Source organism: Dendrobates tinctorius, unplaced genomic scaffold (genome assembly GCF_039654945.1).
Source record: "Dendrobates tinctorius isolate UK_male_01 unplaced genomic scaffold, ASM3965494v1 ptg000134l, whole genome shotgun sequence".
NCBI lineage: Eukaryota > Metazoa > Chordata > Amphibia > Anura > Dendrobatidae > Dendrobates > Dendrobates tinctorius.
Window position 1 is genome coordinate 25,238,592 of NW_027361802.1, and position 133,451 is coordinate 25,372,042.

Below are 133,451 nucleotides of genomic sequence, written 5' to 3' on the forward strand. Positions count from 1 at the left end.
CGGGAATCCAGTATCTTCTCTACCTCATATTCCATGTTACCTTCAACTAATACAGGGTCCGGAGGTGCCACCCCAGGAACAACTGGTTCAACAAACCTCTTCAACAAGGACTTATGAAACACATTATGAATTTTAAATGTGACAGGAAGAGCCAAATGAAAAGAGACCAGATTAATAATCTCCAAAATCTTGTAAGGTCCAATAAATCTAGGCTTAAACTTAGGAGAAGCCACCTTCATAGCGATATTTTTTGATGATAACCAAACCATATCACCAACCTTAAACTGGGGACCAATGGTCCTATGTCTGTTGGAAAACCGCTGGGCCTTTTCCTGGGAGAGAGATAACTTATCCACCACTTGGTACCAGATCTGGTGCATTCTCTCCACCACAGTGTCAACACCTGGGCAGGCAGAAGGCTCCACCTGCCCTGAAGAAAATAGAGGATGAAACCCAAAGTTACAAAAAAAAGGTGACATCAAAGTGGCAGAACTAGCTCTATTATTTAAAGCAAATTCGGGCAAGGGCAAAAATGAAACCCAATCATCCTGATCGGCGGAAATAAAACATCTCAAATACGACTCCAAGGTCTGGTTTGTTCTCTCTGTCTGCCCATTGGTCTGAGGGTGAAAAGTAGAAGAGAAGAACAACTGAATTCCCAGCTTGGAACAGAAAGTCCTCCAAAATCTAGACACAAATTGAACTCCTCTGTCAGATACAATGTTCTCAGGAATCCCGTGCAAGCGAACCACCTGTTGCAAAAACAGGGGCACCAACTCAGAGGAAGATGGCAACTTAGGGAGTGGTACAAGATGAACCATCTTAGAGAACCTATCACAAATCACCCCAATAACAGTCAGTCTCTGAGAGACAGGCATATCAGAGATGAAATCCATTGAAATATGGGTCCATGGCCTCCTGGGGACCGGCAAAGGCATCAACAATCCACTAGAGCGAGAACAAGGTTTAGACCGGGAGCAAGTCCCACAGGACTGCACAAAATTCCTGACATCACGAGACAAGGCGGGCCACCAAAAAGACCGACTCACCAGATCTCTAGTACCAAAAATACCTGGATGACAAGCTAATGCAGAGCAATGAACTTCAGACATCACTCTCTTCTTCCACTGGTCAGGAACATACAACTTTCCACTGGGACAACGCTCAGGTTTGTCCTCCTGGAACTCTTCCAGAGCACGTCTCAAATCGGGCGAGATGGCAGAAAGAACTACCCCTTCACCTAAGATGGTAGCAGGCTTGGTCACCACAGGAGAATCAGCAAAGAAACTCCTAGAGAGGGCGTCTGCCTTGACATTCTTAGTTCCAGGAAGAAAAGAGACCACAAAATCAAAACGTGTAAAAAACAAGGCCCACCTAGCCTGCCTAGGATTCAAGCGTTTGGCCGACTCCAGGTAAATCAAATTCTTGTGGTCAGTGAGGACCACGACTTGGTGTTTAGCTCCCTCGAACCAATGTCTCCACTCCTCAAATGCACATTTCATGGCTAACAGTTCCCGATTCCCCACATCACAGTTACGTTCAGATGGAGAGAACTTTCGGGAAAAGAAAGCACAGGGATTGATTTTAGATGTTACAGGATCCTTTTGGGACAAAACAGCTCCTGCACCAATCTCAGAAGCATCCACCTCTACCTGGAACGGGAGTGAGACATCAGGTTGCCGCAAAACCGGGGCAGAAGTGAATCTTTGCTTCAGCTCCTGAAAGGAAGAAACAGCCTCCGGAGACCAATTCAACACATCAGCACCCTTCTTAGTCAGATCAGTCAATGGCTTGGCAATACTAGAAAATTTTGCTATAAATTTCCGATAAAAATTAGCAAAACCCAAAAACTTCTGGAGGGCCTTCAAAGAAGTGGGCTGAACCCAATCATAAATGGCCTGTACCTTGGCCGGGTCCATTTCAATAGTTGACGGAGACAAAATAAATCCCAAAAATGAAATCCTCTGTACCCCAAAAAGGCATTTCGATCCCTTGACATACAGGGAATTCTCCCTCAAGATCCGGAACACAGTCCGAACATGTTCCACATGAGAATCCCAATCCTTGGAGAAGATCAAAATATCATCCAGATAGATAATCAAAAATTTATCCACAAAGTCTCGGAAAATGTCGTTCATGAAGCACTGGAAGACCGAAGGGGCATTAGTGAGCCCAAAAGGCATCACCAGGTACTCAAAATGTCCCTCTGGAGTATTAAACGCCGTCTTCCATTCATCCCCATGATTAATGCGGATAAGATTATACGCCCCCCTGAGGTCAAGCTTGGTAAACCAGCAAGCACCTTTAACTCTGGAGAATAGATCCGAAATCAGGGGTAACGGATACTGATATTTAATAGTAATTTTGTTGAGGGCACGATAATCAATACAAGGCCTTAATGAACCATCCTTTTTGGCCACGAAAAAAAACCCGGCACCTAAGGGTGAAGAGGATGGTCTAATATGACCCTTCTCCAACGCCTCCTTATTATAGGATCGCATAGCCTCGTGCTCGGGTACAGATAAATTGAAGAGCCGACCCTTAGGAAATTTACACCCCGGGCTCAGTTTAATTGCAGTCATAACTCCTATGAGGAGGCAAAGACGCAGACTCATTCTCACCAAATACATCATAAAATTCCGCCAAATAGTCAGGAACATCATGCGACTGAGGAGAGGTGGAAAAAAACGGAGCCTCATTAAGGGCACACCGACAACCCCAACTCACCACAGACACAGATTTCCAATCCAAAACTGGATTATGAATTTGCAACCAAGGAAACCCCAGAACAATGGTATCATGCAAATTATGCAATACCAAAAATCTGCAATTTTCTTGATGGTCTGGGGCGACCCACATTACCACCTGGGTCCAAAACTGAGGTTTATTTTTTGCCAAAGGAGTAGCATCAATCCCCCTCAAAGGGACAGGCGTCCGCAGAGGTGTCATCGGAAATCCACAACGTTTAGCAAAATACAAGTCCATTAGATTCAGGGCTGCTCCCGAATCCACAAAAGTCTTGGCGGAAAATGTGGACAGGGAGCAGATCAGAGTAATTGCCAGAAGAAACTTAGGTTGAACACCACCCACAGAAAACGTGTGTGCAAAACGTTTCTCTCGTTTAGGACAGACAGAAATAATATGCGAGGCATCTCCACAAAAAAACACAGCTTATTACGCCTTCTGAACTCCTGACGTTGCTCCCTGGACAAAACTCTATCACATTGCATAGGTTCAGACACTTGTTCAACAGGTGGCAACACCTCTCGTGCAGTCCTGCGTTCACGTAAACGCCGATCAACCTGAATGGCTAATGACATAGAATCGTCAAGACCAGAGGGAAGAGGAAATCCCACCATAGTATCTTTTACAGCTTCTGACAAACCCTTCCGAAAGAGAGCTGTCAAGACATTATCATTCCAGGTAGTAAGGACCGCCCACTTTCGGAATTTTTGACAGTACAATTCTGCAGAATCTCGACCCTGGCTCAATGCCAACAGGGTCTTTTCAGCCTGATCAATAGCATTAGGTCCGTCATACAACAACCCAAAGGCTTGAAAAAATGCGTTCACATTAGTCAGAATAGGATCATCTGGTTTCAAAGAAAACGCCCAATCCTGGGGATCGCCATGCAGCAAAGAGATGACCATTTTAACCTGCTGCGCGGAGCTCCCTGACGAGTTAGGCTTCAAGGCAAAAAATAATTTACAATTATTTTTGAAATTCAAAAATTTAGACCGATCCCCAAAAAACACATCAGGAGTAGGGGTCTTTGGTTCAGCAGCATGTGAATGAGCAAGGTAGGCGGAAATTCCCCGCACTTCCGCAGTGAGCTGCTCCACACGATCAGACAATTGCTTTATCTCCATTGAGAGAAAAAAAATTCCCCCTATGGCCTCAGAGGTATAGAGGAAAAAATATACACACTTTTTTTTTTTTTTTTTACAATTCTTTCCTGCTATTGAGTACCCTAGAATCTGCGGTATGGCGGGTGATTCTGTTTTGAATGAGTCACCGTAGGAGGCAAAAACAGAAATACTAGCTAAGTCCAGAAAACCAGAGAAGTTGGCAGCTATCGGATTGCAGACCCCTGAACCTAACAACAACTAGCAGTAGCCGTGGGGGGTTCCTACGGTGCCCTAGATCCCTCGATCACAGCCAGAGAACTACATAGCCTAAAGACAGAAAGGGAAATCTAAACTGCCCCAGAGCAGACCCCAAAGCAATAGGCAGCCCCCAACATATAATGACAGTGAAGCAAGATGAAAAAACACTCACACAGATAGAAAGATAGGCTGAGCAAATGATGGGGACCAAGCTAACTAAATAGGACAGAATAGAAAAGCTGCTGTTTGCAATCTGCCAAAACCCTCTCAAAACCAAGAGCCAACAGACTGATAGGGAAAAAAGCCCTGAAGACGCTAGGCTTCAAAAAGACTATATCAGTATTCAGGTATTATCTGAAGACAGAGCAAAAAGGAATTCAGCTCACCCAGCAGGGAAAGGCAGAAATCCAGAAAAACAAGGCAAAACAAAACCAAAACACAAATGCAAAAAGTAGAGCAGAAAACTTAGCTTTTGAGGAGCAGGAATCAGACTGGTCTCCAAGAATCCCTCAGAGTAATCACCCGCAAGGCAGAAGGGCGTCGGCTGCCTTATATCCAGTCAGCAATCCCAGTCACCCAGTCATCATCATTCTGCTCAGGTGCTTTGTAATCAGCCTCACTACCTTCCTTCACCAGAAGAGGGAGTTCATCAGACCTCAATGGTGAAGGGGAAAATGAACTCACAACAGTCTCCTGTGTGTGGCACAGACTGAGCCTGCGTGCTGGACATTACGGACCGCCACTGGCACATTAACCCCTGGCACACTGCAATCAAACATGATCTCAGTGTACTGGGAGCACAGGGAAGGATCACGCAGGGAGGGGGCTCCCTACGTGATTCCCTGAGACCCTCGGAACAGCGCGATGTGATCGCGCTGTTCCGAGGGTCTCCTCCTTGCAGGCCTCCGGATCCAATATGGCCACGGGGGCTTTTGGGGTCCTGCAGGGAGGCGGCTTTCTCAGTGCCTACTGAGAGCAGATGCTGAGAAAGCCTCCTCAGTGCTTGTCAGATCTCTGATCTGACACAGTGCACTGCAAAGTGTCAGATCAGCGATCTGACACTTTATAGTAATGTCCCATACTGGGACAATATAATAAAGTAAAAAAAAGTGTAAAAATAATTTTTTAAAAATTCCTAAATAAATTAAGAAAATATTTTTTTTTGTAAATTAAAATAAAACAATAAAAGTATACATATTTAGTATCACCACGTCCATAACGACCCACCACTAGTTAACCCCTTTAGTGTACACCTTAAAAAAATAAAAAACAAAGCAAAAAACAATGCTTTATTATCATACTGCCGAGCAAAAAGTGCAATAACGCGTGATCAAAAAGACGTATATAAATAACCATGGAACTGCTGAAAACGACATCGTGTCCCGCAAAAAACAAGCTGCAATACAGCGTCATCAGCAAAAAAAAATAAAAAGTTATAGCTCGCAGAATATAGCGATGCAAAAATATTTTTTTATATAAAATTGTTTTTATTGTATAAAAGCGCCAAAGCATAAAAAATAATATAAATGAGGTATCGCTGTAATCGTACTGACCCGAAGAATAAAACCAGCGAAATGGTGTAAACGCCCCCCAAAAGAAATTCATGAAATGCTGGTTTTTGTTCATTCTGCGTCCCAAAAATTGGAGTAACAAGTGATCAAAACATGTCACGTACCTGAAAATGGTACCAATAAAAACGTCAACTCATCACACAAAATATAAGACCTCACATGACTCTGTGGGTCAAAATGCGGAAAAATTATAGCTCTCAAAATGTGATGATACAAAAACTGTTTTTACAATAAAAAGCATCTTTTAGCATGTGTCAGCTGCCAAACATAAAAACCTGCCAAAAATAGTAAATCAAACCCCCCTTTATCATCCCCTTAGTTAGGGAAAAATAATAAAATTAAAAAATGTATTTATTTCCATTTTCCCATCAGGGCTAGGGTTAGGGTGTGATGATTAGGAGCAGGTTATGTCCGAGAGTGGACCCTCTGGATCGCAGATCTGGAGCCCCTGGGGCGAGAACGCCAGGTGAAGACCGACCCCTATACAGGGATCGTTTGGGGCAAGACCACAGGGGACAGAAGCGTGACAGCCGGAACCAAGAGGGACGGCTCGAAGGACAGCAAGGCTATGGGAGACAGACGGAACTTAAGGAACTAGAGCAGGAGTTCCTGGGCGGGGAAGGAGGAGCAATAGAAACAGCAGGGAGAGGTACAGAGAGACTGCCGGAGAGGCTCATACACAGCCGACAGACAGGGAAGACACTAGGGGAACGCATGGACAGAGCAGGGCAAAGGCAGGCAAGGAGGAAGGCACAGGAACAGAGGCGGAACAAACGGGAGACAAGGAATGCACGTGAAGTGAAAACTACAGTGAAACTGTAGCGGCCAGAAAGGTGCAGGGGTACCACACGATCACCAGGCGCCCTCCTCATAGGGAGGACGCCTGAAATATCCTAGAGCCAGGAAGTACGTCCTCCAGCCCCGCTCCTCAGCGACGCCCCCCACCAGAGGAAGAGAGCGTGAGGACGCGCGCCCGCGACCTAAGGCCGGCGCGTGTGCCCGCAGCAGGGCGGAAGGCAGAGCGGGCGTGCACGTGGACGGGGGCGTGCAGGTGAGGAGACGCTGCGGCGGGCGCCGCCGCTGAAGGGGCATTGGCGGTCACGGCCGCCGATGTCACATAGGGCTAGGGTTAGGGCTGAGATTAGGATTGGGGGTGTGTTGGGGTTAGGTTTGGAGTTAGAATTGTTTTTTTTATTTTCACAACGGGGCGTTTTAAACTTCTGTGAAGCACTTGGGGGTTCAAAGTGCTCACCAAGTTCCTTGGGGGGGTCTAGTTTCCAAAATGGGGTCACTTGTGGGGGATTTCCACTGTTTAGGCACATCAGGGGCTCTCCAAACGTGACATGGCGTCCAATCACAATTCCAGCCAATTTTAGTTTGAAAAAGTCAAATGGCGCTGCTTCCCTTCCGAGCTCTGCCGTGCACCCAAAAATTGGTTCCCCCCACATATGGGATATCAGCGTACTCAGCACAAATTGGACAACTTTTTTGATGTCTTGGCTGCTGTCCTGTCCCTGGTCCTTTGGATGTCTTGGCTGAATCTCTCTCTATACAGGGGCATATAACATTTTTTTATAATTAACAAATGTTCTTCATTCAGTATTTATAGATAATGCTGATAAGATCAACTCGTTTTGTTTGATTATGTAATCTATTTACATAGATTTTCCTCCACTGTTTTGTATGCCAACAAACTGGCTGGTATAGACAATGTATAATTAGCATATCAGCAAACATCACTAGTCATCAAGGATAAGATGGCGTCCGATCTCAATTCCAGCCAATTTTGCGTTGAAAAAGTTAAAGCGCTCCTTCCCTTCTGAGCACTGCCGTGTGCCTAAAGATTGGTATTCCTCCACAATGGGGTATCGGTGTACTCAGGAGAAATTACACAACTAATATTGTGTCTCATTTTCCCCTGATACCCTTGGCAAAATTTAAAAAATTGTGTCCAAAGTAAAATTTTTGGGATAAAAAGTTAATTGTTCATTTTTTCCTTCCACATTGCTTCAATTCTTGTGACATACCTAAAGGGTTAATAAACTTGAGGGGTGCAGATTTTAGAATGGTGTCACATTTGGGTATTTTCTGTTATATTGATCCCCCCAAACTCACTTCAAATGTGAGGTGGTCCCTAAAAAAAATGGTTTTGTAAATTTTGTGCTAAAAATGAGAAATCGCTGGTCAAATTTTAACCCTTATAACTTCCTAACAAATACAAATTATGTTTCCAAGATTGTGCTGATGTAAAGCTGACATGTGGGAAATGTTATTTATTAACTAATTTGTGTGACATCACTCTCTGATTTAAGGGTACAAAAATTAAAAATTTGGAAATTGCAAAATTTTCAACATTTTTGCCAAATTTCCATTATTTTCATAAATAAATGAAAGTCATATTGAAGAAATTTTACCACTAACATAAAGTACAATGTGTCACGAAAAAGTAAACTCAGAATCAGCGGGATCCGTTGAAGCGTTCCAGAGTTATAACCACATAAAGTGACAGTGGTCCGATTTCAAAATTAAGGCAGGGTCATTAACCTACAAAGTGTCTTGGTCCTTAAGGGGTTAAGAAAGGATGCATAGCAAATCAAGCATTCCCCACTTGTAAACACTGCTTGAAGTCTCCTCCTTCCAGCCCCCAGTCAGGCAGGAAGAAGCTAAGCAAACAGCAGGGAAAAAAAATTAAGGGTACCATTACACCAAGCGACGCACCAGTGATCCCGACAACGATACGACCTGGTGAGAATCTCTGGTGCATCGCTAAGAGGTCGCTAGTAAGCTGTCAGTCAAATTTACCCAACGACGCAGCAACGATCTCGGTGGGATCTCTGGTGCGTTGCTTAGTGTCACAGCAGCGATTCTGTCGACTCCTGTCTGCGTCCATGATTTCTGAGTCGCTAACGAGGTCGCTTGTCGGTTTCAAACACAGCAATGCATGCTGGCAAGCGAGACACCAGCAATGAAAAAAATGGCCCAGGACATTCGAGCACGATCAGCGACATCGCAGCGGGGGCCTGGTCGCTGCTAAGTGTCACACAAAAAGAGATCGCTGGCGAGGTCGCTGTTGTGTCACAAAATCGGTGACGCATCATCGATCTCGCTAGCGATCTCGCTTAGTGTGAAGTACCCCTAATGCACACTGAGGGAGGCCGGCAGGATGCTCACCAAGGAGGGGGGAGGAAGGAAGGCTGCCAGGATGCATGCTGAGGTGGGGGGTGGGGGGAAAGTAGGCTTGCAGGGTGCACACTGGGGGAGGGTTTGGAAGGAAGGCTGCCAGGATGCAGACTGAGGAGAGAGGGATGCTGCCAGCATGCACACAGAGGGGAGGGAGGCAGGAGAACTGACAGGATGCAGACAGAGGAGAGAGGAAGATAGACTTGCAGGATGCACACTCAGGGGAGGAAGGAAGGCTTTAATGATACACACTGAGGAGGGAGAGGGAGGAATTCTGGCAAGATGCACACTGAGGAGGGGGGAGGGGTGGGAGCGGCCGGGAGAATGTACACTAAGGAGGGGAGGCGGAACGGTGGGCATGGGACACAGTGAGGAAATATGTGAGCGGTTGGCATGATACACACTGTGAGGGGAAGGACGCAGGACTGGGCGGAGGGACAATGCGCGCCGAAGAGGGGAAGAAAACTGAGCAACCGACAGTATGCACCCTGTGAGGAGGAGCTGGAGGCGGGAGCGGACGGCAGTATGCACCTTATGAGGAGCTGGAGGTGGGAGCGGCCGGCAGTATGCACCCTGTGAGGAGGAGCTGGAGGCGGGAGCGGCCGACTGTATGCACTCTGTGTAGAGGAGCTGGAGGTGGGTGCTGCCGGCTGTATGCACTCTGTGTGGAGGAGCTGGAGGCGGAAGCGGCCGGCAGTATGCATCTTATGAGGAGCTGGAGGCGGGAGCGGCCGGCTATATGCACTCTGTATGGAGGAGCTGGAGGCGGAAGCGGCCGGCAGTATGCATCTTATGAGGAGCTGGAGGCGGGAGCGGCCGGCTATATGCACTCTGTATGGAGGAGCTGGAGGCGGGAGCGACCGGCTGTATGCACTCTGTGTGGAGGAGCTGGAGGTGGGAGAGGCAGACAGTATGCACTCTGTGTGGAGGAGCTGGAAACGGAAGCGGCCAGCTATATGCACTCTGTGTGGAGGAGCTGGAGGCAGGAGGGGCAAGCAGTATGCACCTTATGAGGAGCTGGAGGCGGGAGCGGCCGGCAGTATGCACTCTGTATGGAGGAGCTGGAGGCGGGAGCGGCCAGCAGTATGCACTCTGTATGGAGGAGCTATAGGCGGAAGCGGCCGGCTGTATGCATTCTGTGTGGAGGCGGGAGCAGCCGGCAGTATGCTCTGTGTGGAGGAGCTGGAGGCGGGAGCAGACGGCAGTATGCAATCTGTGTAGAGCAGCTGGAGGAGGGAGCTTCCGGCTGTATGCACTCTGTATGGAGGAGCTGGAGGCGGGAGCGGCCGGCTTTATGCACTCTGTGTGGAGGAGCTATAGGCGGAAGCGGCCGGCTAAATGCACTTTGTGTGGAGGAGCTGGAGGCGGGAGCTGACAGTATGCACCCTGTGTGGTGTGGAGGAGCTGGAGGTGGGAGCGCTGGCAGTATGCACCTTATGAGGAGCTGGAGGCGGGAGCGGCCGGCAGTATGCACCCCGTGAGGAGCAGCTGGTAGCGGCCGGCAGTGTGCACCTTATGAGGAGCTGGAGGTGGGAACGCCGGCAGTATGCACCTTATGAGGAGCTGGAGGCGAGAGAGGCCGGCAGTATGCACCTTATGAGGAGCTGGAGGCGGGAGCGGCCGGCAGTATGCACCCCGTGAGGAGCTGGAGGTGGTAGCGGCCGTCAGTATGCACCTTATGAGGAGATGAAGGCGGGAGCGCTGGCAGTATGCACCTTATGAGGGGGAGCTGAAGGCGGGAGCGGCCGGCAGTATGCACCTTATGCGGAGCTGGAGGCAGGAGCGGCCGGCAGTATGCACCTTATGAGGAGCTGGAGGCAGGAGCGGCCGGCAGTATGCACCTTATGAGGTGCTGGAGGCGGGAGCGGCTGGCAGTATGCACCCTGTGAGGAGGAGCTGGAGGCGAGAGCGCCGGCAGTATGCACCTTATGAGGAGCTGGAGGCGGGAGCGCCGGCAGCATACACATTATGAGGAGCTAGAGACAGGAGCGGACGTCAGTATGCACCTTATGAGGAGGAGCTGGAGGCGGGAGCGGCCAGTAGTATGCACCTTATGAGGAGCTGGACGCGGGAGCGGCCGGCAGTATGCACCCTGTGAGGAGCTGGAGGCGGGAGCGGCCAGCAGTATGCACCTTATGAGGAGGAGCTGGAGGCGGGAGCAGCCAGCAGTATGCACTTTATGAGGAGGAGCTGGACGCGGGAGCGGCCGGCAGTATGCACCTTATGAGGAGCTGGAGGCGGGAGCGGCTGGCAGTATGCACCTTATGAGGAGGAGCTGGAGTCGGGAGCGGCTGGCAGTATGCACCTTATGAGGAGCTGGAGCGGACGGCAGTATTCACCCTGTGAGGAGGAGCTGGTGGCGGATGCGGCCGGCAGTATGCACGCTGTGAGGAGCTGGAGGCGGGAGCGGCCAGCAGTATGCACGCTGTGAGGAGCTGGAGGCGGGAGCGGCTAGCAGTACGCACCTTATGAGGAGCTGGAGGCGGGAGCGTCCGGCAGTATGCACCTTATGAAGAGGAGCTGGAGGTGGGAGCGGCCAGCATTATGCACCTTATGAGGAGCTGGATGCGGGAGCGGCCGGCAGTATGCACCCTGTGAGAAGGAGCTTGAGGCGGGAGCGGCCGGCAGTATGCACCCTGTGAGGAGCTGGAGGTGGGAGCGGCAGGCAGTATGCACCCTGTGAGGAGCTGGAGGCGGGAGCAGCCGGCAATGTGCACTCTGTGAGGAGGCGCTGGAGGCAGGAGCGGCCGGCAGTATGCACTCTGTGAGGAGCTGGAAGCGGGAGCGGCCGGCAGTATGCACCGTGAGGAGCTAGAGGCAGGAGCGGCCGGCAGTATGCACCCTGTGAGGAGCTGGAGGCTGGAGCGGCCGGCAGTATGCACCCTGTGAGGAGGAGCTGGAGGCGGGAGCGGCCGGCAGTATGCACCCTGTGAGGAGGAGCTGGAGGCGGGAGCGGCCGGCAGTATGCACCCTGTGAGGAGGAGCTGGAGGCGGGAGCGGCCGGCAGTATGCACCCTGTGAGGACGAGCTGGAGGCGGGAGCGGCCGGCGGTATGCACCGTGAGGAGCTAGAGGCAGGAGCGGCCGGCAGTATGCACCCTGTGAGGAGCTGGAGGCTGGAGCGGCCGGCAGCATGCACCTTATGAGGAGCTGGAGGCGGGAGCGGCCGGCAGTATGCACCCTGTGAGGAGGAGCTGGAGTCGGGAGCGGCCGGCAGTATGCACCCTGTGAGGAGGAGCTGGAGGCGGGAGCGGCCGGCGGTATGCACCCTGTGAGGAGGAGCTGGAGGCGGGAGCGGCCGGCAGTATGCACCCTGTGAGGACGAGCTGGAGGCGGGAGCGGCCGGCGGTATGCACCCTGTGAGGACGAGCTGGAGGCGGGAGCGGCCGGCGGTATGCACCCTGTGAGGAGGAGCTGGAGGCGGGAGCGGCCGGCGGTATGCACCCTGTGAGGAGGAGCTGGAGGCGGGAGCGGCCGGCGGTATGCACCCTGTGAGGAGGAGCTGGAGGCGGGAGCGGCCGGCGGTATGCACCCTGTGAGGAGGAGCTGGAGGCGGGAGCGGCCAGCAGTATGCACCCTGTGAGGAGGAGCTGGAGGCGGGAGCGGCCGGCAGTATGCACCCTGTGAGGAGGAGCTGGAGGCGGGAGTGGCCGGCGGTATGCACCCTGTGAGGAGGAGCTGGAGGCGGGAGCGCCGGCAGTATGCACCCTGTGAGGAGGAGCTGGAGGCGGGAGTGGCCGGCGGTATGCACCCTGTGAGGAGCTGGAGGCGGGAGCGCCGGCAGTATGCACCCTGTGAGGAGGAGCTGGAGGCGGGAGCGGCCGGCAGTATGCACCCTGTGAGGAGGAGCTGGAGGCGGGAGCGGCCGGCGGTATGCACCCTGTGAGGAGGAGCTGGAGGCGGGAGCGGCCGGCAGTATGCACCCTGTGAGGACGAGCTGGAGGCGGGAGCGGCCGGCGGTATGCACCCTGTGAGGACGAGCTGGAGGCGGGAGCGGCCGGCGGTATGCACCCTGTGAGGAGGAGCTGGAGGCGGGAGCGGCCGGCGGTATGCACCCTGTGAGGAGGAGCTGGAGGCGGGAGCGGCCGGCGGTATGCACCCTGTGAGGAGGAGCTGGAGGCGGGAGCGGCCGGCGGTATGCACCCTGTGAGGAGGAGCTGGAGGCGGGAGCGGCCAGCAGTATGCACCCTGTGAGGAGGAGCTGGAGGCGGGAGCGGCCGGCAGTATGCACCCTGTGAGGAGGAGCTGGAGGCGGGAGTGGCCGGCGGTATGCACCCTGTGAGGAGGAGCTGGAGGCGGGAGCGCCGGCAGTATGCACCCTGTGAGGAGGAGCTGGAGGCGGGAGTGGCCGGCGGTATGCACCCTGTGAGGAGGAGCTGGAGGCGGGAGCGCCGGCAGTATGCACCCTGTGAGGAGGAGCTGGAGGCGGGAGCGGCCAGCAGTATGCACCCTGTGAGGAGGAGCTGGAGGCGGGAGCGGCCGGCGGTATGCACCCTGTGAGTAGGAGCTGGAGGCGGGAGCGCCGGCAGTATGCACCCTGTGAGGAGGAGCTGGAGGCGGGAGCGGCCAGCAGTATGCACCCTGTGAGGAGGAGCTGGAGGCGGGAGCGGCCGGCGGTATGCACCCTGTGAGTAGGAGCTGGAGGCGGGAGCGGCCGGCAGTATGCACCTTATGAGGAGCTGGAGGCGGGAGCGGCCGGCAGTATGCACCTTATGAGGAGCTGGAGGCGGGAGCGGCCGGCGGTATGCACCCTGTGGAGAGCTGGAGGTGGGAGCGACCGGCAGTATGCACGCTGTGAGGAGGAGCTGGAGGCGGGAGTTGCCGGCGGTATGTATGCGCTCCAGTGCGAGGAGGAGCGGAAGGGGAAGGCTGCAGTGGGATGTCACCAGGAAACTAGGGGGCGGGCTCTGAAGAACGGTTGGGACACCAAGGCAACAGAATGCTATGGAGGAGGTGGCCGTTGTTGGCGCTGAGTAGGACGCCGCCGCACAGCGCTTGCACAGAGCTGGCGCATCCCATATAGCTGCAGGTGAGCCCCCGCGCCTCTCTACTGGCTGTGATGGCTGCCTCTCACACGCTCTATATCGGCGCTTTCTATTATGGGTTGTCGGCTCTTTCCATAGTGATGGGAACGAGTTGCCTTTACATACGTGGCTTAGGGTAAGCTTCCTTGGCTATGCCAGTATGAAATGCAGAGCGCTTTCCCAGCAAAAAGATTATTTATCTTCCTCAGGATAAAGCATGTTGTATTGTCACATTTGGGCTGCCATAACTGTATTTTCTAAGTGCTGTTTCCTAGCATATTATGTTACAGACGGTAATCCAGGACTGTTGGTGTGGTTTTTTTTGTGTGAAGGGAATCTGTCACATCATTTTTGCCCTATAAGATGCAACCACCGCCATCAGGGGCTTATCTACAGCATTCTGTAATGCTGTAGATAAGTCCCCGATGTAACCTGAAAGATAAGAAAACCGAGTTAGATTATACTCACCCCGGGGTCCGGCGCCTCCCATCTTCTAGCGATGACGTCCTTCTTACTTCTGCCTCAGCTCCAGCGCAGGCATACTATATTGGCCCTGTTGAGGGCAGAGTAAAGTACTGCAGTGTGCTGGTGCCGGGAAAGGTCAGAGAGGTCCGACGCCTTCGCACTGCAGTACTTTATTCTGCCGTCAATAGGGCAGATAAAGTACGCCTGAGCAGGAGCCGCGGCAGAAGTAAGAAGGAGGACGTCATCGCTAGAAGATGGGAGGGACTGGACCGCAGCACCCATCGGACCGGACCCCCAGGTGAGTATAATCTAACTCGTTTTTCTTCTCTTTCAGGTTACGTTGGGGGCTTATCTACAGCATTACAGAATGCTGTAGATAAGCCCCTGATGGCAGTGGCCGCAGCTCATAGGGCAAAAATGAGGTGACATATTCCCTTTAAATTATGAGGTACCGTATTTTTCGGTCCATAAGATGCACTTTTTTCCCCAAAAATTTTTGGGGAAAGTGGGGGGTGCGTCTTATGGTCGCAATATACTTAAATCCGTCCATGGCTGGTGCGGTGGTGGCAGCGGGCTGTGCTCCGGTGCAGGGGTAGCGGCTCTCTGTGCTCTGTGGGGGGCTCCGCCAGCATTTCCTCGAAGCCCGGAGGCCCCCGCACATCCGTTGCTGGCTGCTGCCATGTTGCGGTGGCCTCTGGGAATATGGACGATGGGAAGATGGCTGCCAGTCCGGGGACGGCACATGCGCAGGTTCAGATCATGTCCCGAGATCTCGGGAGACAAGATTCAAATCTCTGCAACGAAATCTCATCCCCCGAGATCTCGGGAAGAGATCTGACCCTGCGCATGCACCATCCCCGGACCGGCGGCCATCTTCCTGGCGTCCATGTTCCCGGAGGCCACCGCAACATGGCAGCAGCCAGCAACAGATATGCGGGGGCCTGCAGGCTTCGAGGAAATGCCGGCGGAGCCGCAGCCCCTGCACCAGAACACAGCCCAGCTGCCCCAGCACAGAGCCGCCGCCACCGCACCAGCCTGAACCACTGAATGACCCCTGTGACCACTCCTCCACCTGTGCCGGATCCCTTCCCAGGTAAGCTGAATTCGGACTGTAAGACGGACCCCCATTTGACACATTTTTCTCCCTATTTTCCTTCTGAAAATTGGGGTGCGTCTTATAGTCCGAAAAATACGGTAACTAATTGCTGTTTTGCCCGACACCAATCTCTGAGTTGTCACAGACCTCTCCAACCAGCCATTCTACTGCCTCATTGACCTCACTTCAGCGGAGCAGCTGATCCTCTTCCAGTCTGTTCTGTGGAGGTGGCGTCACTGCTGATGTCATGCAGATTGACAGATGGCTTCCGCACTTAAAGGGAACCTGTCACTCCCCCCAGGGCGTTTTTAACTACCTGTTATGCGTCCCATAGGTATGGTGTGTCCCCCTGAAGCAGCCACCTCCCCGCCGTCAATCATGTCTCTGCATCGTCTGGTCCCCGCCTCCCATAGCCGTCCATCATGCCCCTATACTGCCGTCTGGGCCACGCCTCCCATAGACGTCATTCATGCCCCTGTGCTGCCGTCTGGGCCCCGCCTCCTTCTGTCACCTATGACGGCGCCTGCTCTGTGAAAACATTTCTCGGGCATGCGCAGTGCGAGCTGCCTGTGAGCCGACATCAGGCGATCACGCCTGCGTGTTGCGGAGGCCCCAGCCCCGCAGTGTGAATACATCATAACACACACACTGTAGGGCAGGATCTGGGGCCTCCGCAACACGCAGGCGTGATCGCTTGATGTCAGTTCACGGGCAGCTCGCACTGCGCATGTCCGAGAATTGTTTTTACAGAGCAGGCGCCGCCATAGGAGACAGAAGGAGGCGGGGCCCAGACAGCAGCACAGGGGCATGAATGACGTCTATGGGAGGCGTGGCCCAAACGGCAGCACAGGGGCATGATGAACGTCTATGGGAGGCGTGGCCCAGATGGCAGCACCAGGGGCATGATGGACTGCTATGGCCTGTTTCACACATCAGTTTTTCACCATCGGTCAAAATCCGCCAAAAAGTGAAAATGGTGGATCCGCTAAAAATGTGCAAAAATGGATGCAAGCGGATGGTTCGGATCCGTTTTTTGACGGATCTGCTAAACGGATTTTTATATGGATTCGTTAAAACAGGATCTGTTCCATCCGCTGGCATCCGTTTTTGCTATCCGTTGGGTCCGTTTTCTGACGGATCCGTTTTTACACACCCTCCAAATGGAATGCTCCCAAATATGATTGGCTCTTGGAAAATGCTCCCAAATGTGATTGGATCCTGGAAAGTAGGGGAAACTATATCTATGGTGTTGTAAAACAATATCTTTGAAAGGTTGTAGAGCTAGCGGCAGAGATGGACGGAGTCATGGCAAATATTAACAGCTTTTGTGTGGAATTTGATTTGCACTGCAATCGTTTGGCAATTATTGCTCTCCAGAGGGAGAAAAGAAGACTGCGAATCCTGCGTCGGAGGAAGAGACGGCAGTGGATTCATCCGATAAATGCACAGAGGTTTACCCTTGGTGTGTTTTCTACACTGTATCTGGAATTGAAGGATAACCCGAACAAGTTCTTCAATTATGTGCGCATGAGTCAGGACCTGTTTGAGATTTTGGCGGAGCGTGTTGGACCACAAATCCGGAGAAGGGACACCTACATGCGCTTTTCTATATCACCGGCGGAGCGTTTGATGCTGACCTTTCGGTAAGTTATCAGATTTTTAAAAGTTTTAAGATTCTGCAGACTTTTATTGTTATGTTATGGCTTGTAGTTTGTACTAATTTTACTTTTTCCCTTTTTTTACCAGATTCCTGGCAACTGGAGAATCCTTCACCTCCATCCATTACCAGTTCCGGCTTGGGATATCGACAATATCTGGAATTGTCCAACAGACCTGTCGGGCATTGTGGGATTGTCTACACGAGGAGTACATCCCACAGCCAACACAGGAGAGGTGGCTGGAGTTTGCCGACAACTTTCAACAAATCTGCCAGTTTCCAAATTGTGTTGGTGCCGTGGATGGGAAGCATATCAGGATTGTGAAACCCATTGGATCTGGATCAGAATTTTTCAACTACAAGAAATTCTTCTCCATTATATTGATGGCCATTGCAGACTCAAAATGCAAGTTTATTGCAGTCGACATTGGTGCGTATGGTCGATCTAATGATTCGCAGGTATTCAAGATGTCTGCAATGGGCCGTTGTTTGTATGGAGACAATTTTGAATTCCCACCTCCAAGACCACTCCTTGGAACAACAGGCCCACCAATGCCATTTGTATGTGTTGGAGACGATGCATTTCAACTCTAAAAACATCTCAAGCCCTATGGAAGTCATGGATTGACACACACCAAAAAATATATATAACTATCGATTGACAAGACCGCGAAGAGTGGTGGAGTGCGCTTTTGGGATTTTAACGGCCATAAAAATGAAAACTGAAACTGTGGATGAGGTGGTGAAGGCATGTGTCATCCTGCACAATTTTGTACTTTCAAAGGAACCTGTTTCCATGGAAGAAAATGTTTGTGAAACCACCTTGTGGGATTATCAGCAGACAAGTGTTCGGAGTACTGGGTCAGTGTCAAGAATGAGGGACACATTTGCGGATTATTTTCTGACACCAGAAGGAAGTGTTGACTGGCAAGATGACAAGGTATAATTTTTTTTTTTTTTTTTTTTTACCAAGGTTCCTTTTTTGGGTAAGAAAAACTTTTGCAATTTTTTCCTTTTTTCTTTCATATTTGGTAATAAGTGTTGTGTTTTTTTTACCTTTAAACCACCGGTGTACTTTCAACCTTTACCAAGAACTAAAGAAAAAAGTAAACTACACAATAAAATTGTTTTGAAACAAACATGCTTATTTTTGTTTTTCAAAATTATATACTGGTTTTTTGTTTTTTTTTTGCAAAACTTATTTTAATTTTTTAGAAACTGTTATTTTAATATTTAGCACATTACATATGCCGATATTGTTGGGTGGAGATATCATCGGAGGGGTTAACAGGGTTGACAACATCGAGGGTGGGGGGGTGGAGGAATGGGAACGGAGTTGGTGAGGATCAGAAGTGGAAGGGGGGTTGAAAACATGAGGTTGGGATGGGAGTTGGACAGAGGAGGTTTGTGTGAACATTGAAGGTGTGTGTGGGGGTGGGTATGGTGAGGGCATTGGGGTATAATGTAATGGGGAAGGAAGGTACTGGGAAGAATGGAATGGGGAACTAGAGAAAGGAGGAGTGGTGGGAGGATGGACGGAGGTTGGATGATGGACGGTGGAATGAGGTGATGGAATAGGTGCATGGGATGCTTCGGACACTGCAGAAACTAGAGCGTTGTGACAGGCTTGCATCCCATGCATCTGCTGGTGAGTATTTAAACCTTCCATTTGCCGGACAACTGAATGGAAAAAAAATATGTCTCGGCGTCTGGTTTGACTCTGCTTTCATCTGTTCCATGTAGCTTCGATTTATCATGTTCAACCCAGAAGCTAACTGTTGCCCAAAAACGTGGAAAGCATTCTGGATGGATGAGTTCAGACTCAAACAGTCAGACAAGTTCATCCTTTCCAGACCTCTCAGACGCTGCCGTCCAGAACTAAAAGTTGGTCGAGATGTTGCAGCAGTGTCAGAGGGGTGGGGTAAAGTGTACTCTAAATCGTCACCTGCAGCTTCATGTGATGAAGTCTGCCCTGCTGCTCCAGTGCTGGTGAAGGGGATAGAGGGACGAGACAAGAGGGAAGGTAGAGAGGGGTCGGATACCTCGATGTGGTCACCGGTGGCGGTCTCCGAAGGGATCCCTCCAGAGGAAGGCAACTCAGAAGCAGGCTCCCGAGTGCTGCAGATGGTGCTAAAATAGAGAAAAAAAAAATATATTGATTTCATTTAGCATTGCTGAAAAAAAAAAGTTGGTTAAACATGTAAACATTTGTACTACAGAAATGGTGTGTGGAATATTTACCTTCTGCTCACCATCGTCGACCGGAGGAACGACAGGGCTCGGTAATGTTTATACTGGGTGCTCCTGCGTCCTCTCGATCCACTCGGGGCCTGCATCTCCTTGTTGAAGTCCCTCTTGAAGCGATCCCTGAGCGACCGCCACCGTATGATAACCCTGTCACCTGTGAAGGAAAAAACAAAAAAGTGGTTAGTATTCAACACTTCACATGCTGTAATAAAAGTTACTGAAATTGGAATACTTACGCACAAAATCCCTGGCCCTTGCGTCGAGCTCCTCTCAGTTCTCAACAACCTCCGAACACACCTCATCCCATAGCCGTCGGGTGATTGGTTGGTCGGCATGTAAGCGGTTTGCCATGTTCCACAGTGGCTCCAGCGGTTGCACAACCTCAATGAGGGCGTCCACATCAATGAATCTGTGGGGAGCACGCTGTGAAACCTGTGAAGAAGAAGAAGAAAAAAAAAAAAAATGATTACATTCAAGCACATGAGGTTCATTAATCAATCACCCAGATAAAGGGTTACTTGCCGTTCGCCGACCACCAGATGAATCACCTCGACGACGATGGGATGTCCTGGGAGTCGCTCTAGTGCGGGCATCGGATTCTGAAGAGTGTAAAAAAATAACATTTTTTGGTTGGATGGATGCGTAGTTATTGTGTGTGTGCTGTGATGAATGTTTGTGTTGGGTGTAGCATTATGTATGTATGTATGTATGTCTGTATGTGCTAAACTTACACACTCCGCGCCCCCTCCTTGCATGTCTCCTGGAAGCTCCTCAGATTCAGCTTGATGTGAAAACATAATACATGCATATATTGTTAAAAAAAAAATTTGGAAAATAACATTAAAAGAAAAATTTATATTACCTCAGTTCGCTGATGCTGTGAGGGGGAGCTCCCAGAAGAAGACATATTAAACTGCTGCGGTTTTGCTGGCGGTTCTGCTGCAACCTTGCTGGCTGGATCTGTAAGTATAAAGACTCTTGTTTAGATACTATACAAAGGATTAAATAAGCTTACAGGCCTTTATACTTACTAGGAAAACTGAAGTTTTTCCTATGTGCGTCTGCTGTAGTCTGGCAGGTATGCTGCGGCGTGGTGGGTATGCTGTGGCCTGGTGGATGCTTCTTGAACGGATCTGCAAGTATAAAGAGAATTTTAGTAACATAAAAAAAATTCTTCATTGGTATTAATGTGTGTAATTCCCTGAGAATGTATCACTGAGAGTATACCCACACTTTTAAGTGTTTGCATGTGTGTAAATTCCATTACAATCTCTCACTGAGAGTGTAACCACACTGTGATTGGATGTGTGTAACTCCCTGAAACTCTCACTGAGAGTATACCCAAGTGTTTGTGTAAATTCCCTTACAATCTCTCACTTGAGAGTATAACCACAGTTGTATACCAAAAACCAACACTTAATGTAACCTTTTTTGCACGTATACCCATACTTAATTTTACCTGGTTTTAAAATAATACTACAGACAGTTTTTAAAAACAGTTTTTTGTTTTTTTTTTCACAAGTAGGAGCTACTCTGCTCTTTATTTTAAATACAATACATGAAAAATAAAAAAAGTGATATACTACAGTAACAACATATACAATACACAACACAATCACAGCTCAATTGCATATATGCAAATAAAATTACAGTACTATGAAAATAAAATGCAGTACACATGCAACAGAAAAAAAATTAAAGTATGAAAAAAAGCATTATAAAAATACACACACAGACATGCAACACTGGGAGGCCACGAACATACATGCAGGAAGGCAGACCACACACACACACAGGCAGGTAAGCCACAGACATGCCCCACACAAATTGGTTTTATACTCGCACAATAATTGCAGGCTTTGCTAGCAGGCTGGTCGTGCTGGCTGGCAATGGCAGGCCGCTAGGTCCTGGCTTGGTGCTGGGCAGATTCTGGCAGGCCTCTTTCTACTGGGCTTGTGGTTCCAGGGGGCTTTCGGTTCATCTTTAACCCCTTCACCCCCAAGGGTGGTTTGCACGTTCATGACCGGGCCAATTTTTACAATTCTGACCACTGTAGCTTTATGAGGTCATAACTCTGGAACGCTTCCATGGATCCCGGTGATTCTGACATTGTTTTCTCGTGACATATTGTACTTCATGTTAGTGGTAAAATTTCATTCAAATAACTTGCGTTTATTTGTGAAAAAAATGGAAATTTGGCAAAAATTTTGAAAATTTTGCAATTTTCCAACTTTGAAGTTTTATGCCCTTAAATCACAGAGATACGGCACACAAAAAACTTGATAAGTAACATTTCCCACATGTTTACTTTACATCAGCACAATTTTGGAACCAAATTTTTTTTTTGTTAGGAAGTTATAAGGGTTAAAAGTTGACCAGCGATTTCTCATTTTTACAACACCATTTTATTTTTAGGACCACATCACATTTGAAGCCACTTTGAGGGGTCTATATGATAGAAAATACCCAAAAATGACACCATTCTAAAAACTGCACCCCTTAAGGTGCTCAAAACCACATTCAAGAAGTTTATTAACCCTTTAGGTGCGTCACAGGAATTTTTTTGAATATTTAAAAAAAATGAACATCTAACTTTTTTTCATAAAAAAAATAATTCAGGTTCAATTTTTTTTATTTTACCAAGGGTAACAGGAGAAATTGGACTGCAAAAGTTATTGTGCAATTTGTCCTGAGTACGCAGATACCTGATATGTGGGGGGGAACGACTGTTTCGGCGCATGGCAGAGCTCAGAATGGAAGGAGCGCCGTTTGACTTTTTCAATGCAAAATTGGCTGGAATTCAGATTGGACGCCATGTCACGTTTGGAGAGTCCCTGATGTACCTAAACAGTGGAAACCCCCTACAAGTGACCCCATTTTGGAAACTAGACCCCCCAAGGAACTTATCTAGATGTGTGGTGAGAACTTTGAACCCCCATGGGCTTCACAGAAGTTTATAACATAAAGCCATACAATTAAAAAATCATATTTTTTCCACAAAAATGATCTTTTCACCCTCAATTCTTATTTTTCCAAGGGTAACAGGACCCTAAAAGTTATTGTGCAATTTGTCCTGAGTACGCTGATACCCCACATGTGGGGGTAAACCACTATTTGGGTGAATGGCAGAGCTCGGAAGGGAAGCAGCGCCATTTGACGTTTTTGGCTGGAATTGAGATCGGACACCATGTCGCGTTTGGAAAACCCCTAATGTACCAAAACAGTGGAAACCCCCCACAAATGACACCATTTTGGAAACTAGACCCCCCAAGGAACTTATCTAGATGTGTGGTGAGCACTTTGAAACCCCCAGTGCTTCACAGAAGTTTATAACGCCCGGGCGTGAAAATAAAAAATTCGTATTTTTTCCACAAACATGATCTTTTAGTCACCATTTTTTTATTTTCCCAAGGGTACCAGGAGAAATTGGACCTTAAAAGTTGTTGTCCAATTTGTCCTGAGTATGCTGATACCCCATATGTGGGAGAAAACTACTGTATGGGCACACGTCGGGGCTCGGAAGGGAAGTAGTGACGTTTTGGAATGCAGACTTTGATGGAATGGTCTGCGGGTGTCATGTTGCCTTTGGAGAGCCCCTAATTTACCTAAACAGTGGAAACCCCCCACAAATGACCACATTTTGAAAACTAGACCCACTAAGGAACTTATCTAGATGTGAGGTGAGCACTTTGAACCCCCCAGAGATTCACAGAAGTTTATAATGCCAGGGCATGAAAATAAAAAAATCGTATTTTTTCCAGAAACATGATCAATTAGTCCCCAATTTTTTCATTTTCCCAAGGGTAACAGGAGAAATTGGACCCCAAAAGTTGTTTTCCAATTTGGCCTGAGTACGCTGACACCCCATATGTGGGAGAAAACTACTGTATGGACACACGTCGGGGCTCGGAAGGGAAGCAGTGACGTTTTGGAATGCAGACTTTGATGGAATGGTCTGCGGGTGTCATGTGCGTTTGGAGAGCCCCTGATGTACCTAAACTATTGAAACTCCCCACAAGTGACCCCATTTTGGACACTAGACCCCCCACGGAACTTATCTAGATGTGTGGTGAGCACTTTGAACCCCCAAGTATTTCATAGAAGTTTATAACACTCGGACGTGAAAATAAATCATTTTTTTCCACAAAAATGATATTTTTGCCCCCAATTTTTTATTTTCCTAAGGGTAACAGGAGAAATTGGACCCCAAAAATTGTTTTGCAATTTGTCCTGAGTAGGCTGATACCCTACATGTGGGGGTAAAACACTGTTTGGGCGCATGGCAGAGCTTGGAAGGGAAGGCGCACCATTTGACTTTTTCAACTCAGAATTGGCTGGAATTGAGATCAGACGCCATGTTGCATTTGGAGAGCCCCTGATGTGCCCAAACAGTGGAAACCCCCAATTATAACTCCAACCCTAACCCCAACACACCCCTAACCCTAATCTGAGCCCTAACCCTAGCCCTAACCCTAGCCCTAACCCTAGCCCTTACCCTAGCCCTAACCCTAAGGCTGTGTGCACACGCTGCGGATTTTGCTGCGGTTCCGCAGCAGTTTTGGCCGCTGCGGACCAGCAGCAGTTTTTGCTGCGGTGTACAGTACCATGATTCCCTATGGGAATCAAAAACCGCAGTGCAGACGGTGCGGAATTTTCCGCGGTTTTCAATCTCCTCTATTGAGGAGATGAAAAACCGCAGGACAAAACCGCAGAGCAATCCGCAGGTAAAACCGCAGGTCTTTTGACCTGCGGTTTCACCTGCGGATTTTACAAAATCCGCACCTAATCCGCAGCGTGTGCACACAGCCTTACCCTAACGGGAAAATGGAGATAAATACTTTTTTTTTAGTTTTATTATTTTTCCCTAACTAAGGGCGTGATAACGGGGGGTTTGACTTACTATTTATGGCGGTTTTTATGTTTGAAAGCTGTCAGACGCTAAAAGACGCTTTTTATTGTAAAATAGTTTTTGCATCACCACATATTGAGAGCTATAATTTTTTCGTATTTTGACCCACTGAGTCATGTGAGGTCTTACTTTTTGCGGGACGAGTTGACGTTTTTTATTGGTACCATTTTCGGGCACGTGACATTTTTTGATCGCTTTTTATTCCGATTTTTGGGACGCAGAATGAACAAAAACCAGCGTTTCATGAATTTCTTTTTTTGGGGGGTGCGTTTACACCGTTCCGCGTGCGGTAAAATTGATAAAGCGGTTTTATTCTTCGGGTCAGTACGGTTACAGCGATACCTCATTTAGGTCGTTTTTTTATGTTTTTGACGGTTTTATGCAATGAAAACTATTTATATAAAAAATAATTATTTTTGCATCGCTTTATTCTGTGAGCTATAACTTTTTTATTTTTTCGCTGATGATGCTGTATCGTGGCTCGTTTTTTGCGGGACAAGATGACGTTTTCAGCGGTACCATGGATATTTATATGCGTCTTTTTGATCGCGCGTTATTACACTTTTTGTTTGGCGGTATGATAATAAATCATTATTTTTTGCTTCGTTTTTTATTTTTATTTTTTAAGGGGTTCGCTAAAAGGGTTAACTAATGGGACAGTTTTATAGGGCTGGTCATTACGGACGCGGCGATACCTAATATGTGTACTTTTATTGTTTTTTTTTTTATTTCCAAAAAATGGATTTATTGGGGGAATATTTTTTTTTTTTTTTTTTTTTTCTAATTTATTTGGCGATTTTTTTTTTTTTTTTTTTAATTTATTTTTACATTTTTTTTTAATTTTTTTTTTACTTTATTACATAGTCCCAGGTGGGACATCACTGTCCTGTGACAGATCGCTGATCTGTCACATCACAGATCACTGTGACAGATCAGCAATCTGTCACAGGCATTGAAGAAGACTTCCTCTTGCCTGCGCTTTGCAGGCACTGAGGAAGCCAGCTTCCTCAGGTCCCCGAAGGCCCCCGTCGCCATCTTGGATTCGGGGGCCTGGAGGATAGGAGCCCCCCGCAGCAGCGCTGCACATTGCGCTGCCGTGGGGGGCTCAGGGAAGCACGGAGGGAGCCCCCTCCCTCCCGATGCTTCCCTTAAACTCCCGGTACACCGCGATCATGTTTGATCGCGGTGTGCAAGGGGTTAACGTGTCGGGGGCGGTCCGTGACCGCCCCGACACATAGTGCCGGGTGTCAGCTGTGATAATCAGCTGACACCCGGCCGCGATCAGCGGCGCTCACCACGTGGGCGCCGCTGATCGCGGTAGACGTACTATCCCGTCCACGGTCATACGGGCCCGGGTACTGTGGACGGGATAGTACGTCGGATGTCAGGAAGGGGTTAATGCAGCAGCCAGGGTCGTCCATCTGGCTAATTGGTACACGGATACGTCTGCTCTTCACCAGTCATTGCACTGGATGCCTATTCATTATAGGATCCAATTCAAACTACTTGTTCTCACTCACAAAGCTCTCCATAGTGCGGCACCCCCTACATCTCCTTCCTCATTTCTGTTTGTCTGCCTACCCTTTCATTACGCTCTGCAAGCGACTTTCGACTAAACTCTACATCAGGGGTCGGAAACCTGTGGCTCTTTTGATGGCTGCATCTGGCTATCAGACAAATCTTTAATAGAGATGGGCGAACCCGAACAGTAAAGTTCGGCGTCCGTGCTGAAAACATACTGTTCAGGCACGGACACCGAACACGGACTTCACCAGGAAGTCCTTGTTATTCAGGTTCGGCTGCCCAAACACAGGGTGTTTGTCGCGCTGTCATGAGGAAAGACAGCATTGCAAACATCGCTTTTGATCACCGGTCAGAGAGCCACGGTTCCCATGCTGTCAAAAGACCGTGAGCGCTCAGCTGTGATCGGAGGTATAAAGTTTACCTCCAGTCACTGGTGTCAGCTGATGGGATTGCTGATCCCATCATCCAACACCTGCTGCCGCTAATTACATGGAGAGCAGAAGCAGCGGATGGGAGTATCCATCAGCCGCTCCTGCGCTGTAAATAATTAAAAAAAAAACAAAAAAACCTGGCGTGGGTTCCCCTGTATTTTTGCTAACCAGCCAGGGAAAAACTCATAGCTGGGGGCTGCAACCCTCAGCTGTCAGCTTCAGCAAGGCTAGTTATCAAGAATAGAGGGGTCCCCACGCCATTTTTTTTTAAATTATATAAATAAATAATTTTAAAAATTGGCGTGCGGTCCCCCCCATTTTTGACAACCAGCCTTGCTAAAGCAGACAGCTGGGGGCTCGTATTCTCAGGCTGGTAAGGGGCCATGGATATTGGGCCCCCCCAACTTTATACTTCCGATCACAGCTGGGTGCTCAAGCTGTCTATTGACAGCGTGGGAACCTCGGCTCTCTGACTTGCGTGGATGATTTCACCGCCAATCATAAGCGGTGTTTGCCGCGCTGTCATGCACATGACAGCCCGACATACACCCTGTGTTCGGGCAGCCGAACCCAAACAGTAACACGGACTTCCTGGTGAAGTCCATGTTCGTTGCCCGTGCCCAAACAGAGTTATTGTACTTTAAAAGTGTTGGTCTTACATAAAAATGCACACATTTACCTGTATTTAGTATTAAAGGGAATCTGTCACCCTTTTTTTCGGCTTAAACATATTGTATGGCTCTCAAGGAATTACATTTTAGGCTTTGTGCACACGGGCAGAATTGCCGCGGATTTTATGCGTTTTTGCCACGTTTTTTTTCGCTGTGAAAATGCTGCGAAAACGCATAAAATAAGCAACCCATTGTATCCAATGGCATTTTGCACATGCTGTGCTAATGCTGCGTATTTTTCTGCGGCGAAATCGCATCGCGGAAAAATACGCAGCATGCTCATTCTTTTTGTGGATTCCGCACACATAGGAATGCATTGTTCCGCTTACTTTCCGTATGTAGCTATGCCCACCATGCGCAAAGTAAGCAGAAAACGTGCGGATGGTATCCAGGGTCTGGAGGAGAGGAGATTCTCCTCCAGGCCCTGGGTACCATATCCCTGTTAAAAAAAAGAATTCAAATAAAAAATTGTGATATTCTCACCTTCCAGCGTCCCCTCGCAGCGTTCCCAGGTTCTTCAAAGTAGCCACCTTTTGCTTTGATTACTGCTTTTGCACACTCTTGGCATCCTCTTCATGAGCTTCAAGAGGTAGTCACCGGAAATAGTCTTCCAACAGTCTTGAAGGAGTTCCCAGAGATGCTTAGCACTTGTTGACTCTTTTGCCTTCACTCTGCGGTCCAGCTGACCCCAAACCATCTCGATTGGGTTCAGGTCTGGTGACTGTGGAGGCCAGGTCATCTGGCGTAGCGCCCCATCAGTCTCCTTCTTGGTCAAATAGCCCTTACACAGCCTGGAGGTGTGTTTGGGGTTATTGTCCTGTTGAAAAATAAATGATGGTCCAACTACATGCAAACCGGATGGTTAGTTGGTTAGGACAGAAGCATGATGTCCCTGGACTGTGGGACTATCCTGCAGATTCAGAGTGCTCATGAAGCCATGAAGTGACTCATCAAACTTATGCGTACCTTACAGCTTGAGAAGCAAGAAGTCAATTGCAATAACATTGTGTTGATGCTAAAATGAAATGCTTCTTAAAATTGTAATTCAACATAAAGTTGAAATTTATGTTTGGATTTGAATTTTTGTTACAGAGCGTAATATAACACAGAAGATGATTGATTCTGTAAGAATACGCCTTCACGGTGCCATGGACTTCAGATCACATTATGACTACTTGTGTGTCTTGCAAGACTCTGTTCCATTACAAGCTATAAAAGCCAATCTCAGACAAGGAGCTCTCAGCTTTAATGCAGATAGAGTAAAAGTATCAGATTGGACGCCCATTCTTAACACTCTGAAAATCAACAAGAGCTTGACGTGCGTTGCTATTAAAAGCTGCCATCAACCCGGACTTGGAGAGACAGGTTAGTGAAATCTCTTTTTTAGAAAGTTTATATAAATAACATTGTGTTGCTTTTAGTTAGTTGTCTTTTATAAGTAAATTGTCACCGATTTGGCAGTAAGGCCGGGGTCACACTTGCGAGTGCAATGCGAGAAACTCGCGCCTCAGTACCCGGCACCGCCCCCGGCACTCGGGACCGGAGTGTGTGTCTGCACGTATTTCTATGCAGCTGAACGCTGTGGTCCTGAGTGCCAGCGGCAGTACCGGGTGAGGCAAGAGACTCACGCGAGTTTCTCCCATTGCAGTTGCAAGTGGGACCCGGGCTTAAGTATAACTAAAATTTAGTCTAGTGGCTATTACATTCACTTGAATTGTATTTTTCTATTGTAGACCTGATGATTTGTTTGACAAAGCCAGGATATTTTGTTTAGAATGGCAAAAGGCAAGTTGACCAATTTTCCAACCCATGGCAGACATATAACCTGAGTGTTTGGAGATGTGTCTTCCCTATTCCAAAATATTCTGCAGCATATAAATAGTCCAAAAAAATAGGGTGTATGAGATAGACTTCTGAAGGTATTGCTGAAATGGGGAGGATGTGATCAAAAAAGCAGACTTGGGAAGTGACTGACTTAGTAAGTGACACATTGCTGCTCTCAGACTGGGTAGCAAAATCCTGCTGACAGATTTCCTTTAATGTCAATGATTTAATTGTTTTCTAAAATAAGTTAGAACATTTTTCCTGTTTTCTGAAAATTATCAGTTAATAAAACAACTTTTATTCTAATAGTTCATGTTTTTTAGCAGATTCTGATAAATATGGAGTCCACTTTCGAAGACGAATCCCACCTATTCGGTCAAAAGACATGACTTTCCAACTGTGTAGGGCAGTTGCATCTTGTTTGACTGTGTCAAGTTCTTTAAAAGAGTTGGAGCTGCATGGACTTCCTTTAAGGGAAAGAGATTTAGTGACCTTAGCAAAGGCAAGTATTAGCTGGCTTAACATTTAAAATGTGGCTCATAGTAGTTCAGTGATGGCTAAGGCTGGGCAATATAGACTAAAATCAAAATATATTTTTTTTCAAAATTGAAGGGAATCTGTCAGTAGGATCGACCCTCGTAAGTCATCTATATGGGCATATGAAGTTGAATAAAATGATTTCTCTGGTCCGATGTCTTATTTCTGAGAAATCCACGTAAAAGAGGTGTCAAGAACTATGGGCCAGAGAGAGATCTCCGAGGGATGTTGATGTTGTTGGTCCAGCGTCTCCCACCTTCTTACGATTGCTGTCCCCCTTCTTGCTTTGTGTGGATGACTCGTTCCTGCATCATCCACATAGGGTCCCGGGCATTGCTCTCCTGTGCAGGTGTATGTCTCTGCCCTGAGTAGGGCAGAGTAAAGTACTGCAGTACGCAGGCTCCGGGGCTTTTTGACTGTTCCCAGTGCTTGACACTGCAGTACCTTGCTTTGCCCTCAACAGGGCAGAGAAGTACGCCTGCACAGGAGCACAATGCTGGGGACCCTATGTAGATGATGCAGGGACGCATCATCCACACAAAGCAAGAAGGAAGACTGCGATCGTAAGAAGATGGAAGGCGCCAGACCAGGAACATTGACACCCCTCGGACCGGACCGCAAGTGAGTTTAATAAAAGTTCTGAAACGAGCTGGCCATACCTCCTATCAGTTAACCTGGTTACAGGTTTGCTTTAAAGGGAATCTGTCACCCCATTTTCAACCTATAAGCTGCGGCCACCGCCATCAGGGCCTTATCTACAGCATTCTGTAATGCTGTAGATAAGCCCCCGATGTAACCTGAAAGATAAGAAAAACTAGTTAGATTATACTCACGGGGGGCGGGTGCGGTGCGGTGGGTGTCGCGGTCCGGCGCCTCCCATCTTCATACGATGACATCTTACTTCTGCCTCGGCTCCTGTGCAGGCGTACTTTATCTGCACTGTTTAGGGCAGAGCAAAGTACTGCAGTGCGCAGGCGCTGGGAAAGGTCAGAGAGGTCCGGCACCTGCGCACTGCAGTACCTTACTCTTCCCTCAACAGGGCAGCAGGAGCCACGGCAGAAGTAAGGAGGAGGATGTCATCGTATGAAGATGGGAGGCGTAGGACCGGACTGCGACACCCATCGGAGCGGACCCCGGGGTGAGTATAATCTAACTCTATTTTTTTTTATCTTTCAGGTTACATCGGGGGCTTATCTACAGCATTACAGAATGCTATAGATAAGCCCCTGATGGTGGTGCCGGCAGCTGATAGGGCTAAAATGGGGTGACAGATTTCCTTTAATGCTGTACTGTGTCAGATATATTATACATATTATACATAACTCTGCAGTGAGATCAGGAGAGCAGCTATTACATATCACACTGGGAACTTCCCCTTTTATTTAAAATAATCTCTGGAGGCAGATTCTCATGCAGATCAGTGTCCAGCCCATAGCCATGAACTGCTCATTGACATATAAAAAAAAAAAAATTGGATTTCTCTGGAACAAGGCATCAGCCATCGGATTACAGATATCAAGGTATCATTTTATTCAGCTTCCTATTATCTACATTCCCATATAGATGGCTTAGGAAGGTTGATCCTACTAACAGATGCCCTTTGAGGACCATTCACATTTTATGATATATATAATATGCTGAACAGATGTAATCAATAGATTGTGGATTAATAATAAGTTCCACAATTGGATGTGTTTATGTGCTGAGATAATCTTTTAAATCCTAGAAACGTGCCCTTGCTATGTACTGTGTAATAGCTGTGTCTGACCGTGCAGGAGCATGGTCTGTATAAGCCACAGTTCCTGGGCAGGGGAGTATACAGACAGGACAGGGTGGGATCGCAGCTGATTGTTTCTGTGAGGTAAACCATTTCTTCAGTGAGGCAAAATATTGTTTTTAAACTGACTGAAAATGTTTTCGCTCCCTGCAGCAGCTGCAATCTCATGCTGGGCTGTCGGTATACTCTTTTCATTACTCCCTTGCTGCAGATACTAAGTGTCGGCAGGAAAGATGCTGCCTAAAATACTTGCATTTTTTCACATTCATTTGAATAGATAAAAAACGGAGCCAATACGATGAAAAAATTGAGCTGCTTAGATGGTTAAAATCTGCAAGGGCAAAATAAGCAGCATGGGCATGAGATTTCAGAAATCCCTTTCACTTTGCCAGTACTTTAAAGTGCAGCGTTTTTTTTGACCATTGAAAAATATGGGGAAGAATCGCAGCATGTGAACAAGCCTTGAGTGTTTCTGTTGCAGGCACAGAGCTTTTAATATTACTGTGCACTTAGGCCCCAATTCATTAAGACTGATGTTTTATTTTAAGCATTTTATTCGTTTTCTGACGTAAACACTTTGATGAATAGGGGTCTTAGCGTCTAGCTTTGTGGTCCACAGCTTGATACCTGTCAGATGCATGTTTGTAAGAGCTTGTGTAGACGTCCATATTATCGGTCTAAATGTGATTTGACAAAACATCTGATCAAACCTGGACCAATGTTAGTCTATGGGGCCATACACATGTCCGATTGTCTGAAGAAAATAAAAAAACAGTGTGTCCGAGTCTGATGCAATATTCGGATCGCATTTATCTATGCAAGTCAATGAGTGCGTGAAAATAATTGGATTGCACTCAGATGGCATCTGAGTGCAGTCAGATTTCTGTTCACTGACACAATGGAGAAGATTGAAAAATGTTGTTCTCCATCTTCTCCTCAGTGTCTGTGGCCGTCTGCATGAACCCGAGCCGTAAGTGGTTGGTGATAAAAGTCAGGATATTGGGTATGAACTGCCAGTGTTCATCACCAGCACCATGTCATGCCTCTGGCCACCTCCACACTTTGCTGCTTACTGTTGCTTCCTTCCGTCAGGCTATTATTGCTGCCTGCTTGCAATATGAGACATGCAGGCCTCTTGCTGTAACATAGTGTCTCTTCCTTCTGTGATGTCCAAAGGCCCTAAAAATGGAAAGAGGTTTTCTTCATGAGACAAAGTATAATTTATTGTTAACATTGACCAAATACCCCAAAAGTGTAGGAGTATTTCTATGCATTAGATTGTTGGGTTTTTTTATTCTTTCACACCCGAATCAAGCAAAAACTGTTTGAAAGTTTCAAAAAAATTTTAATGTAATAACAAGTTAATTGTACTGTGTATTTTGTTTGTGCATAATCATATTTGCAGTTCGTTTTTTCAAGTGACTTGTTTTTTATTACCTAAGGGATTAGCTGCCTCATCATCATTGGAGAGCTTATCTTTACCATATTGTTCATGTGGAGATGAAGGTCTGAAAAGTAAGTACTTAAAGTAGGTGTATCTATGTTTGCCCTATGTGGTGGTATTTCAGTAAAAATGAAGCATTAGTCTCTTGTTACACACATTCTTTTGCCATATTTTATACGACCCATTCTTGTGGTGTCCAATTTTTTTTGGTTTGTAAATAATGAATTCTAAATAAATAAAATCAGATGTCATGTAAACCATTGTGACTAGAGACTAGCTCCAAAATGTGAGCTCTAGATGCACATCCTGCATACTAGTTATTGTTTCCTAGTCTGACTTATTAATGAGCTGGAGACTTTCCTATTCTGATAACTCATTAACAGCTTGAGGCTTTTTGGTATCCTCATTTACCCTACGTGCTGTTTTATAGTGGGTACGGAAAGTATTCAGACCCCTTTAAATTTTTCACTCTCTTTCATTGCAGCCATTTGGTAAATGCAAAAAAGTTCATTTTTTTTCTCATTAATGTACACTCTGCACCCCATCTTCACCAAAAAAACCCCAGAAAGGTAGAAATTTTTGCAAATTTATTAAAAAAGAAAAACCTGAAATATCACACGGACATAAGTATTCACACCCTTTGCTCAGACACTCATATGTTGTGAATTCTCTCTGGCTTCCCTCTGGTGACTACTGAAGGTAGTCGAGCTGATCTGATTGACAGAGGCTTGCCACGTGATAATGAGGAAGACGATTGGAGATCTGGGGTTTCTGATTGGAATATAAGACAACTGACTCCATCTATCCCTGCTGGTGATTTTCTTCCTGTGCCTTCTAGGTCTGATGTCTGCTGCTTTTTCCCTGCATGGTTCAGCTAAGTGGTTCATTTGTTATTCTGTTTGCATTTGATCTGGTTTTGTCTATCTCTGCTTTGTGCGGGTCAGCTTGCTCCTGCTGGGGCTGTGCTGGATCACCGCCCATATGTTACTGCATGTGCCAGTTTGTTTTGTCCCCTGTCATATTGGTCTCTTTTTGCTTTGCTTTCAGAACATACCAGAGTGCTCATATAGTGGGGGCGAAGTCGTGCGACTTCAGTGTTTTTGTGCATCAGACGTGTTGGACTTTTTGCAGGGTTTTTTGCGTGATTGCAGACAGTGTCTTTCCTTTCCTGTCCTGTCTAGTCAGTTTGGGCCCCATCATTTGCTCAGGCTATTTTTCTGCCTGCGTTTGTGTTTTCATCTTGTCTCACCGACAATATATGTTTGGGGGCTATCTATTCCTTTGGGGTCTGCTCCGGGGTAGTTTAGATTTCAAGGCAATGAGAAAAATCTTTGTCCAGCTCCACGATGTAGTGAAAAATATTCTTTATTCACTCAATAGAAATGAGGTTTAAAAGCCAGCATGAGTTACAAGGCATGCGATCGATCGCATGCCTTGTAACTCATGCTGGCTTTTAAACCTCATTTCTATTGAGTGAATAAAGAATATTTTTCACTACATCGTGGAGCTGGACAAAGTTTTTTCTCATTGCCTTGGATTGTGCGCTTTGACACAGCGGTCTCGTGCTCCGATGTTGGAATGCCGTGTCTGGTGAGCTGGATTTGTATCCTGATTTAATAGTTTAGATTTCCCCTTTCTAACTTTAGGCTTAGTTAGCTCTCCGGCTGTGCCGAGGCGTCTAGGATCATCGTAGGCACGCTCCACGGCTACTGCTAGTTGTGTGGACAAGATCAGGGGTCTGCATCCACTTGGTTACCAACCTCTCTGGTTTTCTGTGGCTTAGCTTGGGCCTGCTATCCTCCTCTGTGCCCATTCATAACACTCATTTTTAAGTCACATGCTGTCCATTTCCTTGTGATCCTCCTTGAGATGGTTCTACTCCTTCATTGGAGTCCAACTGTGTTTAATTAAACTGATAGGACTTGATTTGTAGAGGCACACACTTGTCTATATAAGACCTCACAGCTCACAGTGCATGTCAGACCAAATGAGAATCATGAAGTCAAAGGAACTGGCCAAGTAGCTCAGAGACAGAATTGTGGCAAGGCACACATCTGGTAAAGGTCACAAAAGAATTTCTGCAGTACTTAAGGTTTCTAAGAGCACAGTGGCCTCCATAATCCTTAAATGGAATACGTTTGGGGCCAGCAGAAGTCTTCCTAGATCTGGCCGTCCAGCCAAACTGAGCAATCGTGGGATAAGAGGTAAAGAACCCCAGGATCACTGTGGCTGAGCTCCACAGATGCAGTCGGGAGATAGTTGACTTTGTAGAACTTTCTCCTATCACTGCAGCCCTCCACCAGTCAGGCCTTTATGGCAGAGTGGCCCGACGGAAGCCTCTCCTTGGTGCAAGACATGTGAAAGCCCGCATAGAGTTTGCTAAAAACAAACACACCAAGGACTCCCAGACTATGATAAATAAGATTCTCTGGTCTTATGAGCTGAAGATATAACTTTTTGGTGATAATTCTAAGCGGTATGTGTGGAGAAAACCAGGCACTGCTCATCACTTGCCCAATGCAATCCCAACAGTGAAGCATGGTGGTGGCAGCATCATGCTATGGGGGTGTTTTTCAGCTGAAGGGACAGGACGACTGGTTGCAATTGAAGGAAACATGAATGCGGCCAAGAACCGAGATATCCTGGATTAAAACCTCTACCAGAGTGCTCTAGACCTCAGACTTGGCTGAAGGTTCATCTTCCAACAAGACAATGACCCTAAGCACACAGCTAAAATAACAAAGGAGTGGCTTCAGAACAACTCTGTGACCATTCTTGACTGGCCCAGCCAGAGCCCTGACCTAAACCCAATTGAGTTTCTCTGCAGAGACCTGAAAATGGCTGTCAACCAACGTTCACCATCCAACCTGACGGAACTGGAGAGGATCTGCAAGGAAGAATGACACAGGATCCCCAAATCCAGGTGTGAAAAACTTGTTGCATCATTTCCAAGAAGACTCATGGCTGTACTAGCTCAAAAGGGTGCTTCTACTCAATACTGTGCAAAGGGTCTGAATACATATGACCATGTGATATTTCAGCTTTTCTTTTTTAATAAATTGGCAAAAATTTCTACATTTCTGACTTTTCAGTCAAGATGGGGTGCAGAGTGTACATTAATGAGAAAAAAAAAAGAACTTTTTTGAGTTTATCAAATGGCTGCAATGAAACAAAGAGTGAAAAATTTAAAGGGGTCTGCATATTTTCCGTACCCACTGTATGTATATTCCTAGTGCATATGACTAATTAGTCTATAAACCTGCTAAGAGTATATATGGTTGGGTCAATAGGGGTTTCACATTTGGCCCACATATTGGCCAGAATTTTAAAAAAGACCCCCACTGTTCCATGCATGAATTAGCCCAATTTATTTAGGCTAATCCTTGGCTAACTTACATGGTTCCCAGGCAGAATTAGTATGGAACTCAGTAAAGTCTGTTTTACATATCTGACATTTATGGTTCAAGTATAGACCATGATGTCTGGATCGACCACCCGATCCGAACTCGACAACCTGGTAAATACCTGATGAGTCTGTGGCATTTTGGTTCGGAGACGAGACCTGCAGCCAGTACAGACGTCACTTATTGAAGAGATTTTGAAATCTGTTGCGGTAAAATAGACATATGAATCAATTGCCCATTTTCGTCAGTTTGTGACCGAGCTTTCCACACAAATTTCGACTTTGAATATATGCTGAAATCTGTGTAATCTTCATCAATTAACCCTAATTCTGGTAAGACTGTTTTGAAAAGCTAAGTAAGAGAAGCATATTCAATGCTGTCTGCATCATGCAGAAAATGTGCTCATGTGACGTTTTTCCTTGGATGAAATCATTTTGACTATAAAAAGAGACTCTGTGCTGATTACTGGTTGTATCAATGAGTATGTACAATGCTGTCTTTGTGAAGAACTGTCAAGCTTTTTCTTTATTGACATTTGATGTTACATTTTTTCCTGATAAGTGTAACTATACAGATTGCAAAAGAAATAGACAGTGAGTCATTAATTCCCAGCATAATTTACTTTCTTGACTTGCTGCTTTTATTTTGAGGGTCTTATCTACGGTATACTGTATTTTGGTTGCCATGGAGAATAGAAGAGTTTACATTTAAAATTGTATTTTTGAATCTGTAACGCCTTCTACAATCAGCTGTTATGGTGTGCTCCAATATGTTAATGAACATTCAGTGTAGCAATCACTTGTTATATAACAGCTGTTTTCGATTTATGCACTCCTTATCTTATGACTGAGTCCCGTTTCACTTAGCGTCGCACCAGCGTTCCAGACAACGATACGACCTGGTAGGAATCGCTGGTGCGTCGCTAAATGGTCGCTAGTAAGCTGTTAAATAGGCAGATCTCTTCAGCGACACAGCAACCATCCAGCGATCCTCGGCGGTCGTTGGTACCTTGTCACACAGCAGCTTTTCTGAACGATTCCAGCCTGCGTCCCTGAGTTCTGCGTCGCCAATGAGGTCGCTCGTCGAGTCAAACACAGCGATGCATGCTGGCCAGCGGGACCCCGACGATGAAAAAATGGCCCAGGACATTCGAGCACGATCAGCGATATCCAGCGCGGGGGGGCAATCACCGCTGCATGTCACATGTAGCGAGATCGCTGTTGCGTCACAAAATTGGTGACGCATCAGCGATCTCGCTATGTGAGACGGGGGCTTAAGTCAATGGTGCACAACCTTTTCTTGTAGGAGGATCACATTGATATGTTGAAATACGCCCAAGCTCCTCCATAAAACAGGCCGGGGTCACACTTGTGATTGCAATGCGAGAAACTCTCTCCTCAATACCCGGCACTGCCCCCCTGCCGGTGGTTCGGACTGGAGCGTTCAGCTGCATAGAAAAACATGCAGCCACACACTCCGGTACCGAGTGCTGGGTATTGAGGCAAGAGACTCGCGCAAGTTTCTCGCATTGCACTCGCAAGTTTGACCCCCGGCCCTTGTGTTATATTCATCTGAGGCTTTTCCCGCATATCAGAATTATTTTCTATAAGTGCCTGATATCTAGAAGTTCAGATAATGGATAATGGAACCTGCATCCATGGGAATATTATGGTTCACCTTTACTCCTAGTTAGTACTTTAGAGAGGAGGTCGCCATGTGGGAATGTATCTCTCCCCTTTGTTTTTATGGCATTTAAATTTACAATGTAGAGAGCAATAAGCATAAATGGTCACCTGTAAAAATAACATGTATCTTTCTGGAGTAACAATGAGGGGTTAAGGGACCCTATTCTAGAATTTATAGGGGGTCACAAAGATACTATATGTAAATAGCCATACACAGGCATGCGTCTGTTAGGCCTCTTTCACACTTCAGTTTTTTTGCATCAGTTCAAATCCGCCAAAAAGTTAGAAAAGCCGATCCGTTCTTAACTGATGTGAACGGATGGCACAGGATCCGTTTTCAGACGGATCCTGAAAATGAGGAAGTTTAAAGGAAACGCTGGCTGGGAAGGAGAGAGAGAGAGAGAGAGAGAGAGAGAGAGAGAAAAACGTTACAAGCTCCGTTTCAAAATCTTTGAGGATGGAAACGGACAGCAACATCACGGCGGATCCTCACAAAAACTGATGCAACGGACAGCAATCCGTCAGGATCCGCCACTAATGAAATTCAATGGGGTAAAAAACGGATCCTCAAAAGAAAATTTCGGATCCGTTTTTTCCAAAACCTGGCGGATTGTGACTGATTGTAAAAAACGGAAGTGTGAAAGAGGCCTTAGGGATTTTGTGATACCAATAAGACTCTGGAAAGACTGACAGGTTTTTGTTTTTTGTTTTCTTTACTATATGTGGATAAAATTTTTAGTCATTGAATTATGTTCTGTTCATACAGTTATTTGCAAAAGTGTGAAGAATTCAACAATCAAAGTAATAGATTTTACTGGGTGTAATCTGACATGGCATGGAGCTGAATGGATAGCAAGTATTGTAAAGGTAATTAAAAGATTTGAAACATTGCAGTATGCACAGACAATAAATGCAGCTTGATGTTTTGTTCATTAATTATGCATAAAGTCTCAAACCAGGGGTCATTTTTTGTGGCTCCTAAATATATTATAATGTAGACATTTATCACTCCGCTTTTTTCTTTCATCAAAGGGAAACTACCAGCAGTATCAACCCTCCTAAGCTCTCTATATGGGCATATAGGTCATAGGAAGCTGAATACAATGGTACCTTGATATCTGTGATCTAATGTCTCATTCCAAAAAAAAAAAACAGAAAACTCCATGGTGTGTGTGTGTATATGTATAATATAATATATATATATATATATATATATATATATATATATATATATATATATATATATATATATATACACACACACACAGCTCAAAAAAATAAAGGGAACACTAGGATTCCACGTCGTAGATATTACTGAATGAAATATTGCAGCTGCAAATCTTTATTCATTACATAGTGGCATGCGTTGAGAACAAGAAAACATAAAAATGATCAATGTAAATCAAAATTAATATCCCATGGAGGTCTGGATTTGGAAGAATACTCAAAATCAAAGTGGAAAATCATATTACAGGCTGATCCAACTTTAGTGGAAATGCCTCAAGACAAGGAAATGATGCTCAGTAGTGTGTGTGTGGCCTCCACATGCCTGTTTGACCTCCCTACGACACCTGGGCATGCTCCTGGTCGGCGGATGTTGTCATGAGGGATCTCCTCCCAGACCTGGATTAAAGCATCCGCAAACTCCTGGACAGTCTGTGGTGCAACGTGACGGTGGATGGAGCGAGACATGGTGTCATAGATGTGCTCAATCAGATTCAGGTCTGGGGAACGGGCGGGTCAGTCCATAGCTTCAAAGCTGATCGAAACCCCATTCAAGAAGTTTATTAACCCTTCATGTGTTTCACAACAGCAGAAGCAACATGGAAGGAAAAAATTAACATTTAACTTTTTAGTCACAAAAATGATGAATTAGCAACAATTTTTTATTTTCCCAAGGGTAAAAGGAGAAAATGGACCCCAAAAGTTGTTCAATTTGTCCCGAGTGCGCTGAAACCCTATATGTGGGAGGGAGCCACTGTTTGGACGTACGGCAGGGCTCGGAAGGGAAGTAGTGCCATTTGACTTTTTGAATGGAAAATTGGCTCCAATCGTTAGCGGACACCATGTCACATTTGGAGAGCCCCTGTGTGCCTAAACTTTGGCACTCCCCCACAAGTGAACCCATTTTGGAAACTAGACCCCCCCCAAGAAACTAAACAAGATGCATAGTGAGCACTTTCAATCCCCAGGTGCTTCACAAATTGATCCATCAATTTTTTTCATTTTCACATGGCAACAGGATAAAATAGATCCTAAAATTTGTTGGACAATTTCTCCTGAGTACACCAATACCTCATATGTGGTCATAAACTACTGTTTGGGCTCACGGCAGGGCTCGGAAGGGAACGAGCGCCATTTGACTTTTTGAATGGAAAATTAGCTCCAATCGTTAGCGGACACCATGTCGAGTATGGAGAGCCCCTGTGTGCCTAAACATTAGAGCTCCCCCACAAGTGACCCCATTTTGGAAACTAGACCCCCCCCCCCAAGGAACTTACCTAGATGTGTGGTGAGCACTTTGAACCCCAAGTGCTTCACAGAAGTTTATAACGCAGAGCCGTGAAAATAAAAAATCATTTTTTTCCTCAAATTTTTTTAGCCTGCAATTTTTTATTTTCACAAGGGTAACAGGAGAAATTAGACCCCAAAAGTTGTTTTCCAGTTTGTCCTGAGTACACTGGTACCCCATATGTGGGGGTAAACCACTGATTGGGCACATGTCGGGGCTCGGAAAGGAGGGAGCACCGTTTGACTTTTTGTACGCAAAATTGGCTGGAATCAATGGTGGCGCCATGTCGCATTTGGAAAGCCCCTTATGTGCCTAAACAGTGGAAACCCATCAATTTTAACTCCAACCCTAACCCCAACACACCCCTATCCCTAACCACAACCCTAACCAACTCTAATCCCAACCATAACCCTAACCACACCCCTAACCGTAATCTTAACCCAAATTCCAACCCCAACCCAAATTCCAATCCTAACCCTAACTTCAACCCTAATTCTAACCCTAATTCTACCCCTAACCCTAGTGGAAAAATAAAATATATATTTTCTTCATCATTTTCCATCATTTTTAGTTCATCATTCACCCTATGAGGGTGATAAAGGGGGGTTTATTTACTATTTTTTTTAATTTGATCACTGTGATAGACCCTATCACAGTGATCAAAATGTACCTGGAATGAATCAATCAATGGGTTCACTGCGCATGCGCCCGCCATTTGGAAGATGGTGGCACCCATAGGGGAAGACAGAGGGACACCGGGACTCAGGGGGAGGGGTTGGGATCGGACCGCGGGGGGAGCAGAGGACAGGACTGTGGGGAGCGGAGTACAGGACAGAGGGGAGGAAATACTGACGGCGGCAGCAGATCGCTGCCATCAGTTGGTTGCAGGGCAGATCGCGGTCTCCAGCCATGGCCGATAATATTGCAGCATCGGCCATGGCTGGATTGTAATATTTCACCAAGTTTCATTGGTGAAATATTACCATTGCTCGGATTGGCTGTTTCACTTTCAGTAGCCAATCAGAGCGATCATAGCCATGGGGGGGCAAAGCCACCCCCCCGGGGTGAAGTACAAGTCCCTCCTGTACCTGCAGGTTGGGTGACCTTTCAGTGACCTCGGTCACCCAACCCGCAGGAACGCTATCCCACCATGACGCATATGCTGCGTCACAGGTTGGAATGGCACAAGTTTTCATGACTCATACGCTGCATCACAAGTCGGGAAGGGGTTATTGTCCTGGCGGAGGGAAGGAGGTTGTCACTCAGGATTTTACAGTACATGGCTCCTTCCGTTCTCCCATTGATGCAGTGAAGTTGTCCAGTGTCCTTAGCAGAGAAACACCCCAAAACATAATGTTTCCTCCTCCATTCTTGACAGTGGGGACAGTGTTCTTTGGGTCATAGGCAGCATTTCCCTTCCTCCAAACACGGCGAGTTGTTAATTCCAAAGAGCTCAGTTTTTGTCTCATCTGACCACAGCACCTTTTCCCAATCACTCACAGAATCATCCATAGGCAAACTTCAGACGGGCCTGCACATGTGCGTTCAATACAAAAAGTGAAACTCATACTATATATTATATAAAGTCACTACAAACAGTGATCTACTGTATTTCAAGTGTTTATTTCTGTTAATGTTCATGATTTTGGCTTACAGCCTATGAAAACTGAAAAATCATTGTCTCAGTAAACTAGCCTATTATTTCTAAACACTTTTTCGGTGATTACTTTGTATCTTTGTTCATACTGCACCCACACACACAAATGATACACCATTTGAAAGGTAAACTTGCCCCCTTCAGAACGAAAATAGCCAAACAAGCCACACATCCACGATTTGATCACAAAATACAGTTTAAACATTAATTTTCATAAACCTGCAGTAAGGAAAAATGACCTGCAGGTGCACCACAGTACCCCAAAGCACACTACCACAAAGCTGCTTACAGACATCACCAACAAATCCAAACATTTGCCTTGGGGGCTTTCTAGCTTGCTGAACTGCTTGCCCAGCCTGTTTTAGCCAAATTGGAGGATTAAACACTTCACTGCAGGTGAGGCACGTATGCAAACACGTTTGTAAACATGCACTGCCTATTGAATTGCACACTTGCTCTGTTCATACTCCACCCACACAAACAAATGATACACCATTTGAAAGGTCAAATTACCTGCAGGTGGCAGCACACTACCCCAGAGCACACTACCACAAAGCTGCTTACAGACATCACTAACAAATCCAAACATTGGAAAGTCCATTGGTCCCCGTCGCAACCACCAGCAAGTGAAACTGACGTGGTCATGTGTTGACTCACATCACGAAGGTCCTGTATACCTGGAGCAGCTCACAGACGCCGGGAGCACGAGAGGCCGCTCACGTCTGCTCCACAGCTAGAGGTACACTGACAGGAGGCTGCCACCGGCCGGGGCAGGCCCTGTAACTCGTCTATACCCCAGTGTACAAACCCCCCCCTCTTTTTCCAAGCGCTGGAGCAAAAAGCGCTATTTTAACCTGCACCACTTACTGGAGTGAGGACTTCGCATCGCATTATCTTTACAGGTACCGCTCTCTGACTTGTGCATTTACTATTGCGGCTTCTCTGCACAGCCGTTCACAGGCTGCAATTTGACTTTGACCTTTTTTTTTTTTTTTTTTTTTTTTAAGCTATCAGGGAGAATTACCCTGCAGTATATAACCTGTTCAGTGATTTCAGGTTTTTACCCTCACTCATGCCTTTTTAGTTTGTGATTGTTCAGATTGGAACTAAGATTGCCACCAGCATCTATATATATTCTTTTTCCCTTAAGCACTTCTTCTGAGGTCTTACAATTGACTATTACTAATTGCTATTTTCTCGCTATTATCCAGCTATATAAAGAGCACTTATAAGAGGTTTTTTTTTTTTTTTTTTCTCTCTATAACCACCTAATTTAGATTTCCCTCTTCTTTGAGTGTTCCAAGCACACACTAATATTATTAGTTATTTTACCTTAAATCCAAACATTTGCCTTGGGGTCTTTCCAGCTTGCTTAAGTGATTGCCAGCCTTTTTCAGGCACATTGGAGGATTGCACACATCACTGCAGGCGAGTCACATATGCAAACACATTTGTATACATGCACTGCTTTTTAGGTGATTACTTCGACTCGCACACACAAATGGTGAGTCACATACTGAATGCAAACACATTTGTAAACATGCACTGCTTTTCACTGGCTGTTCACAGAGTGCTGTATCCAAGCATATTAGTGGAAAGTTGAGTGGAAGGAAAAGGTTGAGATAGAAAAAGGTGCACAAGCAACCAGGATAACCGCAGCCTTGAAAGAATTAAGAAAAGGCCATTCAAAAATTGGGGGGAGATTCACAGGGAGTGGACTGTTGCTCAAGTCATTTCTTCAAGAGCCACCACACACAGACATATCCAGGAAATGGGCTACAAGTGTCGCATTCCTTCTTTCAAGCCACTCATGACCAATAGACAACGCCAGAAGCGGCTTACCTAGGCCAAGGAGAAGAAGAACTGGACTTTTGCTCAGTGGTACAAGGTGTTTTCAGATTAAAGTAAATTTTGCATTTCATTTGGAAATCAAGGTCCCAGAGTCTGGAGGAAGAATGAAGAGGCACACAATCCAAGCTGCTTGTGGTCTATTGTGTGAAGTTTCCACAATCAGTGATGGTTTGGGGAACCATATCCTCTTCTGGTGTAGGTCCACTGTGTTTTATCAAGACCAAAGTCAGCGCAGCCATCTACCAGGAAATTTTAGAGCACTTCATGCTTCCCTCTGCCGACAAACTTTTTGGAGATGGAAATTTCATTTTCCAGCAGGACTTGGCACCTGTCTACACTGCCAAAAATACCAATACCTGGTTTAAAAACAACAGTATCACTGTGCTTGATTGGCCAGCAAACTCGCCTGACCTTAACCCCATAGAGAATCTATGTGGTATTGTCAAGAGGAAGATGAGAGACACCAGACCCAACAATGCAGACAAGCTGAAGGCTGCTATCAAAGCAACCTGGGCTTTCATAAAACATCAGCAATGCCAAAGGCTGATCTCCTTCATGCCACACTGCATTGGTGCAGTAATTGATGAAAAACTAGTCCCAACCAAGTATTGAGTGCATTTTCTGAACGTACATTTTAGTAGGCCAACATTTTGGATTTTAAAATCATTTTTCAAGCTTGTGTTATAAAGTACTCTAATTTACTGAGATGACTTTTGGGTTTTCATTGGCTGTAAGCCATAATCAACATTAACAGAAATAAACAGTTGAAATAGATCACTCTGTTTGTAATGACTCTATATAATATATGCGTTTCACTTTTTGTATTGAAGACCTGAAATAAATAAACTTTTTGATATTCTAGTTTTGAGAAACACCTGTATATCCCATTACATCTGGGGTAGAAGCAACTCAGCATGTCAGAAAAAGAGCATCACACCAGCAGTAAAATGTGTTCTTAGTGTGATGGTCTGGGACTGTTATGCTGCTTCAGGACCTGGAAGACTTTGTGTGGTAAATGGAACCATGAATTCTGCTGTCTGAAAAATCCTGGAGGAAAATGTCCGTCCATCTGCCTGTCCTCAATTTGATGCGCACTTGGATATGCAGCAGGACAATGATCCAAAATACACCAGCAAGTCCACCTGTGACTGGCTTAAGAAAAACAATGTTAAGACTTTGGAGTGGTCTAGTCAAAGTACTGATCTTAATCAGGAAAGACTCCCGTGTGGCTGAATTACAACAGTTCTGCAAAGATGAGTAGACCAAAATGCCCCCAGAGTGCTGTAAAAGACTCATTGCCAGTTATCGCAAACGCCCAACCAGTTATTAAGTTTAGGGGGCAATCACATTTTCACACAGGGCCCTCTAGGTTTGGATTTATTTTTCCCTTAATAATAAAGACCTACATTTAAAAACTGCATCTTGTGTTTTACTTGTGTTATCTTTGTCTAATATTTAAATTTGGTGATCTGAAACATTTACGTGTGACAAACATGCAAAAGAATAGGAATTCGGGAAGGGGACAAACACTTTTTCACGCAACTGTATATGCTGTTCAATAAATTCTGTTTTTTTTTTTTTTTTTTTTTGGATAATAGAATTTTGTTTTTCATTTAAGCATCAGGCAACAAGAAGGCATAGTGAGGCTTGGGCTGAAAGCTTAAGATACAGACGACCTGACCTTGACTGCATGACCGGGTTGAGACGAATTTCCTTGAACTGCAATACGCTAATCGGAGACCAAGGAGCAAAGGCGGTAGCAGATATTCTTGTAGAGGACTTGTGGTTGAAAGGTATGAGAAATGAATATTGCACGTCCACAGGCTTACTCATAAAAATTAATTATATTTTGCTAAAATTTTATTTGAGCTCGATATTGTTAGATCCTAGTAAGGCTATGTGCACATGCTGCAGATTCACCTGTGTTTTTTCCGCGCGGAACCGCAGGTAAAGTGACCTGCGGTTTGGTCTGCGGTTTTGCCCTGTGGTTTCACACCTCTACTATGTTAAAGGTGTGAAACCGCTGCAGAAACCGCCCAAACAATTGACATGCTGCGGTTTGTAGGAAAATCGCGCGGAAAAAAACGCACCGTCAGCACAGCGTTTTTGAAAACCCATAGGGTTTCATTGTACTGTACTAGGTCAGCGGAACTGCTGCGTTTCCACAGGGCCAAAACCGCTGCGGAAACGCAGCAGAATCCGCAACGTGTGCACACAGCCTAATAGTCTTCTGGTGCCATGGTTCCTACAATTCTTAAAGGGTATTTCTGTAAAAAAAAACAAACAAAAAAAACAAAGCATGTACCTAAGCACTAACAGGCAGATAATCGCAACTTACCTGCTTGTTTTGCAAGGCACCGTTCCTCCCCAGTACAGAGCTGTCACAGACTGCTCCTGATGGGGATTCAGATGCCTCTGCTGACGTGACGGGGCGGTCTTTCCAACATCATTCTGATTGACAGACGGTTACTCCAGTTAGGCAGCAGGGATCCGACTGTCAATAAGAATGACGTCGGAAGTCCTGCCGCATCGACAGAGTGAAGCGGAAAAGAAGCCTCCGCTCTGTAGACTTGAAGTCTGCAGAGGCTTTTGAATCCCGGCAGGAGCCGTCTGTGTCCGCTCTGTGCCAGGGAAGAACGTGGCCGTGCACAACAGGCAGGTAGGTTATGCCTGTTAGTGCTTAGATACATTTTTTGTTTGCCATCAAGTCCCGGATGTACCCTTTTTGGCCCTTTGTGCGCACGTTGAGTATTTGCTTGCAGAAATTTCTGCATCTATTGGCAGGAAAAAACGTGGGTTTTTGCATGCGTTTTGTACAGCAATGAAGGCTTTTTTTTTTAGCTAAATATGTTTTTTAAAAAAAGTTTTGTGACGTAATTTCTTGGTTCAATATCACCTTTTTCATCTTGATGCAGTGGCATCAGGGTCATGGGATTAGGGCTTGATGTCAGCAGCTGTCATTGAAACCTAGCCCTAGGCTTAGTAATGAAAAGATGTCAGACAACACACAAACACAATCATTGTCACCAGCCTATGTAGGAATGTTAACTGAACTGTTAATTTTAAAGAAAAACATTAGAAAAAAAAATTGTGTTAGCTCCTGCGTAGTTTTCTTAACCAGCAGAGGGAAAGCCGATGGCTGAGGCTAATATTCTGTGAAGGAGCCAATAGCCATAAAGGTTCCCAGGCTATTAATATCAGCTCACAGCTGTTTTCTTAGCCTTACTGGCTAGTTTACAGGGGTACCCCAGAAAAAAATTGACATAAGGTCCCCCTATAAAATTAACCAGCAAAGGCTAGGCAGACAGCTGCAGGCTGATATTAATAGCCTAGGAAGGGACCATGAATATTTGCCCCATCCCAAACTAAAACTATCAGCTCTCAGATGCACTAAATCTGTCGCTTAGCCTTGCTCTTCCCACTTGCCCTATAGTGGTGTCAAGTGGGGTTCATATCTGTGGGGTTAATGTCACCTTTGTATCGTCAGGTGACATCAAACCCACAGGTTGGTAATGGACAGTTGTCTATAAGATACTTATCCATTAGTAACCCCATAGTGATATTGTATAAAAACAAGGCACCCAGACTCAAGTCCTATATTTGAAATAATAACGTAGATTCCTTTAATGAATCCTAATCAAACCATACTCACCAAACATCTAATCCACTGATGCCAGCGTCTCCTGCAACGATAATAAAATAATAAACCACAATATTCCTCACCTGTCCGCAGAGAAGATAATCCATGATGTCCCACGATGATCCTAATCAGTGATGTAACTGCTCTCAAAGACAGCCGGCTATACACTAACAGGAAGTAATCGCTCCCACAGTGTATTACTGAGCTGCCATGAGAAAGTTTTCACAGCGGTACTTTGAGAGCATCGGAGCTATCAGCTGATGATCTTCGGTGAACTCGCTCATGGCATCTCACTGCAAATACTCAAAGGAAATTTACTGATCATGTGCACAACACTTCAGGATTGTCATTGAATTAGCTTGCATAAAGATTCCATAGCATTTTTGGTCCATTTCCACGTGGAAAAAACGCTGTGAATATGCATCAAAAAACGTACCTTGTGCACAGCCTAAGGGTTGTCTGGGATTCAAAATCAAAAAATTATTCTAAACAAAAATTGCACAAAACTTTCAACTAATGTGTCGTCAGAGATTACTCTGCAAACAACTGTAATATGTACATCACATATGTCTACCTACATTCACAGGTGCGTATGCTCACGAAATAGTCAACCTAGTCTATGAATTTTACCAGGAAACTGCTGCGTAGTTTAGCAGACTAGCAGCCAGGCAAGGACTTGTGGCCACAATGTAGTTGCTGATTCGTGCTTTCCTTACCATGTACATAATGAATCAGAGACCGGCTCCATTATTGTGCCCATGTATGTTTCACACACAGCGTTTCAAAGAAACAACCCCTTATTAACAGTTAAAGTGCCATTTAAAAAAAAAAAAAAAAAGCAGGAAAAACCCATATACTTACCTTGCGGACTGGTGCCTCTCCTGCAATGTCTCTGCTGTGTCATCTGGCGGTCACATAACATGAATATTATCATGAGATCACAGGGAGAGGCAGTGCCGGCATTAGGGATCATTGGCTGTTAAGAAAGGGCTGTTTAAAAGACTTACTGGGCATCGAGTGACTTGGATGACGAAAGGGCCTTTTACACATAGCGATATCGCTAAAGCGTCACCGATTTTGTGACGCAACAACGATATCGCTAGCGATCTCGCTTTGTGTGACACATACCTGCGACCGGCCCCCCTGCTGGGTATCGCTATAATGTCCTGGGCCACTTTTTCCTCGTTGGCGTCCCACTGGTGCCGACTAGCGACGCATGGACGCAGGCGGAAGTCGTCATCATCGCTGCGGTGTGACAGGTAAGAGCGACCGCCGACGGATCGCTTATCGCTGCTGCGTTGCTTATGAGATCTGACTGTTTGGCAGCTCTCTAGAAACCATGTAGCGATGCCCCAGCGATCCTGACTGGGTCGTATCGTTGAGGGGATGGCTGGTGCATCGTTAAATGTAACGGGACCCTAAGTTGTGGCTTCCCTGTATCACTGCTATAGCTGCATATAGAGTGAGATATGTCAATCTAGGGGAGTAGTGAAGTCACTCGGGATCTCCCTCTTGGACTAATCACATGGTCTCCGGCCAGCTTTTTAACATGTGCTTTCTTTGAAATGACTCAACATTTGAATGAAATACATGGCTGCAATAACCAGGTTGATCTAGATCAGTGTGGATAGCATGACAAAGTTCACAGGTTTCCTTTAGCTGTGACAGAAAATAGAGAAAACCGAGCACCACTGGTGAGTCATAGAGCCAATACCATCAGCTCATCAAAAATACCGCAGGCATAAAACCTTTTTTCCTTCAGGTGCACACCAGAGCAAGATGCATAATCCAAATGAAATGAGAAGAGGTGGCACTCACTGGAATAAAGTCCAAACTTTATAGGGCCAAAAAATGTTTAAAACATCTCGGGCACTGTCAATATGGCCATGTGATGGCTTGTTTTTGGCAAGACGAGTTGTACTTTTGAATGACACAATTGGTTTTACCAAATAGTGTACTGGAAAACAGGAAAAAAATTAAAGTGAGGTGAAATTGCAAAAAAAGTGCAATTCTACAGTGTTTTTTTTTTTTTGTTACAAAGTTCACTAAATGCTAAAACTTACCTGTGATTATGATTCTCTAGGTCATTACAAGTTCGTAGATACCAAGCATGTTTAAGTTCTTTTTTTATTTAACTTAGTAAAAAAAAATCCAAAATTTGTCAAAAAATTTATAAATAAAGTTGCCATTTTCTGAGACCCAAAGTGTCTCCATTTTTCGGCATCTGGGGCTGATTGAGGGTTTATTTGACCCCATTTGGGGGTAGATACTATATTTTGATCGCCCATTATTGCATTTTAATGCAATGTTGCACCGACTAAAAATACTTAATTCTGGTGTGTTGACTTTTTTTTTCTCATTGTGCCGTTTACCAATCGGAATAATTATTTTTATATATTGATTGATAGATCGGGCGAGTCTGAATGCAGCGATACCAAATAGCGTATTTTTCGGATTATAAGATACACTTTTTTTCCCCCAAAATTTAGGGGGAAAATTGGGGTGCGTCTTATAATTCGAATATACCTTACCGGCCTTGGTGGAGCCAGGGTCACTGCTGGAGGAGGCAAGAGTGGCCCGTTGCTGCAGGTTGGGATGAGGGGGTGTTACACTGCGGGTGTTCGGTGCTGCGGGGGCTCCGCCGACATTTTGTGAAAGCCCGGAGCCCCTGCACTTCCATGATTAACATTGCGGTGGGCTTCGGGAAAATGGATGCCGGGGGTGGCGCATGCACAGATGGAGATCTCAGTACCAAGATTTCCATCTGTGCATGCACCTCCCCGGCAGCCATTTTCCCGGAATCCACCACAATGTAAACTATGGAAGTATGGAGGCTCTGGGCTTTCACAAAATGGTGGCTGAGCCCCTGCACCACTGAACATCCGCACTGTCGCACATCCTGACACCCGTTTCTCCTAGTCTGGGGTCTGCAGCATCGCCCCACTCCTGCCTCTGCCAGCAGTGACCCTGAGACCCTGCTTCACCGCAGCCACCACCCCCGGGGTAAGCAATAAGATGCATGGATTGAGTTGCGTCTTATAATCCGGTGCATCTTATAAACCACAAAATACGGTATGTGTAGTTTTGGTTTTTTTTTTTTAGTTTTGTTTTATTTTGAATAGGGGATGATTTTAAACTTTTATATTTTCAAATTTTTTTAAAATATTTTTTAAAACAATTTAAATTTTAATTCAATAGTCTCCATGGGAGACTAGAAGCTACGATCATTCGATTGCTTGTGCTACATAGATTAGGGCTGCTGCCCTGCTCTATGTAGCTGAAATGCTCACTTGCTATGAGCGCCGATTGCTGGGCTGCGCTTATAGCAATCCGGCTATGACAACCACAGACACAGCTGATGCAAACTCTGGGTGGGTTGCTGACATCGTGTCAACAGAGCAGAGGCTTCTCTTCCATTCTGCTTTGTTTTTTATGGGGTGTGACCTTTGACATCATGCTGACTGACAGCCGGCTTCCTGCTGCCTAACTGCGGGGAGCCATCTGTCAATCGGCAGAACACCAACAGTCACGCCCCATTGACAGAGCAGCTTGTAAGAGGGAGAGCTGGTCTGTTGATGTGGAGCAGCTAGATCTCTGGCAGGAGCTTTAAGGACCCCTTTGTGTCAGGTGGAACAGGCAGGTAGCTAGCAACTACCAGCCTGTTAGTTTTAGGCCCATAGTAAAGAAAAAAAAATCCCATATAAACACTTTCAAAGCTGTTAGAAAACAATAGACCAAATCCTCTTTCAATCTGTTAATAAAATATACCATTGATCTGTCATATTTTTCCTTCCTCTCTAGCATTAGACATGCGGCAGTGTGGAATATCCAGTGAGGGTGCAAAAGCATTTCTTCATGCATTGCAATCTAACACAACACTGATGGTCCTGGATATAAGAAAGAATCCACTTATCGGTATGGAGCAGCTTTATTTTGCTTACATGATTATCTTCTGTTCAGGAGCGCACTGCTCCTCAGCCAGCCTGAGTTCCTACTTGTTTGATAGTTCAGGCTAACAGCGCCACCATGTTGCTGACATGCGCGCGCACTTGCAACTGCTGAAGGAGATTAGCAGCACTGTAGAACTGCTCTTATGCTCTTGCAGGACTGGACACAATTGGCTAAAATTAGGAGCTAACATTTATGCTCCACAATGTGTGCTAATATGAGCTGTGCATGTTTTCCCTCCACTCGAGTACAGCTTCTGTGGTCATGTTGGCAACGAGCTGTAAACAATAAAAGAGAAAATGGCATATTGAGATAATAGGGGAAAATTTACTCAGGAAGGAATTTTCAAAGTTGCTTGTTTTTCTGCAAGGACATAACCAAACCTATATACAGTGAAAGAAATAATTATTTGATCCCTTGCTGATTTTGTAAATTTGCCCACTGACAAAGACATGAACAAAGACATTTATTTGCATTTTGTAGTGAGAAATAAGTATTTGATCTCCTACCAACCATTAAGCGTTCTGGCTCCTGCAGACCAGTTAGATGCTCCTAATCAAGTTGTTACTTGCATTAAAGACAGCTGTCTTACATAGTCACCTTTATAAAAGACTCCTTTCCACAGACTCAATCAGTCAGACTCTAACCTCTACAACATGGGCAAGACCAAAGAGCTTTATAAGGATGTCAGGGACAAGATCATAGACCTGCATAAAGCTGGAATGGGCTACAAAACCATAAGTAAGACACTGGGTGAGAAGGAGACAACTTTTGGTGCAAAAGTAAGAAAATGGAAAAAATACAAAATGACTGTCAATTGACATCGATCTGGGGCAGCATGCAAAAATCTCACCTCGTGGGGTATCCTTGATCATGAGTAAGGTGAGATATCAGCCTAAAACTACACGGATGGAACTTGTTAATGATCTCAAGGCAGCTGGGACCACAGTCACCAAGAAAACCGTTGGTAACACATTATGCCGTAAATTTTTACAATCCTGCAGTGCCCACAAGGTCCCTCTGCTCAAAAATGCAAATGTGCAGGTTCATCTGAAGTTTGTCAGTGAACACCTGGATGATTCTGTGAGTGATTGGGAGAAGGTGCTGTGGTCAGTTGAGCCAAAAATTGAGCTCTTTGGCATTAACTTAACTCACCATGTTTGGAGGAGGAGAAATGCTGCCTATGACCCAAAGAACACCGTCCCCACTGTCAAGCATGGAGGTGGAAACATTACGTTTTGGGGGTGTTTCTCTGCTAAGAGCACAGGACTACTTCACTGCATCAATGGGAGAATGGATGGAGCGTAAAATCTTGAGTGACAACCTCCTTCCCTCCGCCAGGACATTAAAAATGGGTCATGACTGCTTCTTCCAGCAAGGCAATGGCCCAAAACATACAGCCAAGGCAACAAAGGAATGGCTCAAAAAGGAGCACATTAAGGTCATGGAGTGGCCTAGCCTGTCTCCAGACCTTAATCCCATAGAAAACTTATGGAGGGAGTTGAAGCTCCGAGTTGCCAAGCGACAGCCTCAAAATCTTAATGATTTAGAGATGATCTACAAAGAGGAGTGGACCCAAATTCCTTCTGACTTGTGCGCAAACCTCATCATCAACTGCAAAAAATGTCTGATTGCTGTGCTTGCCAACAAGGGTTTTTCCACCAAGTATTAAATCTTTTTTGCCAGAGGGATAAAATACTTATTTCTCACCTCAAAATGCAAATATATTTAAATAATTTATTCAATGTGATTTTTCTGAATTTTATTTTTGATATTCTATCTCTCAATGTTAAAATTAACTTACCCTTAAAATTATAGACTGCTCATGTCTTTGTCAGTTGGCAAACTTACAAAATCAGCAAGGGATCAAATAATTATTTCCTTCATTGTATGAATATGGAAAAGACACTTTACCGTAATTATAAAATGTGCTGATTTTTATTGACATGATCACTTCAAGGCTTGTGTAAATTAAGTTTTTATTTAATAGAATTGCTTTATGATTACTTTATGTGTATATTGATTGTAGCTGAAAATGATATCTTTCATAATTCTTTATTTTCCTTTAGACCATTCATTGCTCAAGACTGTTATTGAAAGAGTACTTTTGAATGCCCATGACACAAATTCCGAGGTATGTTTCCATGTTGTACAGTACATTGTAAAAGAGTGAAGACCCCATAGCCACTGATATCAACTCATTCAGCAAACAGTCTTATGCGTATTGGGTCTTGGTACAAATGATTGTCGAGGGGAGTTAAGAATTCCATATGTTTGATCTTGGTCTGCCAATCTTTTTGCTATTGCTGAGCTGCTGCCAAAGATGTCTAGCAGCGGCTCTCATCGATGACATAGGAGTGCTCCTGTGTATAGGAGAATCAGACGAGATAAGCTGTCAGCCAAACAATGTTTGGCTGAACCATTGTCTGGGGGGCTTTTGACCAATCAAGAATCCCAGCTTGCCAAAGTAGCCAACTCATTTATATGGATCCTAAAGCAGCCTTCATAAAAAAAAAATGGAGCCTTCATTTTCATAAGAGATAAGATAAGCGCCAGCAGTAGGACTCATGCTTAGATAAAATGCATCTTCTTTAATGTAGATCAGTAAAACGACTCGGAATGAATCTCACAAGAGATTTATCTCAAAGGCGTTTCAGAGCTATATCCTTCATCATTACAATGATGGCATGCAAAAGTTTGTGCACCCCTAGAGAAAAATACTGTTATTGTGAGCAGTTAAGCAAGTTGAAGATTAAAGGGAATCTGTCACCCCATTTTTCGAGTATCAGCTGCAGCCACCGCCATCAGGGGCTTATCTACAGCATTCTCTAATGCTATAATAAGCCCCCGATGTAACCTGAAAGATGAGAAAATGAGTTATATTATACTCACCGGGGGGCGGTACGGCCTTGGTCCGATGGGTGTTGCGGTCCGGTGTCTCCCATCTTCGAACGGTGACGTCCTCTTCTTTGCTGCCTGTCGTGGCTCCTGCGCAGGCGCACTGCCCTGCCCTGTTGAGGGCAGAGCAGAGTCCTGCAGTGAGCAGGCGCCGGGAGAGGTCTGGGGCCTGCGCACTGCAGTATTCTTCTCTGCTCTCAGCAGGGCAGAGCAGTGCGCCTGCGCAGGAGCCACGACAGGCAGCAAAGAAGGAAGCCACGTCAGGCAGCAAAGAAGGAAGGCGCCGGACCGCGACACCCATTGGACCAAAACCGGACCGCCCCTGGGTGAGTATAATCTACCTCTTTTTATTTCTTATCTTTCAGGTTACATCAGGGGCTTATCTACAGCATTACAGAATGCTGTAGATAAGCCCCTGAGTGATCACTAAGAGGCCTAAAGTTAAAAATGACACTTTTAGGCAAAAAAAAAAAAAAAAATATATATATATATATATATATATATATATATATAAAATTATTATTAATGTGTGTGTGTATATACAAACACACATATATATTTATATGTATATATATTTTTTGCATTTTAAAAATTACATAAAGGAAAGTGAGCTGATGCAAAAGTTTGGGCACATTTGGAGATTTGTTCCGATAACTATGACCAAGGTTTCAGACCTTAAATTAGCCCTTTGAGGTTATGGCTTGTTCACTATCATCATTGGGAAAGGTCTGGTGATGCATATTTCCCAGCTTTATAAAAACCTGGCCTCCTCTAACCTCGTACCAAAAAACCTCAGCCATGTTTTTTTCTAAACAGCAGAAAAAGGCTATAAGAAGGTAGTAAAGCGTTTTCAAATTGCCCTTCCCTCAGTTTGAAATGTATTTAAGAAATGTCAGTTAACAGGACCATTGGAGGTCAAGATAAGGTCTGGACTTTTTTTTCGGACCATAAGACACACTTTTTTCCTTTAAAAATTGGGGGTGCGTCTTGTAGTACGTATGTACTAGCTGAGTTGGGAGAGTGGTTTCGGCGGAGCAGCGGGTTACTGAGGCAGGAGGCTGCGGCTAACTCCTGTGCCCGCTGTTAAAGAGAAATGAATATTCACTGCATTCCACGCCCATGGGCGCGGAGAGAAATGAATATTCTTTTCTCTTTAATGGCATCCTGGTATGATTGGCCCCAACCTTCATCCTGGTGTGCATGGCCCCATCAGAAAACATTAAAAAAAACAAACCATTACACTTATTTTCCCACGGCCCCCGCACAGCGTCCTGCTCTGATGCCAGCAGCTGCTTGATGCTTGAAAGCAGCGCATGGCAGGTACATCATGCGCTGCTTGCAAGCCGAAGGACAGCTGCTGGAATACTCAATGCTCTGCATGCCAGGACTGTGTGCCTGCAAAGCAGTGAGTATTCATTGCTCTCTAACAAGCACAGTGTCAGCTGGAGCCTTCCTGCTGCTGCTGCTGGCGGTCTAGTATGCCGATACTTAAGAGAAATTAATATTCACCCCATTCCATGAACATTCATTTCTCTTTCCCCCATGACGGCACCACGGAGAGAGAGGGATCCGCCCTCAGGGACAGGAAACCTACAGATGAAAAAGGCGTTACCTCTCTCCCACATCAGTTGGTTTCCTGTCCCTGAAGGGGGAACCTACAGCGCGCACCGGGAGTCCTCGCAGGATCCGGGGACTGATCCAGACCGGCAATAGGCAGCGGGGCTCCCTGCCTCGGCTGGATCGAGGCTCTGTATAGGCTCCCCCCCGAAGCACCACCATCGGGGTCGGCGGGCCTTGAGGGTGAGTGGGGAAAGGCAGTGAAGAAATCCTGGAAGCCTGCCGATCCCAGCGAAAAGGGGAAAAAGAAAAAAAAGGCCTCCTGCAGTTAGTGACGGCGGTCACTACAGGAGAGCTTTGCTGATATCATAAGGGGCCAGGCAGGTGGCAGCGGTCACCGAGGGCCATATACAGTGGGGGAAAAAAAGTATTTAGTCAGTCAGCAATAGTGCAAGTTCCACCACTTAAAAAGATGAGAGGCGTCTGTAATTTACATCATAGGTAGACCTCAACTATGGGAGACAAACTGAGAAAAAAAAATCCAGAAAATCACATTGTCTGGTTTTTTTTCATTTTATTTGCATATTATGGTGGAAAATAAGTATTTGGTCAGAAACAAAATTTCATCTCAATACTTTGTGATATATCCTTTGTTGGCAATGACAGAGGTCAAACGTTTTCTGTAAGTCTTCACAAGGTTGCCACACACTGTTGTTGGTATGTTGGCCCATTCCTCCATGCAGATCTCCTCTAGAGCAGTGATGTTTTTGGCTTTTCGCTTGGCAACACGGACTTTCAACTCCCTCCAAAGGTTTTCTATAGGGTTGAGATCTGGAGACTGGCTAGGCCACTCCAGGACCTTGAAATGCTTCATACGAAGCCACTCCTTCGTTGCCCTGGCGGTGTGCTTTGGATCATTGTCATGTTGAAAGACCCAGCCACGTTTCATCTTCAATGCCCTTGCTGATGGAAGGAGGTTTGCACTCAAAATCTCACGATACATGGCCCCATTCATTCTTTCATGTACCCGGATCAGTCGTCCTGGCCCCTTTGCAGAGAAACAGCCCCAAAGCATGATGTTTCCACCACCATGCTTTACAGTAGGTATGGTGTTTGATGGATGCAACTCAGTATTCTTTTTCCTCCAAACACGACAAGTTGTGTTTCTACCAAACAGTTCCAGTTTGGTTTCATCAGACCATAGGACATTCTCCCAAAACTCCTCTGGATCATCCAAATGCTCTCTAGCAAACTTCAGACGGGCCCGGACATGTACAGGATTAAGCAGTGGGACACGTCTGGCACTGCAGGATCTAAGTCCATGGTGGCGTAGTGTGTTACTTATGGTAGGCCTTGTTACATTGGTCCCAGCTCTCTGCAGTTCATTCACTAGGTCCCCCCGCGTGGTTCTGGGATTTTTGCTCACCGTTCTTGTGATCATTCTGACCCCACGGGGTGGGATTTTGCGTGGAGCACCAGATCGAGGGAGATTATGAGTGGTCTTGTATGTCTTCCATTTTCTAATTATTGCTCCCACAGTTGATTTCTTCACTCCAAGCTGGTTGGCTATTGCAGATTCAGTCTTCCCAGCCTGGTGCAGGGCTACAATTTTGTTTCTGGTGTCCTTTGACAGCTCTTTGGTCTTCACCATAGTGGAGTTTGGAGTCAGACTGTTTGAGGGTGTGCACAGGTGTCTTTTTATACTGATAACAAGTTTAAACAGGTGCCATTACTACAGGTAATGAGTGGAGGAAAGAGGAGACTCTTAAAGAAGAAGTTACAGGTCTGTGAGAGCCAGAAATCTTGATTGCTTGTTTCTGACCAAATACTTATTTTCCACCATAATATGCAAATAAAATGAAAAAAAACCAGACAATGTGATTTTCTGGATTTTTTTTTCTCAGTTTGTCTCCCATAGTTGAGGTCTACCTATGATGTAAATTACAGACGCCTCTCATCTTTTTAAGTGGTGGAACTTGCACTATTGCTGACTGACTAAATACTTTTTTTCCCCACTGTAGCAGACCCTGCCATACCGGGGCGGAGGTGGGGGCCCACCGAGAGCCACGAACCGGGCGGGCCTCTGCGGCACACAGCGGGGGCGGAAGCGGCCACCGGAGCAATGTGTGCAGCGCCGGGAGGCCGCGAGAAACCGGCGCTGGATGCGCGGTACATCGGGGGAAAGGCGAGCGCGCCATGTCGGCTCCTTTAAGGGGGGACGCACGGTGCACCGCTGGGTAATCTGGCGGAGCGCATGCGCAAGACTTCCGGCGGGCCGCGGTACTTCCGGCGGAGCGCAGGGATCCCTGGGATTGGGGCGACGGGAAATTTAAGTTAAAAAAAAGTTTAAAAAGGGGGGGAAGTGGAAAAAGAAAGCGGTCACCATGAGTGGGAAACCGCAGAAGAAGACACGGCACACCTCAGCAAATCCAAGAACAGCGCCAACAGCGCCAGTGCGACTCTTCCCAGCAGCGCAACAGCAGCGGTCACACGAGATCGCGGCGCAGCCAAAGCTCCACCATGGCGGCGCAGCCAGAAGTGGATGCAGCAGTGGAGATAATCCCTACGCCTGAGACGGTATCATTCGTTCCACAGGAGGGTGAGTGATCTCCGTGAATGCCGTCTGCTAAATTGCGACTATTAATTTTTCTTTTGCAGGGGCGTAAATGCACAACCAAATCTAAACATGTGGTATGTGCTGTATGCACGGAGGAACTACCCCCTAAATGGGAGAAAAAGCTCTGTGCGGCTTGCATAGAGCAGACAATACAGGAAGAATCCCCGGGATTTGCCTTAGACCTCAGAACGTTAATAAAAACTCAGGTCGAAGACCCCCATAAGGGGGCCAGGACCTCAAAAAAGAAAATGCCGGTCCAGGCATAGATCCCCAGAGTCGAGCACCAGTGAGTCGGAAAACGAACTATCCGACTCAAGTGATTCATCATCCTCCCAATCCTCTTCATCATCATCTGAAGGGGGACGCAGCTGCTTTCCCATGGAGGAGACGGACGCCCTGGTAAAGGCTGTGAGGACAACTATGGGGCTGGTAGACAAACGCCCCAAGAAAACGGCCCAAGATATAATGTTCGGAGGGCTAGAGCAAAAGAAACGGAGGGCTTTCCCGATTAATGAGAAAATCCACTCCCTCATCAAGCGAGAGTGGAAAAAAACAGACAAAAAAGTCCTCCTAACACCAAAGAGGAAATACCCCCTTTGACGACCCGACCTTGGAGCAAAGCTCCTAAGTTAGACGTAGCGGTCGCAAAGGCCTCTAAAAAGTTTGCCCTGCCCTTCGAAGACATGGGCACCCTGAAGGACCCAATGGACAAGAAGGCTGAAACCTTTTTAAAAAACGCCTGGGAAGCAGCAGGAGGGGGGCTAAAGCCAGCCATAGCAGCCACATGTACAGCACGGGCCCTTATGGTATGGCTGGACCATTTAGATTCTCAAAGGAGAAGGTCCCGAGAGAAACGATACAGAGGTCCGTTTCTGTAATGAAGGGAGCAGCAGCATTTCTGGCGGATGCATCAGTAGACTCAACCAGACTGGCAGCCAGGACAGCGGCCTTTTCAAATGCCGCAAGACGCGCCTTATGGCCGAAATGCTGGCCGGGAGATTTGCAGACAAAAGCCAAATTGTGCGCAATCCCGTGCGAGGGGGAATTCTTGTTTGGCCCAACACTGGACGACATCTTAGACAAGGCCGGGGACCAGAAAAAATCCTTTCCCGGGTTCCCCAGCCAGTCATACAAACGTCCCTTTCGGAACAGGAGGTTTATGTGGCGGAAACCCCCAAAAGGGAACAAAGAAAGTTGGGAGGACAGAAGGAACAAGAATAAGGGATTTATGTTTAACAGAAATCCCGACCGCAAGAAACCACAATGAAGGTATTCCCCGGGTCAGGGGAAGATTATCATACTTTCTCCAGGCATGGGAGAAGATATCTGCAAGTTCGTGGATACTGGACATAATAAAGGAAGGCCTGAGACTAAAATTCATCTCCCTTCCAAACAACTTTCATAATAACCCCTCAAAGGTCGTCACAAGAGCAGCTGGCTCTACAACAAGAAATAGCCAACCTAAGGGAGAAAAACGTATTACAGGAAGTCCCCTACCAAGACAGGGGCAAAGGCTTCTACGCCCCTCTTTTCCTTCGCAAGAAACCAGACGGTTCATACAGGGTGATCATAAATCTGAAAAGGCTGAACAAATTTCTAGAGATCCAGCACTTCAAAATGGAGACGATAAAATCTTGTATAAAAATGCTTCCCCCAGCTTGCTTCATGGCCGTGTTGGACTTGAGGGACGCATATTATCATGTGCCTATTCACAGAGACCACAGGAAATACCTCAGAGTGGCAGTGACGATTCAGGGGGAGTTAAAACATTATCTGTTCAGAGCCCTCCCCTTCGGGCTAGCCATTGCTCCAAGGGTATTTACAAAGGTAATGTCGGAAGTAATGGCCCACATAAGGGAGCAAAACATTCTGATAGTCCCATACCTGGACGATCTCTTAATAATAGGGGTTACCTCTCAACACTGCGAACAACAATTGGACATAGTAATGAGGTCCCTACTGAGCCTAGGGTAGATGCTGAACTTGCCCAAATCCAAACTCATACCAGGTCAGGTACAGGAGTATTTGGGGATAACACTAAATTCAATTGAACAGAAATGTTACCTGCCGCAGACGAAGGTTCAAAAAATGACACAAATGACGTCCCAAATGATAACCTCCCCAAACACTACCCTAAGAAAGGCGATGTCACTGTTAGGATCCATGACAGCCTGCATGCCAGCAGTTCAGTGGGCTCAGAGCCATACTCGGGTCTTACAATGGGAAATACTAGACGCAAACACTTCCTTGCACGGGAATTTAGACATGCAGCTAAACATCTCACCAGAGACAAAACATTCCTTGAAGTGGTGGACAAATCCAGCCAACCTAGTCAAGGGGGTTCCTTGGACATTGCCGGCAACAAAGATCCTAACCACAGACGCAAGCCCCTGGGGGTGGGGTGCACATCTAGACAACCAAGTGGCTCAAGGGGCCTGGTACCAGGGAAGAAAGTCCACTTCCTCAAATAGGAGGGAGCTGCTGGCAGTAAAACTAGCTCTCATTCATTTTCTGGACTCCCTTCATTCCCATCGCACAAGGGTCTTCTCAGACAACCAGGTAGTGGTGGCATACATAAACCACCAGGGGGGCACCAGATCTCGACCACTGATGGAGGTAACAAAATCCATCTTCCACCTGGCAGAGCACCATCTACAATCCCTGACAGCCCTTCACATAAAAGGTGCAGAAAATCAAACGGCGGACTTTTTAAGCAGGACACGTCTAAAACAGGGGGAGTGGGAGCTAAGCCAATTAATCTTCAAAACTCTGGGGCCGGCCACAAATAGACTTATTTGCGAACAGTCAGAACAGGAAGCTGGAAACCTTCTGCTCGATCGATCCCCGGGGGGGGCCCAGTAGCGCTAGACGCTTTCACGATACCCTGGGATTATCATCTGGCCTACGCCTCCCCCCCCCCCAATATCTCTCATTCCCTTAGTACTGAGGAAAATACGGGAAGACAAGGCAACGGTAGTGGTAATAGTGCCCTTCTGGCCACGGAAAATATGGTTCTCCTGGCTGAGAAGAATGTCCGGAACCGATCCCTGGGTTCTACCAGAAACTCCAGACCTGCTATCCCAGGGACCAGTGTATCACCCCCATATAAAAAACCTACACATGACAGCTTGGCTTTTGAGAGGGAGCTCCTAAGTAACAAGGACTTCTCGTCAAACTTGGTATCCACACTACTAAAAAGTAGAAAGCCAGTAACCACTAAAGCGTATGGCAAAGTGTGGAAGAAGTTCATGTCAGTATCAGGCTCTTGCCCAACGGGTGAAATCCCTGTAGTTAAGATTTTGGAATTCCTACAAAAGGGGTTGGAAAAGGGGTTAGCTACTAGCACCTTTTAAAAGTACAAGTGGCAGCCTTGGGGGCTTTGTATAACCATGACCTAGCCAAAAATAGATGGGTTAGGAGATTCATTAGAGCCTCAAGTAGGTCTAGGCCGATCCCTCTACACACCACCCCACCCTGGGATCTAAACCTGGTGCTAAACGCACTAACCAAATCTCCCTTCGAACCCCTAGACAAGGCTCCTTTAAAAATATTGTCGCTTAAGACTTCCCTCCTAGTAGCCTTAACTTCGGCCCGCCGCATTAGTGACATACAAGCTCTGTCCGCCCACGCACCCTTCACGCAAATTCTGGAGGATAGGGTAATTCTTAAAACCGACCCAGCATATCTCCCCAAGGTATCTTCACAATTTCATAGGACCCAGGAAATCTCCCTACCCTCTTTCTGCTCCAATCCCAAAAACAAAACGGAAGAGGCGTTGCACACTATAGACGTAAAAAGATGCCTGGTCCAATATTTAAAAACCACGAGGGAGTTTAGGAAGGATAGGGCTCTGTTTGTCTGTTTTCAGGGTCCTCGGAAGGGTCAGAAAGCATCGAAGGCCACACTGGCGAGGTGGATAAGAGAAGCCATCACCCTATCCTACTCCTCTTGCGGGGAGGCCATACCAGAGGACACTCAACCAGGGCAGTGGCATCATCCTGGGCAGAGAAAGCCGGCGCTTCAATAGATCAGATATGTAGAGCTGCCACTTGGTCTTCCCCCTCTACATTTTTCAAACATTACCGTCTAGACTTGACCTCCTCTTCAGATCTCACCTTTGGGAAAAGGGTTCTGGAGGCGGTGGTCCCTCCTTAGATGTACTATCTTTGTAATTCTCTCTGTGGTGCCGTCATGGGGGAAAGAGAAAATCGTAGTTACTTACCGATAACGGTATTTCTCTGATCCCATGACGGCACCCGTACATCCCCTCCCTTTCACACACACAGGTGTGCACATAAGAGTGAGTTAGTTAGCTTTAGTACTTAGCCACACGGTGCCTCTATTAAGCTTAAGTTGAGTAAATTTGATTAATTTTGGATTTTTATAACCATTTGAGTTGCAGCTGAGAGTTCTGTGTAATGCTCTGTAAACCAACTGATGTGGGAGAGAGGTACCGCCTTTTTCATCTGTAGGTTTCCTGTCCCTGAGGGCGGATCCCTCTCTCTCCGTGGTGCCGTCATGGGATCAGAGAAATACCGTTATCGGTAAGTAACTACGATTTTCACAATAACAGTAATTTTTACCAGGGGTGCCCAAACTTTTACAGGCCACTGTATTTCTAAAACGTGTTTGCATTGCATTGAAGCTTTGAGTTGTACTGTTGTATCATAGCTTTGCTCTTGCATTCATCTTGCTGTGCTACAAGTGTGCACAGGACGTGCCTGGCCTGCCTGACTAGGATTTATAGGTAATCTATTTTCAAATTTACAGCCCTTCTTCTTTTTTTCTTATAGAAGGGTTTGCTTGTGAAGAGACCCCCTGACCTTTTGGAATATTAGAGCATAAAATCATACTTGAGATGAGTTCACTGCTCATGCGATATTTGACCTCTTTGATGATATTCTAACTTACATAATAGTTTAGTATATTAAGTTAAAGGTACATTTTATTTTTATGTTTTTCTTGACACTAGAGCATCACACATTTAATTGAGGTTATCACTGAATATAATGTTCCTTGTATAACCTCCTCAGACTGTACAAGTTTGTGGCATGGAAATAAAAAGTTATAATGAAGATTTTGTTGATTTTGGATCCTCCTATAGCTATGATGACTGGCTTTGCTTAAAAGAAAATGCATGCTTTTGTTTTGGCTTTTGTAGGTTGATTATGTTACCGTTATCATCCGTTCCCATCAAACAAGGCTGAACAAGTAGATTTATTTCTACAGATTTCATATTCCTTAACCTGTGGGGATTTGGGTAAAGGATTCGTGTTGCTAAACCTTACAATACACTGCATGTTACTTGAGACTATAAAAGGATATGAGTGCTGAGTAAAAACTGGACAAGATTTTATGCTTATTTAGGCCGTTATTTCTATCTTTTAAAGGAGACCTGACATACTATTCATGATTCCCGAACAGTAGGCTGCATGAATGAGATACTGACTGCATTATAGCAGCCTTGTATGTTTCACTCTAAAAGTCTGCATAATGTGAAAAGTCAGCCAGAGACCATGCATCTTGGATGAATGGTCCAAAGCCAGTCCCTGTCCTCTACTCCCTATCTCGCTACCCATGGCAGACAGGTCTCTTCCTTTGTGTGAGTATAACGAGATCTGTCAGTATAGTTGAGCAGGGAGGGGCAAAGAAGCTAGGGCTGGCCTCGAACTCATAGTCCCTAGTCTGCTTTTTAAAGTTTGTTTTTTCCCTTCCCCGATGACAGCACACCTGAGGAGAGGGGATCTGCCTAGTCAGGACAGGAAACCTACTGAAAATAAAATGGCGGTACCTGTCCCTTGCTTCAGTTGGGTTTCCTGTCCTGACGGGGACCCTTGTGCTGAAAGACGGCGGTTCAAGATTTTTGTTTTTTTTTCCACTCACCCGGGTCTGTCCCGGCACTGAAAGAGCAGGCAAGGGCGCCTGTATGCCGGCCTTCAGGTAGTGGAAGCGCCGTCCGCTGGTTCTGTGGGGCCTTGTCGTACGTGCGGGCGTGGGGCAGCACAGTTAGGGGTCCAGTGACCCCTCCGGCTGCTGCGCCACACTCCCTCCGCTGGCTGTCCATCACTCCAGGGAGCTCTACTTCCGGTTGGTGCTGCCAGCGTCGCGTGCAAGGCATGCCATGCTGGGAATGGGCGTGCCCGCATGACATCGGTATGACATGCCAGATCCAAGATGGCGGTGCACATGAGGAAAACGCCGGCCAGTAGCGCAGGGATTTTTTGCCTGGAGGGGAGGTGGGAGGGGCATAGAAGGGTACCGGAGGAGGCAGAGAGCGCAGTGGATCCCTCTTAAAAGGATGACCACAGAAGAGGCGCTCATGTCCAAAGCTCGTCATGGAGGAGTATTTATAGCAAGAGCATCAGCTGCAAGAGCAGGAACTCTTACCAAGTTCTAAGTCTGGTCAGAGAAGATCGGGCACTGGGAAGAGCAGCTGCTTGAGTGGCAGTCATACCGACCAAAGGTCACAAGACTCCTCAGCTTCCAGGAGGGACGTGGGTCGTATCCCTGATCAGTCTCCAAATCCGGTACCCCTGATTGACAGCGGTGGTGAGTGATCTACGTAAATGTCACTCTTTTGCTAATGGGGGTCATTTTTCTGCTTAATCAACAGAGGCCGAGGAAGGCTAGCGCCAAAGCAAGGAACAAGGAGTGTGCTCTTTGCAAAACCCGGCTGGCAGTTCAGTGGCAGAAGGATCTCTGCGCTGACTGTATACGCAAAACAATTCGAGAAGAGACCCCCGACTTCGCCACTAGCCTTAGGGCCATAATCAGGGCAGAAGTAAAGGGTTCCCTTAAGTGAGCCCTAAGGAAAGTGGGCAAGAAGAGGCATAAGGGGCTCACAGACTCGGAAGACTCTCCTTCCGGTGGTCTTAAGAGATCCCTGGCTCCCTCCTCCTCCTCTCCCAATCCTTGGACTCCCCCTCAGACAGTGATATAGGAGGCCGACCGTGTTTTCCGACTGAGGATATGGAGAGACTGGTTAAAGCGGTCAGGTCTACAATGGGCCTAAAAGAGGAGAAAACACCTAAGTCCTTAGAGGATGTTATGTTCAGGGGATTGGAGGAAAAAAAGGAAGCGCACCTTCCCTGTTAATAAGAAGGTGAGAGCGCTTATAGAAAAGGAGTGGAAGCAAGAGAGATTGGGTAGTCTACCTTCTTCATCCAAATGGAGATACCCTTTTGAGGAGAAAGACTCTGAAAGCTGGGAAAAAAGCTCTAAAATTGATACTCAAAAAAGTTGTCCATGCCTTTAGAAGACTCCGGCATGCTAAAAGACCCATTAGACAAACAGGCAGATGTTCTTGAGGCACACCTGGGAGGCGGCAGCAGGAGATTTGAAACCAGCGATAGCTGGGACATTTGCCGCCTGCTCTCTTATGATCTGGCTGCAACAAATTGAGGAACAGCTGTGGAATAAAGTACCAAGGGATGAGATCTTAGCTAATATGTCTCTGGTGCAAGGGGCAGCAGCCTTCTTAACGGACTCCTCAGCTGACTCGGTAAGATTGGTGGCCAGGGCGGCAGGCCTGTCAAATGCAGCGAGACGCGCCCTGTGGTTAAAAGGGTGTCCGGGTGACTTGCCTTCAAAGCATAGACTCTGTTCCATCCCGCGTGATGGTCAATTCCTCTATGGGCAGAAACTAGAGGATATTTTGAAAAAGGCAGGTGATAGAAAGAAGGGATTTCCCCTTTTCCCAGGCGAGACTAAGAAACCCTCTTTTCGGAGAAGGAAATTTAATAGAGGTCGTTCCCCGGGGGAAATGAAGAGCTGGGTCTTAAAGGGCAAAAGAGGGTCTGGTTACATGTTCAAAGGACCCTCTACATCATCAAAAAAGTCCCCCCAATGACGTCAGGTCAGAAGTAGGGGGAAGGCTCCCTCTCTTCCTTCCTGCCTGGGTGAACATCTCCCCCAGTGGTTGGGTACTGAATGTCATCAGAGATGGCTTAAGGATAGATTTCATCCATCCTCCCTGACAGACCTTTGTGTTAACACCTCGCAGGAAGTCTCAGGAGGAACAACTAGCCCTGGAGACTGAGGTCTTGGGTATGGTACAGAAGCAAGTACTTCAAGAAGTCCCGAGGCAAGAGGAAGGAAGGGGATTTTATTCCCCCCCCCCCCTCTTTTTGATGCAAAAGCCGGACGGTTCGTGGAGAACTATTGTCAACCTGAGGAAGCTCAACCAGTGGGTAGAGAATTACTCCAAGATGGAGTCAATAAAAACGGCCACAAAGATGTTGTTCCAGCACTGCTTGATGGCAGTCATAGACTTAAAAGATGCCAACTGCCATATCCCAAACCATTGGGGTTATCAAAAGTACCTGAGGGTAGCTCTGTATGTCTGTATGTACAGGAACAGGTCGGGCATTACCAATATGCAGCCCTTTTATTCGGTCTGTTCACAGCGCCAAGGGTGTTTACCAAAGCGATGGCGGAAGTAATGTCATACCTTCGGTCTTGGGACATGGTTATCATCCCATACCTGGACGACTTCCTTATAGTGGGGAGGTCGGAAACTCACTGTATAGATCAGGTGAAGGAAGTGACTTTAACCCTAAAGGAGCTAGGATGGCTGGTAAAAACTCTCAAGTCAAAGTTGGTACCAGAAAAGGTGCAATTCTTCCTCGGGTTGGTGCTGGACTCAGAACGCCAGCTTTGCCTCCTACCAGAGAGCAAAATTCTCAAAATAAGGGGTTTAGTACTGTCAGCAATACAGCAGCCCATAATGACATCACACCACGTTGGAATCCAAGTTTGAGGTGCTTGGATCACACAGAAGAACATTTGTGAGACGCAAAACAACTGAAAAGATGCTGGAAGAGTGCCTGATGCCATCTGTCAAGCATGGTGGAGGTAATGTGATGGTCTGGGGATGATTTGGTGCTGGTAAAGTGGGAGATTTGTACAAGGTAAAAGGGATTTTGAATAAGGTAGGCTGTCACTCCATTTTGTAACGCCATGCCATACCCTGTGGACAGCGCTTCATTGGAGCCAATTTCATCCTACAACAGGACAGTGACCCAAAGCACACCTCCAAATTATGCAAAAACTATTTTGGGAACAAGCAGGCAACTGCTATTCTATCTGTAATGGAGTAGCCAGCGCAGTCACCAGATCTCAACCCCATTGGGCTGTTGTGGGAGCAACTACGTTTCTTCCTGATGGTACATCTGTGCAGATTATTAGTGATTTCAAAACAAGAATAAATCTGCACCGATGTTCCATCAGGAAGAAACTTATGGCTCTACCAGTTTCCAAACACTTTGTAGAGAAATCACATACAGAAAAACAACTTCGCTTCCGCTTAATTGATGCGGTACCAGCAATGAGGAGAGGAGGTGATCGGGTGCGTCTACTCAAAAGAAAGGAACCTGAGTGGATTATGAAGTTGAACACATTGAGACCAAATGGTCTCAATGTGGACTTTAAAACGAATAATATCATGTAAAGTTGACACATACAATGACTTTCTAATCTTGGTTTTCTCTTTGTATTTAATGTCTGTTTATATTTTTATTAATGTTTTTATTTTTATTTTTTCACAGATTTGGATCTTATGGAGGGGATGCATTCACATTGTTTATTGTGTTGGAGAATGTTCTCTTTTTCACTGCACAAGTCGGTGTTTATAGCTGTATGAATTTATATCTGGAAGCAAAAGTTTTCTAAAAAAAATTCCAAAAAAAAATCTTATTTGGATAATAAATTTCATGTTGGTTTTAGACCGTTGTGCTCAGTTTGGGGGTATACTGTGATTGGAGAGCGAAAGTGCAGTGGTATGGGGGTGTCATGTGTGCATGGGGCTCGGGGGCTGATACCCTTTGTAGGCTCGTTTATGCACGTACAGCGGGGGCATCTTGCTATATATAGCGGGGTTCGGCCTGCTTAGTGACACCGTATTGGACGTTGTTCCTTTCCTTCCATACAAGTAGCTCTTATGATTTGGTCCCCCCTATAGAAGCATTTTAGTGGCTCTTAACACCTGGTGCCATGAAGGTAATATAAAATAATCTTAATTTAGAAAGAAATATACTAAGGGCACCACTAAGCAAAGTATTATCTTGTTTACTAAGGTTTTTATTATAATATTTGTTAATCTGGATATTGGGATAAGCGGTTTGGATTATCGGGCTGAGCATTTCCACCGCTGGATATCCCAGAAATGCATCATATGACCACTTCCTGTATATACCATGAGTAAAATGGCACCGCTAGCCTTATTGCGCTACTGCAAATGTGCGGGCACACAAAGGATTGTGGGATATGTAGTCTTTCTGACACAGACATGTGCAGTGAAGCATTGGGCTTGCTGACAAGTAGCAGCGGCCATGGAGGAGCTTTAAATTGTGAGTGCACATGTTCCTGAAATAAGATTACACACCTGTGAGAATTTTCAATTTAAAATGCAATTAGCACTTTATGGCACTGTATTTCACCTGATACTTGTTATATAGATACTTGAAAACCATATGTGTATATGGAAATTATCATGCATAGTCCAGCACTTATCACTTTATGAATCCATGAATCATGTATATGACTAATGTATGATTTTGTGAAATTGATTGATCAATGTTCATTGTATGTACACCCTATAAGACTGTGTGTTTGTAACAGACTCATTGCTTGAGAAAGGATTGCCACATCCGAAATGTTGCCACGCCACTAGGTTATTAAACAGTTCACACCACTACTATTTTGGTGCTGCTTTTTCTTTTTTTTTGCTATTATCTAAGGACATTGAGGTGTCTGGAGACGTGTGCACTGCTCTAAGGTATTTTGTGCTGTTCCTATTTTTTACACACACACACACACACACACACACACTATATATATATATATATATATATATATATATATATATATATATATATATATATATATATATAGTCATATGTAAAAGTTTGGGCACCCCTATTAATGTTAACCTTTTTTCTTTATAACAATTTTGGTTTTTGCAACAGCTATTTCAGTTTCATATATCTAATAACTGATGGACTCAGTTATATTTCTGGATTCAAATGATGTTTATTGTACTAACAGAAAATGTGCAATCTGCATTTAAACAAAATTTGACCGGTGCAAAAGTATGGGCACCCTTATCATTTTCTTGATTTGAACACTCCTAACTACTTTTTACTGACTTCCTGAAGCACTAAATTGGTTTTGTAACCTCATTGAGCTTTGAACTTCATAGCCAGGTGTATCAAATCATGAGAAAAGGTATTTAAAGTGGCCACTTGCAAGTAGTTCTCCTATTTGATTCTCCTATGAAGAGTGGCATCATGGGCTCCTCAAAACAACTCTAAAATGATCTGAAAACAAAGATTATTCAACATAGCTTTTCAGGGGAAGGATACAAAAAGTTGTCTCAGAGATTTAACCTGTCAGTTTCCACTGTGAGGAACATAGTAAGGAAATGGAAGAACACAGGTACAGTTCTTGTTAAGCCCAGAAGTGGCAGGCCAAGAAAAATGTCAGAAAGGCAGAGAAGAAGAATGGTGAGAACAGTCAAGGACAATCCACAGACCACCTCCAAAGACCTGCAGCATCATCTTGCTGCAGATGGTGTCACTGTGCATCGGTCAACAATACAGCGCATGCATAAAGCCTTTTTGTATGACCAAACAACTCAATCTTTGTTTCATCAGTCCACAGGACCTTCTTCCAAAATGTAACTGGCTTGTCCAAATGTGCTTTTGCATACCTCAGGTGACTCTGTTTGTGGCGTGCTTGCAGAAACGGCTTGTTTCGCATCACTCTCCCACACAGCTTCTCCTTGTGCAAAGTGCGCTGTATTGTTGACCGATGCACAGTGACACCATCTGCAGCAAGATGATGCTGCAGGTCTTTGGAGGTGGTCTGTGGATTGTCCTTGACTGTTCTCACCATTCTTCTTCTCTGCCTTTCTGATATTTTTCTTGGCCTGGCACTTCTGGGCTTAACAAGAACTGTGCCTGTGTTCTTCCATTTCCTTACTATGTTCCTCACAGTGGAAACTGAGAGGTTAAATCTCTGAGACAACTTTTTGTATCCTTCCCCTGAAAAGCTATGTTGAATAATCTTTGTTTTCAGATCATTTGAGAGTTGTTTTGAGGAGCCCATGATGCCACTCTTCATAGGAGAATCAAATAGGAGAACTACTTGCAAGTGGCCACTTTAACCCCTTCACCCACAAGGGCGGTTTGCACGTTCATGACCGGGCCAATTTTTACAATTCTGACCACTGTACCTTTATGAGGTCATAACTCTGGAACGCTTCCATGGATCCCGGTGATTCTGACATTGTTTTCTCGTGACATATTGTACTTCATGTTAGTGGTAAAATTTCATTCAAATAACTTGCGTTTATTTGTGAGAAAAACGGAAATTTGGCGAAAATTTTGAAAATTTCGCAATTTTCCAACTTTGAATTTTTATGCCCTTAAATCACAGAGATACGGCACACAAAAAACTTGATAACTAACATTTCCCACATGTTTACTTTACATCAGCACAATTTTGGAACCAAAATTTTTTTTTGTTAGGAAGTTATAAGGGTTAAAAGTTGACCAGCGATTTCTCATTTTTACAACACCATTTTATTTTTAGGACCACATCACATTTGAAGCCACTTTGAGGGGTCTATATGATAGAAAATACCCAAAAGTGACACCATTCTAAAAACTGCACCCCTTAAAGTGCTCAAAACCACATTCAAGAAGTTTATTAACCCTTTAGGTGCGTCACAGGAATTTTTTTGAATAGTTAAAAAAAAATGAACATCTAACTTTTTTTATTAAAAAAAATACTTCAGGTTCAATTTTTTTTATTTTACCAAGGGTAACAGGAGAAATTGGACTGCAAAAGTTATTGTGCAATTTGTCCTGAGTACGCAGATACCTGATATGTGGGGGGAACCACTGTTTCGGTGCATGGCAGAGCTCAGAATGGAAGGAGCGCCGTTTGACTTTTTCAATGCAAAATTGGCTGGAATTCAGATTGGACGCCATGTCACGTTTGGAGAGTCCCTGATGTACCTAAACAGTGGAAACCCCCTACAAGTGACCCCATTTTGGAAACTAGACCCCCCAAGGAACTTATCTAGATATGTGGTGAGAACTTTGAACCCACAAGGGCTTTACAGAAGTTTATAACGTACAGCGGTACAATTAAAAAATCATATTTTTTCCACAAAAATGATCTTTTCACCCCAATTTTTATTTTCCCAAGGGTAACAGGACCCTAAAAGTTATTGTGCAATTTGTCCTGAGTACGCTGATACCCCACATGTGGGGGTAAACCACTATTTGGGCGCATGGCAGAGCTCGGAAGGGAAGCAGCGCCATTTGACGTTTTTGGCTGGAATTGAGATCGGACACCATGTCGCGTTTGGAAAACCCCTGATGTACCAAAACAGTGGAAACCCCCCACAAATGACACCATTTTGGAAACTAGACCCCCTAAGGAACTTATCTAGATGTGTGGTGAGAACTTTGAACCCCCATGGGCTTCACAGAAGTTTATAATGCCCGGGCGTGAAAATAAAAAATTCGTATTTTTTTCCACAAACATGATCTTTTAGTCACCATTTTTTTATTTTCCCAAGGGTACCAGGAGAAATTGGACCCCAAAAGTTGTTGTCCAATTTGTCCTGAGTATGCTGATACCCCATATGTGGGAGAAAACTACTGTATGGGCACACGTCGGGGCTCGGAAGGGAAGTAGTGACGTTTCGGAAGGCAGACTTTGATGGAATGGTCTGCGGGTGTCATGTTGCCTTTGGAGAGCCCCTAATGTACCTAAACAGTGGAAACCCCCCACAAATGACCCCATTTTGAAAACTAGACCCACTAAGGAACTTATCTAGATGTGAGGTGAGCACTTTGAACCCCCCAGAGATTCACAGAAGTTTATAATGCCAGGGCATGAAAATAAAAAAATCGTATTTTTTCCAGAAACATGATCAATTAGTCCCCAATTTTTTCATTTTCCCAAGGGTAACAGGAGAAATTGGACCCCCAAAAGTTGTTGTCCAATTTGGCCTGAGTACGCTGACACCCCATATGTGGGAGAAAACTACTGTATGGACACACGTCGGGGCTCGGAAGGGAAGCAGTGATGGTTTGGAATGCAGACTTTGATGGAATGGTCTGCGGGTGTCATGTGCGTTTGGAGAGCCCCTGATGTACCTAAACTATTGAAACTCCCCACAAGTGACCCCATTTTGGACACTAGACCCCCCACGGAACTTATCTAGATGTGTGGTGAGCACTTTGAACCCCCAAGTGCTTCACAGAAGTTTATAACACTCGGACGTGAAAATAAAAAAATCATTTTTTTCCACAAAAATGATATTTTTGCCCCCAATTTTTTATTTTCCTAAGGGTAACAGGAGAAATTGGACCCCAAAAATTGTTTTGCAATTTGTCCTGAGTAGGTTGATACCCTACATGTGGGGTAAAACACTGTTTGGGCGCATGGCAGAGCTTGGAAGGGAAGGAGCAACATTTGACTTTTTCAACTCAGAATTGGCTGGAATTGAGATCAGACGCCATGTTGCATTTGGAGAGCCCCTGATGTGCCCAAACAGTGGAAACCCCCCAATTATAACTCCAACCCTAACCCCAACACACCCCTAACCCTAATCTGAGCCCTAACCCTAGCCCTAACCCTAGCCCTAACCCTAACCCTAACGGGAAAATGGAGATAAATACTTTTTTTTTAATTTTATCATTTTTCCCTAACTAAGGGGGTGATGACGGGGGGTTTGATTTACTATTTATGGCGGTTTTTATATATGGCAGCTGTCGCACGCTAAAAGACGCTTTTTATTGTAAAAATAGTTTTTGCATCACCACATATTGAGAGCTATAATTTTTCTGTATTTTGACCCACCGAGTCATCTGAGGTCTTATTTTTTGCGGGACGAGTTGACGTTTTTATTGGTACCATTTTCGGACACGTGACATTTTTTGATCGCTTTTTATTCCTATTTTTGGGACACAGAATGAACAAAAACCAGCGTTTCATGAATTTCTTTTGGGGGGGTGCGTTTACACCGTTCCGCGTGCGGTAAAATTGATAAAGCGATTTTATTCTTCGGGTCAGTACGTTTACAGCGATACCTCATTTATGTCATTTTTTTTATGTTTTTGTCGGTTTTATGCAATGAAAACTATTTTATATAAAAAATAATTATTTTTGCATCGCTTTATTCTGCGAGCTATAACTTTTTTATTTTTTTGCTGATGATGCTGTGTGGCGGCTCATTTTTTGCGGGACAAGATGACGTTTTCAGCGGTACCATGGATATTTATATGCGTCTTTTTGATCGCGCGTTATTACACTTTTTGTTTGGCGGTATGATAATAAATCATTATTTTTTGCTTCGTTTTTTATTTTTATTTTTTAAGGGGTTCGCTAAAGGGGTTAACTAATGGGACAGTTTTATAGGGCGGGTCATTACGGACGCGGCGATACCTAATATGTGTACTTTTATTGTTTTTTTTTTTATTATTATTTCCAAAAAATGGATTTATTGGGGGAATATTTTTTTTTTTTTTCTAATTTATTTGGCGATTTTTTTTTTTTTTTTTTTATTTTTTTTTTTATTATTTTAATACTTTTTTTATTTTATTTTTTTACTTTATTAAATAGTCCCAGGTGGGACATCACTGTCCTGTGACAGCGATCTGACACAGGCACTGCAGAAGGCTTCCTCATGCCTGCGCTTTGCAGGCACTGAGGAAGCCAGCTTCCTCAGGCCCCCGAAGGCCCCCGTCGCCATCTTGGATTCGGGGGCCTGGAGGAAAGGAGCCCCCCGCAGCAGCGCTGCACATTGCGCTGCCGTGGGGGGCTCAGGGAAGCACGGAGGGAGCCCCCTCCCTGCCGATGCTTCCCTTTAACCCCCGGTACACTGCGATCATGTTTGATCGCGGTGTGCAAGGGGTTAACGTGTCGGGGGCGGTCCGTGACCGCCCCTGACACATTGTGCCGGGTGTCAGCTGTTATAATCAGCTGACACCCGGCCGCGATCAGCGGCGCTCACCACGTGGGCGCCGCTGATCGCGCTAGACGTACTATCCCGTCCATGGGCATAGGGGCCTGGGTCCCATGGACGGGATAGTACGTCTTATGTCAGGAAGGGGTTAAATACCTTTTCTCATGATTTGATACACCTGGCTATGAAGTTCAAAGCTCAATGAGGTTACAAAACCAATTTAGTGCTTCAGGAAGTCAGTAAAAAGTAGTTAGGAGTGTTCAAATCAAGAAAATGATAAGGGTGCCCATACTTTTGCACCGGTCAAATTTTGTTTAAATGCAGATTGCACATTTTCTGTTAGTACAATAAACCTCATTTGAATCCAGAAATATAACTGAGTCCATCAGTTATTAGATATATGAAACTGAAATACCTGTTGCAAAAACCAAAATTGCTATTAAGAAAAAAGGTTAACATTAATAGGGGTGCCCAAACTTTTACATATGACTGTATATGTGTGTGTAATGTGTCTTGGCATACTTTCCACCAGAGTTTCACACATTTTCCCATAGAAGGGCAGGTGCGTGAAACGGGCGTCGTCCAACCACATCCATTTGTTCTACCCTCCCTGCTGAAAATGTTTTAATGTTGTTCTAATAAAGCCTGGATTTTAGGGAATGGTGAGTGCTACCTTCTGTCTCCTTATTAAAAAACTTGCGGCAGCGCAAGGTACGAAATTTTCAGGTGTGCTGTCCCAGCCGGTGACACGCTCCCCAGCCTCTTCTACAGCGGTGCGCGAGCGTGGTTAACTCGTGGTAGAGACCTGCAAGAGCCACCAAGACCTGTGTGACGTATGCGGTCATGTGACCGGCAGAAGTACGAGGTACGACAGGGACCAATTCCTTCCTACGCGTTTCTGAAATACGCGGTTTCCTTCGTCAGGGTATTGAAGATTTCGTACCCCTGAGCTGCCGCAAATTTTTTTTTTTTTTAATAAGGAGGATCACTTACAAAGGACCCTCCATGGAAACTCGGAACATGGTAACATCGCCTATATCGAGTGGATGAGAGGAAGACCCCACCACCGTTGAGTAGATTATTTATGTACCTTCAGTCTATCCTGTGGCCCTGTGTTTTTAAGTGACTCTCAGTGCATTTTATGCTCTTATTTACTTCTTGGACTTACTATCCTAGTGCTCCGCATGCTATATTTGAGACCTACCTAGGATACCTTGGACTTAGATTCTTATTGTCCTTATATTCATGCAATTATTTATTAAATTTGGAAAGTAGGTACTTATAGCGCAAATATTTGATTAATTATATATATATATTGTGTTCTATTTTTAATTCACAACATATACCTCTACATACAGTTGTTGCTGTCTGATCAGTGACTAAAATGGAGTAGTGTCACAGAAAGCACACTTTTTTTTTCAGCATCACGTGTGTGTATATATAAAATATATTTTTAGCCTAATTCCATTCCCGATAAGTGTTTTTTTTTTTTTCTTTTCCTTCTCAATTACAATTTACAAAGCAAGCAAATGATAACCGTATACTATTGTACAAATACAATACAATACTGGGGGTTCTGTATGCCCCAGGATGATTAAAAATGTGTTTTGTTTTGGAAGAATTTCCAAAATGGTCACATAAGTCACTGTCAATCCTCTGTTTTAATAGTACAAGTGGTTTACATCACCATGTTCAAAGGAAGGGTCAAAAATGAAGCGGTCAGCAGCGTTGCGAAATGGGCTAAAAGGAAAGAGCACAATCCGCATTGGTATGTATGTCTTAGTAAATGTTAAGAAATATCTGATTTCATTCAATAAAATAACTTGCGGTTGTTAAAAGGGATATATAATTTATAACATATTGTTATATTGTGCTGTACCTTGCTGATATGTGGTGTGTGACCACAAATATTACCACTCATTTTGAAGACAAATGTTAGAGACCTCTTAAACATTTTTAAGCTCTGTTCTGAAAAAGTCATAAAGACTCTTTATTTTAGTAGTTGGAAGACATCTCAGAAGTCAGACCTCCCACTGATAAGCAGTAACTGCATGTCCTGGCAATATGCCACCCCATGCTATGAGTGGAGAACCCCCCTTTGAAGCATTAGTGACATGTATACCAGCATACATAATAATACTCCTACAGTATGCACATGGTAGTGGTACACAATAGATTGCTGATTGCTGACCTAGAAGGCTAGTAATGGCTATGGGTGTTGCAGGGAGGTACCATTGCCCTGTTTGTGTGTGCCATTTTTAGTTGTTTTTACAGTTTCTTTATTTGCTTTGACATTTTTGCTACAGTAATTTGGAGACATTCAGGTAAGATAAGGTAATAATTCAGTCACCTATCACATATTTTTCCATTAATATCTATGGTGTACTGGCGTCTACAAAAGCCCTTCCATTTCATTAGCAGGAGCAGGTTAATAGAATGTATCCCTGAAACAACATTGCATAATTTGTCATATAGAACTACAAGGTGCTACATTGTGTTTTCAATTACTTGTCTAGGACTATGTTATAAGCTATTGTGGGAAGTTCAAAATCTGTACAATAACAGGAGAGGAAAGTGGACAACAACGCTCTTATATTCTGAAAATAACAAACATAGCACGTAACTGCTCTACTATGCCCAGCAAACGCTTCCCACTGGTCTCAAAGGTTTGACAGCAGCGGTAATGTCATTTCAACAGTGCACATCACCGCTGAAACCAGTCACTGATATCAGCAGCTCGCGCCATCCACCTCAGTCAACCCACTGAGGCTCAGTGCTGTGCTGCAGCTATGATGTGAGCAGTTGACCTGATGTGAGCAGCAGTGGAGAGTCAACATTGGACCCGGGGAGGGTGTAAGTCTCTGTTTTGTTGTTTGTAAGGGCATTTGGTGTCCAATTTGTTTAAAGTGGAATAGTGAATTAATATTTTTTTTAAAACTATACACAGGTTTGGCTGCTAAAAAAACATTTGCTCCTGGAAGAAAATATACACCCAAAGAACTGTATGCTCCTGAGCCAAAGACGCCAGGAGAGCAAGGTTTCCTTCCTTGGAGAACTGCAGAGCGAGCAAACAGACACAGGTATTATACAGTGATTGGGGGAGAATTATTCAACTAAATGCTCTTTTTGCTGCAACCAAAAAAAAATGCAATTCTGATGTTTTTAAATGTTCTTAATTGAATTGATTTAATTACTGTAATTAATCTTGTATTTTGATTTGGAGTTTTAGAGACGCGGCGATACCAGATTTTTTGTAATTTTATAAATTATTTATTTTTAGTAGGTCAAGGGCTAATTTGTGTGTGTTTATATACAGTCATGATTGAAAACAGGTGCTGTGAAGTCGGTCAGTCAAAACTCTGACTCCTCAATTTTCCTAACTTCCGAATCCACAGCATTGCCTCACTACTGAGCATGTACATAAAGTGCAGCACAGATTCATCTCAACTAAAAGCCTAGATCTTTAGATCAGGAACAGAACAGACATAACTTTCCCAAATTATTATGAAAACATTTACAGCACATCCTGTACTGAACTACTTAACCCAATTTATTATATATATTAGGAGTCAGTCCATTTTATACCAACTCAGACTCCACAGCACTGATCAAAAGTGTTGGCACCCTTGAAATTGTTCCATAAAAAGGAAGTATTTTACCCAGAAAGTTATTAGACACACATGTTTTGCGTTACACATGTTTATTTCATTTTGTGTGTTTTGGCACAACACAAAATAACAGAGAAACAAAAGCAAATTGGTCATTATCTCACACAACACCTAAAAAGTGGGCTAGACACAATTGTTGGCACCTTTCCAAAATTGTGCGTAAGCAACTTTGTTTCAAGCATGTGATACTTGTACAAACTCCTATGGCAAGTAACCGGTGTGTACAATATGAAAATAACACCTGAAACCACATAAAATGGGGAGAAGTTGACTCAATCTTTGCATTGTGTGTCTGTGTGTGCCACACTAAGCAGCATGGAGATCAAAAAAAGGAGAAAAGAACTGTCTGAGGGCTTGAGAACAAAAATTGTTGAAAAATATCAGCGAACTTGATGTTTCTTTGTCCACTCTGCGCAAAATAGAGAAAATTACAACCCATGGCACTGTAGCTAATCTCCCTGGACACAGACTGCAGAATAAATTAATGAAATGATGCAAGCAGGATAGTCTGAATGGTGGATAAGCAGCCCCAATCAAGGTTCAACAAAATTTAAGCTGTTCTGCAGGCTCAGGGTGTATCAGTTTCACTGCAAACTATTAGTCGATATTTTAATGAAATGAATTGCTATGGCAGGAGAACCAGAGGTCCCCACTGCTGACACAGAGACATAAAAAAGCTAGAATGCAGTTGGCCAAAATGTACGTCAATGGGAAAGAATCTTGTGAACAGATGAGACCAATATCTTTTTGGTAAAGCACACCATTCTGCAGTTTACTGAAAATGGAATGAGGCCTACAAAGAAAAGAACACAGTACCTACAGTCAAATATGGTGGAGGGTCAAAGATGTTTTGAAGTTGTTCTGCTGCCTCTGGCACGGAGTGCCTTGACTATGTTCAAGACATTATGAAATCTGAAGATTACCAAAGGATTTTGGGTCGCAATGTGGTGCTCAGTGTTAGAAAGCTGGGTTTGCATCATGGGTCTTCCAGCAGGACAATGACCTCAAACATACTTCAAGAAGCACCCAGAAATTGATGGGGAAAAAAGCGCTGGAGAGTTCTGAAGTGGCCAGCAATGAGTCTGTATCTAAATCCCATTGTACACCTGTGGAGAGAACTTAAAATTGCTGTTGGGAGAAGGCACCCTTCAAATATGATAGACCTGGAACAGTTTGCAAAAGAAGAGTGGCCAAAAATGCCAGTTTTCAAGCTTGAAAAAGATCATGTAGGTCGAAACGTCGCCACCGAGGGCAGAATAAAGGAACTGCAAATTTTTCACCAACTTATGAGGCACTGTCTTCATTTTCTATTATACACAGTAGCTCTGTATATAGTGTACAGGTAATACAGTAATCATCAGTGACATTATACAGAGTAGATCTGTATATAGTCTATAGTGTGCTTGTACATGTTCATGTAATACACTGACTCAAAAGTGACATCTATAGTTGGTCTTTCATCTTGCTTTTCTTCCTCATCTAGCACAGGCCGCCATCACTCCTTCCATCTACCTTTTTTTTTGTCATTTTAAATTTATTTTTTAGTCCCTTAGGACCCGTCTCTGCAGAAAATAAGTCATCAATCAGTAGCTGGTCGTTTCACAAGCACATTCCCCACTTATTCCCCGACTTCTACATTATGTTAGATGAAAAAAAAAAAAAAAGTGATGCAGTGCCACCCTGCACGGTAACAAGACCCCATTTTGTTCACCCCATGGAAAACATTTTCCTAAAAAGTAAATTATATTACAGTAGCAATAATGTCCCCTGCATATACTCTGCCTTTTTTTTTTAAAGGGCCTTGCCCTTAAAAAAGCAGACTTTTTTTTTTCTTCTCCTCCTCTTCCTCCTCCTCTTCTTCCCCTTCTTCCTCCTCTTCCTCCTCCTCTTAGCAATGGAAAATCTATTTGCTGCCAGGAAGGCATGATTGAACATGTCTTCTATTGCAGTGCCCAGCAAAGTAATTAGTTTGATGAACCTAAAGGTCCAGAAAGGTTCCTTTTAAAAGGGAATGCAGTGCTAAAACAAAGCTTCAGCTCCTTCATTATTGTGATTGGAATGAACACTGAACACCAAAAAATTTGTATGATGCTGTTTTGATAAAATCTTGCTTTCCAGCATGTATGGCTCCATTTTTATTCTGCCTTAACTTGACTGTTTTTCCCCCCCAGAGAAGTGTCTCCATGCTCTCCACCTGCACAGGTAAAGTATTAGTTTGTCTGTTTGCACGCACTCAAATAATGTTATTCTTAATGCCATAACATTGGTTTGTCAAGATAAATTGAGGAGGACCTGGATTTTTGCAGCACCAGCTTTGCTCCTAAGTCAGCCAAGCTAGGTGATACTGTTAAAGTAGCTATCTAAGGACTCATTCAGATGTGACTTTTCATGTATGAAAAAATAAAGTCAGAAAAAATAAAAATATCACCTGTGTTTTGGATCTGAGTTCCATCAGTGTTTGATCAGTGTGTCAGTGTCATGTTTCATCAGTTATTTTCTACACTGAAAAACTTCTATCCATTAAAGATCGCACATGGATGCCATCTGTGTGCTGTCCGTGATTTTAACAGAATCCTAAATTTGTGTGGCTAATTTACATCTGTAATTAGCAGAAGGAGTGATCCAGCGAATGAAGCGCTTGAATTCTTGATTATAAAACTTAACGTTTATTAATCATTTTAAACGAAATCAAAACATTGCCACTAGTACCTCTCAAAGCCTGCTAATGGGACTTTGTATTTTAATTTTCATCTGTGACGCATATGAAAAACAAGTCTTCGTGATGCACATTAAAACCGCTCCATAGCTGTTAATGGTGCTACAAAAAAACAGACTTCGGAATAAGGTCTTACAAGAGTGTGACTTTCAGAGCAGTTCAGCGCACTGTGTGCACATCTATTAGTAGTGATGAGCTAATGTGCTCAGATAGCGTGTTATCCCAGTGTGCTCGGGTGTTATCCGAGTGTTTTGGGTGTGTTCGGATAATATGTTCAAGTCCCTGCTGCAGCATGTTTTACAGCTGTTAGGCAATCCCCGCATGTGTTGCAGCTGTCGAACAGCTGTGAATCATGCAGGTGCTCAAAATGTACAAAAATATATTTCTAACATTTACAAAATATCAGAGACCAGTTCTGGAATATGACGGCACTGGAGTACAGTGGATTCCTGGCTGCTTCACATCGGATTCTTCTGAGAACTTTAGCAGTTAAGGTGCATCTTTTTTTCTCAACATGGTTTTTGCGACCTTCTTGACTAGTTGCAACAAAACCTTTTGATAGTTCTGTGATCGCCTCCACATCTTAGCAGTTTCATGAATGCTGCATCCCTCTTTAAGACTGGTAACAATTTATGACGTTTGTTAGTCAACTAAATCTTTGTTGGCCCATTTTGCCTGCGTAGAACAAGCTGCCTAATAATTCTGCACACCTTCGACCACACCGTCCCTCGCTACACAAATGCACATCACCTGATATAATAATTTTTAGACTTGGACGAAGTATATGGTCAAAATCCTCATTTGTGTAATAATTCTGCACACAGTGTAACAGTGTATATATGGCACATTGCAGCACCGTGTATGCCTGCATGCGATTTTTGTCTTCTGCCATATGGCTTTTTGTTGTATACAAATGGATGGCATCATATTTAAAGCTGTGTCACTTGTCATAAAGTAGATGTTATGTTGGGTGTGGGACTCCCCTCCCCTTTTTTATTTTATTTTTTACTTATTTTGTTTAAATTATAGAAATGTAACTCCTTAAACTGATAGCATTTATCGAATGACTTTAATTGTGGAAGTCGTAAGAGCATGTCACACCAATTACCTGCTCTGCCGCATGGTCCCAGCATGATAACACTGCATCATGGAAACCATGGTGCGCTAAAAAAAAATACCAACATGTCCTATTTAGTCCTCTGGTCACACCTATTGAGCTGTTGCAACTCTCAGCATAAAGTTTCTAGTATTTTCATAACCACCAAGAATATCATGATTTTAAATGCTTTCCGCCATAGGGCAGCATCACTGCCCTTTGTACAATATGTTATATACATCCTGCTGTGATTGTTTAGTGCATACAAATATATACTGTACGTATATGAATGTGTGTGTATATATACATAAGTTTATGCGATATACAGTATATATATATATAAGTATATATAATATAAATGCCATCTTTTTCTGCAACTCTGTATTTAAAATACTTATGTATCTCAGTAAGTACATTAGATAACAGCTGTCACATTTGTCATTAGAGAGGTACGCCAGTAAAGGTCTCTGTGGAGAGTGAAAGCACCTCGGACACTGATGATTCGGAAATTTCAGCAGAACTCCTTATTCAACAACCTGCCATGTGTGACATTATTGGTAAAAGCAGCATGAAAAACTACAAGCGCTTACAGGTAGCGTCCAGAATTGTGTCACTGCTTTTGCATTAATTTACTGTTCTTGTTTAGAAAGTAGAAATGAGTACCTGTGACTCAGCCAGCAATCCAGTTCCAGCTGTAAAGTAAGTTTAAATGAGGGAAGTCTTTCTGTGACCTGAACCAATTGTTTTTTTCTATTTAAAACTGGAGATGCCCACACCACAAGCAGGTTTTAATGTACCGACTAAAATATATTTAACAATTTTTTTTCTTCAAGAGCACTTAAATGGCATATGTGCTAGGGTAGAGTGTCCTTTTTGTCCTATGTTTATTCCTTTTTTTGTGTGTATAGATTATAGTAGTCACGTAATCTATTTCACACTGAGGCATGCAAGTAAAGAAACATAGATCAGAGAGTATCGTTGTGTTTGGAGGAAGAGAAACTCTGCCTATGACCCAAAGAACACCAGCCCCACTGTCAAGCATGGGGATGGAAACATTATGTTTTGGGGGTGTTTCTCTGCTAAGGGCACAGGGCTACTTCACCGCATCAGTGGGAGAATGGTTGGAGCCATGTGCCGTAAAATCCTGAGTGACAACCTCCTTCCCTCCGCCAGGACATTAAAGATGGGTCATGACTGCGTCTTCCAGCAAAACAATGACCCAAAACATACAGCCAAGACAACAAAGGAGTGGCTCAAAAAGAAGCACATTAAGGTCTTGGAGTGGCCTAGTCAGTCTCCAGACCTTAAGCCCATAGAAAAATTATGGAGGAAGTTGAAGTTCCGAGTTACCAAGCGACAGCCTCAAAATCTTAATGATTTACAGATAATCTGCAAAGAGGTGTGGGCCAAAATCCCTCCTGACGTGCGCAAACCTTATGATTAACTACAAAAAACGTCTGACTGCTGTGCTTACCAACAAGGGTTTTGCCACCAAGTAATAAGTCTTGTTTGCCAGAGGGATCAAATACTTATTTCTCACTGAAAAATGCAAATAAATTTATATAATTTATACAATGTGATTTTTCTGGATTTTATTTAACCTACCCTTAAAATTATAGACTGTTCATGTCTTTGTCAGTGGGCAAACTTACAAAATCAGCAAGGGATCAACTACTTATTTCCTTCACTGTATATATTTTTTTTTTTTGTTTTGTGCTAAAGGGGTCGACCAGTTCAAATTCTGTGTGACTGCTGACTTATGAATCTCCCCAGAGCATGCCGGTTTCTGAGCCGGGACTGGAGGGTACATATGCGTTATACATACTCCCAGCCAGAACCTGTCGACTGGTCTTGTATGGAGCGAGGCAACACTCTCTAGTTGTCGACACCCACTGGATGGCTGCGTACTAGTCAGGGCTTGGCCTTGCTCAATACAAGCCAATTTGGACTGGACAACCCCTTTTAAGTAATAACCTAAGGGTGATGTATACTACTAAATGGCAATACAGTGGCATATGACGGATGATGTACTCTGCAGGCAATGGAGCCGATTCATCAAGAGTGGTGTAGCGTACACTAGTGCCCCACCAGTCTTGAGATGCTGTACAGTACACCGTGCCGAATTCATTAAGAGACGCATGACACTTAATAAATTTGGTGCCTCTAGTAAGTGGCATGCCCTGCGCAAGAAATGCTGCTCCAGTCAGGCATAGAAAACATGCCATAGAATAAATAGTGGAAAAATCCAGCAACCACAAATTATTTTTTATATATATACAGAGCATCTCTTTGGATAAGGCTTAAAACAAAGAAAAAATGAAGATAATATAAAATAACAGGGTGGACACCGGGCCTACGTGTTTTGAGCCTTACAGGCTCTTAGTCTTGACCAAAATATGCTCCCTGCCCCCTCAAGCTCCATCCATTTTGGTGGAACTGATCAAAAAAGCATCAAAAATCGAAAGTTTTTGTGCAACTCTACAGTATGCAAACATTTTGCTACTCTTCAAAGTTTTTACACCACACTTGTGATGTAAAAGTGTCCCCAAAGTTTGAATGCACCTTATTTTTTGTCATGATTTTATCTGACTTGAGCTGTCCTAAATTACGGTGTCAAGTAAGGTCAAACACAAAGTAAATTGTTTCCCAAGATCTCAAGCGCTTGACTGTAGGAAGTACATCACTAATATACTTGCAATTTAATCACTGCTTTCATTGTTACCACTGTCTAAGCTGTTATGTCACTTGTTGACAGGTTGCATTGCAGGAATGCCAAGTGAGGTTGGAGGAGGAAAGAAAAACAAGATTAAGAGCTGATGAGAGAATAATGGAGGTAATCAAGTAATGCTTCTTTATAGAATCCTGTTGTCAATTTGGAAGTTGAGGGAGGAGCATGTAATCAGGCCTGACCATGGAAAAAGGAAAAGCGGACATTCATTTAGATGAGGAGGCTGGTTGACAGATCTGGAAACGTTTCCTCCATCAGCTACCATTTTGAGAGCAGAAAACTGTGTAGTATGTGAGAAAGGCTGCATTACCAAGTGGTCTGTCAAGACGCAGGAAAGTTGGTGATACTTAGTATGCGACAAAAATCTATCCCTAATGCATTTGTATGTTTATTAACCCTTTAACAATCTGTGAAGTATATTTTCATCACAGGTCGTGTATTGAACAGGCTCATGATCTGTGTCCGGTCCATATCAAGCAGGTGTTGGCCGTGTTTCCATGTTGAGGTCCATTAACCCCTTCATGATGGAGCCCTTTTTCGTTTTTGCATTTGTTTTTCGCTTCCCTTCTGCCCAGAGCCATATCTTTTTTTAATTTTCTGTCAATATGGCCATGTGAGGGCTTGTTTTTTTTGCAGGACGAGTTGTACTTTTGAACAGCTCCATTGGTTTTAACATATTGTGTACTCGAAAATGGGAAAAAAAAATTCCAAGTACGGTGAAATTGCAAAAGAGTCCAATTCCACAACTATTTTTGTAATTTTTTTTTTTTTTACCATATTCCTTAAATGCTAAAACTGACCTGCCACTATGATTCTCCAGGCCATTACGAGTTCATTGACACTAAACATGTCTAGCTTCTTTTTTACTTAAGTGGTCTAACATGACGCTTTTTTTTTTTTTGACACCTGTAGCGTCTCCATTTTTCATGATCTGGGGCTGGGTGGGGGCTTAATTTTTGCGTGCCGAGCTGACGTTTTTAATTATACCATTTTGGTGTGTATACGATTTTTTGATTGCCGTTATTGCATTTTAATGCAATGTTGCTGTGACCAAAAAAAACATAATTCTGGGTTTTTGATTTTTTTTTTTCAACTACGCCGTTTACTGATCAGCTTAACCTTTTTTATTTTGAATAGGGCAAAAGGGGGTGACTTGAACTTTTATTCTTTTTATATTTTTAAAAACTTTTTTTCTTTACTTTTTGCATGCTTCAATAGTCTCCATGGGAGACTAGAAGCTGCAGTTGTCCGATCGGCTCTGCTACATACAAGCATTAATCAGATCGCCTGTATGTAGCAGAGATGTTTACGTGCTATGAGCGCCAATGACCGGGTGGCGCTTATAACAATATGGCTATGACAACCATAGAGGTCTGCTGGAGACCTCTGGTTGTTATGCCAACCCAGTGGTGACCCGCAATCACGTGACGAGGTCACCAATGGGTGGGATTTCCGGCATGCTTCGGGTAAGCTCGAGTTAAATGCCGCTGTCAGAGATTGAGATTGTTCAAAACAGCTGACATGTGACAGGAAAGATGTGGGCTAAGCGCTGGAGCCCACATCAAAGAGTGAGACCCGACATGCGCCGTACATGTACGGCGCATGTTGTGAAGGGATTAAGACTACAAGATTATTATGGTGTGTTCCTAGGAACATCATCATTCTCGGTAGTGCATATTTATGTGTAAAAAAAAAAAAAAAAAAAAACGTATGCAGCCTATGCATTCTGAACAATCTAATAAAAATCAGTCAGTGCGCATCGGGAGCTGGGTTGCCCTGTGTAAAAAGGCTTATAATCAACTGCTCATCAGCAAACAAGCAACTGATCAACAATGATTAAGTGGCAAGGTCAGCCTCTGTAACTAACCTGTACACAGTCAGCATCTGCCTGTAACAGCAGCGAGCGGAGCTACCTCCCAGAAAGCTGACGATGAGTTACCATGGCTGTCAGGAGCCTTCCATCTTCATCATCCTATGAAGATCTTCATCCTCCTATGAAGCCCAGCCTCAGGAAAATGTCAGTTAAACTATATACTGTGATAAATTTGTATTAGGAATAAATAATATGAGCCATCAAACTGCAGTCGCAAGTTCAAGTCCCCTACAAAAAAAAAAGTACAAAACAAATGGTGAACTTGCAAAATTATGTAAATTTGATGTTCATTTTTGGGAATGGTTTTCATGTTGTACATTGTGTGGTAAAAATGACTTACCAATATATGATTCTCCTCATTTACATCGCTATACCATTCTTGTGCACTTTTTTTTTATTTTGTTATTGGTGGAAAAGAAAAACTAGAAGTGTGCCAAAAAATGTTTTTTTGAGTGTCTCACCTTTTTCCCGAGACCCCTAGTGGTTTAATTTTTCACTAAATAGAACTGTGTGGGATTGTTTGGGTTTCAAAGGAGCTCCATAAGGCATAGAGGTCTTCAATAGCCCTTGGACTGTCATAGCAACCCATTGGTGCAGCCCGATTATGTCGTGGACCCGCCGATGGGCGCATAAAATGGCGCACCGTCATGCTGCTTTGGCAGCAGCATTTAACAGGTTAATAGAGGCAGGTCCTGTCTGTAACACACAGCCATTACTTGGCCGGTATGCGGTGAACTCACCCCTTCAGCCTGCTCCAAACACCTGCTTCCGACATGTGCCGTACATGAATGGCTGATGTCGTAAGGTGTTAAAAAACTTCTACATTTGCATTGAAGAACGGTGCTGCTAACATGATGTTTCTTATTACTGTATATAGATTTCAACCTAGTCCTGGGATCCCTCACATGGGTGTAGAAAATAAGTAGCTTTTCTACTTCATATTCATGCTGCAAAATCTATGGAATGAAAAGCTTTCTGTCCAAATTAAACCCCTCCTAATGAGTTTATAGTCATGCAGAAAATAGCATCATGTGATTAAGCGATAAAAGCTTATTGGAGCAAGTTAGCAATAATATTTCCATAAAGACAACCGTTCCTGTTTCTACCATTTTATTTGTTCTAGCTGGAAGTTGAAAATACTCGTTTACGACAAATAAATCGAACCCTTTCTGAGACACTTGAAGCACGAAATGTAACTTCTGTATTCCTTGAGGATGATGGTATTCTTGACAGCATTGAAAAATCATTCAGCAAATTCCACGCTTTCCTAGATCTTTTAAAACACGCTGGGTAAGTATAAAACACACGCCATGCTTGTCAGAAAAGGGGAAGATAGTATCGAAAGACATACTGTGCATTGAGGGTAGACTGGATTCTTGGGAAATCTTAAGTCTCCAGGGAATGTTGGTCTATGCTAAAAGGGCCAGACTTTCCAAAAGTTGACATTTTGGAAAACCTGGAAAAGAGCATAGTCAGATTAGGGAAGACTATGCCAGATTTCCCAATCCCCAGCTCTTCTTTTCCAAGGACTAGGCAGCTAGTAAATGATCTGCTCCAACAGCATTTTTACCTGAAACACTTCATAATAGGTATGTTAGGCCAACCTATCAACATGTCGTAACACATATTCTTTTCTTACGTTCACATTAATTCTATATTGAAACCATAAAGTTGTGCATAGAAATGGACATTTGTGTTTCCTCTAGTTTAATGTCACATATTTTATCATTTGCTAGTATTGTAAATTACGTTTTCTTTCTATAACACAATCTTCCAACAGGTCAGTGTTATAGAATACCAAGCATTTACAGAGTAGCCATCATTCTAATTTTTCCAGTGATGCTCATACAGTTCTATGGAGAACGATGACTGTAGTTTCAGGAGAACTTGCAGTGAAATATGTCTTCCTCTAGCTCCTGCCTAATCCACTCTCTGTAGATTTTTAAAAACATCAACTGTCATCTCATAGTGGGAAAATCTGTCTTCACTGAATACAGATTTCACCCATGAACAGAGAACAAAAGATCAATTCAGGAGAAAAAAAGAGTTGTAGATTTATCTGATAAGAAAATAAGCAACTTTGAAATAAATCTTGTGTACTATTGATTTGTTAAATAAAAGCTCCACTCTAGTGGGTTTTTTTAATTATTATTTTACTGCTAAAGTTAACCCAATGTCATAATTTACTAGCCACTGTCTTCTTCCGTTCTCCGTACCGTTCCGGTCGGTCTCCAGCACTTTGTGACCTGCCAGATCACTCCAGTGTTTGCTGGGCGATCCGGGAGTTACAAAACCTAAGTCACACAGCCAGTACCAGGATGTCCTAGACTTGCACTTAGAGCTTGCGACCATTTCCTCTGACTGACAGTCACAAGATGGCGGCGTGGGACCAGAGTAGCGTCGGGAACTGCTGAGGACGACGGCTGGTACATATAGTACTCAGGCCAGGGACTTTGTCAGTGGCACAACTGCATTGCTGAAATAAAAATAAATGCTGGAGTGGCGCTTTTAAAACGGCGGTTAATTTTTAAAACTAAGAAAAGGTAATTTTCTTATCTATGTACATAACACATTAGGTCATAGCATCAGTTGTGTTTTGGATGGTAAGACCGATGTGATTTATGAGCCTATTGATCATACTTATTTTTCCCAAATTGAAAACTTCATAGTAACTAATGCATCTATCCATGAGAGGTTATATTCCACTTTTAAATTAGAAACAGGACATTGGAAAATGTGGAGGAATTGCAATAGACTGGATGGTTAGTGTGTGCTGGAGAGCACTGCCAGGTATACGCTTGGCTGCAGTATTCACATGAGAAGGCCCTACTGTTCCTTATTGTTTTACACCCCACCTAATTATGGTATTCATTAACTCTGTTGGCCTGGTGGCTGCTAACAGAGCTTGCCAGGTCTTCCATGTAATCTGTATAAATGAATGTTTGATGTCTCTAGTGGAAAGTGTTACTAATGCAAGATATGACCTTCTCATAACATTGTGAAATATAGAAAAAGGCTGTGTAACCAAGATCAGATATTTCACATTCCAAATAGGATTTCAGATGCTCACTCTGCTTACATTTATTAGTTTTCGAGTACATCCAAATATATTTTTTTTTATTTATTTAAGCTATGTTCCCTAGGATACATTCACAGTGGAAGCTTTATATGTGAGACACTGTTTTTTGACAAGTCAAAACATTTAGATTGTCAAAAACCAGAACCTCTACATCCTACCTAGATCATAAGGTGAAACTTATGTGCATATATGTGGGAACATTATTCTATTTGGTGACCTGAATCCGCAGAGAGGTCTGCACCTGACAAATTAGAAGGGGCAGGTTATCATGAGAATCAGTACTTACGTTCAAATGATCACATCTCAGCTAATACATGTATAGGAGAAAAGGACCTTTTAAGTTTTCTTTTACAATGTCTTTCTTTTCTTGATATATTTTGACTTTTTTTTTTGTTACGCCATTTACCGATCAGATTAATTCGTTTTGTAGCTTGATAGATCGGACAATTCTGAGCGTGGCGATACCAAATATATGTATGTTTGATTTTTTTTTTTTTTTTTTTTTTTTTTTAATATTCAATAATTCATTAATTAATGAATCTTGATCATATTGTAGCTCATTATTTGCATCTACAAATGCTAACCATTGAGTTGTTCTCCTTTTAAGGCTGGGGCAGCTTGCTAGTTTGGCTGGAATTGATCAGTCAGACTTTGCCATACCAGGGGATCCTCAGTTATCTTCAACGACTGGAAGAGCTCAACAGCCTTCATCTGAGGTATTCAATAACCTTCAAAGAACCTACTTGGTTGAGCAGTAATCCACTCCGTTTGTCATTAATTGCACCAATTATATTTAGTTGATTTCAATATGCAACCCCATTCAATGTGTAGCATCCACTGCTGAATACTGTAGAATGGAATGATGCCTTATAATAGGTGAGGATGACAGGGGTTGGACTTTCACCAATGTGATACTGATGATCTATCGACAGGATTTGTCATCACTAATATATTATGAGCAGACAACCCCTTTAATGATTGCTGTTAAATGAAACACAACTAGCTTTTAGAGTATCAGTGTAATTGGCTGAATGGCTTATTTGTCTTTTGGATTTTATACTACATTGTATCTCAGATATATCTTTTTTGGTCTCTTTTTTTTTTTTTTTTTTTCTTCTCTTCTTTGCATTGCATAGTTTGATGAATACCTAAGAAATATAAGGACAAGAATAGAGTGAAACGTCCAAATAATTATTTACAGGAAAATGTAGATGTGATTATGGACATGCGTTTGCAACCCATCAGCACTCCCCAGTAGCATGGCTAAAAAAAAAAAAGCATGCCTCATGGACCACACACCTTAAAGGGAATTTGTGAATAGGTTTTTGTTATGTAATCTGACAACATCAGGAGGTTGGGACAAAGACCCCAATTCCATAGATGTATCACTTAGTATACTGGGTGCAGCAGTTACAATAAAGTCAGTTTTCTCTGCTGCAGATTGAACAGAGATCAGTTGTTGTTCTGTGTACAACCCCACCCACACCACAACTTTCTGTATACATGGTATAGTGGCAGAGAGCTACTTTGTCCTGTAATGATAATCTCCTGCTGATAAGATCCTGATTGTACTGAAACAGCAAAACAAAGCCAAGTAAGTGAAACATCCCTGGAATCATGCTCTCTGCTTCTACATGATGATGCTCTCAGATTACATAGTAAAAACCTGGTGACCGATTTCCTTCAAATGCCAGTGTTGGAGATTGACAGTGGCATTCAAGCGGTTAACAGCAACCGTGTTTGCATTCAAATGCTGGCTCTTTAAAGGGAAGGTGCCATCCCAAAAAAAAATTTTCAGCAATTGAAAAAATGTAAAGAATTAATGTTTACATTTTCTTAAATATTATCATTTGTTTTTAATTTTGTAAAATATGAAAAATAACTTTAAAAAGTTTGGCATTTCCATTTGTTAACGCTAGGAGGAGCAGCTACTGAAATTTGGCACAAAAACCTAGTGTACAACTAGCTCATATTACTGCCCTGCAGTAATTATGGGCGGAGTCTGCTGACATGGGTGGGATATCACTCCTCTCCTCCCCTTCTGGGTGTTTGCTAAGGGAAAAGTGAGGTTGACATTTAGGAACACAGTGAGCAGCCATTTTGATGGGGCCTGCAAAGTTACTGACTGTCTTTGCATGCAAAGTCTGGATCAGAACAGGCCATCAATCAGCAGAAATGTTTCCTGGATTGCTGTGGAGCAGAGAAGCAGACGGTCCATCCATGTGTATAAAACACAGCGCTCTATGAACAATCCCTGGCACCGAACAGGGTGCCCCCCATAGACCAGCACACTGATCTCCTAAAATACTCTGTGCTCCTTCCACCATACATCAGGCCGCTGTCATCTCGCTTTCACACATCGCCAGGACAGGATCGGAGGAGAGGAATGGGGTCTTCGGTCACCGAGGATGACAGGTAGCAAGGATTCTGGGAGCAGGGTGACAGCAGCACAGAGTATTTCAGGAGAGCAGTGTGCTGGTCTATGGGGGGCACAGAGGGAGATATATGGGGGAGGAGCAGGGTGACAGCACCTCATAAATCCAGGAAACATTTCTGCTGATTGATGGCCTGTTCTGATCCAGACTTTGCATGCAAAGACCCCTTTCCCCTCCTCAGATCCTGTCCTGGCGATGTGTGAAAGCTAGGCGACAGGCGCAGTCCGGGGTGACGCTGGGAAGCAGGCTGGGGGAAATGTAGCCATACAGTAACGATAAAAATGAGACCCCTCTCTTCAGCTGCCTCACCAGCCCTCCCCTGACTGCACCTAACTATTACCCCTGACCCGTGTGCAGGTGATCAGCCAGAACCACCCTAGAATGGGTCCCCTTTTAGCAGATAATACCGCCATATACTTCACACATAATACCGCCATATAGTTCACACATAATGCCACCATATAGATCATACACAATACCACCATGTAGATCACACATAAAACCAGCAGGTTGATAGCAGCACAGAGTATTTCAGGAGAGCAGTATCACATGGGATAGGATTAGATACACGGCTCAGCAGTCCGTATCACACAGGATAGGATTAGATACACAGCTCAGCAGACAGTATCACACAGGAGAGGATTAGATACGCAGCTCAGCACACAGGATAGGATTAGATAAACGGCTGAGCAGTCCGTATCTCACAGGATAGGATTAGATACACAGCTCAGCAGACAGTATCACACAGGAAAGGATTAGATACACGGCTCAGCAGTCAGTATCACACGAGAGGATTAAATACATGGCTCAGCAGTCAGTATCACACAGGAGAGGATTAGATACACGACTCAGCAGTCATTATCACACAGGATAGGATTAGATACACGGCTCAGCAGTCAGTATCACACAGGATAGGATTAGATACACGGCTCAGCAGTCAGTATCACACAGGATAGGATTAGATACACGGCTTAGCAGTCAGTATCACACAGTAGAGGATTAGATACACGGCTCAGCAGTCAGTATCACACAGAGGATTAGATACACGGCTCAGCACACAGTATCACACAGGAGAGGATTAGATACACGGCTCAGCACACAGTATCACACAGGAGAGGATTAGATACACAGCTCAGCACACAGTATCACACAGGAGAGGATTAGATACACAGCTCAGCACACAGTATCACACAGGACAGGATTAGATACAGGGCTCAGCAGTCAGTATCACACAGGAGAGGATTAGATGTCCAGCAGATTGCCAAGTGTTTAGAAAGAGCATGGAGCAGCTCCTCCTCTGTTTTGCAAGTGCAGGGGCTGCAGCTGGTTGGGTGTTTTGGAAAGAGCAGCTCGTTCCCCAGGAGCTCGTCCTGTATTCTCTCCTGCAGGTTGTATGTGCAGAGTGAACATCCAAGCCGTTATGCTGGAACAGTACAGCATCCAGGGCTTGCATCAGAGTGTAACTGGAAAGCACTGGGCTCTAATAAAATGGCGCCTGGCCACACCTACAGCTGTGAATTGAGCTGCCCACAGAGGCGTGCCCAGTTCACAGCTGATGCTGCTGCAATGATACAGATAGGGGTCGGGAGCCGACTGTTCTCTCTTATGCCCAAGGACTGCCGTAAATGAGTATGGAAAGTGTCGTTCAGCAGCCAGAAAGGTAAGATGGCAGCCCCCAGTGGCTGCATTAATATAGTAAAAAAAACAAAAAAAAAAACAACATACACACCACTGAGTCAAGCTTAGGGGACAATATATTTTTATACTATTTTCTTTTTTACATTAAATTATGAAAAAACACGGCACCTTCCCTTTAAAGAACCTGGCATCTGACGGGTGTGGTGCAGATTCATGTAATTCTGGTCGGTGTAGACCCACTGCGCCATGGGCCAGGCTTACCTTGGAGGTGCATGACGGCTGTGTGGAGGTTAGGCTTGACCGCAGGTAGTCACGAGGTACTACTCCAAGGCAGTCCCTGAGACTGCAGCAGCTGACTGGAAGGTCAGAGGCACTGGTACATGGTGCAGGAGTGCGAACTCAAGATGTGGTCAGAGAGTCCGAGGTCGGCGCAGACAGCACAGGGTCAGTAAGTATAGGTGAGGTCAGGCAGGATGGGAAAACTATCCGGGTCTGTAACTGGTAGCGGAATGTAAATGCAATCCTAACCGTGGACTAACAGGGTAGGAACCAACGTTCAGGCAGTAAGTGGAAGTGGGAGCTGCCTAATAAAGGCCCTGCTCATACGGAATAGTCCAGGGAAACTAATCTCTGCAGGATGTAGCAGGGTAAAATTACTGCAGAGACTGGCCATTCCCTTTAATGCTAAATGAATGTAGCAAGCAGAATCAGCAGTGCTGCATGAGGCAGATTAGTGGAATGGCCTGACTTGGGGAGAAACCGCACAGTCCATAGAGGAGCATCGGGAAGGCGTGCGGGTTACCGCTGTGAGCCCACTACATACACAGGGACCCAACATAGGAACAAACTGGTACATCCTATGGCAAGAAGAGGTTATTAAAGGGAAACTGGTTCCTCCAGTTCTGGTGACTTGATTTGTGTGTGTAGATAGAGGTCAAAGTAGTATGTATGGACTGCTTATTTAACCTCTTCGCGACCGCCCACAGTAGATAAACGTTGGCGCTTGCTCGGCTTTGTGCAGCGCCGACGTTTATCTACTGTCGGCGGTTTTGTGCCCCCCGGGACCCCCTCATACCTTATAACGTGGGGATCCCGGTGCACAATGCATGCTGGGACCCCCGACGTCATCGAGACCTGATTGGTTCAGGTCCTGATGACGTCGCGTCACAGCAGCCAATGAGAGAGCTCGCTGGGAAAGCTGCTTGTTTCCCGGCGATCTCCCTCATTATAACGCGACTTCTCCTCTGAGCTCATGCTGACAGATGAGCAGAGGTGAAGCAGCGTTACTGTGTGACTAGATCGCTGCCTGGCACAGCTGATCGCTGCCTGGCACAGCTGTGCCAGGCAGCGATCTTGTCACACAGTAAAGCTGCTTCACCTCTGCTCATCTGTCAGTGTGAGATCAGAGGAGAAGTGGCGTTACTATGTGCCGGGCAGCGATCTTGTCATATAGTAATGCTGCTTCTCCTCTGATCATCTGCCAGTGTGAGATCAGAGGAGAAGTGGCGTTACTATGAGTCAAAAATACAAAAAATAAAAAACACAAAAATAAAAAAAAAAGTAAAGAAAAAAAAAGCAGGCAGGCTAGGGTTAGGGCTAGGGTTAGGGCTAGAGTTAGGGGTGTGTTGGGGTTAGGGTTGGAATTCGAATTGGGGGTTTCCACTGTTTAGGTACATCAGGGGCTCTGTAAATGCAACATGACGCCTGCAGACCATTCCATCAAAGGCTGCATTCCAGAACGTCACTACTTCCCTTCCGAGCTCCACCGTGTGCCCAAACAGTGGTCCCCCCCCACATGTGGGGTACCAGCGTACTCAGGACAAATTGGACAACAACTCTTAGGGTCCAATTTCTCCTGTTACCCTTGTGAAAATAAAAATTGGGAGCTAAAAGATCATTTTTGTGGAAAAAAAATGATTTTTTTATTTTCACGGCTCTACATTATACACTTTAGTGAAACACTTGGGGGTTCAAAGTGCTCACCACACATCTAGATAAGTTCCTTGGGGGGGTCTAGTTTCCAAAAAGGGGTCACTTGTGGAGGATTTCCACTGTTTAGGCAGATCAGGGGCTCTGCAAACGCGACATGACACCCGCAGACCATTCCATCAATGTCTGCATTCCAAAACGTCACTACTTCCCTTCCGATCCCCACCGTGTGCCCAAACAGTAGTTTTCTTCCACATATGGGGTACCAGTGTACTCAGGACAAATTGGACAACAACTTTTGGGGTCCAATTTCTCCTGTTACCCTTGTGAAAATAAAAAATTGGGGGCTAAAAGATCATGTTTGTGGAACAAAAATGATTTTTTATTTTCATGGCTCTACGTTATAAACTTCTGTGAAGCACTTGGGGGTTCAAAGTGCTCACGACACATCTAGATAAGTTCTTTAAGGGGTCTAGTTTCCAAAATGGGGTCACTTGTGGGGGTTTCCACTGATTAGGCACATTAGAGGCTCTCCAAATGCGACATGGCGTCCTTTCTCAATTCCAGCCAATTCTGCATTGAAAAAGTCAAACGGCACGCCTTCCTTTCTGAGCTCTGCCGTGTGCTCAAACAGTGGTTTAGCCCCACATACGGGGTATCGGCGTATTTGGGAGAAATTGCACAAAAAATTTTGTGGTTCATTTTCTGTTTTTACACTTGTGAAAATAAAAAAAATGGTTCTGAAGTAAAATGTTTGTGAAAAAAAGTTAAATGTTTATTTTTTCCTTCCACATTCCATTCATTCATGTGAAGCACCTGAAGGGTTAATAAACTTCTTGAATGTGGTTTTGAGTACATTGAGAGGTGCAGTTTTTAGAATGGTGTCACTTTTGGGTATTTTCTGTCATATTGACCCCCCAAACTCACTTCAAATGTGAGGTGGTCCCTAAAAAAAATGGTGTTGTAAATTTTGTTGTAAAAATGAGAAATCGCTGGTCAACTTTTAACCCTTATAACTTCCTAAAAAAAAAAAAATTATGTTTCCAAAATTGTGCAGATGTAAAGTAGACATGTGGGAAATGTTATTTATTAACTATTTTGTGCGATATCACACTCTGATTTAAGGGCATAAAAATTAAAAGTTTGAAAATTGCAAAATTTTCAAAATTTTTGCCAAATTTCGATTTTTTTTAACATATAAGCGCAGTTCATATCTAAGAAATTTTACCACTATCCTGAAGTACAATATGTCACGAGAAAACAATGTCAGAATCAGCAGGATCCGTTGAAGCGTTCTAGAGTTATGGCCTCATAAAGTGACACTGGTCAGAATTGAAAAAATTGGCCTGGTCACGAAGGCAAAAACAGGCTCAGGCGCGAAAGGGTTAAAGGAAACCTGTTATCAGGATATTAGACCCCTAGCTAAAGGCAGGTATGTAAAGGTGCTTTTTAATGATCATTAAATCCATACATTACTTGTAGTTTTTCGTTTGGTAATTGTAGAGGGTCTAATACCCTGATGACTGGTTCCCTTTAAACTTTTATGTTTTAGAATTTGTTGCATCTAATTTTCTTAATATGATTTCTTTCTTATTTTGGAATGTAGGTTTTGTGAAATGTGTTACAATTGTCCTAGTTGCCAGAGGTGTAAAATGTCCAAAAGCTTTGGCAGAAAAGGGGTTAACTCTTTACAAGTAGCCGTGTCTCTTTCTTGTAGATTAAACTTTTAGAAGCAGCTGTAACCTCCTCCTTTACCTAGGCTGTGTAATATACAGGGACATCTTATTCCATGGCTGATGACTAACAATATTCAGCATAAAGTTCAGACTCCTGGTAGGAAGTCAGGAAACTTTTCCCTTCACCCATGACAGCTCACCTGAGAGAGGGATCTTCCCAGCCAGGACAGGAAGCCTACTGAAATAAAAGAGGGGTACCTTTCCCCCATTTCATTTAGGTTTCCTGTCCTGACGGGGGACTCTCGTGCTGAGACCCAGGCGGGTTGAAGAATTTATTTTTTATTCCTGCTTACCTACTCATGTCCCAGTACTGGAAGAGCAGGCGCGCATGCCTGTATGCCAGCCTCCAGATGTTGGAAGTGCCGTTCACAGGTCCAGAGGGCCTTAGTGTACATGCGGGCGGCACTGACGTATGCCTGGCTGGTCTGAATCTGCCGCGCCCTCTCCCTCCGTCTTCCGATTGCAGTCTCCATGGTGAGTCGGGTTTCCGCGGGCTCGCTCCGCTGACGTCACGGGCATTTCACGCTGGGAATCGGTGTGCCTGAGTGACGTCGGAGGGGGTGCGCCGTAAACAAGATGGCTCCCTGGGCGAGTATACCGGCCGGGACGTGTGGGGATTCAGTGCGTTCTGACGGGACTGTGTGAAGGGGGAGGGGCATTTTCGGGACCGGAGGAGGCGGAACCAAGGAGAAACGTGGTGGATCCCATATAAAGTGAGTGGATGACCTCAGAGGCGTTTATGTCCAAAAGTTCTCTTAATCATGGAGGTCCTAAGACAGCAGCAGCATTCACTACTGTCAGTGCCCGGTCACCAGCATGGGCGCACTAAAGGGAGCAGCTGCTCAAGTGGCAGGAGCGGCAGCCGTCTCGGTCAGAGAAGTGGAAGGTCACAGGACTCCTCGGTATCCAGAAAGGATGTCTTATGTACCCTTGATCCACCTCTGAATCTGTTACCCTTTATATGACAGTGGGTGGTGAGTGATCTATGTGAATTTCACCTTTTGTTAATAAGAACCATATTTTTGCTTAAATCATTAGGGAACTTGGAAGGTTAGCACCAAGAAGAAAAACAGAATGTGCCCTATGTAGGACCCCTCTGGCAGTTGTAAGACTCGCTTGGGAAGAGGATTGAAGCACACAGGACCGGTTTTCTCACACAGTTTATCCGGTTTATTCAGATATCATAAACTGCACCATAGGCCATGTTACACTTCACAGACCTAACATAGTTCATAGCACTTCACATTGTACGGCTTTACCTCGCAGTCACTAAACACGCCGGACTTCTTTGTCCAGTTAACGTGGGCGACCGCACGTTGAACAGTTCATCAATGTCCACGGAACACAACAGGCACCAACATCAAGTTGCAGTCTCTAAACATGCTGGACCTTACTATGTCCAGTTACCATGGGTGACCGCATAGTTCATTACCATCCATGGAACATCATAGGCACTAACAGTCCGTTCTAATAGCAGATACTTTTCTGCCCATAAACCCCTTTTCTGGAGTTACCTTACAGGAGCTCCTGCTCCACACCCTGACTCCTCTTTAGTCCTCTCTCCTGGGGAAGCTGTCTTACTGGGATCACAGTCCTTGTGACCAGGGCACCCCCGACAGTCCAGACCCTCAGAAGAACGGTAGATTCCTGACGCAGCGCCGTCACAGACTCTGCACATATTGTCTCTCCATGTGCTCTTCAGGAAGTCCACTCCTTGCATCTTCCAACACACAGGCCTTCAGGTCCATGGCCTGACCATGTGCTTTTCAGGAATCGGATCCTACTGCCAGGATCTTCCAGCATAGGCCATCCAGGACCTTACACTCTGACCATTCAGGTCCATACACTCCACAAGTAGGCAGTGAATGTGTGGTTAGTCAGTCCTGCCCAGTTCTCCAACTAACCCTGTAAGCCCCCTTAGTAAGCAAACACTTGTAGTACTACAAGTCCCAGAGGAAAAGCATTTCGGGCTTACAGAGCAGACTTCCTCTGCGACATACCAGCCATTTACACTGCCAGTCACTGTCTCATCATCACAGTTACGCCTCCATGTGTATCCTGAGGAGCACATACAGCGCCCCCTAGCTATAACAGGGGTCACTGCCTCACACAATCCAATGGCAGAAGAGTCTCTGTTCGGACTGTACCCTAAAAACTATCCTGGATGAGACCCCTGACTTTGCCGCAAGCCTTAGATCTGTAATCAGGTCTGAGGTTGAAGATTCCCTAAAGACCCTTTTAAAAAAGGGGAATAAAAGCGCTCAGTATGTCACTTCAGAATCTCTCCATGGTCTGTCGGAGAATATCATATTGAATCCCCGTCCTCCTTCTCCATGGACAGTGATATAAGTGGCCACCATGCTTTCCTGCTGAAGATACTTATAGGTTGGTCAGAGCAGTTAGGTCAACAATGAGCCTGAAGGAGGAGAAAGCATCTATGTCCCTAGAAAATATAATGTTAGGAGGCTTGGAGGAAAGGAAAAAGTGTACCGTTCTGGTTAATTCCAGGATGAAAGCACTCATAAGGAGCGGAAAAAGCCAGAAAAATCTGGTAGCTTGCCCTCATCTTCAAAGAGGAGATACCCCTTTAAGGAGAAAGACTCTGAGAATTAGGATAAAGTCCCTAAGATTGACGGCGCAGTGGCTAAATCCTCAAAGAGGTCGGCCCTGCCCTTTGAGGATTCCGGGGCGCTTAGGGACCCGATGGACAAAAAAGCGAATGGGCTTCTAACGCACACCTTGGAGGCAGCTACGGGGGATCTGAAGCTGGCAATAGCTGGAACATTTACTGCCTGCTCTCTTATGATCTGGCTGCAACAAATGGAGGAACAGCTTGAAAACAAGAACCCAAAAGATTAAATCATGGATAATATGCCTCTGTTGCACGGAGCAGCGGTTTTTCTTGCGGACACCTCTGCAGACTCTGTAAGATTAGCGGCTAGGTCGGCGGGCCTATCCAATGTGGTCAGACGAGCCTTATGGCTTAAAGGGTGTCCGGAGGATCTGCATTCAAAAAATATACTTTGCTCCATCCCATGTGACGCCCAGTTTCTCTATGGACAGAAATTGGAAGACATTTTGGAGAAAGCAGGTGACAAAAAGAAGGGCTTCCCTGGTTTCCCTGCGGAGGCTAGGAAACCTTCCTTTCGGAGGAGGAAGTTTAATAGGGCATGAGGAAAGGAAGAGGTGGGAGTTCAAAGGTAGAAAGGAGTCCGGGTTTATGTTCGGTGGGCCCTCTACATCTTCCAAAAAGCCCTCCCAATGATGATAGGTCAGCGATAGGGGAAGGCTCTCCCTACTCGGGTGAACATCTCCCCCAGTTGCTGGGTCTTAAGAATTATCAAGGAGGGTCTGAAGCTAGACTTTATCCATCTGCCTCGCCCGACCTTCGTAATAACACCCCTCATGAAGTCACCAGGAGAACAGCTTGCCCTGGAAACAGAAATCATGGGACTCTTACAAAAATGTGTTCTGTGTGAAGTCTCGGAGGAAGAGATAAGATATTATCACATCTCAATTCATCAGGACCATCAAACGTTCTTGAGGGTGGCTCTGTATGTCCAGGGACAGGTCAGGCATTATCAATACACAGCTCTTCTGTTCGGACTGTCAATAGCTCCGAGAAAATTTCACCAAGGTAATATCGGAGGTGATGGCCTACCTTCGTTGTCGAAACGCTGTTATCGTCCCTTACCTGGATTACTTTCTTATAGTCGGAAGGTCGGAAGATCACTGTGCAGAGCAGCTGAGGAAAGCAATAGTGGTCCTAGTAGAGCTGGGCTGGATAGTAAATACCCTTAAGTCAAGACTAAAACCAGAAACGATACAGTCCTTCCTGGGTCTGGTTTTAGACTCCGTGTGCCAAATGTGTCTCCTATCAGAGGACAAAATAGCGAAAATACACTGTGTGCAGAATTATCAGGCAAGTTGTATTTGAGAAGATTATTTTTATTATTGAATAACAACTATGTTCTCAATCAACCCAAAAGACTCATAGATATCAAAGCTTAATATTTTTGGAAGTTGGAGTGGGGTTTTTTTAGATTTGGCTATCTTAGGAGGATATCTGTTTGTGCAGGTCATTATTACTGTGCAGATTTATTAGGCAACTTAATAAAAACCAAATATATACCCATCTCACTTGTTTATTTTTACCAGGTAAACCAATAGAGCAACAAAAAATGTAGAAATAAACATTTCTGATATTCAAAAACAAAACAAAAAAAATCAGTGACCAATATAGCAACCTTTCTTGTTGACACTCAAAAGCCTTCCATCCATAGATTCTGTCAGTTGCTTGATCTGTTTATGATCAACATTGTGTGCAGCAGCCACCACAGCCTCCCAGACACTGTTCGGAGAGGTGTAATGTTTTCACTCCCTGTAGATCTCACGTTTTATGAGGGACCACAGGTACTCTATGGGGTTCAGATCAGGTGAACAAAGGGGCCATGTCATTATTTTTTCTTCTTTTAGACTTTTACTGGCCAGCCACGCTGTGGAGTATTTGGATGCATGTGATTGAGCACTGGCCTACATGAAAATCATGTTTTTCTTGAACGATACTGACTTCTTCCTTTACCACTGTTAGAAGAAGGTGTCTTCCAGAAACTAGCAGTAGGTCTGGGAGTTGAGCTTCACTCCATCCTCAACCCAAAAAGGTCCCACAAGTTCATCTTTGATACCAGCCCATCCATACCAGTACCCCACCTCCACCTTGCTGGCGTCTGAGACGGAGTGGAGCTCTCTGCCCTTTACTGATCCAGCCTCGGGCCCATCCATCTGGCCAATCAAGAGTCGCTCTCATTTCATCAGTCCATAAAACCTTAAAAAAATCAGTCTTAAGATATTTCTTGGCCCAGTCTTGATGTTTTATCTTATGTTTCTTGTTGAAAAGTGGTCGTTTTTCAGCCTTCCTTACCTTGGCCATGTCCCTGAGTATGGCACACCTTGAGCTTTTTGATACCCAGTAACGTTGCAGCTCTGAAATATGGCAAAACTGGTGGCAAATGGCATCTTGGCAGCTTGACGCTTGATTTTCCTCAGTTCATGGGCAGTTATTTTGCGCCTTTTTTTTTATCAACACGCTTCTTGCGTCCCTGTTGGATATTTGCTATGGAAAGCTTGATTGTTCGGTGATCACGCTTCAAAAGTTTGGCAATTTCAAGACTGCTGCATCCCTCTGCAAGACATCTCACAATTTTTGACTTTTCAGAGTCCGTCAAATCTCTCTTCTGACCCATTTTCCCAAAAGAAAAGAAGTTGCCTAATAATTAAGCACACCTTATATAGGGTTTTGATGTCATTTGACCACACCCCTCATTACAGAGATGCAAATCGCCTGATTTACATAATTGGCAGTTAGCTTTCAAGCCTATACAGCTTGGAGTAGGACAACATGTATAAAAAGGATGATGTGATCAAAATACTCATTTGCCTAATTATTCTGCACCCAGTGTAATGGGCCTGGCTCTGTTAGCAATAGATAAGCCATGGATGACCTGGAGAAGAGCAGTAAAATGGGTCCAATTCCACCTGAGGCTGCTACAGTGGGAAATTCTGTTCGCACAGTGGTCATAAGGAGGACATTTTAGAAGGAAAGATGCATCTTTGTTCAGCAGTCAGGGATTCCCTGTCTTGGTGGACGGTCAAGCAAAACTTGTCGTCAGGAGTCCAGTGGATAAAACCCGTACAGGACATTATCATGAAAGACGCAAGCAACACAGGCTGGGGGACACACATAAGACACCTAACTACTCAGTTCATGGAATCTGGTCTTCTCTAGAGAGAGGCCAAGGATCAAACTTGAAAGAGCTGTGGGCTGTGGAGAGGGCCTTAAGAGACTTTCTTCCCTTTCTCTTAAGTCGCCATGTCCGGGTCATGTCGGACAATCGAGCAGCCATGGTTTATATCAACCACCAAGGAGGAACAAGGTCCCATACCCTAATGATGGCAGCAGGCAATCTCTCCAGCTAGCAGAGCAACACCTGCTGTCACTTACACACTTCACATAAGGGAAGTAGGCAATACAAAGGCAGGCTTCCTGAGTCTCGAGAAACTGAGACAGGGAGAATGATCTTTAAGTTCCCAGATCTTCCATCAGATAGTGTGAGCATGGGGACGGTCGGAGATAGATCTTTTTGTCAGCTTACACAACCGGAAAGTGAAGAACTTCTGTTCATTAAACCCAAAGTAGAAACTATTTGCGGTGGATGCTCTTCAGATTCCATAGAGATTCAGGATTGCCTGTGCATTCCCTCCAATAGCAATGATCCCAACAGCCGTAAGGAAAATCAGGGAGGATCAGGCAAAGGTGATTCTCATCGCTCTATTCTGGCTGGAGAGACCATGATTTTCCCTTCTAAGGTCGATGTCCGTGTTCGATCCATGGATCCCGGACCTTCTCACCCAGGGGCCAATATGCTACTCTCAAGTGAAGAGCTTCCATCCAGCAGCATGGAATTTGAGAGAGCATTACTGAGTCGGCAGGGTTTCTCACTAGGGTTGATCTCCACCTTGTTGAATAGTAGGAAACCGATTACATCAGGGATTTTTGGCAGGATATGAAAGAAATTTCTGGAATTTTCAGGGCAGCCTCTAGGGGATGAGGCCCTAGTGGGGTCCATTCTATAGTTTCTGCAATCAGGGTTGGAACTAGGGTTAGCAACTAACACTCTCAAGGTACAGATCTCAGCCTTGGGTACCTTATATAACTGTAACCTAGTGGCAAATACATGGATGTCTCCGTTTATAAAATCCCGTAGTAGGTCCAGACCGGTTATAGTCACGAAAATTCCACCATGGGACCTGAACCTAGTTTTAGAGGCTCTAACTAAAGACTCGTCTGAGCCCCCACAGAATTTATCTGCCAAATTCCTTACCCTTAAGACTGTTTTACTAGTGGCTGTGACATCTGCCCGCAAGTTGAGGGATATACAGGGTGGGCCATTTATATGGATACACCTAAATAAAATGGGAATGGTTGGTGACCCAGATTGGAGGTCTGAATTTGCAGAATGGGCAAAAAAAGATTGGAACAGGACCCTCAGTTTACACAGAACATTATGTTCAGCGATGAGGCAAACTTTTTTGGGTGGGCCATTTATATGGCTACACCTAAATAAAATGGGAATGGTGACAGTTTTCTTGCGTAGGGTGTCTTGCATTGAAATCTGCTGCAATGACCCAGATAATGCGTTCACTAGACATCAACACAATTTCTATCCGCTCCTCACGTGTTAACCTCTGCGACATGTCAATGGCTGTAAACAAAGAGAAACTTGTAAATAACTCTTGAAAGAATAAAGTTACTTTAAAAACAAGCACACCATTGTTTTTCTTGTGAAATTCTCAATATGTTTCATCTGTCACATGACCCTCTTCCCATTGAAAAAAATAAAATTGGATCCAAAATGGCTGACTTCAAAATGGCCACCATGGTCACCACCCATCTTGAAAAGTTTTCCCCCTCCCATATACTAATGTGCCACAAACAGGAAGTTTATTTAGATGTATCCATATAAATGGCCCACCCTGTACAAGCCCTGTCCATATGTCCCCCCCCCTACACACAGGTGTATGAGGATAGGATGTACTAAGGCCTGACCTGGCCTATCTTCCCATAGTGGCTCTTATGTTCCATAGGAGCAATGGATTACTTTGCCCTCTTTTTGTAACAACCCTAAGGATCCAGGTGAGGAAAAATGTGGAGAAGAAAAGGTGGAGGTATCAATTGATAAGTTCTTTAAGGCCGCTACCTGGTCCTCATCTACTTTCTTTTAGCACTACAGACTGAATCTGTGCTCCTCTGCTGACTTGACCTTTGGTAGAAGGGTGCTGCAAGCAGTGATCCCTCCCTAAGGTGTTTCAATTCTCCAAAAATCTCTTAAGTGTGCTGTCATGGGTGAAGGGAAAACATCTTGGTTACTTTCCAGTAGCTATTTTTTCCAGACCCCATGACACAGTACATGTATATGTCCCCTCTTCTCAACTTATGGGTGTGCACTATAGTTTGGGTATTTTGTAATGTGTTCTTTGTGTGTAAATTAACCTGGAGGTCCTCTCATGCTCTGTAATCCAACTGAGGCGGGAAGTGCTGCCTTTTTGAGTAGGTTTCCTGTCCCAGCTGGGCGGATCCCTATTTCAGGAGTGCTGTCATGGGTTCTGGAAAATTCGGTTACCGGTAAGTAATCTTGGTGTTTTCACCTGATGTGTGTTTTGTTGATGCAGTGATAAATTAATTTACAATGTTTATGATTTTCTTTTATTTAATTTATTGAGATCACAAATATGGTGGTAACACGATTCTTCTATTGTGCTCTATGGAACAGTGAATTGGGAAAAAAAAATATAAAATGGCCCAAATCCTGCAGAATCCAAGAGAATAAGGCTCCACTTTGCGGTTTAGCAGTATAGACTCAGCCTTCCAGCTTGCCTCTCCACAGTACTTCTGGGAAGAAAATCTCACCAGATTTTGTGCCCACTGTGTAGAGTGAGGAAAGTGATTGGATTTGTTAATGACATGCAGTTGAGCATAGTTTTATAATGTCTACTGCTTTCAGTTTGATATTTTTCTCATGTGACAGGTCCGTTAAAAAAAAATTCTATATATAACGTATGCAAAATACTAAGCAAACACTATATTGTTTTGATTTATTTTGTGTTCGCATTTGTGTTATTTTTAGGCTGATCGCAGAAATGAAGAAATTGATTCATTAGAGAGATCATATACAGCGGATGCAGCAGCTAATAATCCACCTTGGGCATCTGATAAAATTCCAGCCACCAGTGAGAGTAAAGAAGACGTAGAAGTGGGTTTTGATGATTCTATAAAGGATGAAGAGGCATGCAAGAGCAGCAGGATTGGTTCTGAACAGCAAAGTACCAAAGATGCTGATGTTTTGAAAAAATCCAACCTGTCTGATTATAAAAGGACTGATGGCAATAGCTTGGCATCAGATTCTAGCAAAAGTAGAAAAAGTCATGCCAGTAGTAGTTCTAAGGAATCCGCTCGCAATAAGCATCAAAAACATTCATCAAAAAGAAGCCTGTCAAAAGGGACAAGCAGAGAACATCCTATTGACTTGGAGAAGCAAAATAGTTACAAAACTTCAGTTTTTTCTGATGCTAGCATAGAATCAGAAATCCCAGAAAATTTTACCTCTGTAGGGAGCAAACACAATGGGTCATATTAAAGCGCTCAGATCTACAGTACATCAGGTGATTGTACAGTTACCAATAATATGATTGAAATTTCTGTTTAGCTGCAGAAACGTTACAGGAATAAAGATAACATTTCCATGTGTCTCTTTGCAAACATGTCATACAATATAAAACTGTAAAAGTTAGTGCTGAGAGGAAAAGCTATCAAACTGATTACACAAACTTTTAGAAGTTTCTGTGAGAATATATTCTAAATTTGGGTGACATTGTGTACATTTTTATTTTTCTTATTTATTTTTTTAAGTCCTATTTTTATGAAATAAAAATCACTTGTGATTGCATTTGTTGTGTATCTTTATTGTCTGTTCTGAGAAGTATAGCCTTCATGAAATTTTCCCTATTTAACCCCTTCACACCATGGCCATTTCTTGTTTTTTCCCCCCTTGCTTCTAAGGGCCATAACTTTTTTATTTTTCAGTCAAAATAGCCATATGGGGGCTTGTTTTTTTTGCCAAACAAGTTGTATTTTTGAATGACAGAATTTATTTTATCATGTGATGAGCGGGAAAGCAAGAAAATAATTCCAAGTGCTTTGAAATTGCAAAAAAAGTGCAATTTCACAATTGTCTAGGTTTTTTTTTTTTTACTTTATTTTACCATGTTTACTACTTGGTAAAACTGACCTGGAAATATGATTCTCCAAGTCAGTACGAGTACGCAGATGCATAGTTTTGTTTTTTTTTAATTTAAGTGGTGAAAAAATAACTAGTTAAAAAAAAAAAAAAATTGTCCCCAATTTCCGAGACTGGTAACAGTTTCACTTTTCCAGATATGGGGCTATATGGGGGGCTTATTTATTGATCACCCATGGCAGCACCACAAGAGAGGGGATTCGATCTTCAAGGACAGGAAACAGACAGGCATAAAAGTGAGGCACCTCTCATACGCATCAGTTGCTTTCCTGTCCTTGACGGGTGAACCTCTTGCAGGCATACCTGAAGATCAAAAAAAAAAAACACAAAAATTGAGCTTGGTTTGAGTTGATACACATGCATCATATAAATGCATGTTGACATTGGCCATAAAACCTGCAAAAGACAAAGTGAGCAAAAACCCTGCTGTAACTAAATAAGTAAAAGCAAAAGTGCATCTAAATAAGAGTTTTTAGTAATACTGTTTTTGATCAAAAGTAGCATGAAAGCCATCCCACCACGACACAGTAACTCTGTTCGGGATAGTCCTACACTGTCTAATATTAAAATACCTTGTTTTGTGTCAAAGTTGACCTCAATGTGTGAACAAGGGCAGACAAAAGGACTGGGTCCCAAACAGTAGACACCAGTCTGGGGAAGCCTTATATACAATTTCCAGCTCAGGAGAGGGAGGCCATACCCCAGCTTGCACAGAATGCAAAAATACAGAGAAAAAACACAAAAATTCAGCTTGATTTGAGTTGATACACATGCAGCATATAAATGAAGATCAGAAGAAGTGCCGCAGTGGGTCCATTTGTGTGCGGACACAAGCGAGCAGTATCCCGAGTTGGGATAGCTGGCTCTGGTGTGGCTTGTGCAATAAGAGGAAGAACGATAAAAGGGCTAGGTCTTCAGGGTCAAATGTGTCTAGTGTTTCAAATAAGGATGATGAATCCTCCTAGTCAGCCTCCTCCTCTTCAGAAGATAACATACAGATGCTTCTCACAAAATTAGACTACCATCAAAAAGCCAATGAAAGCCCAAAACTCATCTCAGTAAATTAGAATACTTTATACCATCGGCTTGAAAACTGATTTTAAAATTCAAAATGTTGGCCTACTGAAATGTATGTTCAGTATATGCACTCAATACTACTAGGTCAGGGCTCCTTTTGCATCAATTACTGCGGTGTGGCATGGAGGCGATCAGCATGTGGCACTGCTGAGGTGTTATGGAAGCCCAGGTTGCTTTGATAACAGCCTTCAGCTTGTCTGCATTGTTGGGTCTTGTGTCTCTCATCTTCCTCTTGACAATACCCCATAGATTATCTATGGGGTTAAGGTCAGGCGAGTTTGCTGGCCAATCAAGCACAGTGATACTGTTGTTTTTAAACCAGGCAGAGGTACTTTTGGCAGTGTGGACAGGTGCCAAGTCTTGTTGGAGAATGAAATTTCCATCTCCAAAAAGTTTGTCAGCAGAGGGAAGCATGAAGTGCTCTAAAATTTCCTGGTGGGTGGCTGCGCTGATTTTGGTCTTGATAATCACAGTGGACCTATACCAGCAGATGACATGGCTCCCCAAACCATCACTGATTGTGGAAACTTCACACTAGACTTCAAGCAGCTTGGGTTGTGTGCCTCTCCATTCTCCCAAATGAAATGCAAAATTTACTTTCATCTGAAAACAACACCTTGGACCACTATGCAACAGCCAAGTTCTTTTTCTACTTGGCCTAGGTAAGACTCTTCTGGCGTTCTCTATTGGTTATGAGTGGGTTGACACAAGGATGCGGCACTTGTAGCCCATGTCCTGGATATGTCTGTGTGTGGTGGCTCTTGAAGCAATGACTCCAACAGCAGTCCACTCCTTGTGAATCTCCCCCAAATTTTTGAACAGCCTTTTTTTTAAGAAGCCTTTCAAGGCTGAGGTTATCCCGGTTGCTCCTGAACCTTTTTCTACCACACTTTTTGCCTCCAGCCAACTTTCCATTAATATGCTTGGATACAGCACTCTGTGAACAGCCAGCTTCTTTGGCAATGACCTTTTGTGACTTACCTTCCTTGTGGAATGTGTCAGCAGCTGCCTTCAGGACATCTGTCAAGTCAGCAGTCTTCCCCATGATTTTGGAGACTACTTAAACAGACTAAAGGCCCCTTTAGGGAGCTTTAGCAGTTTTTTTGTTAATTCTAATTCACTGAGATGACTTTTGGGTTTTTGTTGGCTGTAAGCCATAATCATCAACATTAACGTAAATAAACACTTGAAATAGATCACTCTGTAATGACTATATAATGAGTTTCACATTTTGTATTGAAGAACTGAAATAAATTAACTTTTTGCTAATACTCTAATTTTGTGAGAAGCACCTGTAGGTCATCTGTTTCCCTATGGAACAGATGGACAGAAGTATAAAGATAGGATGGATATAGTCAAGTCCAAGCCTGCAAAAACTATTCAGGACATTACGATTGGAGTCTTGGACCAAAAGAGGTGTAGGTCATTTCCATTAACCTCTGGGCCATTTTCCATTTTTGCGTTTTTCATTCTTTGCTCCTCTTCTTCCCAGAGCCATAACTCTTTTTTCCTATCATTATAGCCACATGAGGGCTTGTTTTTGGCGGAACAAGTTGTACTTTTAAATGACACCATTGGTTTTAAAATATCGTGTACTGGAAAACTGGAAAAATTTACAAGTGTGGTGAAATTGCAAAAAGTGTAATTCCACAGTTGTTATGTTTTGTTTTTTGTTTTTTTCATTTAACCATGTTCACTAAATGCTAAAACTGACCTGCCATTATGATTCTCCAGGTCATTACGAGTTCACAAATGCCAAACGTACAGGTTCTTTTTTAAGTGGTAAAAAAAATCCATAATTTGTTTTTTAAAAAAAAAAACCCATTTTACTAGACCTCTATCATCTCCATTTTTCGTGATCTGAGGCTGGCTTAGGGCTTATTTTTTGTGCCCCGAGCTGACGTTTTTATTGATACCATTTTGGAGTAGATATGATCTTTTGAACGCTCGTTATTGCATTTTATTACAATGTAGCGGCGACCAAAAAAGCTTTCTTCTTGCGCTTAGAATTTTTTTTCTTGTTACGAAGCTTAGCAATTGGGTTAATTCTTTTTTTATTGATCGGGCAATTCTGAACATGGTGATGGCAAATGTGTATATTTGATTTATTTTCTTACTGTTTTACTTTGATTGGGGCGAAAGGGGGTGATTTGAACTTTTTCTATATTTATTTTAATATTTTTAAAGCTGCAATACTTTGAACGCCTCTGCTACACACAGGCGATGATAAGATCGCTTGTGTAGCAGAAATGCTCACTTGCTATGAGCACCGACCACGGGGCGGCGTTCATAGCAATCTAGCAATGACAACCATAGCGTTCTGCTGCAGACGTATGGTTGTCGTGCCGACCCATCGGTGGCCTGTGATCATGTGACGGAGTCACCGATGGGCGGGATTAGTGATTTGCTTCCTGTAATTGCGAGTTAAATGCTGCTGTCATAGATTGACAGTGTCATTTAACTAGTTAACAGCCGCAGGTGGATCGCAATTCCACCCGCGGCTGTTGCGGGCACGTCAGCTGTCATGTGCCCGGAAAAGTGCAGGCTCAGCATCGGAGTCCGACACCTGCGTACTATTCCGCCACATGTTGGAAAGGTGTTAAAAGAAAGGATCCACACCTTGATACAGTGGGAATGGAAAAAAAACAAAAAGAGAGGCTTCCTCCCCCCATTATTTAAGATGAGATATCCCTTTGATGAACTTTCCTCGTCAAGCTGGGACAAAGCCCCAAAAGTGGATGCGGCCATGACAACGACTTCTAGAAAAACCTCTTTCCCTCTGAAGACATGGGGAATTTAAAAGACCTCCTAGACAAGAACGCAGATACCTTCCTTAAAGGTAAATGGGAGACGGTGAGAGCGCGAACACCCGCAGTGGCTGCTACATGTACTGCCAGATCCTTAATTGTCTGGTTAGACCATCTGGAGACTCAGTTGAAGGATAAAACTTCCAGAGACAGCATACTGGCTTCTGTACCTCTTATGCAAGGGGCTGCAGCCTGTCGGATGCTTCAGCGCACTTCATTCGTTTAGAAGCGAGATCTGTAGCCCTTTCAAACCCAGACCGTAGGGCCTTATTGTCAGAGGTGAACCTAGGTTTTCTGGCACCCAAGGAAAGAAATCACTTTGGCCACCCCCCTTCCCCCCCCCCAAGCATATATGCGACTTGCACACTTAGACAGGTGTCACACTTGCGATTGCAATGCGAGAAACTCGCGCCTCAATACCCGGCAATGCCAGGTATTGATTCGAGAGACTCGCGCGAGTTTCTGGCATTGCACTCGCAAGTGTGACCGGCCTTAATCAAGCTGCTCTTCTTAATTCAATGTTCAGTGAAAAAACGGGAAGCAGGAAGAAAAGCTTATTGTCATGTGAACGTAAGTATGAAAATCGCATGAGTGATGTGGCCAAGTGATAACTGTTGGAACCTGCAGAGCTGAATCCTGATACTGAGGATATTACAAGCTGATAAGATTGCCATGCTACAGGGTTTCATTTTATAATTAAAGGGTGCGTCCAGGTTGCAGATGAAAGTCTTCAGTCACTATAGGTGGCTGAAGTTTCTGAATTCTCACAGCACATGCACTGCACACTTTTAGGATTCTCCCTTGCCGGTGGCAAAGGGGGCGGTCATGTAAGCACAAGTATGTGATTTGTATACTTCTGTTCACATTCCATCTCAACTTGTCCAGCCTCACTTAATTTGTTTTCATTAAATGAGGCCACGCATGTCTAATCGGTATGTGATCGCATGTATACAAATTGCCAGCACGAGTGCGCACTGTGAAAATTCAGAAGTCTGCAGTCACATAGAATGACTCCAGACTCTTCAGAAACTTGGACAACCCCTTCAATGCTCCTAACAAATAAAAATATGAGATTTAGTCAGTATCACAAAAAAACATTTACATCCAGGTAAATGACAGATGACATCTCGTCGTTCTTTCTTTTCTTCATTTTCTCCAGACGCCATGCTGAGTTTTCTTATCCACAGCTCGTGTCTGCAGACCTCCATTTTCTCCAGTCTTCTGCAGCACATCTCCACACGATGCCCTTATCGAGAGTAGTGTCATTAAAATGCTGCTGAATAAAAATATCTGCTCTTTCCTGAGCCCCTGAATAAATAATTACCCCTCACTTTCTTCCCTGCACAAAATATGACCCCCACACTGCCACACTGCCCTCTTATGGTACATGCCCTCCACATACAGAGCCTGTGGGCAAGATCATCTTTAAGCGCTGCTGCATTGCTAAATCTAAAAACTGATTGGGTTAGAACTGTTGCACCCAGTAATCTAAGGCTGTGCACACGCTGCGGATTGGGGTGCGGATTTGGTAATATCCGCAGGTAAATCTGCAGGTCAAAAGACCTGCGGTTTTACCCTGCGGTTTTTCATCTCCACAATGGAGGAGATGGCAAACTGCAGCGTAATCCGCAGAAAGAATTGACATGTCAATTCTTTCTGCGGTTTTGAAACCGCAGGAAAAATCCTCACCGTCTGCACTGTGGTTTTTATATCCATAGGATATTATGGTACTGTACACCGCAGCAAAAACTGCTGCGGGTCCGGAGCAGAATCCACAGTGTGCACACACCCTAAGTGATACATTGTTGGATTCAGCTTCTCTTTGCCTTTGTCATGCTGCTCTCAAATGAGGTAATAAAAACCTGCTGACAGGTTCCCTTCAAGGGTATAATTTAGTTGAGAATGGTGCTCTAATATAGACGCATGGCAATAAATTGCAGACAAGTTATATTGCAGTATCCATAGACTTACAATGCTATACAAGCGAATGGGGTTACAAGAAGTCAAATCACATTGGGGTTTTCGTGACTTGCTGTCAGAGCCACAGTATCCTGAGCTCATTCACTTGTATTGTGCTGGGATGTAGCAGCGATACTCGCAACACATGTTGCGGCCAATGGTATTCGGCCCTGCTGGTGAGGAATTTCCTTGTATTACCCAGTGCAAAGGAAATGTAGTATTACAAGGTGACCATTCAAATTAAAATTTTCCAATCTGGCTCATATTTTGGGGTCTCATTATAGATAAAGATTGTATTAATGAGAAGACTGACCCATTCAAAGGGTGTTTTTTTTTTTTACTTTGCAAAGGATATGAGTGCTCCAAAAATAATAATAAATAAAACATTTACTCCACTAACTTTCCCATTACATTCCTCCACACAACTGCCTGAGTCCAGTGCTATTCTCTTTTTTGGTGTGATCTACTTGTGATTTGCTGCTTCCCAACACACAGTGGGAATCACTGTAAAAAAATAAATGAATTCATCTTTATGATGCAACTGTCACCTAAGAGTTGAATAAAATCCAAAGAGACATATTACCAAACATATTTGGCAGTTATTACTTTATTCATGTAAAATTAATTTCTTATCAGTATGTGGTTCAATATCACATCAGGCTGCGACTCATTTGCGACATACCAGTGATTTATTTAGGTTTCTCTTTGTTGTTCTACAAAATGGACATCATTCTCGTGCAAGTCTCTCATATGAAAACCTGGTGCTGCCACCGGCACTCGGACCGGAGTGTGCGGCTGCATAGAATTACATGTAGCTGCACGCTCGAGTGCGGGCAGCAGTGCCAGGTTTTCATGCGAGAGACTCGCACGAGTCTCTCGCAAGTGAGTATGAGCCCTAAGGCTGGGGTTCAGTAGTATATAGGCTGCAATGCCTGGACTGGTGGATCTCCTGACCCAAACATACTGCCTCATATGTGCTTATGAGGATGTCAGTTGGTGCACTGCAGTCCAGTACCGGACAGGTAAATACTCCTGTTTGAACCTAGCCTAAGTTTCAGTATTTCATGCAGGTTTTTTGTTAATGACTGGGCCAATTTTTACAATTCTGATCACTGTCACTTTATGAGGTAATAACTGTGGAACGCTTCAACGGATCCCGCTGATTCTGAGACATATTGTACTTCATGGTAGTGGTAACATTTATTTGGTATGACTTGCGTTTGTGAAAAAAATGGGAATGTGGAGAGAGCAGGCGACATTGCCGGACACACATCAGGGGATTAACTGACCGGACTAAACACCTGTAACACAGGAACAAGTGTGGATTGTGCAGACGCCACTTCGGAGCTGTAACTGGCAGGGTTGGAGGACAGGGGAAATACGAGAGACAGTGGAGCCACAGGCCTAATTGAAGCACGGTTAAAAATCAGTAGTGGTACGACTGTGTAGGCAGCAGGAGACTTTGCCATCCACACAGCAGGGGATCAGCTGACGTTACTGAACCCCACTGAGACACGGGAGCAAGTATCTCTTTACGTGTGGACGGCACTTCCGAACTACAACTGGCTGTGTTGAAGCCCAGGAAATAGGAGGGTGTAGGCAGAGGCCTACTGTATTTGGAATGTGGAGACAGCAGGAGAGACTGCCATCCACACAGCAGGGGATCAGCTGACGTTACTGAACCCCACTGAGACACGGGAGCAAGTGTCTCTTTCCGTGTGGACGGCACTTCCGAGCTACAACTGGCTGTGTTGAAGCCCAGGAAATAGGAGGGTGTAGGCAGAGGCCTACTGTATTTGGAATGTGGAGACAGCAGGAGAGACTGCCATCCACACAGCAGTGGATCAGCTGACGTTACTGAACCCCACTGAGACACGGGAGCAAGTATCTGTTTCCGTGTGGACGGCACTTCCGAGCTACAACTGGCTGTGTTGAAGCCCAGGAAATAGGAGGGTGTAGGCAGAGGCCTACTGTATTTGGAATGTGGAGACAGCAGGAGAGACTGCCATCCACACAGCAGGGGATCAGCTGACGTTACTGAACCCCACTGAGACACGGGAGCAAGTGTCTCTTTCCGTGTGGACGGCACTTCCGAGCTACAACTGGCTGTGTTGAAGCCCAGGAAATAGGAGGGTGTAGGCAGAGGCCTACTGTATTTGGAATGTGGAGACAGCAGGAGAGACTGCCATCCACACAGCAGTGGATCAGCTGACGTTACTGAACCCCACTGAGACACGGGAGCAAGTATCTGTTTCCGTGTGGACGGCACTTCCGAGCTACAACTGGCTGTGTTGAAGCCCAGGAAATAGGAGGGTGTAGGCAGAGGCCTACTGTATTTGGAATGTGGTGACAGCAGGAGAGACTGCCATCCACACAGCAGGGGATCAGCTGACGTTACTGAACCCCACTGAGACACGGGAGCAAGTGTCTCTTTCCGTGTGGACGGCACTTCCGAGCTACAACTGGCTGTGTTGAAGCCCAGGAAATAGGAGGGTGTAGGCAGAGGCCTACTGTATTTGGAATGTGGTGACAGCAGGAGAGACTGCCATCCACACAGCAGGGGATCAGCTGACGTTACTGAACCCCACTGAGACACGGGAGCAAGTGTCTCTTTCCGTGTGGACGGCACTTCCGAGCTACAACTGGCTGTTTTGAAGCCCAGGAAATAGGAGGGTGTAGGCAGAGGCCTACTGTATTTGGAATGTGGTGACAGCAGGAGAGACTGCCATCCACACAGCAGGGGATCAGCTGACGTTACTGAACCCCACTGAGACACGGGAGCAAGTGTCTCTTTCCGTGTGGACGGCACTTCCGAGCTACAACTGGCTGTGTTGAAGCCCAGGAAATAGGAGGGTGTAGGCAGAGGCCTACTGTATTTGGAATGTGGTGACAGCAGGAGAGACTGCCATCCACACAGCAGGGGATCAGCTGACGTTACTGAACCCCACTGAGACACGGGAGCAAGTGTCTCTTTCCGTGTGGACGGCACTTCCGAGCTACAACTGGCTGTGTTGAAGCCCAGGAAATAGGAGGGTGTAGGCAGAGGCCTACTGTCTTTGGAATGCGGAGACAGCAGGAGAGACTGCCATCTCCACAGCAGGGGAACAGCTGGCAGTGCTGAACCCCACTAACACTCGAACGAATGTGTTTGGCTCTGTGGAGATGACACTTCTGAACAGCAACTGACGCTGTTGGAGCCCAGGATTAGGCGAGGAGCAGGCTGGGGCCTGTTGCTTTTGGCAGGTGAAGGCAGCATGAGACTTGCCATCTCCACAGCAGGGGAACAGCTGGCAGTGCTGAAACCCACTAACACTTGAACGAATGTGTTTGGCTCTGTGGAGATGACACTTCTGAACACCAACTGACGCTGTTGGAGCCCAGGATCAGGCGTGGAGCAGGCTGGGGCCTACTGGATTTTGGCAGGTGTAGGCAGCAGGAGACTTGCCATCTCCACAGCAGGGGAACAGCTGGCAGTGCTGAACCCCACTAACACTCGAACGAATGTGTTTGGCTCTGTGGAGACGAGACTTCTGAACACCAACTGACGCTGTTGGAGCCCAGGATTAGGCGAGGAGCAGGCTGGGGCCTGTTGCTTTTGGCAGGTGAAGGCAGCAGGAGACTTGCCATCTCCACAGCAGGGGACAGCTGGCAGTGCTGAACCCCACTAACACTTGAACGAATGTGTTTGGCTCTGTGGAGACGACACTTCTGAACACCAACTGACGCTGTTGGAGCCCAGGATTAGGCGAGGAGCAGGCTGGGGCCTGTTGCTTTTGGCAGGTGAAGGCAGCAGGAGACTTGCCATCTCCACAGCAGGGGAACAGCTGGCAGTGCTGAACCCCACTAACACTTGAACGAATGTGTTTGGCTCTGTGGAGACGACACTTCTGAACACCAACTTACACTGTTGGAGCCCAGGATTACGCATGCCGCATGCAGAGGCCAATGGGCAGCGGTTTTTATGGAGGTTGTTGACTACTAGTGATTCTAACCATGCTCCACTTAGGCCTCTGGCTCCACTGTCTCTACTATTTACCCTGGCCTCCAACCCCGCCAGCTACATCTCTGAAGTGGCGTCAGCACAATCTACACTTGTTCCTGTGTTACTGGTGCTCAGTCCCGTCAGTTGATCCCCTGATGTTTGTCCGGCAAGTTTGCCAGCTCTGTCCTCATTCCCACTACTGGTTATGGGAATGTGGACAGAGCAGGAGACCTTGCCAGACACACATCAGGGGATAAACTGATGGGACTGAGCCACAGGAACAAGTGTAGATTGTGCTGACGCCACTTCAGAGATGTAGATGGCGGGGTTGGAGGTCAGGGGAAATAGTAGAGACAGTGGAGCCAGAGACCTAAGTTGGGCACGGTTAAAAATCAGTAGTGGTTTGAATGTTGATGGAGCTGGTGACTTTGCCGTCCACACAGCAGGGGATCAGCTGGCGTTACTGAACCCCACTAACACAGGAGCTAGTGTGTTTCTCTGTGCAGACGACACATCTGAGCGACAACTGGCTGTGTTGAAGCACAGGGATTATAGTTCAGGTGGTAGAAAAATGAACACACCAGCAGACCTGGATACAGTTGCCAACCACTAATTTAGTGTGTAAGAGGAATGGCAAAGTCTTTGGAGATCCAGGCCTTGTTCATTTTTAGAAAAGTCAGCCGGTCAACATTATCGGAAGATAGTCGCGTGCGACGGTCTGTTAGTACACCACCTGCGGCACTAAAGACACGTTCCGATACTACACTGGCAGCAGGGCAAGCCAGCACCTCCAATGCATACTGGCTAAGCTCTGGCCATGTATCCAGCTTAGAGACCCAAAACTTGAAGGGGGAAGAGCCATCTGGGAGTACAGTGACAGGGCAAGACATGTAGTCTGACACCATCTGACGGAAGCGTTGCCTCCTGCTGACTCGAGGCGTCGTTGATGGTGTAGACAATTGTGGTGGACACACAAGACTTTGCCACATTTGGGCCATAGTGGTCTTGCCTTGTGCTGCGGCGCTGCCTCTGCTCCCTCTTTGTGCAGAGTTTCCTCCACTGCCTCGACGCACAGAGCTGCTTTGTAAAGCACTAGCAACAATGCTGTCGGGTGGAATGGAAAACATTATGGACTGCACCAGTGACTCTTCGTACTCCCGCAGTTTACGCTCCCGGTTCAACGTTGGTATGAGCCTTTGTACGCTGTCCCGGTAGCGAGGATCTAGGAGGGTGTACACCCAATAATCAGCCGAGACGAGAATGTGGGCGATGCGGCGGTCGTTTCTCAGGCACTGCAGCATGAAATCAACCATGTGCTGCAGACTCCCAACTGCCAAAGAACCGCTGTCCCCTGTTTGAGGCGTGACCTCGGCCTGCTCTGCATCACCCCACCCTCGCTCTACATACTGAGTAGAGGTTTGTGTACCTCCCTCCTCTGGAGAGATGTCTTCCTCCTCCATCGACTCCTCCTCATCCTCCTCACAAAGTGTCCCCTGCCTAGGCCTTTGTGAGGAAACACGTAGCGCAGACTGTCCAGAAGCAGATGGCATTTGGGACTCCTCATCCTCCACCTCTTCCGAAACCTCATCCCTTAGTGCTTGCAGTGTTTGTTGAAGCAGGCAGATAAGGGGGACAGTCATGCTGACTAGTGCATCATCTGCACTCGCCATCCGCGTGGATTCATCGAAGGCACGCAAAACGAGGCAGATGTCCTTCATAGAGGCCCACTCAATGGTGCTGAAGTGTGAACGGCGCACAGTGCGACTTGTTTGCGCCTGATGCAGCTGGTACTCCATGACTGCTGCCTGCTGCTCACACAACCGCTCCAACATATGTAACGTTGAATTCCACCGGGTGGGTAGGTCATATATGATGCGATGTTCCGGAAGGCCAAATCGTCGCTGCAGAGCAGCGAGGCGCGATCTTGCCGTGCTGGAACGCCGCAAGTGAGCGCACACTATGCGGACCTTGTGCAACAGTGCATCAAGATCCGGATAGTCCCTCAGAAAGCTCTGCACGACCAAGTTAAGCACATGTGCCAGACATGGGATGTGTGTGTGAGGTTGCCTAGGCCAAGAGCTGCCACCAGATTTCGGCCATTGTCACACACTACCAAGCCCGGCTGGAGATTCGCTGGCCCAAACCACACATCGCTCTCCAGCTTGATAGCATTCCAGAGCTCCTGCGCTGTGTGGCTTCGATTCCCCAAAGAAATTAATTTGAGTACAGCCTGTTGACGTTTGGCCACGGCTGTGCTCATATCGGTCGTAACAGGCTCCTGCTCTGCTGTTTCTGAGGAACTTGAGTAGGAGGAGGAGTCTATGTGTACAGACTGGAGTCCTGCAATCCGTGGCGTTGGAAGAACACGTACAGCGCCACTCTCCAGATCTGTACCCGGCTCCACAACATTGACCCAGTGGGCAGTGAGGGAAAGGTATCGTCCCTGTCCATGGTTACTGGTCCACGCATCGGTGGTCAGGTGGACCTTGCTACTAACGGCGTTTAGTAGCACATGTTTTATTTTGCCCTCAACATGTTTCTGCAGGGCAGGGACGGCTCGTCTACTGAAATAAAAGCGGCTGGGCACGTTGTATTGGGGGACTGCCAATGCCATTAAGTCCCAGAAGGTGTCAGTGTCCACCAGCCTGAATGACAGCATTTCAACTGCCAGAAGTTTGGCAATGCCAGCATTCAGAGACTGTGCTCGGGGATGGTTTGCCGAGTAAGGGCGCCTTTTATCCCATGCCTGTGCTACCGATGGCTGTGATGGATGGGAATGTGCTGCTATGGGTGGAATCTGACAGGGTCTCCGGACAACAGTGGCAGAGGTTCTTCCTTGGCGATCCTGTGAGGAAGCCGAACCAGCAGTGTGTGAGCTGGAGGAAGAGGCCCCAACACGAACTGAAGAGGTGGTAGGTGGTGCTGTACGTTGGCCTACGTCTTCAGGGTGTCTCTGCAACTCCAACTCGTGCTTGGTGCGCACATGTTTCCACATATTTGTGGTATTGAGGTTGCTGACATTTCTCCCTCTTTTGACTATCTGATGACACAGCTTGCATTTGACAAAGCAAATGTCATCTGCAACTGTGTCAAAAAAGGACCACGCACTGCAACTCTTGGGAGCGCCCGTTTTGCCTTTGGAATGAGGAATGCTCCTAACGGGTGCCGAAGTGGAGGGTACAGGCAACCAAGTCTTCCCCCTCCCTTTGCCTCCTGTTTTGGCCGGTAGGGGAATCTTCCTCCGAGCTGCTCCCACCACCTTCCTGTTCCTCACGCCATGATGGGTCAAGGACCTCATCATCTTCCCTCCCCTCTTCAAACAGCTGCTTCTCCGGGGTTGTCTCGCCAGCACCGTACGCACCAGAAAGTGGCAACTGAGTCTCGTCATCATCTGATGCGTACTGAGGTGTGCTGACCATAGGCACTGGCCCACTCGCCTCTTCAGATTCAGAGGGACAAAGAAGTTGCGCATCACTGCATACTCCCTCTTCTTCACATTCAGGAATGCTGCTTGGCTGGCCCCCTCTTTCCAAGACAACAGATTCCGAGAACAGAAGTAGAGACTGTGATGGCTCCTGTCCATGTCTCTCTGACTGCCTGGGCACTTTGGCAGGTGGTGAAGAGACAGATGGTTGCTCTTCGGTGCTCTGGTCCTGAGAGGCTGTGGAAGTAATTGAAGTCGATGCGTTAGCTGCCATCCATCCGACAACGGCTTCAATTTGTTCCTCCCGCAGCAGTGGGGTACGTTGAGGTCCTACAAAGCTGCGCATAAAGGACTGTTGCCTGCTAAAACTGGGGGATGCTGATCCACTGGTGCCCGCAGCAGGCCCAGAATCCCCACGTCCTCTCCCTGCAGAATCCCCATGTCCTCTCCCTGCAGAATCCCCACGTCCTCTCCCTGCTGAAACCCCACGCCAACGCCCGCGCGCCTTACTCACTGCCTTCTTCATCTTGCCAGACTGCTTAAGATAGGCAGAAAAGTACAAAGGGGGGCCTTAGTGTGCTTATTCCTGAACAGCTGGTTACAGGTACAAGAAACACTAATTTTATGAAGTGTGTGTGTGTGGACTACACTTTAATAGGAGCTGATGTGGCCTACACAAGTTCCAAATGTAGTGTTTGGTGAACTTTTTTTGTGGTTTCTTTGTTGGAAACAAACTCAAAGTATGTGAACAAAGAATTGAAACTGATAGTATCACCAACTTTTTGGAGCTATTACAATGCAGGCAGGTAACCTACAATGCAAAAGATGAGGCTCCAAAAAAATTGGGTAATACTAATCTGGCTGCGCCGGCAGGGCACAAGCCAGAAAAAAAGGCTCCTCTATCTACTCCTATATAGTGTTTGCAACCAACCAATGTTGATGGATACGGATGGATGCACACTAATAGGAGAAGAAAAAATGAGCTGCACTCAAAGACAAATATGTGTGAGGCAGTGACGCACGTTGAGCGTCCTACAACCAGACGTAGCTGCAGGACACTCTACTCTGCGTGAGCTGCACTCACACACAGTCAGAGACCTCTCAGACAGCCGTGAACAGTGCAGCTAAGTGGGCACTGGCACTGACAGGCTGCAGAAAGGCTCCGCTGTGTACTCCTATATAGTGTTTGCAACCACCGTAGATGGAGATGGATGGATGCACACTAATAGAAGAAAAAATGAGCTGCAATAAAAGAAAAATGTGTGAGGCAGTGACACGCTGAGCGTCCTACAACCAGACGTAGCTCCAGGACACACTACTCAGCGTGAGCTGCACTCACACACAGTCAGAGACCTCTCAGACAGCCGTGAACAGTGCAGCAAAGTGGACACTAGCACTGAAAGGCTGCAGAAAGGCTCCGCTGTCTACTACTAGTGTTTGCAACCAACGTATATGGATACGGATGGAAGCACACTAGATTGAAATTATGTAAAAAATGCAGCTCAAAAATTAAAAGATGTATGAGGCAGCAGTGATCACACTGGGTGGCCTACAGCCTGACGTGGCTGCAGGACCCACTCCACAGCGTGAGCTGCACTCACACAGCCCTTGCAGACAGCTGTGAACACTGCTGCTAGGGCAAAGAAGGCTACAGTGGTGGTTTATGTAGCCTGGGTAAAGCACTAGATGTTTGGTGGAATCGCTATTTCTAACTGTCCCTCACAGTCTTCTACAGCAGCCTGTCCCTAACTGAATTCACAGCAGAGTGAACCAGAAATGGCGGCTGCGGTGGCTTTTATAGTGCATCATGACATCATTTCGGCAGCCAATCACAGCCATGCCAATAGTTAACATGCCTACATGCCTAACAGGATGTGCCCACACTTCGGAGGATTCCCATTGGCTTAATCAAAGCAAGCAGGCTCATAGCATGATGGGAACTTCCGATTCCGATTCCGGAATCCGATATGACAAAAGTATCGGAAGTCAGTATCGGAATTCCGATACCGCTAATATCGGCCGATACCCGATACTTGCGGTATCGGAATGCTCAACACTATTGACCAGCAATTTTCCGTTCTTCCAGCAAAATTTACAAAACCATTTATTTAGGGATCACATTTGAACTCACTTTGAGGGGTCTAACTGCACCCCTCAAAGTGGTGCTCAAAACCACATTCAAGAAGTGTATTAACCCTTTAGGTGCTTCACAGGATTTTTTTGAATAAGAAAACATAATTTTTGTCACAAAAAATTGACTTCAGATCCAAATATTTTGCATTTTGACAAGGGTAACAGGAAAAAATGGACCCAAAAATTTGTTGTGTAATTTCTCCTGAGCATGCTGATACCCCATATGAGGGAGAAAACCACTGTTTGGGCGCACGGCAGAGCTCGGAAGGACTTTTTGAGTGCAAAATTTGCTGGAACAATTGGAGGATGCCATGTCGCATTTGGAGAGCCCCTAATGTGCCTAAACAGTGAAAATCCCCCACAAGTTACACCATTTTGGAAACCAGACCCCTCACTGATCTAGATGTGTGGTGAGCCCATTGAACCCTCAGATGCTTCACAGAAGTTTATAACATTGAGCCCTAAAAAAAAATCTAATTTTCCCCACAAAAATGTTTTGTTTTTTTAGCACATAAATATTGTATTTTCATAAGGGTAACAGGAGAAATTACATCATATAGTTTGTTGTGCAATTTCTCCTGAGTACGCCAATACCCAATATGAGGAAAACAACTACTGTTTGGGTGCATGGCAGGACTCGGAAGGGAAGAAGAGTCATTTGACTTTTTGAATGTAAAATTTCCTGGAATCATTAGCCATATCCCATTTGGAGAGCCCCTGATGTCCCTAAACAGTGGAAACCCCCACAAGTGACCCCATTTTGGAAACTTTTCCCCTCAAAGAATGTATTTTGATGCGTGGTGAGCAGCTTGAACCCCCAGGTACTTCACAGAAGTTTATACCGTTGAGTCATGAAAATAATATCACATTTTCCTCACAAAAATAATATTTTAGCCACAAATTTTGCACTTTCATAAGGATAACACGAGAAATTGCACCATACAGTTTGTTGTGCAATTTCTCCTGAGTACGCTGATATCCCATATGTTGGGGGAATACTACTTTTGAGGCATAGTGCAAAGCTCAGAAGGGAAGAAGCGCCATATTGGAGTTCAGATTTTGCTGCCATGTCACATTGGCAGAGCCCCTGAGGTGCCAGAACAACAGAAACCCTATATAGGTGCACTCATTTTATAAACTACACTCCCCAATGAATTAATCTAGGGGTGCAGGGATCATATTGACACCACATCTGCCTCATAGAATTTGAGCTGTGAAGGAAGAATAAATTACATTTTTACCACTAAAATTATTATTTATTGTTATAGCGCCATTTATTCCATGGCGCTTTACATGTAAGGAGGGGTATACATAAAAACAAGTACAATAATGTTAAACAATACAAGTCATAACTGGTACAGGAGGAGAGAGGACCCTGCCCGCGAAGGCTCACAATCTACAAGGGATGGGTGAGAATACAGTAGGGTAGAGCTGGTCATGCAGCGGTTTGGTCGATCGGTGGTTACTGCAGGTTATAGGCTTGTCGGAAGAGGTAGGTCTTCAGGCTCTTTTTGAAGGTTTCGATGGTAGGTGAGAGTCTGATATGTTGTGGTAGAGAGTTCCAGAGTAGGGGTGATGCGCGAGAGAAATCTTGTATGCGATTGTGGGAAGAGGAGATAAGAGGGGAGTAGAGAGGGAGATCTTGTGAGGATCGGAGGTTTCGTGCAGGAAAGTACCGGGAGACAGGTCACAGATGTATGGAGGAGACAGGTTGTGGATGGCTTTGTATGTCATGGTTAGGGTTTTGTACTGGAGTCTCTGGGCAATGGGGAGCCAGTGAAGGGATTGACAGAGGGGAGAAGCTGGGGAATAGCGGGGGGACAGGTGGATTAGTCGGGCAGCAGAGTTTAGAATAGATTGGAAGGGTGCAAGAGTGTTCGAGGGGAGGCCACAGAGCAGGAGGTTGCAGTAGTCAAGGCGAGAGATTATGAGGGCATGGACTAGGGTTTTTGCAGATTTTTGGTTGAGGAATGAACGGATTCGTGAAATATTTTTGAGGTGAAGTCGGCAGGAAGTGGAAAGGGCTTGGATATGTGGTTTGAAGGAGAGATCAGCGTCAAGGATTACCCCGAGGCAACGAGCTTGTGGGACTGGGGAGAGTGGGCACGTGGGTCACGTGAGATGGGGGAAATTTGATGAATTCTGTTTTGTCCATGTTAAGTTTTAGAAATCTAGCAGAGAAGAAGGATGAAATAGTGGACAGACATTGAGGGATTCTGGTTAGTAGGGAGGTGATATCTGGTCCAGAGATGTAGATCTGTGTGTCATCAGTATAGAGATGATACTGAAATCCATGAGATTCTGAGCTGTCCCAGGCCAAAGGTGTAAATGGAGAAGAGCAGGGGTCCTAGGACTGAACCTTGTGGGACTCCGACAGATAGGGGGCGAGGTGAGGAGGTGGTGTGTGAGTGGGAGACGCTGAATGTCCGGTCTGTTAGGTATGATGAGATCCAGGATAGGGCCAAGTCTGTGAAGCCAAGGGATGAGAGGGTCTGTAATAATAGGGAATGGTCCACTGTGTCAAAGGCAGCCGACAGGTCCAGGAGGAGGAGGACAGAGTAGTGTCGCTTGCTCTTGGCGGTTAAGAGGTCATTGGTGACCTTAGTAAGGGCAGTTTCAGTGGAGTGGTGTGACCGGAAGCCAGATTGTAAGTGGTCGAAGAGGGAGCAAGAAGAGAGATGGGAGGACAGTTCAAGGTAGACGTGTTGTTCCAGTAGCTTGGAGGCATAGGGGAGAAGTGATATAGGGCAATAGCTAGATACAGTGGATGGGTCAAGAGAGGGCTTTTTGAGGATAGGTGTGATGGAGGCATGTTTAAAGCTTGAGGGGAAAACACCAGTTGTTAGTGATAGGTTGAAGAGATGGGTTAGGGTTGGGATGAAGACTGTGGTGAGGTTTGGGATGAAGTGGGAAGGGATCGGGTCAAGTGCACAAGTGGTGAGATGTGATCTTGAGAGCAGAGTGGAGAGTCGATCTTCTGTAATGGTGGAGAAGTTGGTTTTGGAGGTGGAGGGCTGGGAAGTTGGGAGGAGGGGCTCTGTGGGGTTGTTGACCAAAACTGTCTCTGATATCAAATGTTTGATCTCCAAGTTTTAAATTTTTCAACCGAGGTCCATTTTTTCCTGAGTGCGCCAATACCCTACATGTAATCGGGACATATTTTTCAGGCACCGTGCAAAGCTCAGATGGCAAGGATTGCCAGACTTTACTGTTATGGTTTGCAGGTGCCATGACTCACTGGGAGAGCCCATGAGGTGCCAGAAGAGCAGAGCTCCCCATAAATGACCCTCTTTTACAAACTAAACCTCTCAATGAATTCATCTAGGGGTGCAGTGATCATATTAATACCCACGGGTATGTTACAGAATTTTATACCAGTGAAGAAAAAGTAACTACGTTTTTACCACCAAGTTTTAGCCCCAGATTTTACATTTTCACACAAGAAGTGGGTAAAAATGGCACCAAAATTTGTCCCACAATTTCTACTGAACGTGGCAATACAGCATATGTGGCTGTACAGTACTACTTAGCCATAATGAGATACTCAAAAGGAATGGAGCGCCATTTGCTTCCTTTAGGGCAGATTTTCCTTGAACAGTTTGCGGACTCCATATACAGAGCCCCTAATTGCTAGAAGAGCAGAATGCCCTCTTAAGTGACTCCATTTTGGAAACTGTACCCCTTGTGGAATTTATCTACAGGTGTAATGATGATTTTGACTCTATGGGTATTTTCCAGAAACAAGCAGCAATGAATGTTGCTGAGTGAAAATTGCAAACTGTCATTGTAGTGACCAGTATGCTGTAGTCACCAATACGTAGCAGTCACCAGTACGTTATGCCTAGCCCGTGCTTCTGGAGGCATGCACCGGAATTTTGGCGGGCTCTCATCGCTTCAGAAATGCCAAACATGTGGACGCTATATGTGGTTTAGGTGCACTGTGGGGCTCAGAAGGGAAAGGGACATTTGGATTTGAAAGCACAGAATTTCTTTTGGCGGGTGAGGAGCAATTTTGCTTTTCCAGAGCCTTTGTATTACCAGTAACGTGGAAGTCCGCTTTATTTCTGCTAACAAATGACAGACCTGAGTGGGGACTTGCTTTTTTTGTGGATTGAGGTGAAGCCTTTATTGGGAACATTTTACATAACGTTTTGGATCACATTTATCCGGCTTTCTACCCTGACCTCTTACTTTGGGGTTTCTATCTAAATCTCTGAGTGACGTGATTCAGATGAAACCCCAGAGGGATCCATACTGTCATGCCCGCCATGTCCATTATGCCTGTCATGTCCGTCATGCCAGCCATGTCTGGTGTGCCGCATGACTCCTGGAGCGGTGTGCACGTGTACTGAATTCTCATGCCCGTTATGTCTCGTGCGCAAGATGCCTGGAGCGGTGTGCACGCGCGCCTTACCTCATGGCTGCACGCCGTTGCTAGGTAACCATTTGTCTCTGCTCTGATTCTTCAATCCTCTGTATTCCTGGACACCCTGATCATGTGACCTTTCCTATGTTCCAGCACTGTTTGATTCTGCAATCCTCTATGTATTCCTGGAGCCCTGATCATGTGACCTTCTCTATGGTTCTGCCCAGTCTGATCTAGCAACGCTCTCTATGATCCTGGTGGATCTGAACCGGAAGTCCTTCCCTGATCCTGACCTGGAACTGCAGGTGCTATGGTGCTATATCAGACCGCCCCTTCCTATGGTCGGGGCCTGAGTATCGTGTTGCTTCCCTGCATGGCTGCTTGGTAGCTCCCTGTATTCTGTGCCCCTGCAATCTGCTCTGTTGTGCATCTCTGCACACGCTCTGTGCTTGTACTCTGCCTCTTGTTTCGTGCCTTGTCTTGTGTTGTCTCTCGTGCCATGTTTTGTCCGTGTCATGCTTAGACTTGTAGTCCTTCTGATGTTCTCTGCCTTGCCTGTTTTGCCATGTCTTGCCTTTGCTAAGCTTTGCCTTGTTTCTTGCTTTGCCTTGCCTTGTTTCTCCGTGTGCCCTTTGCATGTGCCTGGCCTTCCTAGTCTCCTGCTTGTGCCTCAGCCATGCCCGCCCTTGCCATGCCCACCTGCTTGTGCCTCAGCCGTGCTCGTCGGTCAGTGACAGCTGTGTCGCCTGCTATGCCCCAGTCGGGTTCGCTGGAGTCTTACCTGCCTGTTTGTGCTGCAGCCCGTCCAGCTAGCCAGTGCCCCAGCCGTGCTCTCTCTGCTTCCTTGCACCTACGCTGTCTCTGCACTGTGCTTTCCGTGCTTCTCTTAGCACGCGCAGGCCCTCGTCTGCCCCGTGGCATACCTCCCCGTGCTTCTGTAAAAGTACGCTCAGGTCTTGCCATGTACCCTGTCATGCCCTCTCGCACGCACAGGTCCTAGCCTAAACCCTGACCCTGGCGTGTCTCTCTGCATGCGCAGGACTCTGCCTTTAACCCTGACCCTGGCATGCCCTCTGCACGCGCAGGACTCTGCCTGGTCCCTTGTGCCTTGGCGTGTCTGTACACGCTTCCTGTCTTGTATGTCGAACTTTGAACCCTGGCGTGTTCCCTACACACGCACCGTGTTTCGCACTCTGAATCTGTCGTGTCCCCTACACACGCACCTTGCCCTGGACCCTGGTGTGCCCCTAGCACGCACCCTGCCTGAAATCTTGCCTTGGACCTCGGCATGTTCCCTAACATGCACCATGCCTGGAGATCTGTCATGCCTCCTTGCCTGTACCCTGGTTTGCCTGCTGGAATCCCGGAACCTGCCATCACTGCCAGAGATCGTAAGCATGAAGTCTACAGCCTGATGCCCTGATCCCTGCCAGCTGTCCAGAGTCTGATGCCATTGTGTCCTTGCCGGTAACCGGGCTTGCCTTCTAGCACGTACCATGCTATGGACCTTGGCGTGCCCACGCACGTACCTTGCCGTGTTTGCTTGTTATCACGTTTTTGCACTGAATGTTTTCCTGAAGTTGTCTTAATGAAGATACCTTGAACTTACGTCTTGTCTTGCTTCCTGGTCGTCAGACACTCGTACCTAGTGTCTACCTGAGCCGGCCGTCTGGTGCCAGCAGTCGTGGTGGCTCACCCCCTTGGTCTTGCTCCTGACATTCCCTGTATAGGGGGTAGTTCCTCACAAGGTCAGCTCGCCCTAGGTGGGTGGGTGCCACGACCCAGAGGGTCCACTCTAAAGAAAAAGTCGACTCAGCGTAAGCTGACCTCGTCACACATTCACTATAATAAGGCAACAGGTTTACTCTGAACTCGGTCTGGTCTTTGTTCAGCGGTGTCCTTTTTTCAGAAGTGCACAAAACTGTGGCCGACGGCACTTTTCTGCAATCCTAAAAAGAAAGACACTGCCGGATCACTGGTCAGATGGCATCCATGGTGCCTGTATCTGCCTCATTATAGGGAATCTTCCGCCAGAGGTTCCATCTGAATCACATATTTCCGAGATTTACATGGAAACCCCGATGCAAGCGCTCAGCACAGAGCGCAGGATAAATGTGCGCAGAGCCATACTGCAATCTTTGGCAGGCAGAGTGAAAAAATCAACAGCAGGTGAAGAATTGGTTTTATTTTTCACGCCGTTCTTTGTGCCGTATAAGTGATTAGGCGACTTTATTCTCCGGGTCGGAGCGATTATAGCGATACGAGATTTATATTGGGTTTTTATGTTTGGCTGCTGTGTTGCTGTTATTTTTGCAAAAAAATAGTTTTATCATCACCATATTTTGAGAGCTATAATTTTTCCATATTTTGGCCCACACAGTCATGTGGTGGCTTGTTTTTTTTGCGGGATGAGCTGACGTCTCTATTGGTACCATTTTCGGGAACATAACATTTTTTGCTCGCTTTCTATTCTGATTTTTTGGAGGCAGAATGATCAAAAAACAGCAATTCAGGATTATTTTTTTTTTTGGGGGGAGGGGGTTTATGCCATTCTGTGTGTGGTAAAATTGATAAGGCAGTTTTATTCTTCAGGTCAGTACAAATACAGCGATACCCCACTTATTTTTTTTTTTATGGTTAGCCCTTTTACACAATATTAAGCACTTGTACTTTACTATTGCAAATACACAAAAGAGGAATCATCTTTTATAGCAGAATTATGTGAATGAATGTGCAAACAGATACCGTATCTTTTCCTCTACTTTTACAGTCTTTAACATTGTGCTTAGTTTTGCTGAATAAAATTTAACCTTTAGACGACAAGTAGTATCACATGCTTATTATGTAGTGTGTTGGGTTCACGTAGTTCATGCCTGTCTATACACATTTTACTGACTGCTTTATTTCCTCTATGATAAATCAAGAGACAACGAATGACCAACATAAAAAACCCACAAAAATTGAGCTTGGGTTGAGTTGGTATACATGCATATAAATGCATTGGCCATAAAGCATACAAAACCTATAAGAGACAAAATGAGCAAAAACCCTGCTATAACTAAATAAATAAAAAGAACATCTAAATATATCCCATAAATCAAACCATGAAGCAAGAAAACATAGAAAACCTACAAAAACGCTTCACACAGGGCCATATAATGAAAAATAGACAAATCTTTATTAATCGGTCTGTCTTTCATTCCAAGGATGTCTTCTAAGGATAAAATCTGAAATATGCCTGAAAAATAACTCTCTGCTATAGATGCTTCATTATTATTATTACTATGCTTCACTACTACTATCAATCTGCTTCATCCACAGGTATGTGTTCTGGCTGCAATACCATCATCACCCATCTTTCCTGAACCCCAATCACCCTGTATCTCTCTATTACTAGTATGTGTTCTAGCTGCTTTCTCACCTTATTTCCTTGATTGTAACACACAATTTGGTCTTATCTGTCCATTCGAATCTATCTGCTTTTGCATTTTCTCTCCTGAGTTCTAATTAATCGTCTCCTGTGTCTGTGTCCAGTCTTCCTGCGGCTCCTCCCTTTCTGATCACACCGGGGCCCTTTCATGTGCTGTTAAGTTACTATAAATTCAGACTCAGAGGTTTGTCTGTCATTCCAAGGATGTCTTCTAAGGATAAAATCTGAAATATGCCTGAAATGAGCCTGAAGCGACCAGAAGGTACGACTAACCGCTGCATATAAATGTACTATATTTCTTTTGCCTTCTAAATTACTCTCACCATGCCGACATACGCTCTAACAGTTTTGGCTCCATTAATCCTCACTCTCCTTCGCTATCCGCAAACCCCAGCACCCGCTAACCAAATAGTAATCTCTCCGTCCCTCTTGCCTCCCCACCTGACCACCTCTGCTGAACTGCTCCTCAACCTCAGAGCTCTCCTAATAAAATGCAAAACAAGCCACCTACCCTCCTCCCACATGCTCTCCCTCTCTCTGCTTCTCCTCACTGCTGGCAACATATCTCCCAACCCTGGACCCCCACAGCCCATACCTCCCATTATTACCCCCTTCTATCGTTCCAAAACCAACACAAACACCAGAAATCTTTCCCACCTCAAATCCGTGCCCATGACAACCACCACCCTGCTCCCACTCTCTGGATCACTCTGGAATGCCCGCTCCATCTGCAATAAGCTCCATGTGATTGACGACCTCTTTACCTCTCGTCATTTTTCCTTCCTTGGCCTCACCGAAACATTGCTGACACCCTCTGACACCGCCTCTCCTGCTGCGCTTAGTTACAGAGGCATCCACTTCACCCACACTCCTCGCTCTGGCAACAGACATGGAGGAGGAGTGGGCCTTCTCCTTTCTTCCAACTTCACCTTCAACCCAATCCCACCTCTACCCTCCCTCATCCTCCCCTCTTTTGAAGTCCACTCTGTCTGCATTTATTCTCCCTCCCACCTCCAAGTGGCCATCATATACCAACCTCCGGGCCCGACCACTGCCTTCATTGACCAATTCTCTACCTGGCTCCTTCACTTCCTCTCTGCTGACATTCCCACCATCATCATGGGTGACTTCAACATCCCCATTGACACTCACCAGTCAGCTGCCTCCAAACTCCTGTCCCTTACTTCATCTTTTGGACTTACTCAGTGGTCCTCCTCAGCCACCCACACAGACACAGACGGACATACATTAGACCTGGTCTTCACCCGCCTCTGCTCTCTTTCTAACTTCACCACCTCCCCTCTTCCTCTATCTGACCACCATCTACTCACTTTCTCATCCCTGTCTTCCTCACCTGTCACCCATGTCCAGCAGCATGCGCACCCCCACAGAAACCTCGCACATCTAGACACTCGCACACTCTCTGACTCTACTCTACCACTGTCCTCCATATCTTCACTCCACGACACTGACACTACTTTCTACAATGCCACTCTTGCATCAGCCATCGACTCGGTAGCCCCTGTCATGCATAACAGAGTGCGACGAATCAATAGACAACCCTGGCACAATAACATCACTAAAAAGCTTCGGCAAGCATCCAGAATTGCAGAACGGCTCTGGAAGAAAACGCATTCGCAAGACGACTTCACTGCACTCAAACAAGCATCATTTGCATTCAAATCTGCCCTCACCTCTGCTAAACAGGTCTACTTTACATCCCTTGTATCTTCCTTATCCCACAACCCCAAACAGTTGTTCAATACTTTTAACTCCCTCCTCCGCCCACCACTGCCCCCTCTGACTTCCCTAATCTCTGCCGAGGACTTGGCCGCACACTTCAAAAACAAGATAGACCAAACACGGTAAGTCTTTATTGCTCAACCACCACAACCCCTTTGCATACCAGACCAATGCCCAAACCCCATAACCTTCTTATCTAACATCACTGAAGGGGAGCTTGCTCATCTTCTCTCCAAATCACACCTCACCACCTGTGCACTTGACCCGATCCCATCCCACCTCCTCCCCAACATCACCACCACTCTTACCCCATCCCTAACCCACCTCTTCAACCTATCACTAACTTCTGGTACCTTCCCTTCTGCTTTCAAACATGCCACAATCACGCCGATCCTTAAAAAGCCAACCCTCAATCCAACAGACACGTCCAGCTATTGCCCATATCGCTGCTCCCATTTGCTTCTAAACTCCTGGAGCAGCATGTCCACACTGAACTTTCCTTCCACCTCTCATCTAACTTGCTCTTTGACAATCTACAATCTGGCTTCCGCCCCCATCATTCCACTGAGACAGCCCTGACCAAAATTACCAATGACCTACTTACAGCCAAAGCTAAAGGACAATACTCTATACTCCTCCTTCTAGACCTGTCCTCTGCTTTCGACACAGTTGACCACTGCCTCCCACTACAGATCCTCTCCTCCTTTGGCATCAAAGACCTCGCCCTATCCTGGATCTCCTCATACCGTTCCAACCACACATTCAGCTTCTCCCACTTCCACACTACCTCCTCATCCCACCCTCTCTCTGGAGTCCCCCAAGGCTCTGTTCTAGGACCCCTACTCTTCTCAATCTATACACTTGGCCTGGGGCAACTCATAAAGTCCCACGGATTCCAGTACCACCTTTATGCCGATGATACTCAGATCTACCTCTCCGGCCCAGATGTCACCTCTTTGCTATCCAGAATCCCAGAGGGTCTATCAGCCATATCCTCCTCCTTCTCCTCTCGCTTCCTCAAACTCAATGTGGACAAATCTGAACTAATCGTCTTTCTCCCATCTCACAGATCTTCCTTACCCGACCTTTCTATAACAATTGACGACATCACGCTTTTCCCCGTACCGGAGGTCTGCTGCCTCGGAGTAACCCTTGACTCTGCCCTGTCCTTCAAACCGCACATCCAATCTCTCTCCACCTCCTGTCGCATCCAGCTCAAAAATATTTCCAGAATCCGTCCCTTCCTCAACCCTCAGTCTACTAAACTACTTGTGCATGCCCTCATCATCTCCCGCCTCAACTACTGCAACATCCTTTTCTGTGGCCTCCCTGCTAACACTCTTGCACCTCTCCAGTCCATCCTCAACTCTGCTGCCCGTCTAATTCATCTCTCTCCTCGCTACTCCTCCGCTTCTCCCCTCTGCAAATCTTTTCACTGGCTCTCATTCCCTCAGCATATCCATTTCAAATTACTAATACTGACGTACAAGGCCATCTACAACATGTCTCCTCAATACATCTCTGAACTAATCTCCCGATACCTTCTCTCACGTAATCTCCAGTCC

General features: G+C 45.0%; 1 protein-coding gene across 4 annotated transcripts; it reads left to right on the plus strand.

The window, feature by feature from the left end:
* The first annotated feature begins 13,530 nt into the window (after positions 1–13,530).
* CEP78 (centrosomal protein 78) lies at positions 13,531–106,614 on the plus strand. 4 transcript variants are annotated; one of them, XM_073543806.1, is made up of 16 exons: positions 13,531–13,683; positions 27,973–28,245; positions 29,028–29,206; positions 32,461–32,533; positions 38,318–38,418; positions 45,190–45,364; positions 51,013–51,126; positions 53,229–53,293; positions 75,882–75,981; positions 77,161–77,293; positions 80,053–80,083; positions 82,139–82,285; positions 84,449–84,526; positions 87,418–87,584; positions 89,981–90,089; positions 105,796–106,614. In XM_073543806.1, exons 1-16 carry the CDS (start codon positions 13,560–13,562, stop codon positions 106,303–106,305), a joined length of 2,379 nt encoding a protein of 792 aa, XP_073399907.1. In that variant the 5' UTR covers positions 13,531–13,559; the 3' UTR covers positions 106,306–106,614. The 4 variants fall into 4 exon arrangements, with proteins under 4 accessions (XP_073399907.1, XP_073399908.1, XP_073399909.1 ...); XM_073543807.1 differs by having other exon boundaries at positions 29,031–29,206; XM_073543808.1 differs by lacking the exon at positions 13,531–13,683 and adding an exon at positions 13,721–14,016.
* Positions 106,615–133,451: the final 26,837 nt, after the last annotated feature.

Coding starts and splice junctions, on each gene's coding strand:
- CEP78 (XM_073543806.1), top strand. CDS start 13,560: ATGCACCTTATGAGGAGCTGGAGGCGGGAGCGGCCGGCGGTATGCACC. Junction 80,084..82,138: donor CATGCTCTCCACCTGCACAG/GTAAAGTATTAG, acceptor ATTTGTCATTAG/AGAGGTACGCCAGTAAAGGT. Junction 87,585..89,980: donor GATCTTTTAAAACACGCTGG/GTAAGTATAAAA, acceptor TCTCCTTTTAAG/GCTGGGGCAGCTTGCTAGTT.